At 46.3% G+C, this 141362-nt stretch overlaps 5 protein-coding genes, 2 long non-coding RNA genes and 1 other non-coding gene across 21 annotated transcripts in view; 5 read left to right on the top strand and 3 right to left on the bottom strand.

Moving 5' to 3' along the window:
- Nucleotides 1-2899: 2899 nt before the first annotated feature.
- Nucleotides 2900-61684, top strand: PRKACA (protein kinase cAMP-activated catalytic subunit alpha). 7 transcript variants are annotated; one of them, XM_053376338.1, is made up of 10 exons: nucleotides 2900-3095; nucleotides 48137-48198; nucleotides 50054-50182; nucleotides 50281-50379; nucleotides 52475-52557; nucleotides 53713-53839; nucleotides 54363-54458; nucleotides 54605-54727; nucleotides 57353-57517; nucleotides 59628-61684. In XM_053376338.1, exons 1-10 carry the CDS (start codon nucleotides 3050-3052, stop codon nucleotides 59751-59753), a joined length of 1056 nt encoding a protein of 351 aa, XP_053232313.1. In that variant the 5' UTR covers nucleotides 2900-3049; the 3' UTR covers nucleotides 59754-61684. The 7 variants fall into 7 exon arrangements, with proteins under 7 accessions (XP_053232313.1, XP_053232317.1, XP_053232312.1 ...); XM_053376342.1 differs by lacking the exon at nucleotides 2900-3095 and adding an exon at nucleotides 3306-3328; XM_053376337.1 differs by lacking the exon at nucleotides 2900-3095 and adding an exon at nucleotides 3979-4155.
- A 5324-nt stretch (nucleotides 61685-67008) lies between these two features.
- Nucleotides 67009-75529, top strand: SAMD1 (sterile alpha motif domain containing 1). The gene is made up of 5 exons (XM_053376343.1): nucleotides 67009-67937; nucleotides 69660-70038; nucleotides 70514-70604; nucleotides 71970-72078; nucleotides 73387-75529. Exons 1-5 carry the CDS (start codon nucleotides 67200-67202, stop codon nucleotides 73543-73545), a joined length of 1476 nt encoding a protein of 491 aa, XP_053232318.1. The 5' UTR covers nucleotides 67009-67199; the 3' UTR covers nucleotides 73546-75529.
- A 6666-nt stretch (nucleotides 75530-82195) lies between these two features.
- PRR36 (proline rich 36) lies at nucleotides 82196-97690 on the bottom strand. 4 transcript variants are annotated; one of them, XM_053376346.1, is made up of 6 exons: nucleotides 97611-97690; nucleotides 91474-91978; nucleotides 90903-90957; nucleotides 88755-88921; nucleotides 84816-87587; nucleotides 82196-82671 (listed from the first exon to the last, which is right to left on the bottom strand). In XM_053376346.1, the coding sequence occupies exons 2-6, from the start codon at nucleotides 91892-91894 to the stop codon at nucleotides 82259-82261; spliced, it is 3828 nt and encodes a 1275-aa protein (XP_053232321.1). In that variant the 5' UTR covers nucleotides 91895-91978; nucleotides 97611-97690; the 3' UTR covers nucleotides 82196-82258. The 4 variants fall into 4 exon arrangements, with proteins under 4 accessions (XP_053232321.1, XP_053232322.1, XP_053232319.1 ...); XM_053376347.1 differs by lacking the exon at nucleotides 97611-97690 and adding an exon at nucleotides 97309-97417 and having other exon boundaries at nucleotides 88839-88921; XM_053376344.1 differs by lacking the exon at nucleotides 97611-97690 and adding an exon at nucleotides 97309-97417.
- Nucleotides 97516-98897, top strand: LOC128407691 (uncharacterized). Its single transcript, XR_008328859.1, has 2 exons — nucleotides 97516-97552; nucleotides 98274-98897. It is a non-coding gene; the product is annotated as an uncharacterized LOC128407691 (long non-coding RNA).
- A 6252-nt stretch (nucleotides 98898-105149) lies between these two features.
- Nucleotides 105150-113792, bottom strand: LOC128407688 (CCN family member 1-like). The gene is made up of 5 exons (XM_053376379.1): nucleotides 113518-113792; nucleotides 112319-112535; nucleotides 108986-109312; nucleotides 106406-106611; nucleotides 105150-105917 (listed from the first exon to the last, which is right to left on the bottom strand). Exons 1-5 carry the CDS (start codon nucleotides 113566-113568, stop codon nucleotides 105609-105611), a joined length of 1110 nt encoding a protein of 369 aa, XP_053232354.1. The 5' UTR covers nucleotides 113569-113792; the 3' UTR covers nucleotides 105150-105608.
- A 5292-nt stretch (nucleotides 113793-119084) lies between these two features.
- Nucleotides 119085-119145, top strand: LOC128409686 (U7 small nuclear RNA). Its single transcript, XR_008329297.1, has one exon. It is a non-coding gene; the product is annotated as a U7 small nuclear RNA (small nuclear RNA).
- Nucleotides 119146-135359: 16214 nt separating this feature from the next.
- The window catches only part of LOC128407684 (volume-regulated anion channel subunit LRRC8E-like), an 11098-nt gene continuing 5095 nt past the window's right edge, over nucleotides 135360-141362 (top strand). For 2 of the 5 annotated variants that reach the window (XM_053376366.1, XM_053376364.1), the window contains exon 1: nucleotides 141258-141362. This exon is cut by the window's right edge and continues 223 nt beyond it. The gene's annotated coding sequence lies outside the window, so the exon portion shown is untranslated. Of the gene's footprint in view, nucleotides 135755-135790; nucleotides 135992-141257 lie in introns of those variants that run through there. The other 3 variants (XM_053376368.1, XM_053376365.1, XM_053376367.1) reach the window with 3 other exon arrangements.
- LOC128407689 (uncharacterized) lies at nucleotides 140345-140976 on the bottom strand. The gene is made up of 2 exons (XR_008328857.1): nucleotides 140774-140976; nucleotides 140345-140625 (listed from the first exon to the last, which is right to left on the bottom strand). It is a non-coding gene; the product is annotated as an uncharacterized LOC128407689 (long non-coding RNA).

Consider the following 141362-nt stretch of genomic DNA (forward strand, 5'->3'; position numbering starts at 1 on the left):
AGTACTTGAAATGCACTAATTTGTTAAAACGTGATTGGTTTTCAGTGTTCAGATTTCAGATGTGTTCATTATTGACCTAATTTGATCTCTGTCTTTGTGCTCAAAATCAGACTAATAAGGCCTATGTTCATGCAGCCAAAATAGCTAAAATTAAATGCCATATTTTATCCCTTTCATAGGCGTGGATAAAACTGCTACTTTTGAGCATCCAGTTGTCAGTCACGTCCTGGAGAGAATAACTTTGCTGTATAAGGAAATCTAGTAAGAAGTTTTTAAGCTGACGTTGGTCAACTATCAGGGATACTGTAAAGGTGGATTTCCTTCCTGGTTTGGCCTGGTTGTCTTGGACAAAGTGAACTTTGACATCCCTTCCAACCAAGTATGATATTAATTTGTGTGTATCAGGGTTCAGGTGAAGCCAGGACCCACTCTTAAAACCTAGTTTCAGTGCCAGGATCATGACACTCTTGGAATATATGAAGTATACCTCCATAGGTGCATGTAGACTATTGGTGCTGGATTGCACTAGTTCAAGTATAGTTTTTAAAGAATCATCTGGAATGACACTTAATTTTCTTTTTGGACTGCAAGTGTAGTATGCGCAATTTCAGCTAAGGATCCAGAAATCAGAGAATATTGGCAGAAAAAAGCTGCTGAAACATAGGATTCTGTATTAGTTCTTGCCCTCTAAATATGATCCCTGTTATCTGTTTCAAGACCCCAACAACCTAGTTTATTATTTTATTTGACACATCTATAAACTGCTTCACAGCCAGAGGCCATTAAAGCAGTCAGTGTACAATTAAAAAAGCACACTGGTACTTTGAGAAGTACCTGCTCACTTATACTGTGATAAGGTTTAGGTTGCAAAGCTTAGCACATTTACCGGTTACAGGTTGTAATTCCGTGCGCTGTTCTGGTTTGCCAGAAGCGGCTTAGTCATGCTGGCCACATGACCCGGAAGCTGTACGCCGGCTCCCTCGGCCAATAAAGCAAGATGAGTGCCGCAACCCCAGAGTCGGTCACAACTGGACCTAATGGTCAGGGGTCCCTTTACCTTTACTTCTCCCAGAAGTCTCTTCTGAGCAAACATGTGTAATGTTGCATTATGAGTTTCCCATTAAAGGATGAACAACTTTCTCATGGTGCTTTCTGCCACTCGGGGGATAGAAATAGGGCCTCATTCTGTTGGCTACACAAGAAATAACATGAAAGGTGAAGGTGAGGAGAGGATGGAGAGAAAGTTAAGCAAGAACAAAAATGGCTAAAGCATTAAGAAGAAATTGAGTAAAGCATGAAAAAGTATTGGTCATGACTACTGTATTAGTTATTGCTACTGAGACACTTGAAACAGTAATAGTTCGCTCTTAGAGGCACTTAAAAAGAACAGAAAATTATTGTGCCTTGTATTTGTTTTGCTTTTTCATCTTCCAGCACCAGTCTTTAACATACACATACCCTTAGTGCATAGTAAAGCCCTGTAAAACCTCTGAGGTTCTTAGGTTATGTGCCCTTCTGCATTCTGAATAATGCCTAGCAGGTTAGTGGTACAGTACTGTGTTAACTGTCTAGTTGTAACTTCCAGAGAGAGAGATGGGATAGTTTATTGCAGCAAAAACAAAGAAGAATCTTGTGGCATTTTAAGGCTATCATAATAAATAATAACTGTATTAGTATTTAAGAAGCATTTGTCATGGTGACAGCCATGTCCTACATTGCCTCCAGGGCTGTTAACAATTGCCAAACAAACAGTGAAGTGAAAATGTAGCCTAGACTCTTCATAACGTTTACGTTGGTTACACAACGTGCTCCGGAAAAACCCAGGAAAAACCCGCAGACTGTGTATGTCACAAAATGAACAACTATCAACAATACTTCGGGCATCAGATTTATTACATAAGTTCAGCTCGTTATATAAGCTCTGAGCCCCCCCCCCCGCAACTTCAGCCAAGATTTGGAAAATCCTGTCATCCTACGGAAATTTAGATAAATTAGGGCCAAACTAGACGGAGAAACCTCTGAATTCACTTTACCCAGCCATTGTTTCACACGCTCACGTAGCTAGAGACATAGAAGGCGCAAATGCACTGTTTCCTCCCACCCTCCAGTCCGAGTTTATGGGCGTGGTAAGCAGCCTACATCAGAGAGCGCTCCGGGTTAATCAATAACAAGCATAAACGTCTCCATTCATTCAAAAGATGGCACAGTCAGTCTATATTCATACATTAACCGAAGTGCATGAACAAAGGGGTAGTCAAGGTCTGTCAAACGTTAGTCTAGGTACACAAAGCAAGCTGGTGAGCACATTCTTATCCGAGCATCGCTTTGTCAGGCTCCCGCCCCTCAAAAATGAATTTATTCCATACTGGTCAACCGAGGACAATAGCTTTGCGCAACAGCGAACCCCTATGCTCGCTGCACAATGGAATCCCTGTATTATTTATTTCTATTTTAAATTCCCACTGGAAGCATCAAACCCCACGCCCGGTTTTCGCCCTCTCCCCGCTTCCTCCGGAGACGCGTTTTACTGCTGCTCCTCCTCCTTCTTTTACAATGGACATTCTTCGGAATTAGGAAAATCTAAATATTCTAATAATAGCACCCTGAGCCCCCATCTCCCGGCCTAGCCAATTAGCGGATCCACACCAGAAGGGTGGGACTCTAAATCTTCCGTTAGCCAATCACAGAAGCCGGTAGAAGCCTTCGGCTTCAACCCGACACTTTTTGCGCAAGAAGGAGGGCGGGCGCGCGAGAGGAAGCCGTCACGGTCCGCGGGCCAATTGCGACCGGGGCTTCGGCGACGGGACCAATCGGCTGGCGGCAGCCGCGCAGGCTAGCCAATGGCGCACGCGCGGGGAGGTGGCGCCGCCGCCGCTGCTACTGCCGCCAGGGGAGAAGGGGGCGGAGGCGACCCCGGTCTGGCAGGGGAGGGGGGGATTGGGCCTGGCTGGGCCCAGCCGGAGCCTCCTGCCGCCTGCACCGAGCGAGCGGGGAGAGCGCCCCCTCCCCGCGGGCCCAGCCCAAGCCCCAGCCCGGCCCCCGCCTGGCCATGGGCAACGCGGCCACGGCCAAGAAGGGCGGCGAGATTGAGAGCGGTGAGTGCGCGCGGCGGCGGGAGGAAGCCGGGTGTGGGGAGCGGGGGCCGCAGTCTGGGAGAAGCCGAGGCAGGAACTGGCGCCGGACCTCCCTCTTCCCTCCCGGAGCGGGGAGTGTTCTGGGGTTTGCGGGCAGCCGGTTCCGGAGAGTGGAGGAGCAGCGGGGGCGGCGCCGCCCGTGAAGCCCGCTCGCGGGGCAGGACACCGCCTTGCCCACCCTGCCTTCACACCAGGTACCCAGGGCCGGGAGGGGGGGTGTTTCCCCAGCCAGGCCTTTGCCTCAGCCTGCCGTGCCAGGCTTATCCGGAGTGGGGGGTGGCGGCCGGCCCCTCCGTGCCTCGTTTGTGGGACACCTGGCTGGCCGGTGCTGCCGGGGGACTTTGGGGCCGATCCGGCCGGTCTGCCTGCCGCGCTCTCCGGCGCCCCCGCCCTGCCTCCTCCCCTGGGAGCCTGCGAGTTCGCTGCCTCCACATGGAGTGAATCCCCTTGTCCTGGCTTCCCAGCACAACCCATTCTTCGCGTTCGCCTTCCCCTCCCATGAGCATTACTTTTAATGCTTTGTCCGATTTGGGTCCACGTGTGTGTTTATTCGGTGAAGGGGGTTTCTAGCATGGAAAAACGGGTTAAAAAATAATAATTAGCGAGCTGGGGTTGTTTTCTACCTCTGGCAACACTGCCTCTGGTCGTGCCTGTGCGCTAAAAACCAGTTTGTGTTGACTTTGTCTGTAACTTGTAGGTTAGTTATCCTCCCCAAATATATCAAACAGATTTAAATACGAAGCGTAGCATTTTCTCTTTTATCTGAAGCTGCTTAGTTAACAGTGGCTGGTACCGAATATGTGCAATGAAGCTAACACTTTGCTATTGCTTTTAGGCAGGTATGACAGGTTCCTGTTCAATAGACAGCTCGCCCTGTTAAAACACAAATGGAAGGCTACTTAATTCAGCAGAGACAGACGGATGTGTCCGCTACGCCCCACCCCCCAAAGGAAGCTGCAGAATGGAACTGCAAACTGGTCAGGCAGGGCCTCAGATGGAAAGACTAGCAACAAAGCAGGAAGTATGTTTGTAGCGTACCTAGATGGAAAACAGAGAAGTCTGCTTGGATTGCTTTCGAGGAAGTGGAAGGCAGGATTTTGTAGCTGGCGGCAGACTTGCAGAACAGTCAAAGAATTAATGCTGGAATAGGACCTCATGAAAACTATTTAAAACTACACACACACACCCCTTTGGGGTTCTTTCATTTTACCTGTCTTCTTTGGGAGCTTGTGGCATGCAAGCCTGTTCAATTAAGTATGAGTTTTACCTGCCACATTGCATCCAAGCAGTGGGTGTGCAAAACTCAGCCTTTTCTTCTGCACTGGAGAGTTCAGGTCATTTTTCTTTAGGACCAATGCATCTCACAACCTTGTTTTGTATACCAGCATCTTTAACAGCTGGGCTTGGGCTCAGTTACAGATAAAAAATGTGAATCAAATTTACACTGCAGAACTCAGGTTTTCTAGGTGCTAGTACTGTTCTTTGAACATGGAATTCTCCATCCTTAAAGGCTCCCTCAGAAGACAGAGAAGGTATAGGGGGGAAATGTATGAAAATTGCAAAGGAAGTGCCAGGGCTTGGCACAGAAGGTTATAAGAGAGCTCTCAGACTTCTGCTCCATGTGGACCCAGCATGTACTACTAAATCCCTTCCCAGAGTTGTGGATAGGATTCAGGAACCTTGACTTCTTGTCCATTTTTACTCTCTTCCCTTCCCAGCTTGTTTTATTCTGTGATCAAAATCCCATCACTGTTTAGACTGAGGCTGACCTTTTCCCAAAGAGATTATTACACTTAGTAGCAGTATGGCAGGATTATATCTGTGGTTTGTAATGATCACTGTAGAAAGAGGAAAGGGCAGGGCACATAGCAAGTGTACAAATTCCTACCCCTGCATCACTGCCTTACAGTGTTTTAATGTATTCATTGTTCTCAGCACTTCATTCATTTGTCAGCTGTTAACAGTATCCAGGGATTGCCCAACAAGACAACGACAAGAATCCACCAACAGCCAACCTGATCCAAAAACACCCACCCCACTCATACATGAAAACAAAGTTCACCACAGCCAATCACAACCAACCAACCACACCCTAGGGCAACCCCAACCTCTCTCACCACCAGAGGAACACAAGCGAATAGTAAAGAGAAACCACACAAGCGATGCTGACACAAAACCCCACACATACATTAAGTTAAATAGAAACATTGCCACCCGACCCCACCCCCACCCTCCATTGCCCCCTCCACCTCTTCCCCCCTTTTCTTCCCAATGTAACACTAATGTTGCAACAAATGAAACTGATCTGTAGAAAATGTAACTTGAAAAAAGAGACATTGCACATACTTTTGTAAACCAAGAAACCTTTAATAAAAAATACATTAAAAAAACAGTATCCAGGAATTTAGGGACTCTGTAGTAAGAATGAGATGGACCAATATTTTGGACTTCCTGAACAGTAAAAGCCTGATTTATACTGTTTTTATTAACCACAAAGATAGCTATTGCCAAAGAAAGAGAACTCAACATTGTGTATAAAAAATAAGTTGTGCAAATTAATATTTTGTGCAGATACACTTATCTTGGAGAAATATGTCTATGTTTGATTCTAAATATGTTTATATTATTTTGTGGAATTTAGAATATATCCTGGAAGGGAAGCACAGGTAAATGAGTGACATAGGGTAACATGAAGTGCAAGATTCATAGGTACTTGTGCATGGCTTCGATGATCACTGGTTCTTTCAAAAGCACATTTGTAAATATTAACTGAAGGACTGAAACCTACTGTTATATATTTAAAACGTGGATTTATCAGCAGTCCAAATACTACACCATATTTGAGTATGTGGAATCTCAGGACATGCATAGTTCTGACTCGTTAAGTTATTTTTATTTAGGTAAATGTATACCTTGTCCTTCTATTGTGATCATGGTACTTGGAAGGGGAGTTTGTTAAGTCAAGATAGGGAAAATTTAAGGACACTTTCCTTAAAATTGTCTTGAGTAGTTGTGATTGAATTCTAAACATCCTTCAAAACTTTAGCCTGATCATCAGATTTAACATACATGCATGCATGTCATCTAATAAAGTTCAAGTTCATAAATTGATGCTTGTAGCCAAAGCCCATGATAGTATTAATGCAAAAATACAGAACAAATATTCATAATACAAAAAGACTGCCAAGTTCCTGAAACACACAGTTTCCCTTATATCTCTCTCAGACCTCCAATTCTAATATTTTGCCTTTTAAAAATCCAATTTACCAGCATCCATAATGTAAGGAAGACAAGTTCCCAGATACACCAACAAACTCAAATCCAGCTTGATTTCAGATTACACATCTGAAGCACCACCACAATTTATAGCAATTTTATCTTAACTCCTTTTTCCTGATTATTATTATTATTTTATTTTTTGCAGCCAGTGTATAGAGGGCCATTCTGCATGTTATGGAGCTATTATTGGCACTCAAAAGAAACAACAGTGTGTGCCTGTTTGCTTGTGTGAACAAAGGTTTCAGAAAGCCATCTCTTGGCCCTCTCTATAAGGGGCAGGCTAACAGATAAGGAGTGATGTCTCCCACCTGACCATAAATACAAAGTCTCTATACAAGACCTTGTAGTCGCCATCCAAGACTGTTTTGGGCATCACTTGGAAACGCAGCTCAATAACGACATTTCTTGAGGAAACTGGTGAAAGTTCAGATACTAGCTCTAAAATGCTCTTTTTTCAAGAGTGGGTACCAAGGGGGAAATTTTGTGTTTCTAATTAGTTGTAGGTCCCTTCTGGGTTCTGTCCAGAAGATCCAATCCCTTAGTTGTCATCTAGTCAAAAAGCTATTTCCTAGCCTTTGCAACAAATGATTTATTGGCAGTTATAAAATATTACAAAGGCTATTTTCTAAAGTAACAGCATGCATTATATGAGCTCCATTAAGTAAAAAAAACTTGAAGGCTTCTGAACACTTGCTTGTTGTAGAAATATGCTCTGTGGACCATTATTCTCTGCAGAGAGTAATCAAGTTAGAAACTGAAAGAAATTTAAAGGGAACAAATAGTAATTATTAGTTGTTAAATAGGAACTTTAGCACACTATCCACATGATACCCAAGCAGTAAGGTTTAAGTAGTGGGATTTTTAAGGAATACTTGCATCTGCCTCTGCCTGCAGCTCTCCTGGTATATGTGCAGTAGTTGGAGGTGGGCTCCCTTGCAGCTTTCTAGTCCAATCTGTCCCCTTTTGTTGCTTTCAACAGATCTGAGGAGCAGACGCAACATTAGACCTGTGCCTCTATTGCTGATGCATGGAACTTCTTTGCAGATTTGTTGTTTGATCCACAAAGAAACTGTGCTGATAAATTTTACTCCCAGCTCTCATTTTTGGCAGGATTAAAAAGGAAAACAAAGCACGACTTCAATTAAACGGAGCACAGCTTTAATTAAACAATTAATCCAATATAATGTATGTGAAGCTTTTATGTGAAGTGCACTTAATAGAAGCACTGTTTCTTTTTATTAAATGGGACATCCAGGTGCCTGTGGCTTGGCTGCTAGGCTCTGTGTAAAATGTCTATTATGGAATTTCTGGAAGATAGATGGGTCAAGTAAACTTCCTGCCTACTCCAATGAACTCAGAAGGGGAACAATTCTTGTATTTATGTAGCCTTTTTAAAAAAACCTGACGACTTAATTATTGTGATTCTCTTTCATTGGCGGCTTTAAAGTTGAAACTAGATAACAACTGCTACATCCTACCTTTCCTCCAATAAGTTCAAGGTGGAGTACCTGGTTCTTCCCCTTCTCAGTTTGTCCTCACAACAACCTTGTGAGGTAGGTTTAAGTTGAGAGGCAGTGCCAAGCCCAGGGAACTTGGTGACTGAGTAGGGATTGTGCAACATTACATGGAGGTCCTTTCCAGCTCTGCAACTGTCTGTTTAAAACAGAGGTGCTTTAGGTGTGAACATCCATATATTGTTGGACCCCAATTCCTGTCAGCTTCACCTATCTGAAGTAATCATTCAGTGCAAATGATAAATGGATTTTAATAGGCTAGCCAACAGATCTGGAAAAATGCAAATAGGCCTTCTGTTTGTAGCCACCTGCCAAACGTGAGTTGACTTGGCTTCCTGAGACGGCTCTCAGATGTTGATTGGAGTGCAATAGGGGTTACTTACAGACAGTCCTTGAGGTATTCTGGTCCAAAACGCTTGTCAGTTTTTTGGTCAAAGAAAATGTGGCTATATAGGTATCAAAGCTGTGGCTGACACGCTGTTGGTATGGTAAGTAAATATAAATGAAATGTACGGAGAACCCATGGATTGGTAAACTGAACTCTTTCAGTTGCATCTTAAAAAATAGTTCAGTAGTACCTTAGAGACCAACTAAGTTTGTTCTGGGTATAAGCTTTTGTGTGCATGCACACTTCTTGGTATCTGAAGAAGTGTGGATGCACACGAAAGCTTATACCCAGAACAAACTTAGTTGGTTTCTAAGGTGCTACTGGATTATTTTTTAATTTTTTATTTATTTCGACTGCGTCAGACCAACATGGCTACCTACCTGAATCTAGTTGCATCTTAGTTTCTCCAATCACAAAGCCATATGTTTTTGGTGCAGTCTGTTAATACAGTACAGATAATAGTAATTGTGATTCAGAAACATTTCTGCTGGCAGACAGTGGCAGACGTAGATCATCTGGGCTTCCAATAAACAGGGTTGTATCCAGTTCAGCCTCTGGGGCAATGGAGGAGTCTGCTTTATTTGATCAGAAAGTGGGAGAGGTGATTATTATTTTTTTGTAAATTCCTACTTCCTCCTGCATCTGCTATGCTGTTCCAAGGGGCCTCCAGGGCAGGCACTGGGGACTGCAGAGGGCAGTACAAGCAGCCATGAGGTATGTCCACAGTTAAAGGTAGGTTTCCTCTTCCGTCTCTCTCTCATCTTTCTGTTAGGCTGTAAGTTCCTTGGGGCTGGGATCTGTTTTCTGCTCATTATTCTGTTCATTGCCATCAACACTGATGGGACTATATTAAAAGTAGGTTCCTTAACTTCTAGTCTGGGGAAATCTAAGCCCCCTTTTAAAAGCTGCGCTTTCCTGTTCGTTCTGCACAACTACACCAAAGGCAGAACTGCTGATTGACAGCTTAGTTGTTTAAAGCAGCTTTTTTCTAACCTGGTGCCCTCCAGATATTTCGAACTATAGCTTCCAGCATTGGCTATACTGGCAGAAGCTGTTGTGAATTGTAGCCCCAAACATCTGGAGGGCACCAGGTTGGCAAAGGCTTAAAATCTAACTGGTATTAGAAATTGAGTTGGTTCATCTCACTCTGCAGATTTGTGACTTGGCTTTTGTGAAAGTGATATGATTTGCCTATGATCTCTCTACCATATATAAAGTGGAGGGAGTTGGGGCTTCCGACCCAGAGAAAAAAACCCCTATCAGCATGTGTTAATCTGATTTAAAAAAACAACAACACCAAAAACTTCTTTTGCTTCTAGGAAGCCTGCAGTTTGGGTGAAGAAAACATACTAAAACTTAGAGAATATTCATTGGTTTTGTGGTTAAATTTTGTTTACTTATATGTCTTCTCACCCTCAAAAGGGCCTCCGGGGCCTGCTGCAAGCTTCAAGTGACAATAAAACAAATTATAAAACCAGAGATAATTTCACATCAGCCAACAAATCAAATCCACTGCTGGCTGTAACCGCAGCAAGTAGCAAAAGAACTCCCTGGAGTTGGGGAAAGGTGTTAGGAGTAAGCTGTGATTACTGTAAGAAGTTTCTTCAGAAGATGCAGACAGGAGAGGAAAATGTAAGAAACCTTTATCTGTGTACACTATAAAAATATGAAACTGTTTCCTTGCCCATGTAATTGGCACTCCGTTCTTCCAAGGTTCCGAACAGGCCCCAGCAGTTCTTGCTCTCCTCATTAGGTTCTCCCAGTTATGTGACTGAAGCTGTCTTCAAGAAAGAGTTTGATGTGCATGGTATCCCAGATGTTTTAGGGTTCTTGGTAGGTTAAAAGTGTGAGCTCGCACTGATGATTAAGATGAGAAATTGGAACTCTATTAAAGATCAGAGTAAACTAGCAGGAACTTTTGGTAAAATGAGGTCAAACCTGAGCTTACAAAGCCAATAATGGACTTTGAAAGTTTTGTGCGCTTTGGAGCTGAAGGGTGGGGTGGCAAATATGCCAAGGGTGGTTATTTTCTGTGAAGAGGTGGTATGGTAGGTAAAGGCTAATAAGGAAGCAACAACTGTTCATTTGTATGAGTAGCACAGTGCCGGGGACGCTTCATACTTCACAGAGTAAAGGTTCAAGTGGTAGTACTTTTGCTACATAATTTTGAAGTGTCTTAAGCATCTGTTTCATAGCATATACACATCTGGGGAGTCAACCAAGGCCGTTCCTTGCCATGTGCATAGGTGCATGTAGCTGTTTCAATGTGTCCACCATGTGTAGATCATGAATGATCTTCAACCCCGTAAGTCAGAATTCAAATTGCTGAAATGAATTGGGTCCCTGCTGCACCTGTAAGCACTCATTGATCAGTGTAAAAATCCACTCTTTTTGCAATCAAGATGGCTGGTTTAAAATGTGTTTAAAGAGTAATTTACTGCCTTAACAAACTGGAGTATGAACGCTGAGCAACCTTTTGTACATTCCTTTGTAGAATCCAGGGATGATTTCACACTTAATTGGGGTTTTTTAGTGTGTGAATACTTCATAATACATAGCATTTAGATATTAGCCAGCTCTTAAGTTGCTTGAAGCATCTTAAAAGCAAAGTGCTGCCCATTTCATTCTCCTGTGTAGGGTAGTCAGCACGTGTTTCTGGCAGGATTCCTATGTCTTTAATGACTGTGACAAGCGGGTATCCAACAACAGAATCTTGCTGGAGTCACCTGCTTAATTTCTGTTTGGATTGCTGCCGTTAAGGGGCTAAGGAGCTCCTTCTGGGAAAAAGATTTGATAGCCCAAACCCTTAAGTGCTGTTCTCCTTGTCACTTCCTCCAAGATTCTGTGTTGCTTTCTCAAGTGTTGCAGACAGGTTAGTCACCAGGTGGGTAATTTCCGAGGATCAGTAAATGCAACAACCTGCCACATCTCACTGTACTATATTTGCACTCATCCCTTATCACGCAGACAAGTGTACAGGCATTCACAAACCACAGGCAGGCCTTCCTGTGCTCCCACTGTTGTTGCCACTGCCATCCTGGGGTGGAGGGAAGAAAGAAAGCCAGCAGCTCAGGCCTGCAGCGCAAGCAAGCAGACCAGTGAAATGGGCAGGTGGGCACCCCAGGCAAGCCTTCCTACATGCTCTCTGTCATTGCTGCCACAATAAGTGTGTGTGATGAGGAAACAGGTTAGCGGCCCAGGCAGGTAAACCTGGCAGAGTTGGCCACCCAGGCAGGCCTTGCTGAGCTCCCTCTGTTACCATCTGCAAAGGCAGCGGGGCAGGAGAATGAAGAGGCCTTCTCCCTGCTGCTGCCAGAAGGAAATCTGCAAATGAAGCAGAAGTAGGGAGATAGGGGGAAGTTTCTTTGGTTTTTTTTGGCAATCTTGTGGGTGGGGGTTGAGCCAGTTGTGAGGGGTTGGGTGTGGGAGAGGTGTAAAATGAGAGGGTTGGCAATGGGGTGCAGTTATGCAGTTTATAAGTCCTGCTTCTGATTTGGGAAATGTTTTTGGTCTTTGTGCTACTAGCTTCATGCTCCCTTTCTCCTGGGTTGACTGCCTAAAAGACACGCTTGACTCTTCCACTGCCTCCATGCCAAGCTCCTATTCTCTTTTTTTCTCAGGCATGGACCTCATCCTGTTGCCTTGTGGTCTTGGTGCAGAGGGAGCGTCCATCAAATTTCCACAATCTGTATCTATCTGTAGACTGATCTAGCAGTACGATGTGGAGAAAGTTGATAGAGACGTTTTCCTCCCCTTCATAAAAATAGAACTAGATGTTGAATGTTGGAAGTACCAGGGCACACAAAAGGAAGTATATCTTCATGCAGGGCATAGTTAAACTACATGCTGTCACAAATGTTGTGATGGTCACCATCTTTAAGGCTCCTGGTCATGGTGGCTGTGTATAATCTCACGTGTCAGAGGTGATGTGCTTCTGAATACTGTTTGTCGGGAAGCACAAGGGGAGAAAGTGCTGTTGTGATCATGACCTGGTTGTTGACTTCCCGTAGGTCTGAGTGGCCCCTTTGAGAATAGGATGCTGGACTAGATAGGTCTTTGGTCTGATCCAGCAGAACTCTTCTTATTCTTATATCACCTAGATCTTATCCTGATTTGTTACTTGCTCCAAGTATTTTAGATTATCTTTTAAAATGCATTTTATTATTATGGAACAGAAACATGGAACATTTCCTGGAGTTGCTTTCTATATCTCTTAGCCCCTGCCCTTGTTGCTGGCTTTTGAATTGGGAAGGCAGCAAAATAAACTGAAATTTCAAGAAGATCCAGCTTGCTTATTTTCTCATATGCTGCTGTGGGTCACTGTAGAGGTTCATGTACAATTAGCAATGCCTTGACTTGGTGACTCTGTGAGCCTTTCTCTATAACTGTTTGATTCACAGTGCCAACTAAAGCAGAGGGGTCAAGCATAAGGTTTGAGGCCCATACCAGGCTCTATGGATAACCCCAAAGTGGTCCAGGACACCCCTAAAACATTCTGGTCAAATTTTTGGACCAGCTTAAATTGCACTGCAGGCAAGAGCACCCAATAACTGTTAACTGTTATATTTTCTGGTAGCAAACATCTACCAGTTTGATTTTTGTTAGGTTTCTTTGAAAGGGGTGTAAAGGAGGTGAGAAATGCTTGTTCCTAGCTTCTTTAGGATGCAGAGGAAGACAAATGTACCGGTATATGATGTTACTTAATTATATTCTCATGATTGTTTAAAACCTGGTGGCTGCAGTAGCAACTTCCCTTCCCTTCCAGTTTTAATGTGTAAAACTGAGCATTGACCCTGAGTACTGAAATCCTTGACCAGAATGATTCGTTTCCTGATCAACCTGTTCTGTTTGTTAGTAGGTTAATCAAGAGGTGATTTCAGACCAAAGATTGTAAAGGGGTCTGTCTACTAAATTACAAAAAAAGGGGGGAAAACATTGGACATATTGCTCAAGAGAACCCTATTATGTTTAAATGGAGACAGAAGCTGTCTAAATGACAATGACAAGCTGGCTTGAGTGACTGCTGCCTCTTGCTAACTTGTAGCATGCTGTAAACCTTGGTGGATAAGTAAGGGAGTATTACAAATTAGTGCATTTGTAGTTTTGGCAGGAATAGGAGAGTGGTTTGGGCATCCACAGACCAGATCAGGCACGTTCTTCAGCCATGATGCATTTAAGACTATCAGTGCCTGGCCTGTAGAATGTTTTCTGGCAATTCTAGTTAGGAGAACAAACTTGAAGTTTAACCTTCTGTTGCCCTGTGGTTCAAGTGTGGGATTGTGTTGTGAGCCATTCCACTTGTAACGTTTTTGCAAAGGAGTAATGGCTAATAATTGTATTGATCAGGTTAGATAAGACTTACAGGCCAGAGCCTTATTGTAGCACGATACAGTGATTGGGTTTTGGCTCTTTCCTGATGAATTTCTCGTACATGGAAGATTGGAAACTACAAAAAAAGAAAAAGAAAACACAAATCATTAAGAGCAAAGAGAAAAGAGAAAATGCAACCATTGGACATGCCTCTAACCCAAACACCCTCCTAAAAGGATCTTAAACATTATACTTTTGAAAGCTGATGCAAGAGTTCATTAAATGCATTCCTTAGGAATAGTGTTCCAAAGCGTTCCCCTCATCCTCCTGCCACAAACAAGGGAACTGTTAAGCATTGCTTTTCCAGTGTCCCCATGCACATAATAGTGGTGGTATGCCTCTGATAACTTTGGTTCAGGGCTTTAAATATCAAAAATATACTTTGATGTGTGCTTAGAAGCACACTGGGAATGCATGCAAATGTTTGAAAACGGGTGTAATATATTGTCAGTAATCGACCCCCATTAAGAGCTTTGCTGTTGTATTTATTTATTACATTTATATTCTACTTCTCTAAGGAGCTCAAAACAATGTACACGGTCCTCCTTTCTTTACCCAGCCCTCCCTGTTATCTTCACAACAACTTGGTCACTAGCCCAAGGTCACTCATCAAGCTTCATGGCTGAATGGGGGTTTGAGCTTAGGTTTCTGTAGCCTGGACATTCTAACCATTACACTACACTGTCCATTGCCCAAACATAGTGTGGAGTTTAGCTATAGCTGACACAATAACATATACTGTAGTTTAATGGTGCTGAACGAAAAGGGAAAAAATGGATGCTTTTTGTGCCATCTGGTGGCCATTTATTTCCTACACTAGTGAAAAGGGTCTACAAAATAATGTTATCCACTGCATCTCTACAAAACTGGGTGTTGTGGCCATGCATACTTCTTTGTACTTCAGCTGGAGAAGATGACCTTGCTGTGGATGGCGGCTCCCATACCCTGATGGAACAACATAAGAGAATCCTGTAGAGAAAAACTAAAAGAAGAATGAGTTTTATAAAGACATGAATTCTAAACACGGAAGCAGTGACGTGCAGTGACATTTTTTTGTAGGGGAACACTTTGGATCAGAAACACCACCTTGTGAGGATGGTTGCTGGGGGGGGGGGCGCAGAAGTCTCCTGGGCTTTGAGGAGGAGGCACCAGACTTGAATGCTTTAATACTCTTAATTTACCGGGAACATTTAGGGGACTAGCCTAGTCCCCCTAGTCCACTGCCCGGAAGCTGGTGAAGTTGGGGAGTACGGAGGGCCATTATAACTGAAGTATACCTGAAGGAGCGTCTCCACCCCCATTGTTCAGACTGGACACTGAGGTCCAGCTTCGAGGACCTTCTGTCAGTTCCCTCACTGCAAGAAGTAAGGTTACAGGAAACCAGGCAGAGCGCCTTCTTGGTAGTGGCGCCTGCCCTGTGGAACACCTTCTCATCACATGTCAAGGAAATAAACAATTCTCTCACGTTTAGAAGACATCTGAAGGCAGCCTTGTTTAGGGAAGTTTTTAGTGTTTGATCTTTTATCGTGTTTTTAATATTCTGTTGGGAGCTTCCCAGAGTGGCTGGGGAAACCCAGCCAGATGGACAGGATATGAATAATAAATTATTATTATTATTATTATTACTACTACTACTACTACTACAACTGTGTTCAGTCACCTAGTTTTGATTTGTTATACAAACTTGAACGAAGCGAAACAGCCAATTGGGCGTGGGGCAGCAGGCCTGTGTGCTGAGGGTTCTGCTCTGGCCACGCCCTCCCAGTTCTACAGGAGATCACTGGAGATCAGACCAGGCAGGCCCAGGGCCTGATGTGCTCCGCTTGCGTTTCTTAAAAGTATGTGCCAAAGGCAGGCTCCTGGGCCTCGGAAGGGTTTGATCCTTACTCTTGTTCTTTACAGGGTCTGGCTTTAGGTCTTTTAAGCGGGCTGTTTCACTCCACCCCCTTTCTCTCTCTGCCCCTTGGAGCTGGTCTCCCAGAGAGCTGGCAAAGCGGTAGTATGGATTGGGCCTTCTGGGGAGCCATAGGTGAAGAGAAGCCACATTCCAGACTGGCAAGATGGAGGTCGGAGGTGAGGGGGAGTAATAGGCTGGGTAGCCCAGGGAGGAGAAGAGGCTCGGAGTCTATGATGCCAGCCCTCTCGGGGGTCCAAGGAGGTGGTGTTGTGGCTTTGTCTAGGGACAGGCTGCCCCGGTCTTCACTGCAGGGGAGGGAGGGGAAGAGCTGAGAAGTAGAGAGATTTCCCACTCTTAATGTGAGGTGGCTTCTGTTTGGGCCCAATCAAGGGACTTGGGAAGGTGAAGAATGGCTTTGATGTACTTAGCTGTACCATTTGGCTTCTGCAGGCTGATAATTTAAGAAAAGGTAGGCCCTTTGATTATAACATGCTGTTCGGTCTAACTTAACATAATCCCATCTGGTTACCTTTCCCTATCTTGGCCTCTTGCAGGTTTGCACTGTGGCAGGTCAGAACTGGTAGTAATTCAGGTTTACGTTCCTTGAGGGAGAGGAGTTTTATTTCTGTTGGGACAGTTTGTACAAGGCCCTAAAAATCTGTGGTTACTGTGGGACTGAGTTCTTTAGAGTGGAGTGTGGCAAGTGGCTAACAGAGGGAATGTCCACACTTTGGATTCCTATGTTGAATTATTAAGGGAGAGCATTATTTGTTAGGGCCGGTTGATGGTCCCGGAGCTTATTGATTAAATTGTGATGGTACATAAATGTGCTGATTGAAACCCAAACTTCATATTGAGATGCTACAAAGAGGTAGGTGTGTTATAGTTAAAATGCTGTTGAGAGGGATGCCTTTTCTAAGAATTGGGGGGAACTGGAGAAGTTCAGTTTTTCTTATGTTAAGCATAGAATACTTTGCTAATTCTCCATATAGCGAAAGTAGTACTCTGGTACTATGCAGAAGTAGGCTGTGAAGTTTGAGCTCTGTTCGGATGATGTGTGTAATGTAGAGTTAGGCTTTTCTAGAATGGAAAATAATGTTAGTGGTGTCTTTGGCAGACTGGAATGGGAATCTTGGGAATGCGTGAAGGTTATATAAATGAAGGAGTAGATCGTTTAAGATGCAAGCAGTGAAAATAGGGAAAGTGCTGTTACTCTTGAAAAAGGAATCCATTTTGTCTTCTAGTGAGTTTTGTTTAGGATGTGTGCAAAGAAAAAACAAAGCAAACAAAATTATATAAAGGTGGAATACTTCTGGAAAGTCAGACTTTCATAAGTTTTTTCTTTTTGTTATACATCTTAATCTCAGCTCCTTTGCTATGGTTGTGCAGTGTGGAGATTTATTTATTTTTTAATGGCCAGGAGAGAACCCAAAAGATCACACAAGCAAAATTCTTGATTTTGTTCAGCATCAGGGCCATACTGAAAATCTTTAACTGGGGTCACCAGTCAGTCATACTTGTATTGTTTGTAGCAGATGATCATTACCTGGAAGAGTCACCAGCTAACTGAATTTTGCTTTTACAGGCTTAACTGCAGTAGAGTATATGTGACCCACTCATGTAACTTTCCATGTGATGTACTTGTTTGCTTTCAGAAGCAGACTCACCGGGGTTCACTTCAAATGAATGGGTATCTTGTGATGCAGCTGTATTGCTTGGCTTGGTGTGCATTCAGCTTCCAACAGCCAACGTATGAATAGAGTGCTGAGTGGAAGGCTTTATGCACCCTTCAGTGCTTACTCTTTATTCTTTTTAACATAGGTTGAGAGGTAACAGGTTGAGACGCATTACTTAATTCCAACTGTGCTGCTTCCAGTTCGTGATCTGATCCACCATCTGCAAAGTACTTCAGATGAATGGAAAAGTTCAAGGGACACTTGGCCACAGAAAAGAGTTTTGAGAGAGAGATGTGGCCCAGCACCATTCCCTGTGGTCCAGCCACCAGAGGGGGGTGTTGCACACGGTTTCTAAAGACGGTATAATGCTGATTGGTTTGCCAGTTTCAGAATGTATGATTCGAGCATCTCTTGTTACCAATTAATGAGAAAAACCATGGGGTGTGTATGTCACTTGTAATTGTTGGCAAAGTGTACCATTTGTGCTCTGTGCTCTTTGTTCAGTTATTACTGGGTTTGGAAAAGAGAAAATGGTTGATGATACCTTTTGCAGATAAGATTATCTGTTTCTGCATTAATCACAAAAGACACGAGCATAAGAGACGCAGGTGATCTCAGAAGTTGCCTCAGTGTGCTAGAATGTGTGGAAGTGTTAATGTTGGAGTTGTAATATGTGTTACTATGCCAGAAAATAGTCATGTTGTCGGAGATCTCCTTTTGCAAAGCTCTTAGCACATACATGTGCCTCTTGAGAGCAAACCTGTGGCTTTAGAGCTACGGTATATGGTGGGGGAGGGTGTGAAGTACATATAAAGGAATAAGGTTTCAGAAAGTGGAACACTCATTAGCAATGCATTATGTGTAGCGAGGTGCTAAAATATCGCAAACCGTCAGATCCTAACAATGTGTACTTTGGAAGTAAGCCTGCTTGATGCAATGAGAAATCCTTAACATGTAGATAAATCTTCCAGTTTACATCTAGATAAACTTTACAAAGCCATGTAAGGTTGAGGCTGCAAAGAAGGATCACTTTCAAATCCCAACTGATTGTTGCAAGAGCTATATTGGTATCTTCATTCTCTCCTTTGCAATCCTGTTCACAGAGTAAGGAGCCACTTTGAGAGAGGAATGGATTTCAGCTGATCAGCCAGCAAACATAATGGCCATGTCTTTTCTTGCTCTTCTTCATATCTAAAGCACTATCTATAGGAAGTGGGGGGGGGACACACACACACATATGTGTGTGTATACACATTGTGAAAACAATATACATCCAGGCCCCATTACATGTAGATGTGTGAGTTCCTAAGGTGCAGCTTATTCTGACTTGTACTTGTTGTGTAGAGGTCACCATATTGCACAGAGCCATACTGTTTTTTTACACAAAGTGTTTAGGTCAAGTTGATTTCTGGTCTACCAGCTTTTGTTGGATTCCCATCTGCTGCAGTCAGCATGACCAGTGGTTGGCTAAGATAGGAGTTGTAGTCCCTCACCCTTGCTTTAGGGTTCAGCATTTTGGAACAGGGGACAGTCAGAAGGATGGACAGCATTGGTGAATTTAGCTGCCGGTTGACAATACTACTATTTTATGCTTTATACCTGCCAGCTGTATTGAGAATGAAATCAACTTGTCCAGCCTGACTGTGGAAAACGTGCATGAGAATGTGTGATATCCTCATTGTGGGGTTCAGACTTGTGGAAGAAGAAAAAGGATGTTGCTGTGAAGTTTTGCCTTTTTTGTGGGGAAGCTGTGTAATGGGATCACCACCCTTTGTGATCTCCTATCAGGATAGTTGTAGCTCAATATTGTTCTGTACCTTGTCTTGGATGAGTCTTAGAGGCCCTTATTTTTCACAGAATACCTCTTGATTACATTGCTGCCAGCAAATGGAGGAGGGGAGGGAATTAAAATTCTGACATTTATAAAATAAAAAAAGGCTGTTTGGAGACTTCACACAGACAAAGCCCTAGCTTTCCTGAGTAGCGTGGGCTTACTGGCAAGCTTGCATTAACTATGCAAACCCTGATATCATGTTACATTAGCGGGTATGGAACTCTGTAAGTGTGGTGCTCCAATTCTAAAGTGTTGCTCTTTGGCTTGATGGTATATCTCTTGATGTCTCATTCTAAACATTGATATGCTGATGTTGCAAACATCAGGATAAGACTCTGCCAGTAGTTTCTAAACAATGATCATAACTCATTATTTGGTAGTGGTTTGGAATTTTGAATTCAGAAGCCATTTTTAAAACATTATTGCAATGCTTTATTGCATTTGTTTTAAAAACAAAGACTATTCACCAATTCTTCCTTTCTCTCATTAAAGTTTTCAGGTGTGATTTAAGACTTGTTTATGAAAATATATATGACAGGAACTATGCAGGCAAATATAACTGGAGGATTTTATGGTGAAAACTGTGGCTCTCGGCAGCAAACTTGTTAAAGTGCTGGGAATGGATAATGAACTAAAGGGACATAGCTGACTTTCATATTTTAGTTAAGTATAATAATGTGCACAGCACGTATAAGCATGTTTCTGCTCTTGCCATTTCTGCAACCTCCATTGGTAACCACTTATTTTTTGTGCTTGCCAATTAATGGAGGACTCCATCTACTAGTGTTTTATAAATAATGACAAATGTGCAGAAGCCCGCCCTCTAAAAGCACTAATTGTTGCATATCTCACTCTATCTGGAGAGTGGTACAACTCCCACATCAAAAATTCAGGTGGTCGGTGCTACCTAATTGATTTACATCAGTTTACACCACCAGCAATTACTGAAATGTAGGGAAAGGAATGGCCAGTAGTTAACCACAGCCTGTTAGCAGAAATTAAAAGATTCAGCTTCCCCAACCATCTTTGTTTTAACTAATTCTGATGCAGGTTGTTATCTGATTTTTATTTGCTACCTATTGCTCTTTACTGTGGCTTTAATGCATGACTTGCACATTGTGAGCCCTCTTATGAATCATTCTGGTTAAGAGGCAGTGTTAAATATGTCAAATTAAATAATATTGCCTGGCGTGTTTTAACTGAGAAGCATTCCTCAGTGTTTCGTCTGTAGCTTCTGTGTTGGAGCTTCATGTTTCTAACCACTTTCATTCTTAGTGAAGTATTCCAGGCTGCTCGGAATGGCAGGGAGTCGTATCGTACCAGATGATTCTTTCAGCCAATTAGGGTGACCCAAGTTCCCAGGGAGTCAGCTTAACCGATTATACACTCCCAATATCTGACATACGAAATTGGGTTCATTGTAAGGTAGCAAAGAACAGAAAGAGCTCTGTCAAAAGAATCTGCTGGCAGAGTGTGCCAAGAAAGAAAAGTCTGAAATATCCTCAAGTCCCAAATATTCACTTTCCTTTCTGAAAAGGGGGGGGGGGGCTTTTGCATCTCACTCGCAAGTTCTGAGATCCAGTTCTAAAGAGTGTTGTGACAGTCCAGTAGGTGCAGTTGGAAGAGGATGCCACGAAGTACATTATGGTATTGAGTTTACATAATGAGAAAATTGGTTCCATTACATATCAATTTGGTACATTTGAAAGATATACAGTGATGAGGTGATATATTCAGACTTCAAAAGAAAGATGTGTTCCATTTCTAAGAAAGCTGATGGTAGCACAGTATGATTTTGCTTGTTCCCAAGGTGCATTGCCCCAGGACAAGTTTACCCCATGTTCAGAGTCTATGAAGTAGTATCCAGAATTTTGCTTGCCAGTGGCCACCTCTGAGCAACTGAAAACTTGTCCATGTGTAATCTGGAAGCTTTTCTTCCACTGCAAATGGCAGGTGTGGAACTGCCAATCCAGATAAGGATTGCAACAGCAGTAAGAGGTTAAAGCTCCCTGTTCTCCTGCCAATTCATACTGAATCCCTGTGCCTACTAAGTTCCTTTTTTAAAAAGGCCATAAATGCAATTGCTAACTGTGTGAAAGGCATCTTGTACGGCCCTAATTTTAATGGCACATCTATCTGTACCAGCATCTAAATGTTCTCTTTGGGCTTCAAAATGTGTGTAATTAAGAAGGCATTAATTGTCCTTTAGTTGGTAGTTTATATTACGCTATAAAAGTTCTGCCAAATTGGGGGAGGCAGGGGTTGACCCCCAAGTAGTTAATGATATAAGAAGAGCCCTGCTGGATCCAATCAAAAGCTGATATGATTTAGCATCTTGTTTCCCACCATGGCCAACCAGATACCAGATATTGGGAGAAGGTAGGATATGTGCACTCCAGCAACTGGTATACAGAGGTGTGCCACCTCTGATCCTGGAGGTAGGATACAGCACCTTTCTTCCCTTTGCACAATTGACAAAATCTGATGAGAACTTTGATGTAGCAGTATTATGGTAAAGGTATTATGGGTACAGAATTTACTTGTACAGACCACTTGCTGTCATCCCAAACTGTCCATTCACTTACCCTTTCCAGTTACAGTATTTTTCCGTCTATAAGACGCCCCCATGTATAAGATGCCCCCTATTTTGAGGGACTCAGATTTAAGAAAATGGGGGGGGGGAGAGATGTATCCGTGTACAGTATAAGACACCCCCTAATTTTTGACATTATTTTTTAGGGGGGGAAACCTAGTCTTATACATGGAAAAATACAGTAGGTCTTCTTCATCTGGTTGCATATCTGCTTGTAGTGTTGAAGGGTAACCCTGCTAAGTCAGAGGCACGGAAATTGCTGAGGAGGGCAGAGCACCTCAAGGACTCTTCCACCTGTCCTCTTGGTGTGCCATTCCATGTCTTACACAACCATTGCTTTCTGCCGCTGTGGCTGTTGCATTTATTCCAGCATGCTCATTAAAAAATATTTTAAGCTTTTGTGCTGAACCCGTCAGAGATTTGCCTCCTGGGATGACAAAAAAATAAAAATAAATCACCTGATCTAATGACGCCTCACCTGCACAATGTTTAACCCTTTCTGTGTCTTCAAAGGTGAGAACCTGTTTGTTTTTTAATGCCACAAATTAAGATTCCTAACTTCTTGAGAGCTTGGAAACCTGGCAACTTGTCTGCAGTTAGTAGGTCTACCCTGCTCTAAGTACTTGGTTTCTACTACTGCCTACAAATCAGACTAGGAAGGAAATTGTTTGTTCTACTTCTGCTACATATCACATTGATGTATTTGATCTGGATTGATTCAGCTGAATTGTAGTACTGTGAAGAAGAGTCTCATTATTTCCTTTGTTTTTCTGCTAGAGATGCGTTAACATGCACCCAACGGATTTGCAGTATGAGCAGTAGTTGTTGTGAACTTTTGTCTTTTCTGTAAGTCGGGTCTAGAATAATTGTTTGGATTTCCAGAAATGGCATGCTTAATCCTCTGTTTGAAGCATTTTCCAGCCATGTGAGAAGTTGTTCTTCCTGGGTGCATCATTAGTCTACCTAGTTCAGTAAGCTCTCTTTGGCAGTAGTCAAATCTGACTGATCTCAGAGGAAGTGACTATGTTCTTGCTTTGTGATCTGAATGATGATAAAGTGTTGGCCTGCAGAGAGGCTTTCTGAACTTTATAAAATGCAGAGCAGCAAAGGGATCCTCTTTGCATTCTTAGTTAATAGTTCAGAGTTTCAGTCCTTAAGCTGGTGCATCTCAACAGTTTCAGCAGAGAGAATGGACAATGGTGGAGGGCAGTTTCCTCGTGGACAACCTTTGTGTGCATGTTTTGCTGAACATTAGTGCAGAAGATGCAAAGTTGGTAGCCTGTTCCTTTAAGGACTTTGTACAAAGCTGGCACCATGCCCAGCCTCTTCTCTTCTTCTTCCCACTTCAAGGCTGTTCCTTTGGGGCTTTTCCTGAAACAATACCGCAAGCTACCCTGCCACTCTGCTTGCTCTGCTTGCCCTGCAGACAGCCTCTGAATCAAGAGCCAGCTCTGCTTTGAGGGACAATGGAGAGTTGCAGCACAGGCAGAATGAACTATGCAGCCTGAGTCTGGATCTGTGCTGAAGGCGTAGAGAACAAGGCTGTCGTCTGGAAACAGCGATATGGAAACTGAACCCCGTAGTCCTCAGAGTATGTGGGAAGGCGACTCCGAATTCAGCTTCCAGTTTTGGACCCAGCTTTTTCTGTGGATGCACTTGGTTGGCCGGTTGGTCACTTACGTCCTGCGTAGCTTTGGGGGGCTAAAGCAATAACTCCTTCCTGTCCCTTATGACTTGGTTGTTCTTTGGAGGTCCACTGTGACATCTAATATTTTTAGAGCTCTTTGGCAAGCAGTCCTATGAGGAAGAGACGTCGCCCTGTATTTTTTCTTCTTTCCTTTTCCTTACCTCCATTCTTCTCTGTTCTGGATGGCCTTGCCTAAGAAAGGCTTCTTAACCTTGAGAGGACAAAGCAAGATTTCTGGTTTCTCTTCCCATGTTTATCCACACACTCTGGACTGTGCAGTAATCTTTTGCTTCATTCAGAGAATATGAGCTTTTGGGGGCTGCTTAGCAATAGAATCCAGAAGTTATGAGGACTGCCATTCTGCAAATGAATGTTCACCCTTGGAATGTTGTATTAGTGTTTAGAAAGAGTGATTTCTATCTCCAGAACATGGAGCATCCAAGGGGATATGGGCTTGAATGAGCTCCTACTTTGAGTTTTGGACGGCCACACCTTGTCTTATTCCATCTACAGCATCAGAGGATTGCTTTGGCGTGCTCTAGTTTCATCAAGTTATCTGAACATCTTGGTTCCTTCCAACTCTACAATTCTATGATCCCTCTCTCCTTGAATTGTTTCTTCTTTCTGTTAAAGAATCACTTCATTTTGGAAGATAATAGGGCTTCCCTACCTGACAATTTCCTTATTTGCCCTACCTTCAGCCCTGAGGGCAAAAGAGATTCGGAGAATTTGTGAGCTATTTTAAGCCTCATTGCATAGCCCTTGCTACTGCTGATCTGGCAGGCCTTCCTCCCTCTGTATTAATCAAATCTGCCTGCTGTTCACCCTCTGATCAGCTGTGTAAGTGACCAGGCTCCCTGTATTTCTTTCTAAACAGAGAGAATATGGAATGAACTGTCTTGGAGCCTTTCTGAGTCTTAGCGTGGGGGCTTGGGAAAACCTGATATGGATGGCTGCCCCAGACTGGTTGCTGAACTGACATGAATGCTATGGTCCAGGGAGGTGGGTTTGATGGAAGTCGAGAGCAGTCGGCTCAAGCCAAATGCCTGTATGAATCAGTTGGAGGGGAATGTTAAGAGCTCTGCTGAATCTGGGACTGTGTCTGTTCTCCAGTTGCTGCCTTTACCCCTCTCTTCCTGTGGCGGGACAGGAAAAGCAGTGCCGCTGCCTCTACCTGTTGGCAAATAGCAATGACTGAAGAGAGTGCCCTCCTGGATCCTGACTGAGCTGCGTGGCTGCGTTTGCTCCGAGAGCAGAGCTGGGGCAGAGGAAAAGAACCGGTGATAAAATAAAAGAGAAACATGAGCCATGGAGCTGAGGTGAACTCTCAAAACTCCAGCAAGGACAAAGGGTGTAAGATGTCGGCGCTACAGAAACTGGAGAGTCTGGCAGGGCGGATCTTTTACTGGGGGCCACGGAGTGATGCTGGGGCACCGAATGTTGGGGAGGCAGCCTATGAATCTGAGCACACGGCAGCCTGGAATGAGCAGAGTGAGTTGACAAGGGAGCACGGTTTCCAGGGGTGCCAGAATCGGTGGGTTCCCCCGAGGCTCTGCTCCAGAACTGCTGCTGTTCTGTGCCTCTTGGTGCGTGCGTATGCTTGTGGTTAAGTGTGTAACTGAAATTTGAAATAGGGCTCTGATATTTTTCAGAGAAGCCCGCAAGTGGCTATAGCCTTAGCTCTGACAGCCATTCTGGCTATGACTGTTGACTACCTCTTTCCTCAGGCTAAGCTAAAGTTTAGGGTGCTCAACTTTAATGAGGCCACAGCTGTTTGGTGTGTGGCTTTGATTTTGGCCTTAGAGAAGCCCCATCGGTTCTCAAAAGCCCACTGCAACTTCTTACTATTTGTTATCAAGCTGTTGAAGCCGGATGCTGCTGAATCATCTTTACAAGCTCTAACTTTGCAAGTGTCTATTGCACAGAGTAGAGGTGGGGAGCCTGTGACTCTCCCAAAGTCGTTGGGCTTCTGCTTCTATCAACCCTGGCCCAAATAGCCAATAGGAAGGGATGATGTGAGTTGTAGTCTAGTAACATTGGGGGGGCCCAAGTTCCCCATCCCTGAGCTAGAGAAAGGATAGCTGGAGCGTTCCTGGATGTTCTCCCACATTTTGGGGGGAGAATTGCAACTTTTTGGGAAGTTGTTGGCAAAGGTCATTATTAAGAAGCAAATTCTCTTTGCCCGTGTGTGTTTCAAAACTTTCTTCCCATTTTGACAGTTTTTCCTCCAGCCTCTCCAACGGATGTTGTCACTTTAGCTGTTTTGGTTAAAATGTGTGGTCAGAGTTGTTGACATAGGGAATTTCAGTCTGAGGTTGACAGAGTGATGTGAGTGAAAGTCATGGGCTGATGATTGTTGCTTTTTCCTCTTTGCTGCCACTACCAGTCAGGATTGTAGCTTTTGTTGTTGAGTTGGTGTGATGTCATATTCTATTTCTGTCACTGGCTGTATCTTAAGTCGTGGTGTTGTCTACCTCTAGGGTGATGGGTTGTAAATAGATGGTAGGTCTTCTGTTGTTCTGTCTGGACCACACATTACTCCTTCATCTAAGGCAAAAGGGAGTGAATGCAGTGTTTTCTTGGATCCTCAAGTATGTTTAAACAAAACTGTCACAATGTTTTGGCAATGCTGCTTGGTCTAAAATAGAAGCTTGTAGAACATCTGATGCCAGATTCTTCTTTGGCCCCTTTAATCTTTTGGCATTGACACCTCCTCCATGCTGCATCTGAGTGTGTTGCACATGAAGGAAAGTGTTCAAAACCACCAGCAGAACATTTTGGAACTATTTAGCATATACAATACACATGTAGATTCTGTTCAGCATCTACATGAAACTGCTGACAGAGGTCATTTGTAGATTTTGGCTGGGGAGTCATCAGTATGCAGATGACAGCCACCTCTCTCTCATTTTCATTTGTTCCTGTAAGATAGTTGAAAGGCTGAATCGCTGTCTGATATCTGTGATGGATTGGATAGGGTGCAATGAGGGGAAACATAATTCAGACAGAAGAGGTACTGTTGGTAGTTGGACCATGTGATATGAGATTGGTTTTGCAGCCTGTTCTGGGTGGAAAGTGTGAAAGTGCAGGTGCTTAGTTTGTGGGTGCTTCTTGATCTGGGTCCTGTTTCTTCAGGTGGTGAGGGGTGCCTTTTCCCGGTATCACCAGGTGCAACAGCTATCATCCTCCCTGACACAGGGGAATCTTGCCACAGTCATTCCTCTAGTGACCTTCAGATGACAGTGCTGTAACTGTTTATGTGGGACTGCCTTTCAAAAGTGTTTGGAAACCTTAGTTAGTTGCTGCCAGAATGCAAGGCACTTTGAATCTGTAATTAATGTATATGAATGCTGATTCTACATGATTTGCACTAGCTGCTGATTCGTTATCATGTTCAGTTGCCTTGAACCCTCTTGTGAGGAACCCCAGGCTTTTGCCAGAGTTCAGCCTGCTCCAGAGAGGGTGCTCACCACACAACACCCTGCCTCTTCTTAGCCAGGCAGATAATAAATCAGAACTCCAGCTAACACTGCACAACTCTCTGGCTTGCTGAGGACCAGAAGGTCACTGCAGAGCTGGTCCCTTTGCATCAGCCAATCCACCCAATCTAACACACAGCAAGGCCATTACCTGTAATGCGCATCTGCCATCAGCTTTGTCTTCTTTTGGTTTTTTTATTTATTTCAAGATCAGAGCACTTGGGAAATGTGAAGTGCTTCCGATCTTCTCCAATGTTTCCAAAGTTGACAAGCCAATTGGAGCAGTTCATTTCAACAGTATAATGTAAGACAGTAGGGGGTCATTTTGTTGCTGCCATTGGCAAGGATTTCTAATCTTTAGTTTTTTAATAATCTACTATAAACCCCTTGGGGATCTGTTAGTAGAGTATCTTCAGCCCACCCCTGGCCTAGAGCATAAAAATACAGGGTAACGTCATGAATGATTGGTGGCTATTTAGCTTCCTGCATAGTTTCATTTGAATTAACTAATTAAGCAACTCTGCAGTAGGATTAGATTTCTCTGGATCTATCAGTGATCCCTGTATTTCATGTTGATTAAATCCTCATAAAGAAAGCATGCTAGTTAAATCAGGGTGGGTTTTGTCTACCCTGCTAAGCACTGAAAAAATTGTTTCTGTTTTTCAGAGATGTCCTTTCAAACAAGGTGTTCTCTAGATTTGTGTCATCTTCTCCAGAACTGCTGACTGGATTTCCTTGCCTACCTTGCCCTGTCCAAATCCAGGTTTAAATGTGACTGTCTTTGAGCTTATATTAGCTTGGCAACCCTAAATGCTTAAGCAACAATAAACAAGTATGTTACTTGTCAACCACCTGGCATCCACCCACTGGGGAAGATGCATAGAGTGCATCTGTCAGTGAAATTTTAGGCCTTAAGCATCTGCGCCCTTAGAGCTAGGTTGGCTGGCCAATTTCATTTAAACAAGGATTGACTATGAGTTATTGGTACTCCTGGCTGAAACGTGGCAGACTTCCTATGTTGATCACTCCTGCAAGCTTAGTGTTAGCACGACCAGTTGCTTCTCCAGGTCTTCTAAAGCCCACCAAAGCCTTCCCATGCCAGTTATATAGAGCAGATGTCAAAGGGACTTGTAATTTAGGCAACACATGTTGTCTCTATTCCCAGGGATTCCCTTCCCTTAGTAACAGTCAGATGCATAGTTAAAACCTGTGCAGACTTGGAAAGGTTGGCAGCTAGGTAGAGCTGTTTATGAGAAATTCCTGCAAGATTTGTGATGTACGCATTCAGTGAGATGAATTATGTTCCCAAGTGTAAATATGTTCAAGTGGTCTGGTCCTTTGCTTCCTAGGTCTTGGTACTGTTGATTTAACAATATTGATTTCTCCCACTGTGCTTTAGGTTCTAGGACAACTTGAAAGATTAGTTCGCCTCTCTTGAAGACAAGGCATAAAGCAGCAGCAACCCCACTTCTCCATGTGGCCTGGTTGATGCAAGGACTGCATATTATTCTCATGACAATTGTGCATCTAGCGTTGCAGGAGAATTGTGATTGGTACATGCATTGAATGGTTATCTCGTTAAATCACAGTGCAAGAAGGCATTGAAGTTAAGAATCCTTACTTTTTGTAGGAAGGCTTGCTGCTTTTTCTCTCCCTCTCCCCACCCCCTTTCCCTTGTACCTTCCCTATCTTATGCTATGGCAAGTTTACAACATTGTGGAATAGAATGCCACTTTGAAGCCTAAGTTGGGCTGGCACCCTCGGCTCTGCAATAGCTGATGGGCAAGTGCTAAACAATAGCTGGTGGGAGGTGCTGTTTGACTCACTGCTTGCCTGCTAATTTTGGTTCTTGGCCTGAATCGGCTGCAGTTTCCTATTGAGCGCAGCCGTGTTAGGGACATGACTGGCTATTCAATCTATTCCCAGGGAAATTGATTAGGGTCACTGTGTTCTGGGCCTCTGGCAAAGCTACTTTGTCCTTCATCTTCTAGACCACTGGGGCATTGTGGTTGAAGGGTGGAAAACCAGTGTCTCTCTCCTGTAGTTGGGCCTCTTACAGAACATGACAGACTGGTATTAAAGCAACCTGTAGCTGAGATAAAGACTTCAGGATTAAAGAGAGATGAGTGCTCAACCTTCTTTCTCTGGGTGCTCTGTTAAATTATTCTGACTGCACCTGTACACTCATAATTATTACATAATTCTGTTTTGAAGGCACTGAAGAATTCAGCAGAAATTGCGCTTGCTCCTTTCTGCTTTGATACTTTTTGTTCTTGCAATATGTCTCAAGGTACCTCCTCCGGTATCTAAAATGTCTTCATTCTGCACATATAACTTAGTGGAAGATGTTCTCAATGAGCTTCTTGCCTTAATTTTGTAATTTTGATGCTTTGCTTTAGGGTCTTATAAGCAGAGCAATAGAGGGGCAGTCTGTTGTCATCTACTTTTGTCAGCTACTTCCTAAAGAAGCTTCCCTGGACTGTATTTGCCTGCCTAGTTGAGGACTTGAGCACTTAACATTGCCTGTTTTGAACCTCATCTTGGAAGTAGTATTGCAAAAGGGCAAATTACAAACTCTTTGATCATCGTACCACCTACCAACAAAACTTTTTTAAACTGGGCTACATTTTATTGGTCCGTCAGGCAGTGGCTCACAACATCTACTACTTCACTGGAATAGATTTAAAAGGAGAAAAATAACTAGGTGTTTTCAGCATTTTGATGGCACCTGACTCCAAATTCCTGGATGATTTTCCTCAGCTATGCAATTTAGATGTTAAACAGCATGAGAAACAAGAAGGATCCTCCAACACCTTCTGGAATCAACCAGTCAAGTGGAAAAAGAACTAGAAGAGAGTGGTATCTCTTATCACATGTCCGATAACAGATCTAGAAGTATACCAAGAGAGATGGTATGAAGAGCCAGTGAGATGTCCAGGAGTATCAGTGGTTCTTGTTTTTAACCTGTAAGCCGCCTTGAGTCCTGTCAGGAAAAAGGGTGGGGTATAATTAAGTATATTATTATAAAAATATATCATCAAAGCTACCCCACACCTCCCCCCTCTCTCACACACAAATTCTTTATGGTGACCAAAGCAGCATTGGTAGCAAAACTTGGCCAGAAGAAAGATTGATTAGCTAGATTGAGAAGCCACCACCCTCTCAAACCCCTTGCCTCTCCTCCTCAGTCCACGCATCTCACCAGCCCTGCTTCACGCCTTCCTCAAGTGCTTTTGCTGGCTGGAATGCATCCTTGAACTGTGATGATCCCACTTCCTCGTTGGGATGGAGAGATGTGTACTTTTGCATGGTCAGCTTCTGCATGATGTGGCTTCTGCATGGTCAGAATGCAACCTACTATACAAAAGTAGTAAGGGCTGCATCTGTCGCTCCACCTACTTCTTGCTTCTGGTCCTGCTTCCTCTATGGAATACAGCTCTTGGAAAGCTGCTCCAGAGGGAACAAGACCCAGGTTCAAGTCACTGCTCAACCATGAAGCTCACTGGGTTGTCCTGAGACAGTAGCTCTTCCTGCTTAACTTACCTTACAGGGTACTTAGGAGGATAAAAGCTGAGGGAGCAGGGAGAACCATATATGCTACTCCCTGGCCTTCCTTGAAAAATGGAGTATAATTTAAAAGCAACTGTATGGCAGGAATCTTTCAGCCATAAAGGTAGGAATATTATAGCGGGACTAGGTGGGAGGTAGGAATGGAATGGTCACTTATAACACTACACCTATCCAGTGGCAGGTGCTGGTAGCATTTGCTCAGCCCCATTGCACACAGTAGTAACAGCACCAAAGACTCCTATGCACGGGAAGAATTGCTTTTCCCAGGCATAAATAGTAAGTGCCATCACTGGCAAAGTGCAGTAACTCTTGGAACAGAAGCACAGCTTCTAAGAAAGGCATCTCAACTGCACATGACATGAGTTGCAACTGCATACTCATTGCATAAAAAAAACATTGACGGGCCCTAACAAGAGACTTGTGCTCTATAGGCTCTAATATTTTTTTAAAAAATGAGCTGCGTACAAGCAGATGATCATAGCCAGTGCTAAAGCAGTGAATGTGCTTTGTGGAGCCTCTGCCCCCTGCCACTGCCCACAAGCACAGAATGGGATCTGTGTGCATAGAACGCCAACTGGTGACTATTCTGGAAGTGAGCCAGGGACTGGCAGCTTGAATGCCAGTGTTGAATGGTGTCATTGTTTCTTATTGATACACCTGCCCAAGAGCCATAGATTCTGGAAATGCAAGAGAATGAAATTCGCGAGGAAAAAACAATGTCCAATCTTAAGTGAGAAAGGGAGCAGTATTATGATAGAAAGGGTTTGGTGGCTGCTGAAAGGAGAGAATCAAGACAGCGAGAGCCACAGCAAAACTCCAGATTCCTCCACTGAGCATGTAAGCTTCCACGTTGGCTGCTCCCAGGACTGGACTGCACTAGCAAAAAAATTCCATATCAAGTAGAAGTACAAAAGCACTTTTGCCATATTTTAAATGGAATACATAAACAGGGTTCCTACTTGTTCTCAACAAACTTCTCCTTCAGAGAGTTGAGGAAACAATGAGGGACATGCTATTTTTAGATCAGAATCTGACTAATAGGAAGGAAATGTTTGAGTCTGTGAAAACAGTTGGCTATGTAAAAGAAAGTAACTATGAACTGCTGAAGTCCATGATCCTGAAATAGGAAGAGGAAGGGCAGCAGAATAGCAATGAATGTTTAACAGCTGAAAGCTTCAAAAAGAGCATTAGCTTTTTGAAAAGTGTTGGCTGGAAAAATGTTTTGAAAGGAGAATCTATGATAGCAATCAAAGCCTGATGTTCTTTCCTAATATGATCAGGGCAGGAAATGGGACCTCCAAAACAAAGTTGAAAGGAAGTCAGCCTACCTTAATATCTGCCACTGACTGATGGTGCAAATGGGGACATCTTGCATTGCTTCTACTGTCTGACCCTTAGAGAAAGGGAGCTCTGTTATGAGAAATGCAGCTGCCTGGAACACCTGTGTTCTCCATGATTGCAAGTCATCATTTGGTGTGACATTCTTGGCGTCTTCTGGGAATCTCTCTTGTGCCAACCCTAGGCATTTTGCTGCCTCAAGTGGAGCCCAAATTATGTCGACTAGGGTCAGCATTTTAAAATGTCTTTGCCACCTATTCAGATACAGATTCTTGCCTTCATCCATCTCTTCATCACTGCCCCTTTGGTGCCACATACAGCAGAATTCGACCTTGTTACATGGTAGGGATGGTCATGATCCCCCCCCCTTTGGAGATCATAAATTCTAAAAAAGATGGCATGTAGGGCTCAAACAATTTCAGACCAAATAGGTTAAAAAAATATGTAATTGTGCCTGCAGCACTAAAGGAAACCATTACTCACCTTGGAACCTGTTGGTAATTGGCCTTCTAGGGTGGTCTGATCCATCAAGATGTATGCCATGCTGTTTTGCCTCCAACTGTAGTTCTTTGCACTACTTTACAGGTGAAACATTTCCATGTGTGTCTGACGGTTGGAAGGATATTTGCCATGTCTGAAAGTGGGGTAGAAATATATATATATATATAAAATAAAAAATTGTCCAGTAGCACCTTAGAGACCAACTAAGTTTGTTCTTGGTATGAGCTTTCATGTGCATGCAGACTTCTTCAGATACCTTGTGAGGTTGATGGACTTGCATTTCATGCGGCTTAAAGTGGTGCCTTCCATGGTTCTAGATTCAGGTAGGTGTTGGTCTGATGCAGTAGAAATATATAAATTAAAAATTGTCCAGTTGGGTAGTCACCTTCCCATTGAACAGACTTCAGTAAAAAGTGCTCCTGGCTAGCCTGTCCTGCTCCTGAAATGAAGAAACCAAGGACTAACGCCATCAGTTGTTTGGCGGTATCTCCGTCCCTTCCAGTATTCTCGGAGCCTGCTGACCATCATTCCTTCAGACGCATTCAGAACCTGGCAAATTCAGACAGAGCCTCCCTCCCATATGCTGCCAGAAACCATTGGATGCTCTTCACAGGGGCTATTACAAAATTCTGAGGCAGACTCAGCCAGCTGATGCTCGAAAAGCAAAAGCTGGGGGGGGGTTGCTTTTGATCCATTCTTGCTTATGAGACGCTCTGAGAAGGTTGGGCTGATCTCTGAGCATCCTCTGTATGGAGGTTATCTTTAGCTCAGCTACCGAGCAGTCGTTCCTTCTGAAATCACTGTTCTGCTTTTCTCTTGAGAAATTAGTCCAGCTCTGACTTGAGGGAGCAATGTGAAGCCTTAGGCCTTCTGGCATTTCATTGTACTTGTGCTGGATAGGACTCCTTTTATCTCCTCAAATATATATGTGTGTGTCTATGTTGTAGATTTCATTCTACTTCGTATTTCCACGTGAGTCCTGCTACTATCTCTAGCTACTTCTGTTGGGCCACCACCTCCAGAGAGTCCTGTGCTGGATAGCTGCATATGCTTCATCTTCTAGTAAATTGGCAATTGCGGTGTTGCTGTCATGCCTTATTATCTCACTGGTCATCACCTGCAGGCCATGTAAACAAGCCACTCTCCTCTCATCCCTTGGTATTTTCTTTTGGATTAGGAGCTGCTCTTGTATAGGTTACTTTAAGCCTGTGTTAACCTGTTTCTATTAATGAAAAGAGACACGGCTATCTGTTCTTGGCAAGCATGTGCTTGAACTTGCTTTCTGTTCTGGTGTTTGTTTTTGGGATCTGCTCTGGGGTGGCTGGGTTAAGAGGCGATTCCTTTTCAATCTTTGGGGCTTCCTCTCTTTTTCAGCAGCCGCCTGGCACTTCACTCACACACATCAAAGTAAAAACCTAACAAGTAATGAGGGTGAGTGAAGCAGGAGCTCAAGGTGGAACTGAGATCACTAATGGCAGAATGAAAATCTTACGGCTGGGCTGATAAAATGTTTTCATTCCGAGGGAACAAAAGAAAGGGTTTCTCTCGGCACCAGCTGGAGACCTGGGCTTTTACTTTCTCTGCTTCCTCTCCCCTCTTGAGGAATAGAAAAGAGATGTATAGGCACCACTTGAAAACAAGCAAAAACACAAGTTGCCTAATAATGCAGGCTGGTCTTGGCTTGGGTCAGTTTGCAGGGCGTGGGGGGAGGATCTACGGCAGCCTTTTGTGATAGGTTTATGAATGAGCTGCCTTTGGTGACTGGCAGTATCTTTCTCGCTGCCACCTCCTCCTCTCTTTCTCTTTGCATTGCCATCATGTGATCCCCTGCCCCCCTTCTCCCCCCAGCATTGTTTCGTAACCAGCTGTCCCACTTTCAGAACAGTTGTTTCTGGACTTCGGGGAAGTGTTACACTGGGGGGGAAACGGTTTGCACAGCATCTGCGATGACTTTCTCGACCTCATCTCTAGGCAGAGGCCACCTTGGCATGGTCTAGTTCAAGCCTCGCTCCACTTGGAATCTCAGGAGCTCCGTGTATGGTGGATCTTCAAGGTGGAGCCTGCTGTGTCTGAATAAGCAGCAGGTGTTCCAGAGGAGCCTTTCCAGGTGCTATGGTAGATCACTCCTGCTGGCTATAACGGTGGCCTACACTGATGCAGTCGAAGGAAAGGGAGAGAAGGCGAAACAGGCGTGCCCTGGAGCTGCGCTCAGCCCTTTGCTGGCTGGGGACTCTCTTTCGCTTCCAGGAGAAGTTGAGCTCCAGGCGGGGGCCGTGTTTGCTTTTGCCACCAGGGGCAAAGTCCCCCATGAGCCGTCGGGTCAGCCCTTCCCCGCCACCCGTTTTGACCTTTTAACTGTATGGTTGCAGCTACGGAAACAGCCAGGTCACCAGGTGGACCCTTGGGGTTGAGGGCCACCGAATGGATGGTAAGGAACCACGGGGTCCTGGGTGGGTGAACGGACTGCTGTCTGCTTTCTCCCTCGCTCCTTGTGTTCATTAGACAGCTGCTTCTTTCAAGGAATGTATGGTGAGAAAAGGGCTCTAAAGACAAAGACACACATGGATCTATCTGTGATGCTGAATGTGGCACAGTAAATTTTTGAGCAGATGGGTTTGTACTCACATGCAGCCCCCACAACAAATCAGCTCTGACTGTCATAGACATATGTAGAAACTATTTAAATGGTTAGCCTTGGGGGAGTTATTCCTGATGAATTATGTTTCCACTAACTCCAGAATTTATCCCCTTTTATTTCCAGTTAAAGAACCTTGAGCGTTGAACAAAAGATGCTCAGAGCTGCTGTTTTCTCTCTAAGGGTACCATTTTTGCTTTATGAATTTGCAGCACGTCGTAGTTTGAGCTGAGCTTTCTTGCTGCTATTACCATCCTAATTGCTGTTTTAAATGCTTATATGAAGGAAGAATCTGCCAGTTTATTCTAAGTAGTAGATTCAAAGCCTCAAAAATCAAAGGTTTTGGCATCATAAAGAGTAAGGAGGGTCAATTAGGAGAAGTCTAAGGATCAACATGCTCAAGAGTGTGCTCCTTGCTGACAAGCCATCTAAAGCACATTCTGATAACTTTCACCCAGTCCATTGGGCATGATTGTATTTAAATAAAATGTCTAGCCCTCAAGGTTGTGATGAAGTATCAGAAATAGCTGTTTAGATTCTGCTAAACACTTAGGATATGGATGAGTCTTCTGCTGTCATGAAGCAGATTCTCTTGTTTCCTGGAATTCTAACATTTTATCAGTATTCCAAACTCAGGGAGTGGCAAGGGTGGAGAAGTCTCATCATTTGTGGGGTAGGAGGAAAAGGTTAAACTTCCCTCTATATTTTTTTAAACTGACTGGCTTCCTAATGGTGCATTTAAGTGTTACATCTAATTTGGCTTTCAGTGACAAATGGCAGGTGAAAACGTTTTCCCCTGGAAACCTATGCCTGCTCACTTTGACCACTGGTCTTCTCTAGAGGCCTTTCTTTCTCCCCCTATTAATATCTGTTGTTACACCTGGTCACTACAATCTCAGTTATAGGGTGAGGGGCAGCCTATTGGTGAAGAAACTGCACCATTCTTTTTCTCAGAAACACTGTCCTGTCACTTATTAGGACCATGTTCACAGATGTCATGGCTGAGCTGAGATGTCATGAGACTTCCTGTTTCAGCCCCCAATAAAAAATAGAGCCATTGTGATGTAGTGTTACTGTATTGGACTTGGACTGGGGAGACCCTGGGTTCTAATCCCCACTCAGCTATGAAACCCACTGGGTGACCTTGAATCAGTGACTCTTGGCCTAATCTGCTCACAACTTATGTTAGTATAATTGGAGGAAGGGGGATAATAGAATTGTGTATGGTGCCCTGAGCTCCTTGGAAGAAGAGCGAGATATAAATGTAATAAGAAATAAAAAAATAAATATTTTACATCCTCAAAAGTATCACAAGCAAAATGAAATTTGCATAAATCTGTCCCATGGTTGATTCCAATTGCAGGCATTGGTTTACTGGTCATAGGATATTTCTTAGAAGTATTGAGGGCATGAGGTTATAGAACCAGATTACCTGCACTTGGCCTAGAAATTAAGGGCACACGCACACCATACATCCCAACACACATTTAAAGTGCATGACTTTCCCAAAAGAATTCTGGGAACTCTGTTTCTCCCCTCCCCTCCAGTACCTTCAACTACATATTCCAGGATTCCTCGGAGGAAGTTATGTGCTTTAACTGTGTGTTGGTTGTGCTTCAAGGGTATGGCATGGAGCTGCCCTAAATCTGCTAGTCTGTATCCCATCCTTTTGCTGACTGACTTTCTATACTAGAGAGATTACAATGGCATCTGTTCCTGTATAGCCACTGAAAAAGACAGGAGAATGCAAGGCAGTGTATTGATAATGTCTGGCTGGCTTGTGCTTGCCTATGGCCAAGGCTCTTAGGATGTCTAAGATCCCTCTGAGATAACATACAAGTTACGCACCAAAGCCAACACTTGCCCCTCAAGAGACTTGTTAGCCAAATGATGATGCTTTTTCGTTGTTGTTTTGGAAACCTTCTGAGGAGGGAGGCCCCTTGTGCTGGAGAATATATCGGTTTCTGTCTCCAGTTGCTAGCAGTGCAGGAGCGAGATTAAATTCTAATTTCATATCTGAATTAATGCTGAAAAGACCCAGAGTGATAAAGTGGTGAAACAAAACCAGTAAAACATTAAATGAGGAACATTGAGGTGGCAATGTTCAGATGCAGCAGATCAGTACAAATAAGAATCCCACGCAGACTGCTTCCCAACAGTCCTGCAAAAAGATGTTTTCCTTGCATTTCTAAATTGTAACCGTGAAAATCATTGCCACACTTCTTCTGGGAACTCATTCCAAACCTGCTGGAAAGGTCCTGCTCCTTCCAACTGAAGTTGTAACTTCTGGAAGATGGGGATTTTTATCTGAGCCCAACCAGAAGTTCCTAATGGGAGGCTAGTGTATGTGTGTCAGGAACACAGGAAGCTACCTTCCACCAAAGCAGGTGGAATTTAGGGATGGAGTCCCTGTGGCCCTCCAGATGTTGGACTCCATCTTCCATCAGTCCCAGCTGGCACGACCAATGACCAGGGATGATGAGAGTTGTAGCCCAACAACATGGATGGCCACAGGTTCCCATCTCTAGTCTATACTGACTGGGAGCACCTTTCCAGGATTTCGGACAGGTCTTTCCCAACCTACCTGGAGATACTAGAGATTGAGTCTGGAGCCTTCTGCATGTAAAGCAGGGGTGGGGAACCTGGGGCCCTCCAGCTGTTCTTGGACTTTTGACTCGCATTGGCCCCAGCCAGCATGGCCAATGGTAAGGGACAATGGGAGCTGGAGGTGAGCAATATCTGGAGGCCCAGAGGTTTCTCAGTCGCATGTGCCCTCTTGCTATACAGGTGTCCCGTCCCCCCCTTAAGCAGGGATTATGTTTCAGGGCCCACAGACATAAGCAAAAATTGTATAAGTGGGGAGCACCCTCTAAAAAGCCTCTGAACGCCTGCTTTTCCCTGCTCTCCAGCTCTCTCTGCAATGCAGATTGAAATATCAGCTCTGGGGCTGGTTGGAGGCTGGAGGACACGCAGGCAAGTAGTGGTGATGGTGGCGGCTGCAGTACCCCGCCCATCAGCTGTTAGGGAGGGAGGCTGTGTGTCTCTTTGGGGCTTCCTCCGCTGCCACTGATGTCTTTTTCAGGCTCTGGGGAGGGTCTCCTCACAAGCAACAAGGACTGTTCAGCTCTCTCCCACTATTTCCTGCTTTGAATTTTTTTATTTATTTCCTGGCACTGCATGTATATGCATTTGTGCACACGTTTATTGCCTGTAGTCTTTCCCCTTGTATGGCCAGAATGCCTAGTAACCTACAGTTACTTCAGCTTCTCTTCTGATAGGGAGTGCAGTTCATCTCCCTGAGCAGCCTGGACCTTGTTTTTACTCCATGCAGAAGATACCATCTGCCTGGGAATGCAAATGGTGCCATATCAACAATTATTTGAAGCATGTGTGGTTCCACAAAATGTGGTCTGTAAATAACACTGGGGCTTTTATTCCCTAGTGCAGATTTTCTTTTGTATTCCCTTCCATTTGTTTATTCTTAAGGCGTCTATATGCAGCTTAATCATAAGCATTTCCACCAAGTATTTTGTGAGAGGACTGCGACCTAAGCTGCAGAGCAGCCAAAATAACATTTGGAGGTGGCTTTCTCCATAGGAAGCACAAAATAAGGTTTTTTAAAAAATAAACGCAGCACGTCCATCATACGATGCTCTAATTTGCCATGCTCATGAAAATCATATGCAAATTGTATTTCATGTGCATTAGCACTGAGCTTTCAGCTCCTGCAGCTTTTCTCGAGGTGCCCCTCTGTTGAAGAAGGTGCTCCACCTTGGCTGTTGCTTTGCTGATCTCCAAAGTGCAGAGAGAAAAGAGGTGAATTTGTGTGTCCGATGAGAGCAGCTTCTGCGTGGTGAATAAGCCTGATGGGAAAACTCTTTGAGGACGAAAGCGTGCATGGTGGAGATCGGCGCAGTTAAAGAGAGTGCCTGCCTATGTTGCTTGAGTGCCCTGTGCTCAGTTTATCTGCCAGCAATGCAGCCTAGTAGTTGTGTTTTGGATACAGTGGGAGAAGAAGGAGATACCGGAGGCTTTGAAAGATTACTAGGGCTGCATCTCTATTAGTCCCCTATGCTCTGGTGTTTATCTTGGCACAGGTCAGTCTGTGAGGCTCTTGTGCAATTGGACATGGTCGATTAGTTCCATAAGCTGGATTCATGGAGTCTGACCAAGCCAATGTGAATAGAAAATGCCATCATCGGGCTCACTGTTTAAGGGGTGCTCTCAGCTCAAATGGTGTAATGGAGAGTTATTTCTGCGGTAAGAGATGCTTTTAACACCTGGGGCTTTGTCGTAATGAGGCAAACGGTGTGTTTCTGCTCTTTCCCCCTTGTTGCTTCTATTCAGCCAACCAATTTCTTGTTCGGTTATCATCTGCAATTCTGGCTGCAGCAGTGGTTGAAGATGTGTGGGGAGGGGAGCATAATTAGGAAGGGAAATGGCTGGAGAATCCAACCCCCTTGGGCCAACCCAGTCTTGTATACAGTATACTGTCTCTCACAGCAGCTAGCATAAGAAACCTATTACAAGAAAGGTAGAAGAGCCCTCTAGTGGTCATAGAAAGGATGTTTCCACACATATATTGGGTATCTTAATCTGCAACAGAAATTTTCTGAAGCCCTAAAGCTGGGGTGGGGAGCCTGTGTCCCCCAGAAGTTGCTGGACTATAACTCCCATAATCCCAGACCATTAACCATACTGGCTGAGGCTTATGGATGGCCCACTTTAACTGATTCCGCAGCCCCTCCCTATGCACTCCAGATCTCATGAAGGCAACCCTCTTAAAGGAAACAAGGGGCACCCAAAAATAAAATAATGATTTCTGCATACTCAGAGGACTCTCTGGGAGACATGCAGAAGTATGTAAGTTTGTGAGCTGAAAGAACAACTTTTTGAAAAGAGGAAAAAAAGCATTGTGGGCATTTTAAGACCTTTGGAATGTCAGTGACATACAGAAAAATAGACTATTTACTGGTGCAAGTCATCTCTGTCTGAAGAGGGAAATTCTAGGTCCATGTTGCACCCCAAACGTAAGAGGTGCTGTCTTTTTGCTGCTAGCCTGTTCTGGGAGGGGGTTGGGTGCCAGGGAGGGGTCCATGCTGCTGTTGTTGTCCATTTACAGCAATGTTAAAATCCTGGGTTTCCTTCATTGTTTCATGTGAGCAGCTCTTAGTTCTGCCCTGGAGGATGGAAAAAGTGGGTCAGATTGGAAGTTGGGCATGCTGTGTTAGTCTAGCAATTATGTCTATGGCTGCAGGCTGTTGAGCCATAGAATGATGGTGTCAGTTAAAAGTGGCAAGCAGAGGGGGAGGTTGGGGGATGCATGCCATGAGGCTAAAATATTTTCACCCTATATATTCCTCTATTTTGGTAATTAAAAAAAATAAAATAAGGTGCTCGTATTCATGTCTTGATAAAAGTGCTGTGGGTACCAGCACCAAATGGCTGCCTTGGCAGCAAAAGGTGCCTGCACTCCATATTGGTGAGTGCTGCCCTCCCAGAAGCAATATATACACACATGCATACATAGATCTCAATAAAACGCTTGGGTTCAGGACTGGCAACCAGCCCTGAACCCTGGGCAAGTTAGCATTTTATAGCAGACTCGGGGAATGTTTATAACGTGGGAAAGCAAAAATATGTGAATCTTGAATAGTACTACTGGCCTCCTGTTTCAGGCTATGTGGAACCCTGAACATTTAGAATTATTTTTTCTGTATGCCCAAGTAGCTGAATTAAATCCAAAGGTGTGCCAGATACATTAAAATTGAGAAAAGGTGAAGCCCATTCCTTTGTTTTGCAGATCTAGCAAAAAGATTGTAAAATGCTGACCTACAGCTCCCATCATTCTTGACTGTTCCTGACCATTCTGGCTCAAACTTATGGGAATTGGAGCCTAGTGACACCTGGAGGGCTACAAAACGTAACAGAATGCTGCTGCCTTTTGCAAACTTGCTTCAAAGCATTCTGGTCGGTAAGAGTGCTTCAGAAAGGAAAGCTGAATCTGCTCTTCCCCAGCCTTCTCAACTCAGGCTGTGGGTACCATGGCCACAGAATACAGCTCTTCGTGTTGGGTCTGTAATACAGGGGGAGGGAACAGCTGTCTTTGGAAAGGGCATAGCTCAGTGGCAGAGCATATACTTCTGTGTGCATTGAAGGTCCCAAATTCAATTGCTAGCAAGGTTGAAAAAGTGTCTCACCTGCCAGCCTGTGGAGCTGCTGGCAGTTAAGTGTTGCAGGCAGTGCTGAGCAAGATGGGCCAGTGGGCTGATTTTGGCACAAGGCAGCTTCTACTACTTAGAAAACATTTATTAGATGTGCGTTCCAGCACAGAAGGCCTCCGTTGCACGGAGTTCAAATAATGGTTTAAAGCAAATCTATCAAATAAGCCGCTAGACGAAATTTCATGAAATGATAGGGGCCATTAGTGTGGAAGATGAAGAAAATGTGGGTAGAGCTTGTTGGGTTAAAAATAGGGCTAGCTGAACATGCCCACGCCTCCCTTGTACTGTAGGGGAGCGCTCAGACTCCCAATAACTTTTTGTTCCTTAAAAAAAGAAATCTACAAAATTGTGTGAGCATTTCTTCAAAGGCACTCTTCAAGCTGGATGATTCAGAAGCACTGCAGAATGGCAGGTGAGCTTCAGAGTGAGCGAGCGCCTCGTGTTCCACATTGGGACACACAAACTCCTGCACAGACACTGATGGGATCTAAATGAGCTGTCACTACTGCCAGCGAGGGCTTGGGGTCATGGTAGAAAGCGCAGTGACGTCATCTCAGTGTGCTGGCGCAGTGGAGGAAAAGCAAATCTGATACTGGGAATTACTATAAAAAGGGGCTGAAAATGAAATGGCAAGTACGCCAGGATGAGACTCTGGTATGGCTGTGCTTGGAATGCCAATGGAGTTCTAGTGGCCTGGTTTTGAAAAAGAGATCACAGAAGGGGAGGAAAGTAAAGAAATCGGTGGCTGAAGATATTCAGGTGGATGGGACTTCCTTCGAAGAGAAGTTTAGGCCGCACACTTATTTAGTTCACAAAATTAGGAATGGTGTGAAAGAAACCAAAACATTGGAGTTTGAAGTTCTCTAATACTTTGACAGCAAGTTCAGGACAAATTAAAGCAAGCACTGTTTTCAACTTATGGAATTCATCCCACAGTTTGGAAGGCCACTAACACTGTCATTGTCACTGTCAACTGGAATAGGTTTAGCTCCCATAGATGGCTCTATCAATGGCTGTAGGTCATGGTTTGCAGATGCACTATATCTTTCCTTACCAGAGGCAGTGAACAGACAGGATGATTATTGAAATCATGTCCTAGTTATCAATTTTCCAGGGGTATATGGTTGGTCCTGGTTAGAGACCAAATACTATACTTGATGAACCTAGAATTCTGATCCTGCAAGATTATTGCTGCCAACATCCAGCATGAGGAACAAACAATTACTTGCACTTTCACACTTGTATTACGTTTTCCCAAGGAACTCAAAGTAACGTATGTGGGATTATCAGTTTTTTCCTCCCAGCAGCCCTGTGAATTAAGTTATGTTGCTTGTGTGATTTCCCCCCGCCCCGCAAAAAGACCCCTTTAAAACCATTGAGCTTCATGGTTCAAATTCAGTTATCTAGCTGCTACACCACAATGACTCTTACAGTGCCATTTGAAAGCTGGGAGAACAGGAGATTAGCACATCACAATTATAGCCTTGAGCAGGGGTCAGCAAACTTTTTCAGCAGGGGGCTGGTCTACTGTCCCTCAGACCTTGTGGGGGGCCAGACTATATATATTTTTTGAGGTGGGGGAAATGAACGAATTCCTATGCCCCACAAATAACCCAGAGATGCATTTTAAATAAAAGCACACATTCTACTCCTTTAAAAACAGGCTGATTCCTGGACCGTCCACAGGCCGGATTTAGAAGGCAGTTGGGCCGGATTCAGCTCCCGGGCCTTAGTTTGCCTACCCATGGCCTTGAGGAATGATGCAAGTTCACTGGGCAAGGAATTGAACAGTGGTCAGTGATGATGAGACATGTGGTCCAACACCATCTGGTAACCCAAGAATGAGAGTTGTCCTAAGAATTTTTTTTCCTGTCCCTGGTGGCCTATCTAAATTTTAGCCAAAGTGATTTTTTAAACCACAGTTTCTCTTATTTGAAATATACATACTGATGTGACAGCATTACATCTTTCTCTGATTTGGCATGTAAATGCACATGTTTGTATTGCAATGCAATGTCCTGAGTTTTATGTGCCATAACTTGGAAGCCCATATTGCTAGGGAACATCAGCTTCATTATGGAGCCAGACGAATGTTCAGGGCTCACTTTCAGGCAAAATAAACTCCCAGCCCCTAAACCACACTCTGAACCTAACACTAAACCAAGGTTTATTAAACTATGGTTTATGAAACCATGGCTTAGTGTTTTGTGCAAAGCCTGCCTAGTGGCTTGACTATGGTTTGTTTACTGCTAACAAACCATGATCTGAAGCTGTGGTTCGTTGCTGTTTTATGACCCTTAGCTTGTTGTAATTAAGTTTTGCAACTCTCACCAAGCCAAACACCCTTCCTTAACCAGGGTTTGTTTGGCCTCCCCACCCCAGATGCTCACTGAACTACAAAGGCATGAGTAGAGAGCAGCTGAAAATTGAACCAAACTTGGGAGAAAAACAAGCCATGGTTTGCTTGCTCATCATGGCTTGTTTTAACAAACCGTGGTTTAGTGTTCTGTGTGAACCAGGCCTCTGTCTGGAGAACAGAGCAGCCATCAAGAATACAGAATTGCTCCCTCCCTTTGCTAGACCTCAAGACAGGGTTGATGGTTTAGAGTGCAGTTGGAGGCTCTTGGGCATGACGCAGGAGCGACTGACGGCCTGAGGTTAGATGAGATCATAGTGCTCAGCCTGGCCTTAAGGCCTGTGGTGCTCTGTCGCTGTCGGGGGTCCCTCATGGCTTATGGAAGAGGTCAGTGTTCTGGAGATGGGGAGGGGTGATTGCTGCCCCTTTTTGGAGGGGGGCACATGGAGCTGAAATATAATGCTGAGATGGCCCTGGGAAGGGGGGAAGAGCTGCCGGAATTTTCTTACGTGGTGAAAGAAATCTCCTTGAGGGGTGGGGAGGGGGCTGGGATCTGTGCAGGAAGGTGTAAGCTGGTGGCGCTCTGTAAGTAATGTGGATAAAGCAGGAGACAAAGGGAAAGTAGGTCAGACAGGCTGAGCTGCAGCTCCACGTCTGTTTGTGTGCGTGTCTCGGGGAAATCCAGCCGCTCTGTGCTGCAGCATGAAGGAATTGGGTGGGAGGATTGCTGTGAAGGTTTGGAGTGGGAGGATGCTATGAAAGCATCCCCAGACTGCGCCTGGCCATGTTCCCTTTGTGTCAGGTACCTCTCCTGTAGGAAATAAGAGGCTGGTGCAAAGCAACCTTATTTCAGGGGCTCCTCCATTTTATGGTCTTCTGATCTCATGCCAGGAGAAGCTGCATCTCCATGATGGGAGGGGGGAACTGAAAATGAGCTTTTTCTGGTGGATGCAGGGGCAGACTTCACATTCTGAACTGGGATCCGGGATCCCTGGAATCTGTAGTCAGGCTCCATTTCTTTAGATGGTAGCAAACTGTTCAGCAAATTTACCCTGGCTGAGGAGTGCTTGCTCGGCCTTTTCTGCTTCTCTTTGCTTTATGCAGATACAGTCGTACCTTGGATCCCAAATGCCTTGAAACTCGAATCTTTTGGCTCCCGAACTCTGCAAACCCGGAAGTGAGTCTTCTGGTTTGCGAATGTTCTTAGGAAGCCGAACATCTGACGTAGGTTCCGCGGGTTCCGATTGCGTGCAGGAAGCTCCTGCAGCTAATCGGAAGCCGCGCCTTGGTTGTTGAGTGTTTTGGAAGTTGAACGGACTTCCGGAATGGATTCCGTTCGGCTTCCAATGTATGACTGTATATGCTGTGCTTGGCCCCAGTGGATGATGGGATCTTGAGGGCTTAGTTTGTAAGGTTGTTGTTTCATAGACTCATAGAGGTGGCAACTGCCAACTGCAGTATTGTTGATAGGTGGCCAGCCAGCCTACTGTTCTTGATGCTGATATTGTTTTTCTCACAGAGTGACCCGAAGAAACTTCCATTGAAAACAATAACAAAAAACACAGCAATACAATTAAAAGGCAGGTCTGATAGATTCCCAGCCAACACAAAAAGAGGCCACAATTCCCCCCCCCCATTTTAAGGACCCAAAAAAGATGGCACCATGCATGCCTCCCTGGGGAGAGCATTTCACAACAGGGAGCCACCACTGAAAAGGCCTTAATGAAAGAGAGTCATCTACCCCTTCCAAAGCAGTCTGCTTTACTGTTGAACATGTTATGCCGTCAGGAAGTTCTTCCTGATGTTTGGTCTAAATCAAACCCTTTTTCTTGTAATCTAAACCCATTAATTCAGGTGCTATCTTCTGGAACAACAGAAAACAAAGTTGCTCCATCTATTGAACAGAGGGCCATTGCATTGCCTCTTGGTAGTCTGTTCTCCAGGATGTAAAATTCACTGACTCCTTCAACCTTCCCCCAAAGGGTTTGGTTTCCAGACTCTTCATCATCATGGTTGCCCCTCTCAGAAAACATTCCAGGAGCGAGGCAACCCTTCAGAAAGTGGGGGGGGGGGGTGAAAATTGTTTGGGGTTCCTTCCCAGCTCAGCAAGGGGTACCAGTCTAAGAATGCACCCAGCCCCTTCCTAGTTAATCAAGCAGTACTGCTTTGCCAGTGAACACAACCTTTTGGTGTTGGCAGAACGCTGTGTTACAAAGATGGAGAAGCTGGAAGAGGGAGTTTAGTATGCCAATTCTGCTTTCTAAAGCCCAGCCCTGAGCTACTTCTGGAAATATCCTCTGCCAGAGTCCCCAAAACTCTAGTTTATATCATGACAAAAAAAACTAAACTAAACTTGGATGGTGTTCAGCTTGCATAATACACAGAATTAGCATATAATTATTTGATCACTTTTAATCAGCCAAATTTATTTAATTAACTGATTAGATTATGACTCCAATTGTCTTCAGAACCCGCACAAGTGGTAACAGCATGGGGTATTATTTCTATTGTGCGGCTGGGGTAGAGAGAAAAGGATGGGGTTCATGGGATACAGGTGAATGATTAGGATGAGTTAAGGGTAATTCTCTCTCTCATTTACCTGTTTACCTCTAGATCCTTTAGAAGACATTGAATCCACCTTCCTAAGCTTTATCTTTCCTTTGTGGCCATGACTGCTAGAAACTATCTAATTTGAGGCAGTCACGCCCAGTTGGGTGTTCTCATCTGCAGCTATATTTGACATGTTTCTGTCAGCAGTAGATGGGTTTTTCAGCCCCAAACCTGTTTGGACATGGAGCATTTCCTTGGTTCTGTGAATTTTCTGCTCTCAAGAACCCTCTTTGTCATTGTGCTTGGTGCCATTACATACCTGTAGCTTCAAAAAACCTGATTATGCAATTTAGAGAGTGTACAACTATCTACGTGGTAGCCTTCCTGCTTTGGATACATGGAGTGTGTTGGAGCACCCGGTAGTTTCTCTTAGACACAAGACTACCTTCCAGGTTGGATCTGATCTTTTGTACATTATAGAACACAAGGTATGCAGTGGCCATGCCATGGCTGCTGGTGTCTGCATACAGGTCACCAGTTGGTTTGCAGTCAGGATGATATTGGGAGCCCTTAGTTCAGTGCTGGTGGATGTGTGGCTCTCTAAATGTCTATTCCAGCTTCAGCTAGTGTTCGGGGAAGGTGGGAATTGCAGTCCAGCAGCATTTGGAGGGCCACAGGTCCCCTCTCCCCCATGTTTCAGTCACTGTCTCAGCACATGGCAGGTGCTTTAACCATGAGTAGCTCACCTGTGACTGGGAAACTTTAGAGTCTCTGAGTCTTGAATGATTCCACTTTACCTCTCATGATTGAAATTATTGGCTGAAATCCAGAAGGGCCCATGCTTCCCCAGATTCTTCTCAGAATTTCATTCCACAGCTCCTAAATGTCTCTTTCAAAAATAAGTTTTGGGGTTGTGGCATGAGAACCTTTTTGAAGGGGAGAAGCTGCTAAGAAGGGGAGAAGCTGCCAGTACATGGAACTGCCAGTCTTAAAAGTCTCTAGTTGCGTGTGTGTATTTTTGAAACTTGCGGAGCACCTTCTGAGTTGGAAACTGAGGAGAAAATGTGTGCATGCAAACAGATGGGACATACAGTGGTACCTCGGGTTAAGTACTTAATTTGTTCCGGAGGTCCGTTCTTAACCTGAAACTGTCCTTAACCTGAAGCACCACTTTAGCTAATGGGGCCTCCTGCTGCCGCTGCACCGCCGAAGCACGATTTCTGTTCTCATCCTGAAGCAAAGTTCTTAACCCGAGGTATTATTTCTGCACAAGGGCTTCTGTATGTGCGACAGGGCTTCCCCCTCTCCCACATGCACCCTGAAATTGTCTCGAAGGGGTTGGGGTACCCCCAGAACAGCATGGAGGGGAGGGAGGGAGATGGTTCCATCTGGCAAGTGGAAATCCTTGCATAGGCAGAGCATTTGTCATGGCGCAGCATTGAATTTCACATCTGTATGACTCCTCAAAAGCCTTGCAAATGAGTGGCATGGATGTGGAGAGAGTGCGGCCTGCCTTCCTTTTTCATGGGTTTACTTATTCCCTGCTCTTGCTTTAAAAGGCTGGAGGTCCCAATGTGGCCCAAAGTTGTCTGTGACTTGCAAGGATTGGGCACAGGTTGGCCCCCAAAATGAGCAACATGGTGACAGACCTAAAGCTGAGCAGCCGTGATCTTTAGCAGAGGTGGCCGGTTGCTACTGTATTCTCCAGGCTGGATTTAGGGCTCCAGTGGTAACACAGACTTCTCAGATTTTGATTGTGTATATTTCCACAGGCCAGCAGTTGGCCATTTCTCATCTAGAGTCTCATGGCTGAGCCTAAAAGAGGGGGCTGTGTGTCTGCTCTCTGCCCTCCAGGGAATGTTTGCTCCTTGGGAATCCGACTTGTTGAAAGGTGTTGTCTTCCCCTTTCTGGCCTTCCTGCTGGGAATGCATCCTCCGTTCCTGGTGATTCAGCAAATAGGCCCGTCAAAGAAATGAGAGCTGGCAGACTTGAAGGGGACTCCTGTTTCCCAACATAGCCTCTTTGACTCCTAAAGAGTGCTCAGCAGCTCAGGCCTTCAGGCAACATGCTCTCTTGTCAATGCTCTTTCTCTGCCTCTGCTTACTTACAGTGAAGGAGTTTCTTGCCAAAGCCAAAGAAGAGTTCCTCAAGAAATGGGAGAACCCGTTGCAGGTATGACACCTCTCTTCTCGTCTTGATATTTTGCCTTCCTTCCTTTATCTAGCCATAGCAGCCTGGGTCTTGTTGCTTCTAAGCTCTTAGGCCTGATTTGAAAGTGACACTGACCTGGTTTGCATGCAACCATCAGCCAGAGTTAGACAACTTATGGCTTCGCAGGAATGTGCATGTGTGTTGGTGCACACGGTTTAAATCGCTCCCGTGTACCCTGCCTCCTTTTGATGTGCTGGAAAGAAAACAGACCAGGGTGCCAAGAATACATGTGTACAGTTTCACACAATACATGTGTACAGTTTAAGCTCAGAATATGTGTGTACCGTTTCACACAACTGGTGTTGCATTTAAGTAAGGGATACACTGCCTAACTTGAATGCTATAGTGTGCTGCATGCATTGAAACGACTGCCTTGATATTAAATTCATTAGTACATAGTTCTCCCCATTTTATCCTCACAGCAGTCCTGTGAGGTAGGTTAGGCTGAGAAACTGCAACTGGCCCATTGAGCTTCATGGCTGAGTGGGGATATGAACCCTGGTGTCCTGGATCCAGGTCTGACACTCTGATCACTCTGGCTCTCCTGTACTGGCTGTGTGGAAGCCCATTTGGGTCTGCATTCACTTGTTTTTTATGTGTATAAAATGTGACCAGTGTAACTTTTTAAAACAAGGCTTTGGAAGGATCTTGCCAAACCTTTGTTATTGCTAGTTACACCAAAGGCAAAAGTCTTGATGCTGGTGGACATCCTAAATTATCCTGCTGAAGAAATAGGCGCTGAGGCAGGTGTTTCAGTCCCCAGGTTATTCTGGAATTGCCCCTTTTCTAGGAATAATTTTGCAGGGGTACAATACAGGAGGAGAGTGAGGTGTCCAAGATGGAAACACAGGAAGAGAGTCAGCTTTGGATTAGTTTACCTTTTGCAGTTCTAAGACACTTTGGAAGGTGTGTCTGACAATAAGGTTTGCCAGTGCCCGGGTTGCTTGCATGACAAGGAACAAATAGTCAAGATCTTTCCAAATTACTAAGCAAGGCTCAGAAGCCCTTCACCTATCACATATACTCTTTGGTGTTAGCAGACCATATTACAGAAAGGGGAATGCAATCTCCCTCTAGCTGAATAAGGTATTTTCTTCCCTGCAATATCTGATGAATACCTCACTGCTCAACTAACAGGTCCGATGCTTTAGCTTTTCAGCAAATAACTCCCAGAAGGTGACTGCCAAAATAACTGCTTCATGGCAATAAAATGACTGTGTAAATTGGCCCGGAAATTTGGATGCTCTCGCTGTTTTGGCTTGTTCCATTTGCTGCCCCCTACATAAAGGTGTCATTACATCTGGTTGTATTTTGCAATAAGTGTGATATTTGGGGATATTACTGTTTTTTTGTCAGGCTCTAAGGCTTAACCTGTTGCTACTAGTTTCTAGGTTATTACAGATAGTGTAGTGAGTGTTGGGTGTATGTACAGTCCTTTTTGTGAATTGAGTTTGATTTTCTTGCTGTTCAGTATGCAGGAGGATTGTATGTCTTTCTCTCTAAAAACTCTTGCCTTTTGCGCCCTCTCGTGGTAAAAAGCTATCTGTGTCTCAAACCCCAAGAACGCTGCAAGTTCAGGGAGAAGAGTTGGCACGCCACAGGGATGATCCTCTTCAATAACAGTTGCTGCTTTAATATGGCATGGGAAGACATGGTACTGCCTGAAGGGTTATCTTTAAAATGAAACTAGTAAGCCGGCATTTTGAACCCTCACGGCCACTTAAGGGTCCCCAAAATCTGATGACTAGAGCCTGGTGTCCTTGACAGATTGTCTTCCTCTGCTTTTTATATTATTATTTTCAAAATCCTTTTTCAGAATACGTCCAGCCTGGATCACTTCGACCGGCTCAAGACCCTGGGTACAGGCTCTTTTGGGCGGGTGATGCTCGTGAAGCACAAGGAGACCGGGAATTACTTTGCCATGAAGATCCTTGACAAGCAGAAAGTGAGTTTGAGCCTGCCGTTGAGTTCTGGGAGTTGGTGCCTGAGGTTGGCTAGAGGGAGGCCCAACTGACTCTGGTTGACTTCCTTTCTGTCTTGCAGGTTGTTAAGCTGAAGCAGATCGAGCACACCCTCAATGAAAAGCGCATTCTCCAGGCTGTGAACTTCCCATTCCTTGTCAGGCTAGAGTATTCTTTTAAGGTAAAGGGTGTCTTTGCACTCTCTCCCCCCACCCTAAATATTCATTCTCTGGCTTTCTGGTCCTTTGGACACCTGCTCTGCTGCATCAGATCAAAGGCACACAGTGGCCAACCAGATACTTAAGGGAAGCTAACCACTTTACCATAGCACCCAGCTAATCTTTTTGCCCCTGTCTGGGCTTGTGGCTAGCTGAGCATCCACCATTGCAGGCAAGCCCAGCTGGCTGGATACTTTCTGTGCCGGTACAGTAGGTACAGTGTGCTTCCCCTTTGGGAGCAGCCTGGGTAGGTGGATCTCCTGGGCTAGAGCACACGGTGTCATGATAGGCCATCAAAACTCTTCCTTATGATAGGCCTTCAATATTTTGTTTTGTCCTAGCTCTTTCTGGTGTTGGTGGAGTTTTGGGCAAGTAAACAAGTGGGCACTATAAGCATACAAAATGTTTAATAAAGCCAACAGTATTTTATCATTTTGTGTTTGAGTTACCCAGAGAACAATCTTACTGGGTTGCCTTATATAAATACAGTAAGTAAGGCTGCAATCCTAACACCACTTACCTAGAAGTAAGCCTCGTTGAATTCAGTAGGATTTACTTTTAAGTCAATGTGAAAGTGCTATAGGGAGCATGTAAGTCTGGACTATGTGACAAGGCAACTGTGCCTTGTCTATTAATGCAGCTCTAAATCAAGGTTTTGCAGGCTTCCGTTCACCTCAGCTACATAGAAAGGATATAAAAAGCCATTGAGTCCTACCTATTGCCACAAAGGGCAGAACCATTTTTTAAAAATCTGCTTTGAAGGAAATATGCATGTTTATATACCCTTTGTGGCTGTAACCTAAAACCATGGACACAGTGGCTGTTTGAAAGCTCAACCAGAAGAGGAGGCCTCTATTGCTGTCTCATAGGTTCCTTCCCATTTCCCCTCTGCTATAGCAGTCCTTGACAATGCCGTGTCAAAAGCTTACCTCTCAATCAGAATAAAGCCTGAACAAATACATTCATGCTACCTTGCAGAGATTGTTTCAGTTGCAGACTTTGGGGGTTAAAAAAAAAGTATCTTAATTCTAAATACTATTTCCTCGGCAGTGTCCCATTGATGTTAGTGGGACTTGCTTCCAAGTTGGTTGGTGTTAGACTGTGTGTATAATTCATTCCCTTGGTAGTGAGAGTAATTCTGTAAGTCTACAAGAAGATCCTTGCTGGATCAGCCCAAAAGCCCATCTAGTCCAGCATTCTGCCCAGCAGTCCATACTAGCCAACCAGGTGCCTATGGGGAGCCACAAACAGGATCTGAGCACAACACTCTTTTGTTTATGAACTGGTATTGAGTGGAGTTACTATAGTTATCATGACTAGCGGTCATTATTAGTCTTATCCTACATGACCAGGTACTAAGAGGTTTGAGTTCACCTTAGTAACAGCTACTTTTGAAGTTGTTGCCTTTTTTTTAAGGTCATGGCAGGAAAAGACTCTGAACAGAACATAGCACTAAAACCAAAACACTCTGCTATAGAAACAGTTTTGCACCAAGCAAAACTATATGATCGTTGTGCAAATAAGTTGTGCAAATGAATGGGAACTAGAGGACAAGGAACTTGTATACATTCAGATTTTAAAGAACTTGCATTTATTGAGCGGGAAGCAAGGCAATGGTGGTAGAGAGCGATGGACTAGGGAACAAATGTGAAGATTGGAATTGGGGGCAGTTAGGAAAGTGTAGCCATGTGAAGGAATGAAGTACTGATCTGAAATGCTGTGACCTGTTCCTTCACCACCACCTAGTCTGTAGGCACTGTATCAACATGTTGGTTTTTTATCTGCAACTGCAAGGGCAAGATACTTCATTTTTTAAAAGGAAATTGGCAGGAACTTGAATTCTGTGGTGTATATAGTCCTTTCTCCCAGCCCAACAGCAAACCCAGTTCCTGTTCTAGAGTGCTCCTATGGATGTGTGAGTACGCTGGTGCAAGCGTCACTGCAGAAAGGCAATAGAAGTAAATAAATTGGAGAGCTGTGGCCCTGAACATACAAGGTTGGGGTGGGTGCAAAGCAGTGCTGGCCAGGACCCTGAGTTGTTTCTGCCCTTGATTACAGGATAACTCAAATCTGTACATGGTGATGGAATACATCCCAGGTGGCGAGATGTTCTCCCACCTACGACGGATTGGCAGGTTCAGGTGAGTCTGCTCCCCTGTCATTGTAAGGTTGGGATGATGCTCTCAGTTGTGGGAACAGAAGAGCTGAGAGTTGGGCTTCCTGGGTTAGAACAGGGGAAAGGAACCAGGAAAGAACTAGGTTTCTCTTGTTCTGCACTTTAAAGTTGAGTGGAGGATATCTTCCCCTTCCAGCAAGCCCTAACTTCTGGGGTAAAGAATATGCAGTTTAGAAAAAAGTCTAATGATAGGACAGAAGCTGCATTTGCTTTGACATTAATTCCCATCCTCCTGGATGTGAAGCTGGTGACTTGCAAAGAGCAGATCATTCCTACCAGAGTGTGGTGGCAATGACACTGAGTTCCTGATTATTCTCTTTAACACTAAGGGGCAAGGGGTGACCTGGCTTGACAGGCCCATATGAGCGGAGTGCTTTTCATCAGAGGATTGTTAGCAGAGACTTCAGTATAGAAGCTACCACCATAGAACATGCTTCTATCTTGCTTTGTATCCATTTACTGTATGGAAAGCGGGATGCTTGTTAACATGCTCTCATTTAACTGTGTAGTTATGTGTGCTTCAGATAAGCTGCCATCTTGTAGAACAGTCTAGAACTGGCATAGCACTGAGACTGAGCGACGGACCAGGAAGCCCCCAGTCCGAATGGTGCCTCTGCCATGAACTCAACTACATGGCATTATGCAAAGTTCTGTCTCACAGCCTCAGCCCCACCACCTGCAGCACGGAGAGTAAATAGTAATGACCTACCTTACAGGATTGTTGCAATGATTACACCTACATAAGAAGATGGTCAGAATAAGGGAAGAGATTCTGCATGGGTTCAGCCAGAGGTGGGGCAGGGAGAGCATGAGTGAAATGTGTGAGATAACTTCCAGCTGAAGACTCAAGGTCCTGTTGAATGGGGAACAGGGGAGAGATCTGGTCTTAAGGTATTGGTTTGTGACAGGGGTGGAAACCTGAGCCCTTTTGCTGAGAGTACAGCTCCCATCATCCCTGACTGAGCTGGTTGGGGCTGATGGCAGTTGGAGCCCAACCCAGCAGTGCTCTGGAGGGCCACAGGTTCTCCAGCCCTGGTTTATGGGGATCAGTGAAGGTGAATACTCAGCTGGCATACATTGGAGGTGGCCTATGAAAAAGCTCTTCCCCCTTTTGTTGCAGTGAACCTCATGCCCGGTTTTATGCCGCTCAGATAGTGCTGACTTTTGAGTACCTGCACTCACTAGATCTCATCTATCGAGACTTGAAGCCTGAGAACCTCCTCATCGACCAGCAGGGCTACATTGAGGTAATGCTGCTTCCATCCATTCTGTGAGATTCTGCCGCACAGCATTTTGAGAATTCCTCTCCTTGTCAGTATGTCTAGGAATACTGTTTCTTTTCCCAAATATCTGTAACAATTGGTTTTTTAAGAAAGGACTGAATTTTGACAAGCATAAGTAACTTCTTAGGAAATTTTGGAGTTGACATAAAATCTAAAGGTTTATCATTTCTTTCTATCATTTGTGCTTTGAATATCAGGAAGTCCATTCCCCGCCCCGCCCCGCCGAAAGGGGCTCCAAACCACCAGATGCACTTTTCCTATTTTGGTGGCAAGTGGGGAGCATTTTTAGAAAACATTCATTACGAGCAGTTGCTGTTTAGAAAGTGATACTTACCTTTGGAAACAAAATCTTCTCTCTTATAGATATTCCACCCGAAACATCACCTCTCCATGTGCTGGGGTTTGTGCAAGCCTCCATCGCTTCCTTTGTGCTGCTGACCCTATTGGTGTGGAGAACTCAGCTTTGTTAATTTTCTCTTACCTCCAGGTGACAGATTTTGGCTTTGCCAAACGAGTGAAAGGCCGAACATGGACCCTTTGTGGGACTCCAGAATACCTGGCTCCTGAAATCATTCTGAGCAAGGTGAGACACCTGTACTCAGGAACAGTGTTTTGGGCCTTGTTCAGCCCAGAAAGAAGACTGTGTCCATCTCAATATCTTGCAGTACACTGCAATTAAGTGCCTCTCTTTCTTGGTGTTTGTGATCTGAGCCTGCTTTCCTGTTTCAGGGTTATAACAAAGCTGTGGACTGGTGGGCCCTGGGTGTCCTCATCTATGAAATGGCAGCCGGCTACCCCCCATTTTTTGCAGACCAGCCCATTCAGATATATGAGAAGATTGTCTCTGGGAAGGTAATATTTCAGCATAGAGGCTTGCATGCTGGGTACAGGATATTACAAATATATATTACAATATGTAGACCATCTTGCCCATGGAGAGAATGCAGTACTTCCCTAGAAGGCGTGTTAGAAATTTCCAGATAGCTCACACTATACAGTGCATACATTTATAATGTTCGGTGAAGCATGGACCTGCTGTGTTTACCTGCCAAATAAATGTTGGAGTAGGTGGAATTCAGCAGACTGTGAACGGAAACCCCCTCTGTATTTTCTTGGCAAATCTTCCAGCTATTTTTTGGTGCTGCTTGCAGCTTTCACCACAGGAACAAATGTCTGGAAAACTAGATGGCTGCAGTTATATTCACAGTCTGACCTTATTTTGAGGAAAGGGGCAGATCTGTTGGCTTCATTTGAATACTGAGTCTCAAATTTCGTATACTTTAAACAAACTTAAGGCTCTAGTCTTCAGTGTGAAGAAGAAATTAGTTGAATTCTACAGGCTAAGTGGAATATGGATTTTCTGAGTCTAGAATTCTAGTGTCTGTAATACTTGGCAGGTCTCCCAGGTGAGACTCCTAGAGTAATGTGAGGCCAAGCAGCACAAAAAAGATCAGAAAAGCACAAAGTGGAGTTTTATAAGTTAAACAGAGTAAAACTGCGGAAAGGGGGAGACATGCAACTTGCCAACTTTGATTTCTCAGGTGGTTAATGCTAAAATAATCAGTATTAAGTTGCCGTTTGAGTCAGGCTATTAGGCCAGGAGCTGTACTGACCCGGCCTTTCTCAGTAACACCTAAGATCTTCTATTGAGTCAACTAATTGTTGACAAATAAACATGCATTGTAGATAACAGTTATTCTATGGCACTGACCGCAGTTTACTTTGGATTTGAAATTTGTGCAGGTGTGTTATGGATCCCCACAATGTCCTTCAGCAAAGGATTTGTCCTTGTTAAGATTGCTGTGATACTACTACTACTACTACTACTACTACTACTATTATTATTATCATCATCATTATCATTATTATTATTATTATTACTATTATTAGCACTTAGTATCACAGTTGGGCATGAGGCATTACTATTAACTAGTTGAATTAATATAAAGGCTCCCAGAACCTTGTTTGTGATAGGTTCTTGCATCAGGACAGCTCAGCTAAGGTTGCATATAAAAAACATAGTCAAAATGTTATGCGCTTGATCAGGTTTGGTTCTCTGCAAAAGAAACTGATGGTACTTGTTACTTAGATAAGTCATCCAAGTAATGATGACTGAGGGTTAAACACGTTTGGTCATGATGACAGTCTAGCACAGATCTCAGCAGAATGAATAGCATGTAACCATTAATCAAGATTAGGTGCTCTGCTTAAAAGAGAAAGGGAATCTGGGTAGAAGTAGCTCCTTTCACAATACTAAGAGAAGAGGCTAAGCCAGACTCTGTGATACTTACATTTGATCTTGGTGAAGCTTGTATAAAATTCGACTCTTACATTTAAACTGGTACACTAAATGTACTTTACAGGGCACGTCTACACTACAGATTTGAGCCAGATTTTTTCAAACTGATTCATCTGTTTCCACCACCCTGCCAAGGAAACCTAAGAGCATTGCTTGGGGATCCTCATTGCTTCATAGAATCACATTGCCTAATGCCTTAAGCCCCTTTAAAAACTATGGTGTAAATATGTGCATAACCTAGCGCCACATCCCTACTAATCTCTGCCTGATAACATTCTACCTTTTTATCTATCTAATATCTTTCTGTGGTAGAACAAAATGTAGGTTACAGTAAGCACATATATGTGAACTGCCCTGAGATCTTTGGATGAAGGGTGGTATACAAATTTAATACACAAATAAAATAAATATAGCCACTTTGCCAGTGCTTTTTTCTTAGGGCGTTTGCTCCTAGGGCTTCTGATTGAAGATCTTCAAACCCACTAGCCACCCTGAATTTCATTTAGGTGAGATACATTGCTGAGAAGCAAGCGCAAAGAGCACCTGTATTATATTTAAGGGTTTTCTTGCTGTCAACTTCTTTTGCCAAACTGCTTCTTAAATTGTTTTCAGTTTTTAAAAAAGTAGTTCAGGGGACATTGTGTCAGCTGTACATTTGTGTGTGCATGTGAATTTCTCTCTTTCAGCAGTTCCTGTGCCAAACCAGTCAGACCATTTTTTTTAAATTCAGAAGTTATAAATCAGTTTAAAGAGAGAGAGGCAAGGGTTCCAAGTGTCTTAGTAAAAGCCCTCCTTCTGTCCCTCTTGTGTTTAGAGTGTTTCCGGAGGGATATGCACATCTCTGTCTCTGTGGCAGCTAGAAGTTCTTGTTAGAATAAATTCTAGGATTTGTGGGAATGTGCAGTGTTAACATTTAAGGACATAAGAAGAGCCTGCTAGATTCTGTTCTCACAGTGGCCAACCAGATTCATATGGGAAGTCCTCAAGCAGGGCATGGGTGCAACTTCCCAAGGCCCCAGTTTTGTGGTAGATGTTGCAATTGTAGACATATGGTGAATTAGTGCTTTGGCTACAGAGCATAATGAATCTCACTTCCTGCCCTTTCCCTGCGGCTATCAGATTTCTCCTGGAAGGCCGAGAGATTAACCTGTTCTTGGTTTCTACCTCCTTGCACCCAGGTTCGCTTCCCGTCTCACTTCAGCTCAGACCTGAAGGACCTGTTGCGTAACTTACTCCAGGTAGACCTCACCAAACGCTTTGGCAACCTCAAAAATGGAGTCAATGACATCAAGAACCACAAGTGGTTTGCTACTACCGATTGGATTGCCATCTACCAACGGAAGGTAAGGAGAAGTAGCAGGGTGCAGTCAGAAGAGGGGGGTGGCTTGTGGTAGCAGCCCACAGCCTTATTTCCAAAGCAAAGGTTTCCACTATCACACTGCCAGAGAAGTAATGCCAACTCACTGTGGGTGTGTAGTGCCGGTACACAAAGCCATCCAAACACATGTATCACCTTTTGGAAGCGCATAGCTCACGAACAAGAGAGCCCCCCCATCCACAAAGCTTATTTCTGTGTTGAGAAAACCTCCTGGTGAAGCAGCTCTTACACTTCAGTGGAACTTGCAGGCCCAATATTAATGATATGGGATCTCGGGGTATATTGTGATTATTAGTTATCTGTGAAAAGATCCCAGGATCTAGTTAAATCCACTGTTGCAGCTGTGTTGGAAATTATCATGTCTTCTCTTAGACCTTCCCTTTGTGAATTTGACTGAAAGCTTCAGCCCCACAGCTGCTAATGGCATCTGGATGCTAAACCCCCCCCCCGGTCACGTGTTGCTTTCCATGGTATAATCCTGCGGCCTTCCAGATGTTGTCAGACTCCAGTTCCCACCTTGCTGGTCAGGAGTTTGAATCCAGCACAGTCTGAAGGGCCATTCCTGGTATAGGATCTGCTAGTAGCCCATATGAAAGTAATTGCCCATAGAACATGAAGAGCGGGCAAGGCTGAGAAACCCCTTTGTATGAAAAAGCTGAAGGGAGGCAGGATAGGGTGATGTCGTTGACCGTGTTCACTCTTAGTTCTGCTGCCTACCTAATTTGCAAATATTCTGGAGATGAAGATTATAAGTTTCAGTTCCTCCTAAACTGGAGGAAAATAGCAGGCCCAATTAAATGCATCTCTGCTGAGAGGAGGAAGCTGAGCAGCAAGGCAGGGGTCAGTAGGTACAGCTTCCATTTTGGCTGGGCCTGATTCAGGGCCAAACAAGACCTGTGTTTTTGTTCATTCTGTACCTGCCCATTTGCCTGTAATGTGCAGGTGTGGGGAGAGCCATGTTTTATGTCAGGGTGGGCATACAAAGAAGGCAATCAAGGGCTACTCCATCCACCCTTTTCCTTTTTGTTTTATTATAATTATAATTTTTTATTATTCATTGAATTTATATACCGCCCTATATCCAGAGGTCTCAGGGTGGTTCACAAAACAAAATAAAAATAAAAAAACACAAAACACATTAGCAAAATAAAAACAACAACCCAATAAACACACCCCAACGAAACAAAAAAATACCACATTTTAAAAGGGCATAGGATGTCAATCAAATCAATCAAAGGCCTGGTTAAAAAGGAACATTTTTGCCTCGCGCCTATAGGTGTATAATGCTGCTTTGAGATTATTTCCCCCCAAACCAGTTCCAGTATTGGAAGTAGAGTGGGATAAAGGGAAAGGAGATTAAAGTAACCCAAGTGTGGCAAGGTAAAGAAGGGGAAAGTTTTGTTCCCCTCTCCTGCCAACTCATTTTTGATACTCAGAAAGTAGATTTCAGCCCCACCTGAGAGATAAGCAGTCAAGGATCTGATTAAAAAGCACAGGCATATCTGGCTTGCCCTTTAGCGGGCTCAAGCTATGCGTGAGGAAGAGCTCATGTTGCTCTCCTTGCCTGTGGAATAGGCTCAGCTGTACCCAAGGGCCACATTCCCTTTTGGGTAGCCTTCCAGGGACCACATGCTGATGGTGGGTGAAGCCAGAAGCCAAAGAGAGCAAAGCAGTGGATGTGAATTTTATCGTGCAGTAGGCTCCTTTCTACAGATGCTTGCACACACCCTCTGCCTTCCATCCAGGCAAGCAAGAGGTATTACCAGAGCCCAAGGCCCTATTCCAGTCAGGCAAGGGGGGCCAGGGAGGTGTGTGTGGTCTGGGAAGGGTCTCACAGGTCAGAGAGGAGTACATTTGCCCCCCAACCCTGAGGTTCCCTTGTATGACATGTGTTCTCTCTCTCTCTCTCTCTCTCTCTCTCCCCTGCCCACCTATTTTTGCTTCTGGTTAAATTGAGAAGGCTTAAACCAATAACCCCGCAGGGAGCCCAATTTCACAGCGAATGGTATTATTTCTCTCTCCTAAACCCATGCAGACACGACCCCTAATAACTCCTCGCTTTGTCCCCTCCACAGGTGGAAGCTCCCTTTATACCAAAGTGCAAAGGCCCCGGCGACACAAGTAACTTTGACGACTACGAGGAAGAGGAGATCCGGGTGTCCATCAGTGAGAAGTGCGCCAAGGAGTTTGCAGAATTTTAGGGCCAGTCCCCCTTGCTTTGTGTGCCCAGGAAAAGGAAGGGCTGGATTTGATCAGCCCCAAGGGCCAGAGTTCCTTGCCTATATGTTAATTTGGGGAGGTGGGAGAGTGTTGGGGTTCACCTGAATCTGTTTGGGCAGAAGAGAGAAAAGGGGAGTTCATTTTGAAGCTGTGGAAAAGGCAGCAGTCGGAGTGCCATCCATCCACCTCCCACTGAAAACTGTAAGGTGGCTCCCAGCCACTCTCAGGCAGGTTTTCAACAAATTCCCTTCCTCCTCATATTGACTCCAATCCCCCTCCCCACCACACACAAACCCTAATTGGACAGTCCCTGGTTTATTGGTGGCTTTATTTTATTATTTTTTTTAGGGGAAAGGGGATATATTTGCCATTCATCACCCCCTATGAAAGGTCTGGTTCATGGGGCATTGCAAGAATTTCTGGAAGGGGGGGGTTAGGGCAAGAAATAACCACATCCACACAGCACTTTGGTGTTTAGACCAGCACTGAACAGGTTAATGGCCCCACCCTTTCAACTTCCCCTATGGGACAATTCCTGTCCTTTTATCAGCCCCCCCCCCTTTCCAGGCCCCTTTTATTATCTTTAAATAAAAAGTTTAAAGAAATAGTTGACTGGCTTTATAAAAAAGGGTTTTAAAAGTCTAGGCAGGGCACAGTGCTTTTTTATACGCTCTGTCTCCCGCACCGTTAAATTAAATTCAGCCGGAATTTTAACTCTGTAAAAACAACTGAGTTTTAGCATGAAGAATTTGTGTGTGTTTTTTGGATAGAAAAACACTTTATTTCCAATCTTTGTCTCCCTATTTTGGGGGAAAGAAGGGGGCAATAGTTTTCACACCTGTAGGAGGGAGCAGTGACTGGTTGCCAGCTGGCAAATGCATACTGAGAGAAAGAAGCTTGTCTCAATTTGTCTTTCTTAAATGTGCACACACCCCTTCTCTCTCTCTCTCCCTCTCTCTCTCTCTCTCCCTCCCCTAGTCTTCCCATCACCACCACCCTCCAATCCAAATGTCCCAACATGAGTTTCCCCACTTCAGGCAACTCTTGGAGCATCTGCCTGAACGGAAGAGAAACAAGCAGGATCTAGTCCACCCTGTGAAACATCAGATAGACTCTAGCTAGTTGCCATGGTTCAAAGGGGCTTCTCCCGTTTGGTGAGCCATCAGGGTGGGAGAAAGTCCATGTAGATAGAGCTTGACCGTCGCAGGCAAAATGCATTGGCTGCTAGGATCCTACCCTTCCCAACTCCAACCTCTGACATCTGTTTTTGTAATACAAGGATCTTTCCAGTCTGTTGGTGGAAACTCCATTGCACCGGTCCTTAAGGGCTCCATTGGCCTGCTATGTGGTTTTTTTAAAATGTTAAGACGGTAAGGAGGGAGTGGAAAATGTAAATCCCGGTGTAAACGGAGGTGGGGTAGGGGCTTAAAAACGAAAGTGTTGGGAAGGCCCATTCCATTTTGACCTGCAGTTCTGACAGGGAATGAGAGGTGGCATCTGTTTTATTAGAGTCTTTTCTCATGGATGCGGAGGGAGCTGTGACTCAAAGATGAGGAGGGGGAGCCCATTTCTCTCCATTTAATTTGTTCCGACTCTTTCCTCCCCCTCCCTTTCCAATGCAATGCCTCTTTGTGTTCTGTCTTCACCTACCCCACTCCAAACACACTCTATATTCACCAGTTTAGTTTTCTTTTGTTTTCTTTCTGTGGCTGGGGAGCAAAGCAGTCTTCTTTAGATTGATAGATGACATATAACACATACAGAAGCGCTGTCAGGAGCAGGCAAGCTTTACTTGCCCCTCCAACTCCTCGTCGTCCTCTTCCCACCAATAGCTCATTGGCCTCTTCTATGTTGGGTTGGGGAGACAGCGGGAGTTAAAATACCCACCAGCTCCCTGCCTCAGAAAAAAACACTTCTATGTAATCCAACAAAACTTGTTTCACTGAGAAAAAAACAAACCCTACTTCCTCTTTAACAGTGTGCTTTGTTGTAAACATATTTGAAACTATTACCAATAAAGTTTTGTTTAAAAAAAACCTGAACTTTTATTTCTGAAGCATGACTTAAGACAGGGTGGTGTGGAGAAGAGGAAAAAGCAAGGGGCTGTGATGACATTGAGACGTTTGAACGCTAATACAGGAGACAGTACTTGGGCCTTCCAAATGACAGGTGCTAAATGATGGCACTGGATAGGAAGTTATGGAATATATCTTCTTAGAGAGCAGTATGTGTGCTCACATTTGCCATTGACACAGTGAGATTCTTTACCTACGGTTTAATTGCCATGCCTGAAGGTACATAGATTGAGGGTATTGTCTGTCCTGATCAACTTTAAGGAGGTCAGCTAACAAAATGGATTAGCTAGTTTTAACTTACTAGCCAATCAATAATGCAATAGCAATATAAGTGATATTTTGAGTCTATTTAATTTTTAGTTTGTGGGAATTCTGCTAGCATCTTAAAGATGGAAAGTTAAGATTATCAAATAGCTGTGAAAATGGGATCATGTGTCTGTTACCTAAAGTTTACACCAGCATTTCACAATTGCCAGATTCACTGGACGTGTGTGTGTGTATAATTTGCCATAGAATGTTGATATTTATAGAAAGCTCCTACCCTCCTGATTACAAAAGAATACACTATTTGTATATGAAATAAATGTCACATGTCAAGTTACGTAATGAACTATAGTGTTGTACAAAGTCTCCTAGTACAAAATCCATCCATTCAAGGCCATTGAAAGTTGGGCAGACAAAATATAAACCACTTTAATGGTACACAGACATTCCTGTTCTTGTAAGAGATCAACCATTATCAACACAGTCTATGAGAAAACTAATTGTATTAATCTCCAGAGGTACAGCTATATTGCAAGGTCTCTGGACATTTGTGTTTTGCTTTTGGGGTCTCTGCTTATGGTCATAGTTAAAGAACTTTTTCAGCAAGATGTATGGCAACTGTTGTTGGCTATGATGTCACTTTTTTCCTTAATCTAAATTTTGCTTTTTCTATGTACATATTTTCAGGCTTGGCTTGAAAAAGTGACAGCCTACCAATAGCTTGTGGCACATTACAAACTAACTTATTTGTGTTGCATTAGCTAGCTAGGATGCTAGAGCAGTTTTTCATGCTGCTACAAGACTCCTTTCTTGTTCTAGTTCGACTGAAGTTGGCTTCTAAAGAGATGTCTGCTCAAGTGAAGTGATGGAATGAGGTGCACTAGAAAACTAGGGTGAACTGTTCTAAAAGTGAATGGGTCATTCTGAGAATAACAAGCATTAGGGACTGAACAGCAAAGGGATGCAACTTGATTTGAAGCATGCTAGCTGCTTTCCCAGTTCATATAGAGGTAAGACTTCTTGGAGATGAAAACAGCTATGAGATCCTTTTTGGTTCCTTTTTTAATTTTCTTAGCTAAACCCAGATACACTGTAGTTCGTTCACTCCACTTTCCCCCAATGTTGAAGACAGTTTGGAAGTGGAATTCCACTTTCACCTCCGGTTAATAGCTGTGGTATTACTTTCAAAAACTGCAAAATCTTTTTGACGAGAGATGGCAGTGGGACAAAAATGTGTGTGTGTACACATGGGAACTGAAGCCCTTCTCAAACCACTTTTCATCTCTCAAACGTGCCTGTCTCCCTCTTAAATAGCCTTCTGAAACCCTGTCTGGTCACCATTGTTTGAACATTTTTTTCTCTTCATGATGTGGTCAGGCAAGGAGGCCACATCTGGTGATGAGCAAAGTCTTGCTCAGGAGGGTAGCACTTGGTTAACAGTGATCCCCAGCGTTCTGAAGCTAACAGGGTGCAGAAGTTGTAGGCCAGTGAGCCTGCCTACAGTTCTTGCAGCTTCTCAGAGCTGTCTGACACCATGCGGCCTCTCGATATGTCCACATACAACTCATGGCTGCTATGCAAGAAAGTTGGTACAAAAGACACTATAACACTAGAGAATGTTGAAAACCCAGAAGCACAAAGTTAAATCTCTCAAACACAGGCTTGTTAACGCAACTTGCCCCTTTTCCTGTCACGTAAGACAGGCTCTGTTGCCCTATGTAAGGAATCATACTCCAATTGTATCGGCTGCTTAGGTATCTTCAAGTTGTATTAATCTGTATGTGTGTGTGTTTGTGTGTAGTCTTCAGGCCATTTGACTTGCATAATATGCTTTTTACATAAGGTTTAGATAACTGATGTGTATATATGTTAAAGTTGTATACTCAAGAGGAATGCTACATCTGGCATACTCTTATCTCTGTTCATGATGCCAGGAAACCTTGCATTTGCTTGCCAGCAAGTACTGGAATTCTTGAACCTTGGTGTTTTAAGGAAAACCACAAATGAGAGATGTTGAGAGTAACAAAAATGCTACTGCAATTTTTCAAGGTGGTTGCTCTTGAAATCTCTCTGGAGGGCACAAATGCTTCGGTTTGGAAAAGATCATTCGTTTGACACACTGGGAGTTTTAAAGTAAAACAAGTGGACTGGTAGTTTCAAAACATACTGAAAGCTACAGTGCTTTATTCCCACCTCTGGAAGGGAGGAGGGCTTGAAAAAGAGATGGCATGAAGGCAGTTCATTCCTGACCACTTCCTCTCACTGACTCAGCTTGTGAACATGGGCATATTGCTTCCCTTTCCAGTGCCTCTTTCCCATCAGTAATGAGGGTGGATCAAAGCCACTGCTTCCCACAGTCCACATTACTGCTAAATCGTGTTACCTGTGCCATAACTGGAAAAACTATGATTTGAGGTGGACTGGAAATTCTCACAGGATTAGCATTGGGGAAAGTATTGAGTTAAACAGGTACAGCCTAAGAAGACACAAAACCCTGTTATTCTGCCCTAATTGCAATATGTTGGAACTGGGAATATAACTCATGAAAGCTACCCACTTGATCTTAACATATCCTTATCAGCTGTCCTCAACTTATAGAAGTAGTCTATAGCGCAATGTTAAAACTCATGGTAACTTAGCATGGCTGTGCAATTTATTCTATCCATTTTGCTTTTGGGGCCATAAAAAGCTACCTGATTCTGAGTCAGATCATTGGTCTATCCAGCTTAATACTGTCTGCACTGGCTGGCAGTGGCTCTCTAGGGTTTTTGATGCAAGGTTTCCCCCCAGTCCTACCTTAAGCCACCAAGGATTACATCTGGGACCTACATACAAAGCAGATGCTTTTGTTCTCCCCAAAAATCAACAAGGAAGGGATTCTGTTCTGCAGGATCCCTTATTCACTTTCCCCCTCTTCTTGCTCCTGCCCCAGGCATAAAGCAGATCACTACTGTATTTCTCTTATGATGGTCAGTGTACTGCAGGAACTCATCTACTATATAGTTCAGTAGGTTGCTGCACTCTGCATAGACATTCAACGCATCTCTCACCGAGAACCAAGCCTGCTCCTATTTACGTAGCCTCTGTATTCTAATTATTGGCCATGCTATTGCGATGGATTGTTGGAAATATATATAGAAGTTGGAGCTGCAACAATATGATGCAGTGCTGAGTGCTGCTATTCAATATTCCAACCACTCCCTCCCTCAAACCAGTTAGTCAGTCTCTGGCTCCTGAGCATGCTGTTCTCATTGGTCTGCTTTGAGATTTGCTTCCATTGGGTTTTTTCCACCATTTTTTTTTTTGTATTGCTACAAATCTTGGGGTTCCCCTATGCCTGGTAGTAGCTCCCCTTTTGTGCAAGGGCCTACAGCTTGAAAAGTGGAGCGTACACAACATTTTGCAGCACTGCCCTTCCCCTGCAAGCTAGCACTACCCAAGGGGTGGTAGTAGCTTAGCCGCAGAGTGACTGTGATGAAGCTTGGTCAGGACTTGAGTAATTAGCAGGTAGAGAAGACGGACAATAGCACTGACTTCAACCATAGCTTAAGTTGGTGGTGCTGATGTGCACTGCTGACTTTTACGTGAACAATAACTACCACACTATTTACTATGGATATGCTTTAGTGCAACTCGTGTTCACAAATAAATGAACAGTGTGGTGTGCTAGCCTTTGGCATCTTGTGAAAATTTCACAGCCCTACAGTACATCAGTACAGAGAAAATATACTCAAGGCCTCAGTCACTCTACTGCAGATTTCCTGTATCATCTCTTTGAAATTCAATAGTCAATATTCCTAGCATTGCTTAGATTCTGACTTCTGGGGCTGTGGGGAGGGGGGAATCCAACTGTTACAATTAATTGCTTAACCATAATAGAAACAGGTACAAGCTTCCCCTTTCTGACCCTACTTATCCTCTTAAACTATGTTTTAGCAGCTTATGTTTTGTTATGTCATCGCATCATAAACTCTGGGGTCCTGGCCAAAAAGAAGAGTACAGTAATCAAAATGCAACATATTGTGAAATCTAAGGGCCTCCTTTCTACATTTCTAGTGTATGAGAACAAGAGTCGGAGGAGGGTACCCAAGACTGAGAGAGTTTACAGCAGGACATCCTAGTGTGACCAGAGGACAACTGGTTGTGACAACCGCAAGAGTTCAGTTCAGTCTGACCTCTGTGTATTTACTTGGATGCAAGTCTCACTATGCTCAGTGGAGCTTGCTTCTCTGTGCACAGAACTGAAACCTTAATGGTGTAGCCTAGGGCTGCAAAAGCAAATGTCATAGGAAGTGAAGGAGTGGTGGCTGGGAGGGACATTTTTCCTCTCTTTACAGCCGCCTTTTAAAAAACACACAAAGCAAAACATAGAGGTTCTGATCTCCTTCCATATTTGAGCGCTCGCATTTATCTGCTGTAGTCAGGAAATACAAGTGTACAGGGGCAGGCAGGACAAACCTTCAGCGATCGGGATTAGGCAAGGGCGTGGACGCTGACCGCCGTAGTTTTGAGTGAATAAATGTGGACTAGGAGGAGGTCAGGTTCGTAAATTGGGCAAATGAAGACGGGCGTTTGAGAGGAAAGCTAAGCGTTGCAGGCTGAGGGGAAAACTTCTATTCCACTTTCCGCTGAAATCCGCCGCTGAAACTCCTGCTGCTATAAATGGAACAGCCAGCGAGTTTTTGTTTTTTTTTAAAAAAAGAATTATGTACTCGCCGGATTCCTGCTGTTGACTTCTGCCTGAGGCGGCCAGAGAGCGCCCTTTCCAGCCGGCGCGGCCGCTAAGGGGACGCCGCGAATTCTCCTGCTCCACCTTAAGCCGCCAAGTGTAGGGAGGCTACGGGAGGCAACAGCGCCTCCTTAAGCGGCTGCGGGTCCCGCTCGGGCGGTGGTGGAGGCGGCGGCGCGTGCGGCTGGGGGAAGGGGAGGGAGGAGCTCGCGCTGCCCGGACCAGCCCGCGCGCCGCCGCTTCCAGCAGCAGCAGCGCCTGCCGGGCGGAGGGTCTAGTTGGCGCCGCGCGGGCAAGAGCTGAGGCCAAGGCGGAGCGGCGCACGGGGGCAGCGAAGCCCCGGGGGAGGCGGCAACACCATGGCCGGGCCCCCGCCGCCGCCCCCGGGCCAGGAGGCGCCGCGCTACCAGGAGTGGATCTTGGACACCATCGACTCGCTGCGCTCGCGCAAGGCGCGCCCGGACCTGGAGCGCATCTGCCGCATGGTGCGCCGGCGGCACGGCCCGGAGCCGGAGCGCACCCGCGCCGAGCTGGAGAAGCTCATCCAGCAGCGCGCCGTGCTCCGCGTCAGCTACAAGGGAAGCATCTCGTACCGCAACGCTGCGCGGGTCCAGCCGCCTCGGCGAGGCGGAACGCCCGCCGCCAGCCCCGCGGCCCCGCAGCGGCCGGCCCGCACTTCCCCGCCCAGCGCTCCCGCCGCCGCCGCCACCGCGACGCCCCGGTCCTCCCAGCGTGCAGCGCCCCGCGCGGAGCCAGCCGCGCCGCCGCCGCCGCCACCTCCGCCGCCACCGCCGCAGCCGCCGCCTCCTCGTCGGACCGGCCGGGAGCGACCGCCACCGCCTGCCCCCGCCCCGGAGGAGCCCTCCCCCGTCAGCCTGCGAGAGATTGTGCGCTACTTGGGCGGCGACGGCGCCGCGCCGGGGGGCGGCCGAGTGACTCGAGGCCGAGCGCAGGGGCTGCTCCAAGAGGAGCGGCTGGAGAGGACCCGCTTGGGTGGCGGCGGGGGCGGGGGCGGCAGCGGCAACAGCGTCGCCTTGCCCAGGGCGGAGAGAGGCGCGCAGGCCCGGGCGCCCAGCGCCAGGGCTTACAGGAACAAGGTGAGGGGCTGCCGCGGCGCGCGCGGGGGGAGGGGTGGGGGCGGGGCGGCGGGGGCGCACGGGCTGAGGGGAACAGGTGAGCTTCCCCAGGACGGAAACGGACCTAGCGGAGGAGTGCGCGCGCAGGGGGCGCCCGAATACTGGGCGCGGGGGGGGGGAGCGGAGGGGCGGGCGCCGGAGAGGAGCCGCTTTCGGGGAGGCCAGACGGCGCCCAGCCCCCCGAATGTTGTCAGCGGGCGCTCGCGCAGGTGTGCGTGTGTCTGGGAGGAAGAGTTATGGGCAGCGCCCAATCAAATCGCTTTGGCACGGGAGGGGCGCCACGATTGGTGCCTGGGCTTCGACGGGGCGACATTCTCCCGTGCAGTTCCGAAGTATTGTGGGAAGGTGAGCGGAAAGGCCGCCGCTGGATGGCACAACTCCGCCTGGTCCGCGGGGAACTTGCGGGGCCGAGTTGGGGAGCGGCTAAGAACCACCCCCGGGCGTGCGGAGGGGCTCCGCTCACCTGCGCGCGTGGCCCTCCGGTGACATTTGTGCGGCGTTGAGGATGCACGTCGGGCCCTGGACAGTGGCCCCTTCTCCGACCTCGCCCCCCCCCGCCAAACTCAGGCCGTGCCAGGCTCCGTATAAACACAGAACAAAGAGTCAGTTTGTGCTTGACCTAAAGGGTTCTGTAACCTCCAATAAGGTCGGGAGGTGGTGGGAGTAGTAAGGCAGCGAATGCAAACGGGGAGCGGAGGGGGGAGCAGAAAAAGAGAAATCATGTGGTGTTGGTCAGGAGGGTGACCAGCTCTGGAATGTAACCCAATCCAGTAAGGATCAGAGCAATTATCAAGGGTAGAATACAATTACAGTCCAGTAAAAAGAAGCCCCTTTTGGTTCTCTCTTATTTTTGGCAAGTTTTCTGCTACAAGGATGGCACTAGATTTCCATAAATCTAGGCAGATCCGCCCAACAAAGCCAAGTGGAGGGATGGTGTGGCTGAAGTTTGATTCCATCTCTTCTTGGATTAGAAGGCTCCTGCTGTGTTTCAAAGAGCCTCTGAGCATTTTGCGGTAGTATTGGAGCAACACCACTGGTTCCAAGAACAGTGGTACCTCGGGTTAAGTACTTAATTCGTTCCGGAGGTCCGTACTTAACTTGAAACTGTTCTTAACCTGAAGCACCACTTTAGTTAATGGGGCCTGCCGCTGCGCCACCGGAACACAATTTCTGTTCTCATCCTGAAGCAAAGTTCTTAACCTGAAGCACTATTTCTGGGTTAGCGGAGTCTGTAACCTGAAGCGTATGTAACCCGAGGTACCACTGTACAGTAACTCATTTTGAACAAATAGGGGAAACCAAAGCAGGATTACAAGAAAGGGCTCTGAGTAAAATTACATTGTAACCTGGAAGTAGATTGGGTTAGTTGTCAAAGTGTGCAGTCCTGTTTATGTCTAGACAGAAGCAACAGCCACAGAGGTCAATGGTACTTAACTCCCAGGAAAGTTGGCATAGGATTTAGCAAAAGTCCACAATCCCATACACCCTTAGCCCGGCAGTAAGCAATATTAACAACAATTATGTGCAGGACAGTACTGTAAAGTCAATAAAAGTGAAACAAGGAACTTGAGGCACCAACATTGAGTAAGCCTGGAGAGTTAGACGCAGGGGTGATTAGTCTGGGGTGCTGTGGAAGCAGGGCCTGGATTTGTAAATATATATGTATTCTTTTTATGTTTGCAGAAGGCAGGTGAGGAGGTCAAAGGTGAAGAAGAAGAAGAGGAGGAGGAAGAAGAAGAGGATGAAGCCTCCACCATGTCTGAAGGTTCAGAGGTGGCACAAGATTATGAGGCCAGCAACTACAGCAGACCTGGGATAGGCCAGGTGAACGGGGACTGTAAGGACAGCAAGCATGGTGGGAAAGAGATCCCACCCAGCAGTGCCCTCACCAGAGACCTGCGCTCCCCCGAGGAGCAGCCCTTGAACAAAGGATCAGAGCGTCCCCACCATGAAGGAAATGAGCAATGTCATACAAAGGCCTCTTGGCCTGGAGAAAGTGCCTGTCACCATCTGGGGGGCAGCAAGAAAGATGGCAGCGCCTATCAGCAGCCAGACAGAGCAGGTATAGGACATAGGGTGGGCGAGAGGGAGTGGCAGAGGGTGGGGGGAATAGTTGGCTAAGCTTGACTTTTCTTGGGAGACCCAGGCCCTAGAGGGATATGGTAAAAGATCCTAATGGAGGAACCATTGGAGATGGTGATAAGATTATTGCACAGGTTTTTCAAGTGTAAATAGACCCCTGGCGTCGTTGTGCAACTCACTATTGAGAATTATGCCTAGGAGCCCTAGGCCAGGTCAGTGGTATTATGGGTGGATGAGGAGCGGGGGGGGGGTCGGATTGTGGGAAGGTGGCTTTGGCTCTCAGGTGTTTGTGCCATGGGAATTAAAACTGGCTTCTTGTTCTCTGCCTCAAAAGGGCTCCAGGCACATACATACAAATTCATTCACCAGCTAGTTAAAGCCTCATTGCTATGTAAGAGAACCAGGCCCATTCCCATTTGTGTGTTTTTTTCTCCCTCTCTCTTACTTTCTCCCAGTGTCACCAGCTGTTGCAGGTACTGAGCCCTCTGTGCCCTCATCCCCTGGGAGACCTGGCATCCAGGCAGATGGGAGACCCTTCAGCTGCACGTAAGTTTTGAGTGGGCACTGAAAACCCATTTGTTTAATGACAGCTAGTTCACCTATGACCCTCTGTAAAGAGATAACACTTGAGTCCCCTGCCATCAGTGCCACCACCTATTTAGGGGAATCTAGAAAAGGACCAGACAAGATGTCTTCAGCAGTGAGTAAAGGCTGACTGCATCTGGAAGGGCTTTCATCTGCGTAAGCTTGCCCCTCATTCTACCCTGGTGCTTATGGAAATGAGGGAGGAGCTGTAGCTGCTGCCTCACCCCAGCCGGTTCTTAAAAGAAGGAGAAGCAGCACCACTTAGCTTTTGCACACTCTGGGAAATGAAGCTGCTGTCAGAGTGAATGAGGGGCTGCTGCCCAAGGCGGGTCTTACGAGGTGGTGGCAGTGGAGGAGGAAGCAGTAAATTAGTCCTGCAAGTTTCTTCAGCTGCCTCCCTCCTTCATTGGAGGAAATGAGTTGCTGCTGCCTTTCAGATTCCAAAGCAGGCACAGTGGGATTGAAATACTTTGCACATTGCCATATTCGTGTGACTGTGATGCCATATTGGTGCCTCTCAATGGGGGCCTTCCCTTCCTGTTTGCTGGGATAGGCTTCCTGTTAGCCTGGCCTCTGTCGCCCATGTTCTGGGAACCTCCAAGATAGACTGCTGGAATGCACTGTCTATAGAGCTGCCTTGGGGAACTGTTCAGAAGCTGCAGTTCGTATAGAACGCAGCTGCTTGATTGCTGCCTGGGACTGGGTGTTAGGATCATGTTTTGCCTGTGCTATGCGGCTGCACTGGCTTCCATTCCATTAGTGGGTCCTGTTCAAAGGGAACTTGAAGGGCCATCTGTCTCCAGATAGGCCTCACTGACTGAGGTGAGCTGGGTGGCAACCAGAGAAAGTTTCTTTTTGCTGGTGGATCCCCAGCAAGTGATGGAACATCTTCTGTCCAAAGATGTTTCCCTGACAAGATGCTATTTTTCCTTTCAGCTCCAAGCAGGTGTTTTCTTTATTTACCCAAGCTTTTGAGATGAAGTTCTTGCTCTCTGTCATTTTGCGGCATTTGACTTACTTTACTATTCACATTTTGCTTTATTCTTGTAACCCCTCCCCTTCCCACAATATATTTGAAGGGTGGTTTAAAAATACACATAATAAATTACTGGGGTGGGGTTTGGGTGGCCCTGTACAGAAAAACTTGTCTCTTGCTCAAGTTGGGTTCTTTTTATGATCTGCCACCCCCTGCCCATTCTGGATCCATGCATGCACTCTCTTCTTTTTAACTCCTGGTGAGAAGACCCCTTCACATTGTGGAGCAGGAGGCCATTGGATGCCTGGGGTATGAATTCTCTTTTCTTTCTTTCTCTCTCCTCCTCGTAGCTCAGTGAAGGAGAAGCCTTCTGACCCAGTGGAATGGACTGTGAGTGATGTTGTGGATTATTTCACAGAAGCTGGTTTTGCTGAGCAAGCATCTGCCTTTCAAGAACAGGTGAGAACCTTGGGATACCAAGTTAAAGATTTGGGGATTAATGCTCAAGCGGAACTCTTAGTGAAATAGAAGGCCCTGAATGGCATGGGCACTGAATGTTTAACAGGGTAGGGACTTGCATGTATGCACACTCGGTTCCTAGTTGCTTAGGGGCTCTTTGTCAAATGTAAAACACAAGCCAGGGTGCATATGATTGTACATCAAAGCAGCAGTCACCGTGGGGTTTTCTTGCGTGCTAAAAAACCTGCCTTGGAAATAACAGAGGTGCTTGCCAATGATTAGAGATCTGTTTCAGTTATCCATATTGCCACTCCACCCCCACCCCCACCAGTGCTTCCGACTGGCTATTCACTTCAGGAAAAATAAAGTTACTAGAGCTCAGCAATCCTATTTGAATGTGTGTTTATGTTCATAGGAAGCATCCAGAGTGTTCTCCCACATATGTCTTCCCCATCCCTCTCTGCATGTTGCATCATGGGCCTCTTCCCCTTAGCATGGGATTTGGCTCTGTCAGCCCTCTCTCCTCTTGTAATCAAGGCTCTCTGCCTGGTCCAATTACAGCTGTCAATGGCACTAACCAAGGCTAAAGTCAGGCTTCCCTCTTCAGGGATCTGCACCTAGAAGCATCCCACCTTGTGAGCTGGATGCTGTCTATGGACATCTGCGCCTTCAAGCCACCTTTCCATAGGCCCTGTTGCGACCTAAGCTCAACAGAGAGTGGTGTCATCATGCTTCCTATGCGCTGTGTTCAATAGAAAAGACTGAAAAATACTCTTGTGACTATTTCAAAATATGAAATTCTGCCTAGGATGGGCATTTCCTGGTGACTTGTGTTCATAGCTGTCAACGTTTCCCTTTTTTTAAGGGAAATTCCCTTATTCCGAATAGGATTCCTCACAAGTAAAGGGAAAAGTTGACAGCTATGCTTGTGTTGGAGGCCTAATGGGTTGATGGCCAGGTGTTAAACCAGTGGCATGAATTGTAATTGATAATGCTTAAATATGTGTTAAAAGGATGGGGAAGGGCTAAGCATTCAAGATAGGCAAAAAAATGTGCATAAATTCAATCCTATCCATTCCGCAACCTGGAAGCTCGTCTAGATTTATGGAACACTTCCCTTCTTCCCTCCGGTTCACTGAGGAGGGGGATTCCTTCTTAATACAGATCTCTACTATTGCTTTCTTAAAAGTAGTGAGTGTGTGTGTGTGTGTGTGTGTGTGTGTGTGATCTATATTCCGTCTCTTAACGGGGGGAGTCCCTGTGCCCTAAATGCCCTGATGTTTTGTGCCTCTGTTGCTCCCGCTGCAGGAGATCGATGGGAAGTCTCTTCTGCTGATGCAGCGCACCGATGTCCTGACCGGCCTCTCCATCCGCCTGGGGCCTGCTCTCAAGATCTACGAGTACCACATCAAGGTGCTGCAGCAGTGCCACTTTGAGGAGGACGAGGGCGACTCCTTCATGGGCTGAGGAGGACGGGCGCAGCTCGCGAAGGGTGTGGAGAGCTTGGGTGGGGAGAAGTGAACGGGGACTCTGCCAACCGCTACTGTCTCAAGTCATTTCAGCCTTTCTCTGCCTCCATGAAAACAAAGAGAAGCAGCTGTGTGGGAAGGGGAAGAAGGACTTTGGCCAGATTTTTTGTGAAAATGGTGGGGAGGACAGAAATGATGATCCAGGCTTTGCGGCTTCTCTACCCTGATTGTCCAGAGATAGGAAAGACAGGGAGGGAGGGCTGCAAAAAAAATATCCCACCCTTCTCCCAACCTGTCTGTGTTACTTACCCCAGCATTTTACTTACCATAGTGCATTGTCTGTTCTTGGGAAAGGGTGGAAAGATGTGGTTTTTGTTCCTCTTCCCAGCCGCAGTTTAATTGAGATAATTTGTGCTTCAGCATCCCCCCTTTCCCCTTCCCCTTTACCACCACAACAACAGCAACCACAGTAGCACTTGATGGTCCTACCTGCTCCCCTCCCTTTGTTGCTGTTCTCAAGAAGACAAAGATAGAGCCTGCTGAAGGTGTCAGGAGGTTTTAATCAAATATCTTTTTATTCTCTTTTCTGTTTGGGTAGGCTTTTCTTCCAGTTTTCATGGTCGTTGCCCAGAGTCAACTGCTTTTTATTATTTCTTTCTTCCCATTTTTTAAAAAAAATATAAATATTTAAACTGGAAAAAAACCCAGTTGGTTTAGTATTCCCAGACTTGTTAGCTTTCTGGAAGGGGTATTGGATCACCTAAAATGAACATGTGTCTAAAGGACAAAAGTATGTGTAAAAAGAGGTGGAAGTCCTAAGTTCTGCTCTCTTTTTCTCTCCTTTTTTATTTGAGGGTGGTGATGTCACCTAGTGGTGTTGCTAATCGGTTTATGGGATGTATTCTGACTAGTCCAGGGATGGGAGCAGAACTCTGGAGTTCTGGCTCAATTTTCAATGCTATAATCAACTGGGGTAAAAAAGTGCGGTAACATTTGCACCATCACCAGGAGGTCTAAAATGAAACACTTAGGGTTTAGGGAAGGTCTCTTTGCAGTGGCAGAGGCAGATGACTCGTTGTCTGTGTATATTCACAACCAGGTGGCTTAGCTGGTGCTTCTATAGCAGATAATATAAGTGGAGCAAACACTCTGGGGACTGAAAAGAGCAAGGAAAGGAAATGGTCCGTAGCCCTGTTCTCAGTTACGAAAAATGGGGTGGTGGTTTTTGTTGCCTTAAGAAAGGATCTCCTCTTGTTAAAGCAGGCCAAGCCCGCAAAGGTAGACTGTAAAGGCAAGAGGAGGTGGTTAAAAAAGACTACAGTGAAATTGGCTCTTTGTGCACATCAAATGGGGAGGATCTAGCTATGGCACACAACACAAAATCTGAGCTTTCTTGGTGATTTTTCAGGGCACACCTCTTGAGTACCCCAGTTGCTTAGTAAGTATCTGTTTCACAAAACAGTTTGAAACTCGTTTCACTGTCACGGCTTTCTGTAAAGAACTGCAGGAATGGAAACCTTTTGGTGAGGCGGCTGAGAACTCTTTTGTAGTATCTTAGACCCTTTTACAGAGCGGCACTTCCTAGAATTTGTTGTTTTAGAGCCGTGGCAGATGAGGGTTGAAACTGGTTTAAATTTGGAATGTAGACAGGCCCTTAGTACAGTTTGAGGATCAGTGGATAGACAGTAGCTACCCTGTTTAGTTGTGACTCAGAAACAGAGAAGCGTACGTAGCTCGAGACACAACCCAACATGCATGCCTAAAGGAATGCACAGCTAGACAGGAGCACACTGAATTTATGTTCTCAAAATTTTATTTGGAACCATGAGGGCTAGAAACCTATTGTTTGAACTTTGAAAGCAGAGGTTCTCAATGTTGTAGCACAAAAGTGCCTCAGGGGCTTACATACCGGCTGCATGTTGCCCCCTATTGCACTAGACCCTACTATTTTGTCCAGAGCTGGGAATAAAAAAACAACAAGATTTTTGGGTTCTAATATGTATTCTGTTTATTGGCCACCAGTTGTCAAGAGCTGCCATAGGAGGTGAAATGCTTTAGGAACCAATTTAGATGACTCAACAGTGGGAGTGATTTTTCCAACTCTTCGTGCTGTCCTTTTGGGAACAGAGTAGGGCTACAGAATTGGGCTGCCCATTTACTTAATTGTTATTAACACTGGCCAGGGTGGAAAGAGGAGAGGACATTAATAATCCACAGTGGAAAGGTGTAGATTGGAATGGGCAAAGCCAAACAAGGCTGTTCCAGTGCAGTGTTTTGAAAATTCCTCTGTGAGGCTTGGATGGGACAAGGTTGTGTTGCCTGTCAGAGCAGAGGGTAGTTCAAGTAAGAGACAAGACGGAAAGGGGCTTCAGGATCCTAACTTCCTAGATATACTGTAGTACAGTTTAAGGGCTGATATACATGACCATGTGCTGATGAAAACACAGATAAGGTGTTGGCTGGTTGTGTGGTTTTTTTAAAAACAGATTTGTGCTTTGGGATCTAGGCTTGAGCTGGTTGGCAATGGGCCCAGGTTGTAACATACAGGTTTTGGAAATTTGTGCAGGGGGAATGGCCTTGGCTAAGGCTGTGCTGAGGTGTGAACCGGGCTTGTGTTCACTAATTCAACATCTACAAAATCCAAATGTGAAGTTTCCTTAGTAAAGGTGGACACAACATATTGCACAGTCTTTTATGTTGATCTAGGCTAATCTAGTGACAGGAAGTGAAACACTTAAAGGCTAGGAATTAATTTGGACCATTCTAATGAGGAGAAATAGTATTTTAATCCTACAGCTGGTCAAATAAGTGCTCCATCACTTTGCGTGACTCTCAGTGCCAATGAAGTTTCATCTCAACCTTTATTTGAAATCTAGTTTGGATGTGAAGCTGAAACCGGAGGTTTGGGATGGACTGGGCTGCAGAATCACGTGCACCCACTTCAGTGTGAGACTTCGCACCTGGCTCCCTCTACCTCAGAGCTTTCCAAACTTCTCATGTTGGCGACACACTTCTTAGACATGCATCATTTTGTGACACAGTAATTCAGTTTTGCTAGCGAACAGGAGGTTAAACTAACCCCTTTCCAGCACCGGGAGGAGAGCGGGGAGCATTTGCGCGACACATCTACACACTAAGGTGTCACTACACAGAGTTTGGAAAGCTCTGCTCTACCTGAATTGAATACATAACAGTTACTTAACCTATTCAGAGACTGAATCACAGACATTTCCCTAAACTTGCTTAAAATCCTTATTTCAATCATGGTGCAGGGATGGTCTAGCACCCAATGTTGCTGCAGAAGCAATGTCACAGGTGGTGAAAAGCGAATGGGGGTGCAGGGAGTGGGAAATATTCTAGGGCCATTTCACCAACTAGGCCTCTGGCAAAGTGGTCATTCCTCAAACTGCTGATCAGTGATGCCTTGGGTGTATGGTTGAAATATCAAGGAAATGCTTGATATTTCATGGGCTTCTCCTTGGAAATGGTGATGCAATCTAAGCCCACATTCCCACCTGAAAGAAGTGGACGGAGGATAATTAAGAAAATACATGCTTCTAACGGACTTTGCAGCTTTCCTATTAATTCTTCAGATTTCCCTCTGAATAAGTGATTGCAACTAGCATTTGCTGATGAACATGGGATGGAACTGTCCAACTTTGGGACTACAAGTGGTTGAGCTATAAGTACGTATGCCTCTGGATGTCCTCTGTTCTGTTTCCAAATGTGCTGCCTTGACTTAAAATGGATGGAGGACCTGTGGCCCTCCAGAAATTGGACTTCCAGCCAGCATGGCCAGGAATGATGGAAGCCGTAATGCAGCACCAGCATCTTAGGCCCTACAGATGCTCTTACACTCTGAGGATCCTTAGGCTGTAGTTCTATACCTGCTTACCTTGGGATAAGCTCAGTCGAAGTGAGTAGAACCTACAGCTGAGTACGGGATTGTTAGCTACTTTCAGCACTATGTGGCATTTAAATTGAGATTAACCCAAAAGCAGCTGGGTTGTCAACGATGAACATCCCTACCGAACAAATTCATTCAGGGCTGGCATACTAGAGGTGTCAATGTTTGTGGTGCTTACAGCCAGAAGTTGATCTTTTAAAACAATAACGTGCTGCTCCTGTTTAGCTATGAGTATTTAACCTAATGGCTATTGGTGGGACCTGATGCATTGTCCTGCAGCATACACACACACAAAAAGGCAACTAAAGCAATTAAGCATCTGAAATACTTTGAGGAAAGGCCAAAATACTTGAAGCTTTATAATTAAATGGAGGAGGGGAGGTCTGAACTGTGTGTGTTGTGGCAAGAGTCCATCTCTTCCCTACATACAGGCCATGCTTCCGCCCCTGACAAACAGACCAAGGACAGATTTTTTTAAAAACTATGCTGTCAGATAGCTGATGGAAGGCTGTCATATGACGTGATAGCCACTGGCTCCAGTGCAGGGCCTAGCACCAGCTGTTTGCCATGATAAACTAAATGGACACACCTGATTCAGAGGCAGTCTACCTCGGACAGCCAGCTGGCAGTCTAGCCACTCTCAAAAACAGGATGCTGAGGTGGATGAACTCTGTCTGAGGCCATGGAAGTCTTTATGTTCCTCATTCTGACTTCAATGTACCTTTGGGAGTAGATAATAAATTAGGATTGATTCCTCCCCTCCCCCAAGAAGATTTACAATGAAAGCAACAGCTCTGTGGCTGATAACTCTGTGTAAGGAAAGATTCTGCTTCAGTAAAAAATAGTAAAGGACTTTGAATTCCCATTGTGCTGATCCTTCGTTGCTTTCAACTTGGTAGCCACTGTAGGGAGTTCCAGATTAGGTCACTGTCGAGTTCACAATTATTATTCCGTTCTTCCTGAGAAGTGATTGCATACTGCGCTTTGTGCTGGACTTCAGTAACATAACTGCATATTGAGGATGGGAAAGGGGTGAGGGAAGATCAGAGGCTTTTGGTTTAAAGGATAACAACTCCTGGCTCCCATAAGAGGGTCCATTTGATCAATCCACTACGCTTCCATCTGTTTATAAGATGCTGAACTGGACTTTTTGCATGGCAAGCAACCGTAACAGGACTCCTTGCCCAGGCAAAGCCTGTGTTCCTTGGAACAAAATAATAGTTTGTGTGGGTCTTGGGAATGGCAAAAATGCAAAAAAATAAAATAGAATTAAGTCTGGGGGAAATCCTGCTACAACCTATTTTTTTAGGGTAAGGTATAGGGGGCCCAGCTGCACAAATACAAATTATGGAAAGTAGGCTATGATAGACACCTTACAAATAGAACTGCATACTTGGTACAGCATTTTTTATTTTTTATAGTATTGGTTTGGATGTAGGTAGGTAGGTTGGAGAATCTGCACAGGAACTCAAGGGAAAATATATGCTGCTAGGACACTTTTGAGACCGCTTAGTGTGCCATTCCAACATGTCACTCAGAGCACACCCATTGGAATTAATGACTGTGACTAAGATTGGTTGATAAATTTCAATGGACGGGATTTACCTAACCAGCCCCTCAGCAGAAGCACCGCGCAAGCTTCCCCCTGCACACCATGTCACACCCACAAATTGGTTATTTTGGCAAGGTGTGCGCGCATCAGAAGAACTCCCAGAATAGTACACAGGAGGAGAGGGAAATGATTCTATCCAAACAGCTGGAAGAGTGATGTTGACTTCCACCAAATATTTCCTGAGTAAAAGCCTGAGGGTGCCACTTAAGTCATTGGGACTTAAAAGGTAAACACGCATTCCTTTACGTCATTTTGCTACAGCAAATCATTCTGTGAACTACAGCAGGAACAGTTGTGAGCTTTTAAATAAAAGTCTCTTTCAGTACGCAAACTGCAGCTGCACCTGTCAGCCAAGCTTTAAGGTACAGGGGCTAGAGATGAATGTGTTGGTGTTGCCCACTGTGTGCAGACTGCATCTTTTAAAGCCCATCCATATCCTTTTGATGACATAATAGACACAGCAGAACTGTGCCAGCAGCTTCTACTATGTAGTTTTACTTGAGCACACAGAAGAACCGGCTAACCATCATTACCAACAACCAATTTTGTTGTGGTTACAATAATAGAGCGTTCCATTAACAGAAGGAAGATGCCACCTGTCCCATGCTTCATAAGGGTAGGCGAAGAGTACAGAGCTAGCAGTTCAAATGGTTAAATCTCTTATCCAGGCCTGAACTGGTACCTAATTTTGAAGCAATTTGCACCCATCATGCAGGACCCCAAACCATTGTCCAGTATATGCAAGTCTTTTAAATGTACACTGCAAATGTAGAATTTGGAGCTGGATACAGGATTCAGGCCTGACATGGAACTGCATTGCAGCATGTCATCTAAGGAACCAGTCTAGGTACCAATATTAAGGTGAAGTTGCTAGGGAAAGAGTTTTAGGGAAGATGAAGGAAGCAATTCACCACAAGCGCAAAATTGTATTAGAACTGAAACCTATTTTGAGGAAATAAATATATTACATCCTGAACATATAAGCCCCCCCCCCATTTTGAAACATGGACACAACAGCGGAAACTCAAGTTCATCTTTATTTTAAGAAACTAAGAAAAATCTATCATAATTTATCACCAACAATGTGCTACATTACAAAAGCAGCCACACACATGCAAACTTCAGAAGGGGGACAGGAAACCACACACCTTGTTACAGTTAATAAGGCTCCATTTCCAATGATATCACTACACAAAGCTACAGTTCCATCGAGTTGTAAGAGATACCCCCCAAACCCTGCATTCAAGGCACATGTAGCTGCATGGACAAGAGTTACCAAGAGGAAAACCATTTCTGAAAGCATGGAAGAGAAGGACCATATTGCCATGCAATGATAGGTCTCACAGGTGGGCTACTTCCGCCATAGCAATTTGTAATGCCTGGGCACTTTCAGCCCCACAAGCAAGGCAGGGCTATCCAACACGGCCACCTTGTCCCTACCTAGAAAACAAGCTTCTCCATCTCATGTAACATTTTCCTAGCAGCACTAATCTCTCAAGGTAATTGACTCAAGAATCCTAAATTCTGCCATCTCCATTGTAGCAGGCAGAAATGGAGGAAAGTAACGCGTCAAAGGCATTTCTACCTCTGCACTGCTCAAGAGTTTCTCTAGCAAGTGGTACTGTGCTACGTGCCCAAGTATGCAGAGGTGAAGGAGAATTTTTTTTATTCTTTAAATCCCTGTGATGGGACATGGGTGTCCCACAACTGGCATGTGGGGTACAGGCAGTAATTTTGTCCCATTTAATACCAGCAAATGCTAGGAGGCCTTTACTAGAAAAAAAGATGCAGTGTTTCATCGCCATTGAAGTCTGTTACAGCAGAGTCCCACAGTAAAAAGTGTCAATTGCATTTGTCCATCATCAAAGAAAGGAAGTCCCTGGGCATGGCACAGCTATCCCTGCAAAGCACCATAGGAAACCTGCAGGTTGCTACTGTTGTGCCAATACTGAGACAGGATAGAACAGGCATCGGCATTGCAATCTTGTCCACTTCTCTATACTGCTGAACTTCAAGCTCCCAGGAAGAAGACACCCTGTACCAAACAATTCCCAAGCAGAATAATTCCCAAAGAGATTATTATCCTTTTCTCCTGTACAGGGTACAGATGTCTATGTAAAAAAACCCAAGTTGATGGGCACTTAGATGGCAAACCACATACCAGCACAAGCCCTTCCACCAAACACACACACTTTGAAACCTGGGGCATGACCCGCTCCTGAGAAGTACAGAAAAGCCTAAAGACAGAGCAGTTCCTCCTCACTTGTAGATGCTCCCCACATTATGTCATTGGAGGGGCAATTTCATGTGTTGCTCTTTCAGGGGAAAGAGGTAGAAACGCCTTTCTCCCAAGAGCAAGCAGTTTGCTTTAGAAGGGTTTCCTGTATCTGTAGTCAGCTATGAGAAATGAGGCATTTGAACACTTTCTGCCAACCTAGGAAAGGTCTGCCAGCCTTTGTAGCCATTAATTGCCAATAAATCCATGTGGAACTCCAAGGCCACATCAGTAGCTGTATCAGACAGTTGCTTATCTACGGCTGGGGACAGCCCCCAGCCAAGTAGAGAAATTATTGCTATGTCAACCAAAAGCAGAGGGCTGTGGTTTCCCCCCCCCCCAGCACTTACCAGGCGAAGCTGCACAGGACTATCTCAAGTGTAGAAGCTGCTCCATATCACTGAAGACCCAAACAAAATGTAGAGGGGGTCCAGTGAGCTAAAAGCAGCTCAAAAGTGAATTTGCACTTTCTGGCAAGTGGCAAAAACAGTGGCTAAGCTACGGTAAAAGCCAATAAAGTGGTACCTCGGGTTACATATGCTTCAGGTTACAGACTCCGCTAACCCAGAAATATTACCTCGGGTTAAGAATTTTGCTTCAGGATGAGAACAGAAATCGTGCTCCGGCAGCGCAGCAGCAGCAGGAGGCCCCATTAGCTAAAGTGGTGCTTCAGGTTAAGAACAGTTTCAGGTTAAGAATGGACCTCCGGAACAAATTACTTAACCCGAGGTACCACTGTAGAGCAATCATCTCAGATAGTGTTTCTCATTAGCTGCCCACGAGATCAGGAGAAGGAACACCCCCGCAGTTGGCTAACACTAGATTCTGAAGTCCCTACAGGAACGGCTGGGGAGGGGTGTTGGGGGGAAACAAGTCAAAATGCCCAAGGGAAACTTTCCATTTCAAAGGAAACAAATTCAGTGGAAGGTCTCCACCTCCACCACAGTCCAGTCCCCGTGCGGGGATGACATGTCCTCTGGGGAGAAGCTCGTCACAGAAGTGATGCTGGCGCGCGATTCATCCAGAGGAGAGATCAGTTCGGTCCACTTGCCAATCTCTGCTTCGCTGCTCAGTGCCCCCTTCCCACCAGCTGCCCCGGAAGGGGCCTCCGCTGAGAAGAGCAGCGTCCGGCTGATCAGCTGCTGCACCATTGTGGCCTGGATGCTTCCTAGGTGAAGAGCCTGGTCTCGGGACGCAGCGCGCAAATGGCGGCTCCCGTCCTCTTCGTCCGGGCCAGGAGTCTCAGCGCCACTTTCCACTTCATAGATAGTGGAGAGGATCTCTGACGGACAGGGTCCCCAGGGGAAGGGCAGGCCAGCCCCATTGTCACCTACAAACAGGGCAAGGAGCTTGGGTTGGAAAAAGTGGCCCTCAGGGTGGGGTGGTGACGAACAAAGAGGAAGTAACAGACAAGAAGAACACAACAGGAGAGCAGGGGAAGAGAGCCTGGGCTTACTTCTTTCTTTTTAAAAAGAAAACCTGAGATGCTTCTCAGCCTGGCAAGAGTTGCCTTCAAAAATTGCTGTTATCTACTGACTGAACCCACCACCACTGCAATGCCTGGGCTGTGCAGAACCCTTTTGTTCAGATCGCCTACTTTGTCTCCCTCTAGTATTGTCCCATCCAGATATGGGGCCAGCTTAATGGACATACAACAGCTGTCAGAACTGCATGGGGACCTGGCTAGGGTTGCCTTTCGGGATTCCCAAGCAACTCCCCATTCAATCATGGTCCCTGTCAGACAGCCACTCCGAGTTTCTCAAGATGATAGGTTGGGCAGGTGGGCAATTAATTCTTAAGAACTTCATTGGCTTTACAAAACTTAAGCTAGTTCTTAAATCAGAGTTATTTCTTCTCAACAGCATCTATATTTTCTGGAGTCCTAGTTGACCATTTTACTTAGAAAGCCAACCAGCAGCAGAAAGATGTATCCATCAAGGAAGTTGTAGTTAAGTTGCCAGTCAGCTCTGCCATTCTTTTGACAAAACAGAACACCCAATCATTCTTACTGGGGACCCAAGTATTTTTCAGCATGTGACTTGCTAGTCCAGTAGACTTCTAGTCCCCCTAGAATGGGAATTAGTTTGAACACTCCCCCATTTCACCACACCTATCGCTTCTAAAGAGATCAACCTATGCTCTTCCTACCACCCTACAGAAGGTCACAAGGTTAAGGTATCATACTCCAAGATTACAACTGTAACAAAGCTGGTTTGCCTAGATCAGTTGCCTTAGCCAACTTCATAGGACTAAAGTGGGGGGGGGGTCCTCATGGACCATAGACTCTCCTGCTTGATGCTGGAATTTCTGAGCTAAAACATCTCCAGCAGAGGGCTGCCTAGCTTCTGCTCAAAGACCTCCATCCCCCTAGATACCGGTAATTGGGTTTGCTGCTTAACTGGTCCTTGCCATCAACAGGTTTCTCCTGTTACTTAAGCCTTAGGTCTAGTCCAGGCCTCTGGAGAAGCAGAGTGGGTTTTGCCCTCTTCCATGGTATTCAGTCCCATTTCTAGAAAGCTCTCCTCCCTGCTAGCTGCATTAGAAGTGGCCTGTTCAAATTTCAATTCCTCTTATATTTGATAAGGCAAGACTCACTTTAGGGGCGCTGCCTGCAAGACCAGTCTGAAGATTGCCATAAGTATAACCCCTCCCCACCAAATGCTCTGCAGAGCCTTTTTTTGGCAGGGCTTCATCCAGTTCACGAGAGAGAAGCAAATAGTGATGGGATCCCATAAAGAAAAATAACCTTCACGGAACAGGGAGGCTCCAAGGTCACTAGAAGCAACTACTAGGCTCAAGGGCTGCTGAACAAGGCTAGGAAAGTGTATTGACCTTGATGGATTAAAATTCTACCCAGCTCTGCAAAATATTCCCATGATTCACTGCTGCCAATATGCCAGTCAGATTTGCCCCAGTTCATGTGCAAAACCAACCAAGCTTTCTGGGCTACTTGAGCACACAAGAGGCAGCTCTCAATGACAGGGCTCCGCATTGCATCCCTAACACCTGAGCAACTTTGAAAAATACGTGGAATGTCCTTGGTGAGATCTCGGAAGCAAAGCCACTTACAGCCGCATTCAGTTAGGGCTCTCCGCTCTCTCCAAGCCCCCAACCCCCCCACCTCAAAACGGTAGGGAACAGATCTCCTGGAAAAACAAGACAGGCCAGATCAGATAGACAAAGTGATGCTTTATTCAACATATCAAGACTAAGAAGTTTACCCTTCTCAGAAAACACGCTAAAATACACACAGTTTCCCGCGAAGAAAAGGGGTTGTCGAGATTGAGGGGGGGGGAGAGGTATCAAACACAAAGAGACAAAAAAAGTATGCCTGTTTGGCTAGAAACACAGATGGAACAGGTGCACATGGAAGGAGAGGGGCCGTCTTCCTTCCCTACAGGGTACTATTGCACATTGAGATACCACAGGTTGGCACTTTTGACACAGACAAGGCAGGTTTCCTCTATACGTTACCTGCAGCCAAGCTATAAGTGGCAGTGAAAGGCTGGGATGACTCTTCCCCCTGCCCTCCAGGCGTCTTCTGGGGAGCTGGCGAGGCCTGCAAGGAATGCTGCTCCCACTCCACGGAGGCCTTGCTGCCGGTCTCTTTGGGGAGCTGGTCCTTGCTGCCCTCTTCGCTCTCGAGGGAAGAGAGGCCAGGGCTCTTCCCACAGCTGTCGGTGGAGTGGAGGTGGAAGGCGCCAAAGACGTCGCAAGAGGCGGCAGAGTTGGTGGAGGCCGGGGTCTCGGTGCCAGCGTCGCCGGAACCCGGCTCGTCAGACTCCTCCACGGAGTGGGGCAAGGACGGCTTGCCCGGGAAAGAAGTCGACAGGCACACGGCTGTTTTGGCGAAGCCCGGGTCCTTCAGGAGATCAGCGTCCAGCTCGGCTTCCTCCTCGGAGGACACGGTGGGCTCAGTGGGCGGGTCGCCAAGGACTTCGTCAGCAGGCAGGGTTTCTGCCTCATCGTCTCCCTTCTCCATGTGGATGCCCAGGTCCAGCTCGCCGGGCAGGTCCTCCAGGGGGCTCAGGAGCTGGTGGCAGGTCTGCTCCAGTTTCTCCTCCGACTTGGACTCTACCCCAGAGCTGCTGTCATAGTCCAGCAGTTCCTCGGGGGTGCTGGTCTCGCTGCTGCTCTTGCCTGCCAAATCGGGTCCGCTTAAAGTGCTGGACTTTGAAGAGGAGCCTCCCCTCTCTGGGGACTGGCTCGTGGTCAGCACTGTGCTACTCAGCAGCAAGTCTGGGAGCTCGGGGAGCTGGGCGGGAGGCTCCTGCAGCAGCTCAAGGCTCTTCAGGGGCAGGGTCTGGGGTTTGTGCACCAACACCTGAGCCACACCGCTCGGAGAGAGCTCCCCTGAGAGATGGGGCCGGAAGCCTGGAGCTTCCCCCGCAGGAGCCTCCTCTCGGTTCAGGTTACCCCCCCACATTTCCAGGAGCACTGGATCATCACCGCCACCATCATCCACAGGGCCTCCAATTGCGGGATGTCCACCCAAACAACTGCATGGGTCGCTGTGGGCTACAGAAGGCTCTCCAACAAATTCTGTGGGAAGCAAGCTTTCAGGGGTCTGGGGAGAGACTGGGGCCTGGTCCTGAACAAACTCACTGATTACAGAAGGTTCTGCTGCATGCGGAAGCTCCAGGAGTTCATCTTCGGTATAAATGGCAGCTGTTTGTGGCCTCTCAGCCTGTGGAGAAGTGACCACTTCCTGTGTTACGTCACCACATTCAGCTGCAAGCTCTAGTGGGCTCCTCCTCAGCCTCTCAGTCTCTGCCTCCACTGGGGCCCTATCCACCTGCCGCTCCACCTCTGGGCTACGAGGCAGGCTTAGGACCTCGTCCATCACTTCATGTTCGGCTGCCCAAGGCTCTGCCATAGTTTCCAGGGGAGGACCTGCCTGGCTGAACGAGGAGGGCTGCTCCGCTGTGACGACAGACACCTCCGCTGCCTCTGCCAGAGGTTCGGCAGTTTGGGCCTCTTCAAGCAACCCAAAATGTGGAACCAAGGACCCGGGAGAATGAAATCCTTCTACACAGCTTGGCATGGGGACATCTTCCCCAGTGGACACCGGCGTGCCGGGTGACGAGAGGTGGCTTATGCCTTCACAAGGCTCTTCTGCGTCAAGCAGTAAGTGCGGCTGCTCAACAGCCACTGGAACATCAAGGCGCGGAAAGACTTGCTCCTCTAAGTACTCAGAGTCTGTGCCTGCCTGCCTAGTCTGGGAAGATTCCAGTGTTGAAGTTTGGGAAGCAAGCCCCGAATCAACAGGAAGGGATGGTTCGTAAGTGCAAGCTGCCTGCAAGCCCAGTATTTCGTCACCGGGGACGCTCAGGACCTCAGAGAGCTCGTCATGATCCACATCTTGCGGAGGCAGAGAGACCAGAGGTGCCTCAAGGACTGCTGGATGCGTCTCGGTGGGAGAGGAAGAGACTGTCACATCTTGTGGGCTCGACGAAGCCAGAGGCGCCACAAGGACTGCTGGATGCATCTCAGTAGGAGAGGAAGAGTCCTTCACATCATCTGGACTGGACAAAGCCAAAGGTGTGACAAGGACCGCTGGATGCATCTCGGTGGGCGAGGAAGAGACCGTCACATCTTGTTGATCAAGCGAGGACAGGGGTGCCTCAAGAGCGGCTGGAGTTAGCACTTTCAGGCTGGGATGTCCAGCCCAGTCTTCCCCTTCCAAGCCCCCTGGCTCCAACTGCTCAGTCGCCACGGCTTCCACCCTGCAGGTCTCAGACACTGCCTCTTGGGAGTCTAGCAAGGAAACAGTCTCTACCTCTGCTGCAGGGTCTAATTGTTCGATGGGCCCTGCCTCCTCTATGGAGATGCTTTCTGCTTCACCAGTGACCACCATGGCATGCCCTTCCTTGGCCTTCTGGACCTTCTTTGGAGAGGGGGCCTGCTCTTGGCTAGGAAGGGCATCTTTCTTGGGGAGCTTCTTGCCTGGACTGCCCCCTGCAGGAGAAGCCTTGGAAGCAGAGATAGCAGCTCTTTGTGGCGTGGGCGGATGCGAAGTCCCACCAGCCGCCTTGGCAGGAGTTCTGGGCTTAGCGGACTCCGAGAATTTCTTCGACGAAAGCTTGGTATTTGGAAGGGCGGCCGCATTCCTTTGCCCGAGGTTTTGCTCGGACTGAGATTTGGAGCTTGGGAGTTTGGGGTGCCTGGAAGGGGCAGGCGGCATCTTCACAGCAGGGTTTGATCTTGAAGGCTTGGGCTTTGAGGTCGCGACAGCTCTGGAAGCATCTGGAATGAGAAATAGTATTTTAAGTCCATTGCAGCGATTGCCAAAGCTGAGCCTCTCGCAATGTGCGTCAATGCATGCTGGAAGATTTAAACAGCGGAAGGTCTGATTCTCATGGCAGCTGCAATTCTGCTCCAAAGCCATAAACATTTACCCATTTTATACCTGCCAACTGGTTTCACACCAAACAACATAAAAGCCACAGTACCATCAACTAGGAATGCCTCGCTATGCACCACCCCCTACCCTAAAGGGATCTCCAACTGCTGCATCCCTTGCCTTATGGAGCCAGAATTTGGGTCACCTCAAACCCCCTTTGAAATAAGGCACCATTAGCTATAGTTTAATGCAGATATGCAATGCAGGATTCCCCATCTGATGTTGAACTGCAGCTCCCACCATGTTGGATCACTGGTCGTGCTGCCTAGTGCCAATGGGAGTTGAAGTGCAACAGTCTCTGGAGGGCACCAGGTTGAGGAAGGCTGGTGGAATGTATAGTCCCCCAACTAAGGTGGCAGCTCTCACTCTCAGAAAGCCCCTAACTAAAATCTCACTTCTGCTATGAACTCACTAGGTGGGCTTCGGCAAGCAGCTTTCAGCTGGAGGCATGCAACATGGAAATGCCAACCTATCTTCAGAGGATTGAAGCTAGATAATGTTACGTCGGTTTCTTGACGTATAGAAGTGCTATATAAATGTCTCGATTTCCAGAGGAGCAGCTGTGTTAGTCTATGCAGCAAAAGTGATGACACCTTAAAGACATTTCATAGGACTTTTCCCATGGCTAGAAAGCACGGGTCTGAGCAGTTTTCCCCTTGCCCCACTCATTTCCCAGGGAAAACCCGCTCTTTAGCTTGGAATAGGAACAAATAGCAATCTGAAGAAAACCTGATTGCTGTTTGCACCGACAGTGCTAAAGAGGGGTTTTCCCTGGGGTAAACAAAGCAGAACAAGGGGAAGTGTGCAAAAGCCCATAGACTTGAGCCTACTTCATGAGATGCATGTATGCTTGTGTACTCTTGTGAAGATTTCCTCATTTCCTTGTTACCCCCCCAACTATACATATCCAAGATTCCACAGAATGTGGAACTTTTCCCTTTCTGCATTATGCTGTGGAAGGCTCAGAACTTCCCATAAGCCACATAGGACATACATATCTTCACATATACCTCTTTGTGTAGCCGGACTGCTTTTCTGCTGCGCTACTACAGCTTGACCAGCAGCTGGCACTGCCTGCTTAGGTTTCCCCACACCTTTGCCGTTGGCTGCGGTGCTATTGGCTGGTGGTCTGTTTAGGGCTGATGCAGTTGAATTCTTGGTCCCTGGCAACCAAGTTCTGAAACAGAAAGCAACAAGATTATGCAGGGGAGAGAGAGAGACTGTAGCTCAAGCCTTCCCAACACACAGAGGCCATTGGTGCCAGCATGCTGGTGCGTTGGCACAAATGCTAGCACTTCCAAGTCTTTGGCAATTAGCTGTGACCAGAGCAGCAAGGTTATCCCTGACAAATGCCAGCCGTCAAGAGAAGTGTTCCAGTGAGAAAGCTATAAAAAATAGAATTAAAAAATCAGATCTCTTCTTCCGTTCTAGCCGCTCCTTGGGCCTGAAGCAGCTTCAGATCCTCAAAGCAAGTGGGGCGGGGGGAGGGAGAGGAAACATAAAATTAGCTGTGCTTCCCATTCCTCCACTTGTTTACAACATGCAAATCAGAGCCCTGGGGAAACGCAGAGAATATCCCCACCCCCGACTCTCTGGGCCTTGCCTCCAGTCATTTCCAAGATTAAAAGAGGAAATGCATAAAAGCAAATTAAAAGTAGGTAAATTTACTTCTACAACTGCTATTTCTCTGCCCACTGCTTTCTTTTTGGTACACCGTACAGACTGCCCCAAAGGATGGGGCAAAATTCTGCCTCTATATTTGCCTAGGACCCTAGGACCTATGGGACCGCCTCTCCCGGTATGCCCCACGGAGAGCCTCAAGTTCCATAAACAGAAACACCCTAGAGGTCCCGGGCCCTCAGGAAGTTAGAGTAGCTTCAACCAGAGCCAGGGCCTTTTCAACTCTGGCTCCGGCCTGGTGGAACGCTCTGCCTCATGAGACCAGGGCCCTGCAGGATCTGATTTCTTTCAGCAGGGCCTGTAAGACAGAGTTGTTCCACCTGGCCTTTGGCTTGAAGCCAATTTGATTCCCTCCCCTTCTTTTCCTTTCTCCTCCTGCGATGAGGTTTCAATATTTTAATGTTGTATTTTAATTTTGTTTTTAAGTTGTATTCATTCAATTTGTTTTTATCATTGCTTGTTAGCCACCCTGAGCCCGGCCTTGGCTGGGAGGGCAGGGTATAAATAAAAATTTATTATTATATTATTATTAAGAGGACCACTCATTTCTAAAGAGGTGGCTGAGTGAAGATGATTAAACGGATTCCATTTTTTTGTAAAGTGTGGCACATCACCAAAACTGGTATTTACTCTAGGCAGGGCAGCCTCTGCAGTACTTGCCAGCACAGTTCAAAATACTGCTTCAGTAACCATCGCTTTTAGCAGAGAACTGCCTGCTCCAATGCGCAGTGGGGGAAGCACTGTACACAAGGCGATTGTGGGCCACATTCTCCTTAATCAGAATGGAAACTACACTTTGGTCGAGTTGGTTCAGGTACTGCACTGTTACTAAGTGCCCCCATCAGTCTATTCAGAGACTGCAGAGGTAGGACTTGCAGCAGATCCACAAAAACAGTACATGGGGTCATCTATGGGATGCATCGTTAAGTGGGAGGTGCACGTTTTTTGTCATTGCTACGGTGGTGTTCAAGAAGCTGGCAGCCCCCCCGCCAATCACTCATCACATTACAGACCCACATCCCACTGTCCTCTGCACCTCTGTTCTCTTACTTCCTTCTCATGGAAGCACGGCTGCATGTAGTCACTAGGACACGAGTCCTTTGGGCCCTTCCATGTTGCGGAACTACAACTCCCATCAGGCCCAGCGAGCATGGCCAATGGTCAGGAATGATGTGAGTTGTAGTTCAGCAACGTCCAGAGGGCCAAAGCTTCCCCACACCTGCACTAGGATGACAAATAGCCACTGTGGCTCAGGTCAGTCACCCTCTTAGCCTGGCCCGCCTCCTAGGGCTGCTCCTGGGACAGAAGTACATGCTTTGCATGTACTGTATTAGTTACCATACCCAGCATCTCCAGGCAGGGCTGGGAAAGACCCCTCCCTGCGACCCTGAACTGATGCTGCCAGTCAGTGTTGGCAATGCTGAGGTGAATGGACCAGCAGTCTGACTCAAAGCTCCCTGTGCTCCTCCGTTCCATACCTGGGGGGCTTTGTCTGTTCGGGTTTCTTGACTTTCGTGGAAGTTGCCTTTGGTGCTACAGAAAGAGCAAAGAAGATACTTGCCTTAAGTAAACTGCTGATTAAAGCACAGAACAAACTATCAGAAGACCCTAGCTGGATAAGCATGAAAGAGCTATCAAGTTGCCAGCAGAACAGGGAAGGGTCCTGGAACCTCATTGCTCTACCAGGTTTGAGTACATGGTGAGCGATTATCACAGCCAGGTCTGTGCACATATTTGCAAGGTATACAAGTGGAAACCTAGAAAAAAACCACATTACTAGGGGGTTTTAGGTGGGGGGCAGGGAGGAAGGACCCTTCAGTTAGCCACATAGTTCCATGTTGTTCCCAAAATTTGGCCCAATTTGGGGAGGGAGGGTATATAGGAAGTTACCATTGAGTTAAGCTGTGTTTGAGGGAACCTGGGCCAGATCACAGCCTTCTCTAGACAAGCATGTCTAGGAACAAACCTCAAAGGTGCCATGCAATGTCTTAAGGGGCTTAGCACAGCTTTAATAACCCCCTGCTGAAGAGTTAGGCTGGCAATCCATACCTGAAGCCGTCACCTGCGTTTCCACTTTTGTGGGTTTCTGCTGCACCTCCTTCTCCTGACCGATCCTTTCTGAAGTCTTTGGCCCGCTGGGTTTGTCCCCCATGACCTTTTTCACTGCCCCCTTAGCAGACAAGTTGGTGGCAGTACTGGCCTTGGCCACAGGCTGCTTCGTCTGCAACACGGGGGGCTTCCTGGCTGCTCCATTGCTGAGCATTCTGGGGGCGCCGCAAGGAACTGTAGGAGGGCGACTTGTAGTGGCTCCTGGCTGCTTCCTGCCAGGGGCCTGCACTGGAGCCCGAGGGCTCCTGCTGGGTGTTTGCTTTGCTGCAGGTGGACAGGCAGCCCGGGCTCCTTTACTGGCCGTTGCCACGCCATTCAGCCGTGGAGCTGGGTCTCCACCAGCAGCGCCATTGTCATCCATCTTCGCACCGACTGACACTGGGCAGGCTGTCTGTATCTCTCTGAACTGCTAGGCCAGGTGCAGGGCTCCGTTTTCACCTGCGACCTGAAAAAGAGGACCACCAACACTTTGTGTGGAACCCCACCCCAATGAAGCTCTGCGGGGATTGTGTGTAGTATTGCAGATGACTCTCACATCCCGTTGGTTCAGCAAGCTGAACCTAGCTGCTTTGGATGCAAAAAGCCAGCACTGACTGTATACACAAAAGCATTCATATGCGGCCATCTAGTCACATGAAACTATCTGCAGCTTGTTGCCAAAAGCTTTCAGAGAGGTGGATTCTACGTTGGTGGACTGCAAAGAAAAGCATGAAAATCCACGCAGTACGAAACTAATTTCTAAGGGATGCCAAAGTCATAGTGGCAGCTGCCTTATGTTGGAGTCTTACTGGTAAGTCAGATCAGTCAAGCAACAGTTGCGTTGCTAGGGTCCACCTTAGAGTCACAAGGCCAATGTTGTGTTGTTCATTAGATTGGCCCTATTTCTGCCTCTGTGCAGTCCCCTTTGTAGAGCAAAGTGACAAATCAGGAACATTGCCACCCAGAGAGCAGCATTTGCCCATGGCAGGCAACTATTTTAGCTGCCTACTTTGCAACAAGGGTTCCGTCACTCCCAGCAAAAAAAGAAAAGAAAAAGTGTTCCATCTAAACCACAGAGCACTCAAGCTTGGGGGATGTGGTGAGAAAGAAAACCAAATCCCCCAGCAGAAGGAGAACCTGATATTCCTCACCATGCTCTGCTCCCTATGCCTCCCCAACTGACTTATCGGTGGAAGAGCAGCTGGCAGGGACAGGCCAAGACAGAGTATAACTTGAAAGGAGGACTCTTCCCAGATGGCATCCAATGGACCGTCAAGGCATTTAAAACATCACTACAAAATTTACAATCACTACTGTAGCTGAAATTTATATTCAACAATAAATCCTACGCCGCAAAACCAAGGCAGCTCATAGAGCCATACTATTAGATGATTAGATCTCCTATCAAAGCCCTTTTCAGTATGACCAAAGAGAGGAAGTTATTTTAAACATGTCTTAGCTTTGGAGGGTGGGTTTGGTTTTTTTTAAGGGATTTGTTGAAGACAGTTCAATTCCTGCCTCTAAACTGAGGAGAGACTCAAAACTTTACAGGGAAAGTTGAAGTGCCTCTGAGACAAGGTGAACAGCAAAACAGAAGATGCAAATTTGTTTCAGCCAAATGCCTCACTCTTACACACACTTGCTTGGAGCCTATTTAAAATGCAAGGTTTATCCACATTGATTATCCAGGATTGGCATGCAGCATACAAAAGAGCTGAAGGCCTTATGCAAGTGAATCTTGGGCTGATTTGACGAGAACAGCCTCCGCCAACAAATCAGCCCCTGCCAGCACAGCACGCTGGCTGAAGCCGAAAGAAACTGGAGGGTACCAGGTCGGGAGAGCTCCCCTTATGAGAACCCTGGGTGCACCTGATGCAGTTTGCACAGCAGGTTTGGGACCAACCAAGCCTTGTTGCCAGTAGTAATTTTGCACCCAAGCAGAAGTGTGATGAACTGTGGCTGCAGAGGCTACAATACATGATAGCGCTCCTCTCCAGGGGAGAAGGCAGAAGACAAGGGGAGGGCTGCCAAGCCACGTGGTCCAAAGTTGACACTACCAATGATCTATTTTCCTGTGCAGGAAGTAAAAGACTAACTGGCCCTTGGCAGCCTCTGCACAGTCTTCCCAGGCAATAAGTGTCACAGAATACTTTGCCCGCTGCCCATGTGTTGACAGAGCTGACTTAAGATAGGTCTCGTCACCCACTGACTTAGGGAGGCTCTTCCACCTATATCCCAGGGCACCCAATGGTCCACCAGCAGATCACATTACCTTCTGCCCACTCTAGAGAAGCCATATGCAGAAAGCTTCAGTGACTGCTGACAGCTATTAGATCCTGAAGGCAGTTCCCAGGGCCATTTCCATTCTGCTCTTAGAGCACAAGGCAATGAGGGGGCTACGGGTAGAGTCTTCACCCATATTTGCTTATTCAGCTGGTTGTTTTAAAGCCCTAACTGAACATCCAGGACATTTAGCCACTGGTTAACTTTTAACCCATTGTTTGATGTGGGAGAGAAAGATGCACAAACAGCACCATATTTGCAAAAAGCACATTTGTTCAATGCAACAAGAAGGAACTTTATGGGACCAACCCCTTAAGTCACACTTGACACAACACCTCTCCATGTAACTAACCTTCCCAGTCAATATCAGCTATTGCCAAACAGTTCTGATAGGAAACTTTTGCCCTCCCACCCTATTATCTTAAGAGGTCATTTTGTTTTAATACTGTACTGGTTTCTCCTGACCTTCTTGTCTCCTGCATGGTCAAGTTTCAGTTTCACTTTCTGCTTGCTGAAAGTGTGTACCCTCCAAATTCCCTTATATATGCATATACTGCATATGCCGTTCCTTGGAGTATCACAGAAGGTAGCCATTTAACTTTTAAGTCATAACCAGCCTCTAATTTTTATTTTCCATATTGTTTTATTCATGAATACAACTTGACTTTTTAAAACCCAGCAGAGCTAAGTGTTGTTCATGCTACAGTTGAACTCTTTGAAATCTCTCTTACACACACCCTGCCCCAAATTGTATTTACACTTTCCCCCCACCCTTCTACTGCCCACCTTGAGTACCTTTCAGTTGTCTCAAATATCTTGTTTGGTTGTTTATAACCCACCGCAACATCCTGCCATGTTTATAATTCTGCATCACCCAAAGCTGCAAAGCATATGTTTCAGTCCACATCTGAGCCCAAGGCAGGCCCATGGGAAAACCTGCTTCTTTTCTAGCCCTTGAATGCTGCTGCACATTCTCTCAAACTTTCCAGCTACATTAGACACTCAACCCTCCCCCCTCTGCTCTTTCCTTGAAGCCATAAGAAGTGCAAGGGAGCTGCAGCCCCTCCACCCCATCACACCTGCCCCCAAAGCAAGAGAGTTAGATCATTCCAGCAGTCACCCATTCACTTTTGTTTTTTTGTTTGTCCCAGGAGGAAGAGCTCTGCTAGCAAGCCTATAATTTCTCTTCTGGTTTTGGAAATGGCCATTACATTCCCCAGCTACAACCTTGCCGATCTGCTTTAATTACACAAAGTAAGTACCAGGGAGATGGATCTAGAAGCATCAGTGTGTAAAGACACAGTTACCTCTGCTTAGCTACCCCAATCCATTATCTTCCCCCCAACACAATCATCCATGACTTCTGCTTCCTGTTAGGTTAGGTAAAGGTAAAGGGAACCCTGACCATTAGGTCCAATCATGGCCAACTCTGGGGTTACAGCACTCATCTCGCTTTATTGGCCGAGGGAGCCGACGTACAGCTTCCGGGTCATGAGGCCAGCATGACTAAGCCACTTCTGGCGAACCAGAGCAGCGCACGGAAACACCATTTACCTTCCCGCTGGAGCAGTGCCTATTTATCTACTTGCACTTTGACGTGCTTTTGAACTGCTAGGTTGGCAGGAGCAGGGACCAAGCAATGGGAGGTCACCCCGTCGTGGGGATTCGAACCGCTGACCTTCTCATCGGCAAGTCCTAGGCTCTGTGGTTTAACAGGTAGGTGATTAGATTAGCAGACATCTCTCCCATTTAAAAACTCACCTGATTTGATGCATACTCCCCAAACTTATTTCCATCTTATAATTGAAGAACTTTACCTCACCAGTGATTTTCCTTATCCTTCAGTGTTCATGCACTGCCCTTCCTTTGCACACTTCTGTAGCAACATCCTTTCAGTAGCAAATGGTCCACACACCTTGCCCTAAAGGGTTTTATTCATTCATCTCAATCCCAAAAAGGCTTTGCCTTTCCTCTAGAGCCGGGGTCAGCAAGCTTTCAGCAGGGCGCCAGTCCACTGTCCCTTAGGTCTTGTGGGGGGCCGGACTATATTTTAGAAAAAATGAACAAATTCCTATGCCCCACAAATAACCCAGAGATGCATTTTAAATAAAAGCACACATTCTACTCACGTAAAAACACACCAGACCCTCTGCAGCCTGGATTTAGAAGGCGATTGGGCCGGATCTGGCCCCTAGTTTGCCAACCTATGCTCTAGACTAGCCCATTTCTGCATCTCTCAGTCATCCATCTAAAAGTCACTAGGTCACCTGGATTCCCCCACCCCCATTTTTTGACTTTGTTTCCTGTGGGATTCTTCCTGGAAGGGTAGCCTCTTTCCTAGAGAGGAGCTAATTCGGGGGGGGGGGGGAAGAGGCTATTTCTGTTGAGTACAAAGCCTTAATACAAACTTTTTTTCTCCATTTTAGAGACAGGCTCCTTTACATGTATACTGTGACAGAGGGGGAGAAAGGAACCCCTTTGTCCACTGTCAACTACATGGGACCCTATGAACGGTGATATAGTTGACATTTGTTCTTCCAATAACCAGCTGAGAGAGATTTGGTTCAGTTCCTGCAAAAAGGCAGCCTCAATTTCATTTTATCTTTTAAATGGATTCATCCAGCAATACCAGGGAAAGCCTATTCACTCTCACAAAGAAGCACAGGGTGGGGCTGTGTGTTCATACGAGATGGTAGCTCATCACCACTGCAAATCCCTCCCTTAACAAAGGAAAGGGCCTGCACATCGTAGGAATTGGTCCCTCCTGGTCTCATGCGAGACTTTTTAGGGATGGGAGCCACTTCCCCCTGTGGCCCCTGACATTATGGAGGCTTTGTGTTTTTGTTTGTTTATATATAATATAAACCTCGCTTTTTCAGTACCGACGCTTTTAATGCACTTGTAGCCTTAGCTCGCTTCAATCAGCTTGCTGGAAAAAAACCCTTTCACATCACGCCTTTTTTAAAAAGGAAAAAATGCCCTGCTTACTGCACCCAGAGAAAGTGCAACAAGAATAGCCACCAACGGGTACAGCAAATGCAGTGTGCAGCTCCCCTCTCCGAGGGTGACGAGTTGGTCGGAGAGGGAGAGCGGACGGGGCTAACAGGCTAACACAGCAGATTCTGCCCCGAAGGCTTCACGAAGCCCAGAGAAGAGCCTGGGATCCAGCTCCCAGTCTTCCCTTTGGCCGGGAGGATCCATTCAAAAACTGCCCAGCCTAACAAAAAAGCCAACACCCCGCCCCGCCCCTCCAGATGAGGGCTGTTCGCTCGGTCCGCTTTGCACCTGCCGGCGCCATGTGCACGGGAGCCCCACACGCCCCCCCCCGCTTCCCCCAAATAAGCTGACCCCCAGCACGTGGGAAACCGGGGGAAGAGAAGCAACCCGCCCTGTCCAGCCGTGTGGGGGGGGGGGGAGCCGCCCAGACCCTCTCCGCTCCGCGCGCAGTTCCCAAAGCTCCGGCCAGGGGCCGCCCGCCGCCGGAACTCCCGGCGCCCCCTCGACGGCTGTTACCTCGCTCGCTCGCTCGCGGCGCGCCGGGAAGCCGAGCCAACCGTTCCTCGGCCGCTCCAGCAAGCGAAGGAGCCCTGGGGGGGCTTTTGTCTCCGTGCAGGGGATGCTGCCGGCCGGCCTGGGCGTCGCTGCTGCTGCTGGTGCTGCTGCCGGCGGCGGCGCCTGCCCTGGGCGTGTGTGGCCGGAGGGCGCGAAGGAAGGCGGAGTGGAGGAGGCGGCGGCGGCAGCGCCAGAGACGCACAAAGTAGGCATGGGGAAAGGGGCGGGGCGGGAGGGAGAGCAGAAATGCCCCTCTCGATTACCTGGCCAGCCAATGGCAGCGCCGGTTGGGGTTTGGAAGGGATGATGTCACTCTCGCGGGGAGAGGCTGGCGCTGCGCGGATCAATTGTGTCTTCGGCTGCGCCGCCGGCAGCTATTATGGCCCCCGCCCCGCCCCCGCCCATGTGGCAGCTGGTTAATAGTAATTCAGCGGCGGGGGGGGGAGCGTTAACCCTCCGCCTGCCGGAGCGCTGATAGCGAGCCTGTTACTGTTAGAAGAGGACACACGGGGCTGGTTCACACGTGCGCGGATATATCCCCCTCCTGACCTGAGCGTGTGAACTGGTTTTACTGAAAAGAGTTGTTCGAGCGGGGACCGACCCGGGGTGGCAGGACCCTGCCTGGGTCAAAGGGGCCCTTAGTGGGCCCTCCTGGCAGACCGGGCTGGCCCACCCTCCCCATCCCCAAGCAGGCTCACTGTCTGGCAGTGGTACTGACAGGAGCACCAGCCAGGCCTGCACAGCTTTACTTGCCTGCTGTTGCCCTTTCCCGTTTCCACACCATGAGGATATTCCCGAGGGCCACAGTCTCCCCATCCATCATCTGTACTGTAGCCCTCTGAAACAAGAATTTGTTCCAGTTCCTCAGACAGTGATCTCATCCGAAAGATTTGCCTCAGGCGTTCTAAAAACTATAATATCCACAGAATGGAGAGGCAAAATTGGAAAGGCTGGAGTGATCTACTACAGGACAGACCTAGAAGAAAAAGCAACTGAACACAACATTTTGTCAAAGGAACCAGCCCAAACTGTTCCTTTAAAAAAGCCCAACAATTTTGGTGGTTTCCTCAACAACTTTTGAGGTGTCCTGGTTTTTACTTTTTGAAATATCGTATGGTATCAGCTGTGCCAACAATGCCTTCCTAGTGTCTGTATAGGACAAATAAGCAAGGACCCACAGTTAAGAATAAATGGGCACAATGCTTACATTTTTTTTTAAGGCCACATAAGCTAGTGGGAAGATATTTCATTTTCTCAGGACACACGGCTGCCGACCTGAAAGTCACCAGCATTTAACAACAGCAAAAACTTTTACGAGGACTCCAGTGTGAAATTGCTGGATTAGAATTTATGAGTACAGTAAGTTTAATCCTATGTATTCAGATCAGGAATTTCTGTCTCGTGGTCTCTTGTATTTCATGACCTTTTGGCCCAGTTGTTCACAATTGTTTTCTCTATAGACATATATGTGAATATATGTTTGATGAACTGGGCTCTAGTTCACCAAGTCTTATGCTGCAATAAATTGGAGTCTCTTCAAGGTGCCACAAGTCTTTCTGGTTGTTGTTTTTTGCTTTGCTTTGCTTTTAATCAACATGTCATCAGCCTATGTGCTTTGTGGCAGCAGAGTCCAAGTGGCTTACACACCCTGCTGTATTTTACATCATGCTACTTCTGAGGGCTGCTTTCCAAAATCAGCTGAAAACGCAACACTTAATATATTATCTATATATTATCTAGCACTGTCCACCCCCATGTCCAGGATCTTTCTTTCATGTTTGCTCAGACCTACAACTTGCCTTAGGGCCTTATTCACTGATGGTGGTCAAACTAATTTGGATTGTATTTGCAGGCTGCAGCTCTCGAGTTAGATGCTGCATGGTGCGTTGCAGAAAGGCCTGAAGTGGTCTCCATCTTTCCTTAGCCGACAAGGAGTAGTGAGGATGATTATGGGAAGAGTTGTCCTGGCCTTCAGAGTGGCAGCTAATTCCAGAGGTGGGTGCTTCTTGCTTGCCTCTAATCTCTGTGTTTTTTAATTTTTTGTTTACTTTAGGGGTGAAAATGCTGAATCTCAACACCAGGGAAAGAGCAGGGCTAGCCCAAATCATTTTGCTGCCTCAGGCAAAGGGCAAAATAGTGCCCCCTCCCCTTCCCACGTACAGAATTCAACAGGACTGGAGACGAATCTCAGTTCATCAACACTCGTAATGGCTGTGTGTGTTGGCTCTTTCTGCATCCAGAATCTCTCCTTCACTGTCAGCTGTACTCATTATTCACCACCACCCTGAAGTCCCTTCATTAGTCCCCCAGAACTTAGCCTGGATCAGAGTATGTCTTATGTAATAATTGTTTAATTTTATAAAAACCAAACAAAGATTTCCATATATGCATGTATCTGCAAAATATAAAACCACTGAACCTTTTCATTTTAATACATAGATCTCTTTAAAATAAAGCCCACTATTCATTAGATGAATTGGGAGAAACAGCAGAGGAGGAGAAGAACTGGAAAGCACTTTGCACAATGAAAATAGCCCTAATATGATTATTTAAGAAAAATCACAATAATGATGGATAAGGAGAGAGACATTCATCACATATGGCTGCTATACCTGGTTAATGCTTTATAGGCCATATGGAGGTTCCACCACCCCACCCTAACCAGGCACCAGGGCCTGAATCAGAGATTTCGGCATGCACCAGGAAGTTGTGCTGCTGTGCTTAAGAATACACACATCCATTCCCCCCAGCGACATGGTTAGTGCTCCTCCAGTCCTGCTGGCTCTAATTTTTGTGTGGGGAAGAGGGACACTGGACTCAATCTATTCACCACCACCTCTGCCTCCTCTCCAACCCGCCTCTCCAAGGATCAGCATAGATAGAGCTGGCAAATTGGCAATGTGTTCAGCTGTACACTCTTCTGCAGGCTGGATCAGATCATTTCACTCCCGTAAGGGAGATCAATGAACAGCAACCTCTTTCCACTCACAGATTGAAGTCTTTAATGAGCCAAAGAGCTTTGAGATTGAGATGAGGGACAGTAATAACACTCGGAATTGTTGATTACCATTTTGAGTACTGATTTGCAACTGTCCCAAATCCCACAATTTATTTTGTGTGTTTTCAGCTTGGGAAAAGGTGGCATAGATTATATAGTGCAGTCCAGTGAAGCAGCCGGCTGTTGCAGAGTTAAGCGCTCTCTCTTGTGTTTGCTAAGTTGCATAGCGTTAAGAGTTTTGGAAGGAGGTAGGCTGTATACTGAGGCCCTTCTAACCCCTGGACCCAGCAAGTATTGAAATCTAATAAAGGATTCTCATTCCTGGAAAAGCTAGGCTAGCTTCCTGGTGAGGTGACAGACTAGGTCCTGGGCTACCGATGGAACAGAAGTGGCTCAGCACCAGAGGGCAAATGGGTGGGTCTCCTCCCTCCACTGGCTGGAAGTCAGTGAGATGAGGATCAGAGTTGAGAGTGAAGTTATGTGAGTTAGAAGATGGAAGCAAGGCAGCAGGCTGGCAAGGCAGAGGGTCAGAGTGATGCCTGATTTCTCTTGCAATCCAAGGCTGCGGCTATGGGAGAAGCAAGACCCTTTTGGGGTGTTGATGCTGTGAACCCCTCCATCATAGACTTGGGTTGTATAGAAGTGTAAATCAACTATACAGTGGTACCTTGGGTTACATATGCTTCAGGTTACATACGCTTCAGGTTACAGACTCCGCTAACCCAGAAATAGTACCTCGGGTTAAGAACTTTGCTTCAGGATGAGAACAGAAATCGCGCGGCGATGGCGCGGCAGCAGCAGGAGGCCCCATTAGCTAAAGTGGTGCTTCAGGTTAAGAACAGTTTCAGGTTAAGAACGGACTTCCAGAACGAATTAAATACTTAACCCGAGGTACCACTGTATATCATAAATGCACCATAGCCTCCGCTGTGCCACACTCCAAGGAAACCGAACCCTGGGTAAGTGTCACAGGGAGATTAGAGTGGTGTACAACAACATAATGGAAAGACTTTTAGGCTTGAGCAGGGAGCAAACCGTTGTTGGAAACCGGAAAAATGAACTCTACCCTCCTAACCCATCCCCGTCCCGTCCCCAGTTTCAATGGACTTGTGCTGCAGTAGATACAATGAACCATTATTATTATTATTATTAGTGTATTTTCATGACATCTTTTAGAGATCTGGTTGCTGGTTCTGGCCCCATAAAATACCTCTTTTTAAACATTTAAAAACAGAAAATCCATAACCCCAAAGGTGACACTTCTCACAGATTTTGTGTGACAGAAAGAGTCAATGAATATGCTAATTCCAGAAGACAAGAATTGGATTGTCATTGTTTGAGGAGACATAGCTAAATTACTTTACCCCTCTCCTATTTGTAAAAGCTGGTCTAAAAGCAAGAGGTTTTGATCTCTTACTCTAAAAACCACATTCCATGCATGGTTCAGACAGCCAACCTGGCTTTTACAGAGAAGGTGGCCTCTAGATGGCAGTAAAGTCACACTGCTGTAAAATCCCCTCTCCTGCCCTACAGGCACTGTGACCCAAGTTATGTCTCTTTCCAGGTCTTGAAGCTTGTTGTACAGTTACGAACTCCTCTCTGAAACCCGGGACAGCTGGTGTCAGTCCAGCTAGCAAATACAAGGTCAAGTGGCCTGACTCTGTGTATAGAAGCTTCTGGTGTTCATATGTATCCTAAAAATGAGATTTAACCAGTGCAGAACAGTGCTAGCATCATCTGTATCTTACCATCTTTCTGTTAATGTGAGCATTAATGGCATATTTCTTATTCCACCCCCTTGCAAAATAATGACATATTGCTAACCTATTCATTTTGGGACCTACTAGAATCCAAATATCTTCAGGGGATGTCATATGCTGGTGATTTTCATCATGTTTTGTATTTATATCCTTGTAGGGTTTTGGAGTGGATAGTATTTAGCATTCACATTTGGTTTGATTGTTTTCAGAACAGCACTCCTATCAAAAGCAGATCTAGGAGAGCACAACCGGTTTGATGGTGCCAGAGGTGGGGAGCGGGCGGATCCTGACCGCTTAAATTTGAGACACCAAGATCCGCCCCTGTTCCCATTTACTGTAAATCAGCTCATGTTGATTCCCTATAGCAGTGGTTTTCAACCAGTGTGCCATGGCACCCTGGGGTGCCTTGAATGATGGTCAGGGGTGCCACAGGCAACACTGGCCTCTGCCCCTCTTTCCTTCCTTCCCTCCCTCCTCTGATGCCCTCTTGCGTCTCTGCCTCCCAAAGGCTTGCACAGCTGTTTGTTGCAGCAGCCCAGGCTATAAGCTCCACAGGCAAATGTTGCCTCTGGGAGTGGGGGCAGCTCAGAGACCAGGGACAGCAGCAGCAGTTGCCCAGAGGACTCCCATGGGGAGAGGAGAGGAGGCTGAGGGAACACTCCACAAGGGAGGGTGTTTGAACAAGGATGAGAGGCTGCCAGCTCTGCAGGCAAGGGGTGAGATAACTGGGCTCCTGAGCCCCACAGGGGAACCGCAGAAAGAATGTAGTTGGTCAAGGAAGCCGTGGACTCAAAAAGGTTGAAAACCTCTGCCCTATAGCATTTGAAACCCTGCCTCCCACCATTCAGTCTTAGTCAGATGTAATATGTATATGCATAGTCTTCTATTGCTCCATTGAAGCGTCTGGTAAAAATGATAGAATGGCAGTGGGCTGAGACTGTTTAAAGTAACACCGAAGGTGAACTATATAAAACCTACTGCATTCCCCATATCTACTAAATTGGTTCACCTGTAAAAAGAAACCATTAAGACATTTGGCACAAATGGTACTTAAACAATAAATATATGTCAGCTGCTAATAATGAGGATGCGATAAATATGGTCACTAGTATCTCATGAAGAAGGCTTGTGCATGTTTACTTAGAAGTAAGACCCAATCAGTTCAGTGAGCCAAACTCTCAAGAAAATGTGGATAGGATTGTAGCCTTAAAATCATAACTGAGAGCCCAAGAATACATTTTGAAAATAACAAGAACCCCTCAGTTCCAACTAAGGTCAGGTCCTGCTGGTTTTGCAAATCCGATTTCCTCCGACATTGGGAAGAACAGAGTTCAAGGGCGATGGCTGCAGAAATGGAAAGCAACCAAGGTTACCTATCACACACCCCTTGAACATTTTATATCAAGCCCTTTTGCAAGGGCAGTGTCATGATTTTCCTACACCAAAACCTCCAAGACGACAGAAAGAGGCACAAACACGAGAATGAAATGACAGACATTTCATTCTAGCAACTTTTAAGATCCAAGAGGGAGAGTGGAATCAAAAGCTCTGCTTACAAGATGAAAGCAAGGAAGGCTTCATTATGAAGCTAAATGGCCAACACTCCAAACCAGCGTTGAAGCTATAATATTTATGCAAAAAAAGGTAAATAAAATAAAATCTCCTTATTTGTAGCAAAGCCTACTTTGCTGCGCTCATATAGTTTTCCTCAACAGGACAAGAAAGACTTAACAGTTTAATATCTGTTCCAACATTACCCCACTATTCTCTGACGATCCCTGTTGCTGCTCACCAGGAACATATAGGGAACATGATTAATTATTATCATTAAAAAGTGCTTCAATACATCTAAGAGGAGATGCTCTTTAAGCTTAGCCATGGTGTGACAGAATTGCCGGAGAGGAGAGTCTCCCCAAATGGGGGATTGCCTTTTACAAATGACCGTTCCGGAAATCAACATGTCTTAGTCTGGAGGCAGATGCTGATTTTCAAAGGAAGAAAGTGATTTTCAAAGGAAGAAAGTGATTTGATAAAGTGTTTCCCTTCTGCTACCATCACATCTGGATAAACAGGGTCTGTTGGTTTTTGAAATAACACAGAAAATCTCCTTCAATTCTCAGCCCTCGCTCTTTTTTGGGGGGGGGGTCTGTTTCCAGTCTGCAATGTGTGTGTTTACTCTGATTTTCCCCACATTTTTTTTTTTTTTTTAAATTCCCCCAATCCAAGTTTGAATAACAGTTTGGCAACATGCAGAAGGATGAGCTGGGAAACAGCACAAACTGGAGCAAGAAGCCAAATGTGCACGGATATGCCCTTCGCTTTCTGCATTGTCGTTGCCAACAGGTTTCTCTCTCCAGGAAACCATCTCACCACCAGGGTGTGCTGTGAGCAGGAGGCAAGGCAGCCCTTCGGTTCAAAGGAGGACAGACTGGGAAGCAAAGGTTTCCAACTGAGGCAGACAAGGAAGGAAATAGCACAGGTGCAAACAGCAGGCAGTGAAGGGGAAGCAGGTCCCTGTCAACCCTTGTTTGGCCATTTTCTCAATAATTCACAGGGTTAAAAAAGCAAAATCATCAGCAGCAGCAGCCAGCATGGTAGAGTGGCAGCAATCACCTGACCTCTGGGTAGCTGAGTTGCTTCTGCTTACCTGGAAGGCGAGGGGTGAGGCAGCGAGGAGGTCAGTGCAGTGCAAACACACCAGGAGTACCGGTCTGCCTCTGCATTTGCACCATGGTGACCTCCCCACTGCCTTGCCCCCTCCACCCATAGTAGCAACTCAGTTGCCTGGAGGTCAAGTGAGCACCGCCACTCCACCATGCCTTCCTCTACTGACCATTAATTTGAACTCTGTACCGAAACTCTTCCTAATTCATTATTTGTGGGGCTGTCTTGAGGCTCCATTGCCAGATTTCAATCTAAGGACCGTAGACTCTTAGGGAGGCATCCAGGGCAGATCTGACTCCCTCTCACCCCAATCCATTCCAGCTGTGGGTTATCTGCCTTGCGTCCTCCTCTGCTCTTTCCAGTCAAAGGACCTTACCAGAGAATTTACAGCTATCCCTAGTGCGCAAGGGCTGTGCTTCCTCCTTCCTTCCAGCACTGTGACCAAATCATGGACTGTGGAGCCCTAAAGGTAGCTGCAATGGGGAGATCTCCTTGTTTGACTCTCCCATTTGGTTGCCTAAGGCCCAGTTCCAGCCTGAGCCTGGCTGGGCTGAATGGAGAGATTGAACCCAGCGACATGAGATCCATTCCTCAAATCGCTAGATCTCCAGACTCCCAGGCACGGCACAATGTAATCAGCCCATATACTGAGGAACTAGTGCACCTCCAAAATCCATGTTGCCTTTCCTAATTTTAGTCGCATTTGCATTCATGGAAGCAGGGCAGGTTTAGGATGTTCTGTTTTCTCCTGACATCATGCAGAGGGGCCTCAAGTCCATAGGGGTGATCCAGAGTCACTGGAGATGGGTCGACTCGGTTCCCAAGGGTAGCGGGCTCCATCACTCCAGGAATTTGTGAATGTCCCCATTGAGCTGGTACCGGGGCCCCATGGCAGGTTCGCTGAGGAGCGGGCAATGAGCCGGGCCGCACTGGCAAGTGTGGATCATCATGACGTTCTTGGAGAAGGAGCTCCCATCCGGGCAATGGAAGGGCACGCTCAGGGTGCGAGTGCGCAGAGGGACACAGCAGCGGCCATCCAAGCAGGACCCGCAGTAGCTGGGCTGGTAACGGCGTGGGCTCTTGCAGGCGGCGTAGCTAAACCTCACCGGCTCACGCACTTTGTGTGTCCGCAAGCACTTCTTGCCCTTCTGAAAAGAGGAGAGGAAAGTATTTGCACTGTGTGCAAAAGAATACGGCCCAGGAAAGCTGTATGCACACAAAGCATACAGCTGGAGAACCCAGAGTCATGGAATAGACTAATATAATTGTAGAGTTGGAAGGGAATATGGGACAGTTGCAGGAATATGCAGCTGTCGCATATGGGGGATCAAACCTGCAACCCTGGCATTATCAGCACCCCGCTGTAACCAGCTGAGCTATTCTTTCTAGTAAACAAGCATACACACCTCTTAGCCCCACAGGCACCATTCCTGTAATGTAAGCCTGGAGCAGAACATCTCATCATCTTGGGCCCTAATCCCTCCTGTTAGGCTCTCCCATTCTCCAAAACTTGCCATTTTGAACGGTTGGGAGTGCAGGCAGACTCAGCTCTCGTGTCCCAGATGCTGGGCTTCTGTGGTAAGCAGTGCCCTCCCCTATTCCCTGCTCGCCCTCTTCCCGCCTTCCCAACCCTCACCTTTAGTTTGGAAAAATCAGGTTTCCCGCAAGGCCTGATCTGACACAGCCGGGTCTCTTTGATCAGTTTGCACTTTGGGTTGTCGCTGGTGACGCGGGTGGAGATGCCGAAGCCGCAGCTCTTGGAGCATGGTGACCAGTCCGTAGTCTGAGCCAAGCACTTGTGCTGTTGCTTTGCCATGTGGCTTTGGAAGAATGGCCTCCATGCTGGGGAAGAGAAGGGAATTCCAGTTACTGCACTGTTATTCTGAACCCAAAGGGAACGGTGAGCGATGTACTGCCAGCAGCTACACCCACTGGCCAAGCATAAAATAAGATTGAAAGGGATTAAGTTCCTTAAGAGATGTGGAATACGTCTGTTCTGTTCTCTGGATGTTACCAGACTACAATTCCAATCATCCCCAGCTACTGGCCATGCTGGCTGGGAATGATGGGAGTTGGAGTCCAGCAGCACCTGGGGAGCCACAGGTTCCCTGTATCTTCCACAAACGGAAGGCAGGCATTGATGGACAACAGCAGAAGGCAATTGTCTCCTTGTCCTGTAGATGAGCTTCCCAAAGGCATCTAGCTGGCCATCATGCTGAGTCAAGATGACTCAGCAGGATTCTTCGTAAGCCTCCATGGCAGCCACACCATTCAAAATGGCAACTACAGAAAGAGGCAAGGCCACATGTTGGGTAGGAAACATGGGAAATGAGTTTGTAGGGGGGAAATGGAGGGAAGAGGGTGTGGAGGCTGTTCGGGACTCTGGCAACTGAGAACCCATCAACTCCATTTAGACTAAACTGGCCTCTGTAGAATAAATTCCCAGTAGGTGCAAACTCTTGTCTTCTGGGAAGGAAATGCCTGCACTCCTCTTTTGCCATGAAACCACAAAACAAAATATGCAGGAGTAGTGGCATCCTGACCAACCATCACTTGGGAGCAAGAGTGATACAGGAGATTGTGTGAACGATCCTTCTCAGACAGATTTAATGCTTTTCGGTCCCTCTCTTATGCAGCCACTGCCATGCTTAGCCGAAATAGCAACTGGGAACCAAAGCAAATGCAAGTGAAGGATCACATTTCCTGCCCCACGGGAGCATCAGATATAGATCCTGAAAGGGCAAAGGCTGACTCCCACTCTTACCCCTATTTATGTTCTGTGTCTCCACCCTGTTTAGATGCCGCTTCCACGCAACACGGTGCCAGCTTTCCATTTCCCACCCTTGGAGCAAAACGGTTATAATCTTGGCCGGCTGCATCTTATGCACTTCTTCTCAAGGCGCAACCTTTCCCTCAGTGCCTTGGTGCCCAGACCGCATGAGGCCCAAGTAGTAGGAAGTGAAGACACCAAGATACTTGGAGGCAGGAGGAAATTTCAGGATTCCAACTAGAGTTAGTAGCAAAGCCACTAGATTGCTGTCAACAGAGAAGGTAGCTACATCGCCACTAGCCTGTGTGAGAAACGGACCTAGAAATTGATAGTGCAAGGAGGTTTCATGGGTGAGATGGTGTCCCAAAGCAGTTTAAGGAGCAGCTTGTCATCAAAGAGCAATGCCACACAGTAAGCTGATGACTTAAGCCTTGCAATGCGGCCTGCTAATAAACATCCTGGTATGACATCCTACAGTACATCATCCTACAAGGGAATGCCTCTGACAGACGCAGTCTCCCTAGCAATGGCTGGAAGCTTCATCTTACTTTGCTCCTCCATTTCCCATGGGGCAGATGCAACACACTGCTGCACAGCTCATAAAGCAGGTATTTTTAGTCCAAGAGTGCCTATCGTTCTAAGCTGGGGAGGTGGAGAATCCCTACAGCCATATATCACCTCATAACTACCTATATTCAGGTCCCCAAAGCAATTGTTTAAATTGTGATGCACACCAAATTTAGCAAGAACCACAAATATAGTGCCCAAGACTATCCCCACGCAGACTCTCTATTCCTATGCAAGCATTAGAGTGACTTAATACGATGGAAAACATCCAGTATAAAGGGATGCCTTCCATTCTAAGGATTTCCAAAGGAGCAGCCATGTTAGTCTGTCGTTGCAAAAGAAACCCTTCCAGGTGGACTCCAGTCTCGTCAGGCATTAGCAGGAAGACCGCATTCCCATCTGGACAACCTTCAAGCGTTCACAAGTCAGGGGTGGGTGGGGCACGAGGCAAAGGGAGCCGAGCAATCACTGCAAAATTTAATTCAGAGAGTACACTAGTTTCTAGACTTGCTCACACGCTCCTCACGGTCCACACATGCAAGCTTGAGGCATTTTCAGAGACACACACCAGCCTGCCAAGAAGACTCAGGAAGCGTGCAAAGCCAGGCTAGCAAAGCAGTGGTGTCGCCTGGGGATAGGGGGTGCGCTCGGTGAGAGGGTGTGGCCTAGGGGAAGTCCCAAGGGAGTGGGGGCGGGACTTATTCAGCCCTAGGGCCTGAGCCTCCCCATCCCTGCTGTAGTCCATGAAAGCTTATGCCACAATAGGCCTGTTAGGTCTTTAAGGTGCCACAAGCCTTTCGGTATAAATACAGGCAGAAGCTGAATAACATTCCTGCTCCTCCAGTCAAAACAGCTCTGACTGCACCCCTCAGCCCTCACCTGGTAGGTTTTTCCAGTGTCCGCCTTTGCCCACGTAGATGAGCTCGTTGTCACTGGAGTCACCATTGGCGTTGTACTCAAAGGTGACCCCTCCGTACTTCTTGGGTCCTTTGCTGCACACAAACTTCTTGCAGCACTGGCCGGGCACCTTCAGGAGTTTGGGGCTGGGGCAGCCCAGGGAGGCCAGGGGCAGCTCTAGCGGGCAGAGCGGCTGGCAACCCACAGCCCCGTCGATGCAAGTGCACTGGTGTTTACAGCTGGGCTGGAAATTCTCCCCGTTCTGGTAGATGCGGCCGTTGTATTCGCAGGTCCGGCCTTCTTGCTTTGCTGAGGAGGTAGAAAGGTATGCGTTATTCAGTTTCAGAAGTTGGATTAAAAATGAAAAAGTGATGCTGACTGTAAGGTCCCTGTACGAGAGGACCCAGCTGCTACAGGCATCTGGATCGGTTTCAAGAAGTCATCATGGAATTGCACGGGGACAACAGTTTCAGAGATCGTTTGAAATAAGTGCCAAAGGGTAAATGGTCCCTGACATTCATCCCAGCAACACAAAATCTTCCATTCACCTAAACTGGTGTCTAGTTAGGGATTGGCATTCATGGTTACCACAGATCAATGATGGAAGACCAGATAATTTTAAAAAATAGCCAAGAGGTGATAGGGTGGGGGAGAACTCTGAGATCACTTCCTGCTTCCCTCTACTCATCCGCAACTTCAGGCCAACCTGGGAGTGACCTACATAACAGCAAGCCTCATCCCTAGAGTCTGTGGATGTGAAAAGCAGAGCAGGAGTTAACCTGCCAGCGTCGTAAGTAAGAGAAATACACTCCTCTGCAGAACTAGGTTTTGAGGGGCCACGTCAACAAGAAGAGAGTGTTTGGAGCTTTAAATAGCCATGTGAAAACAGGATGCGAAGAGCTCACATGGACCGAGATCGGGTTGCAAAGGCCTGAGCCACGCCTGGAGAGCCTCCTGCTACATGCAGTGTGCTTCCCCCTGGCCCACAGAGATGTGCCCTTCACCTTACTCCCCTGCAACTATTTAGACAACTTTTCACTTGCTCCTTGCTCTCTTCTTAGCATGTGTGCTCCTGAACGAAGATCTTACTTCTCATACTTTCCAGCAAGGGGCAGTGCTCAGACATACAGGGAAACGGGTGGTCCCAGACACAACCGTGACCCTGGTAAATGTACAGAATTGAAGTAGTCTCGAGGAAGGAGTGGGGAAAGCATGCTTTCTCATGGGAACAGTGTTGCCCTCCAGCATCACCTCCCAGCTCAGAGAGAGAGAGAGGTAACATGTAGCTTGCATACGTGGAGCCACAAGATGAACGCTAATACAGATCTACTAGGACCTTCAATGTTTCCGAAAGCAAGTGTCCTCTTGTGTGAGCACCATAAACCTGCTACCTAAAGGTAAAGGGACCCCTGACCATTAGGTCCAGTCATGATCGACTCTGGGGTTGCGGCGCTCATCTCGCTTTATTGGCCGAGAGAGCCGGCATACAGCTTCCGGGTCATGTGGCCAGCATGACTGAGCCACTTCTGGTGAACCAGAGCAGCGCATGGAAACGCCGTTTACCTTCCTGCCAGAGTGGTACCTATTTAGCTACTTGCACTATGACGTGCTTTCAAACTGCTAGGTTGGCAGGTGCAGGGACCGAGCAACGGGAACTCACCCCGTCGCGGGGATTCGAACTGCCGACCTTCTGATCGGCAAGTCTTGGCTCTGTGGTTTAACCCACAGCGCCACCTGCGTCCCAACCTGCTACCTAGAAGGGAGCAAAATACCTGGTGTAGAAACTGCCAAGGAACTCCCCTCCTCCTAGTCTGCAAACCTGGTTTTCTATCCTACTGGGAAAGAAAGAGTGAGTGGCTGGCTGACCCGGGGAAAAAAAGCTCACCACATCCATGAGAGAAGATAGAGGAGGGGAGCAACAGAGGTTCACCCTCCACCAAGCGGAGCCACAACTCAAGCGTTTCATCGTTGCCCAGCTGCCCTCAGATATCTCTTTCACCCCTTATGTGTTTGTAAGGCCACATCAGGCATCTCCAATCTGGCAGATGTTCCAGACTACAGCTGGTGCTGATGGGAGCTGTGCTTCAAAACATCTGGAGGGCACTAGCTTGGTGAAGGCTGGATTACAAAGTCACTTCTCTCCAACTCCTGAGCTCATGCCATTTTAAAGCAAGCACAGAGAGAGGGAGGATAAAAAACAGTCATAGGAACAAACAAGCATGAAAAAGCTGCACAAATATTTTGCTTGGGGCAACTCTCGCCTTACTTAGGTGACCGGCAACAGAAGTTGCCCCAAGCAAATTTTCCAAGAAGCACTGAAGGAAACCCTTGATCAAGAGACTGGCTTTCTCAAAATGCTTCAGGAACAAAAATATTTGCGCAACTGTCTCTCCACACACACTCCTGTCCAATGTTTTGTGCCTCTTCACACACAATTTCCATTAACCTTTCTATCGTCATGGCAATGCCACGATGGATTCCACAACTACATCTGTCACTAGAGGGAGGTTGGATAAGAGACAACGTATTTTGCTACATCTGCAAATTACCTTCACCAGCCCTCACGGTGGCTCTGCCCAACCCTTCTGGACTTTGATCCTCTTAAAAGAAAACACACCTGGGACACGGGGACCAGTCATCCCTGATATGATTGCCAAAGGAGAATATTTACATCAACAGGAAATCCTTTCCTAGTCTAGCCCCAACAGAGAACGTGCCTGACTAGGCTGGAGGAGAAGCCCTTGCTCCTTCCTCCTTCATTAAATTATGTGCCAGTTTGTGATTAGGTGCCAGTTTAGTACATAACATGCCACTGCCCAAGATAGTTGGTTGCTGGTCAACACCCAGCACACTGGGTACAAAATCAACTTAAAATCGCAGTAATGATTTCAAAGCACTTTCTTGCAGAGTTCACATAAAATACAAAAAAAGAAAAAGGTAACCAGCAAGCACAAAAACACTCAATTGAAATTATCATCATGACCATCAACAGGATTAAGTATCAGGAAGCATGGTTTATTTTGTATTTATTTAAAGCATGCACTCTGTTCAGTGATGGAAATAAGTTGATTCATTCATTCAAATCATTTACAAACCAGATAGAAACTTAAAATTAAAAATATCTATTTAGTAGTAGTAGCAGCAGCAGCATCATACTGTGTTTCATTCACAGTGCAAGTTAGGTTTACAAAACGATTTCAAAAGTTATCATTTTACGATCATTTTACGATCAACCATGACTCCAGCCAGCCCCACAAACAAACAGCTATAGAAAGGTCGAAGCCCTCCTCCGCCCCGTCCTTTCGCCTCTCTTACCCCAACAGATGCCCCGATTCGCCAAGGGGTCGGCCCCAAAATTGCACTCCAGGCCCTTGTGGGGATCGCAGGGCGAGAGCTGGTCGCAGTCCTCGTTGAGCTGCCGGGCGCACACTTGGCAGCAGCCGCAGTCGTCCAGCACCAAGCTGATTCCGGGGGGGCAGCGAGGCGGGCCGCCGGGGGGGCATCGGCACGTGGCAGGGCAGCGGGAGGCCACCTGCAACGAGAGAGGAATTCTGGAACTGGAAGGGACCACCAGAATCATCTAGTCCAACCCCCTGCGATGCAGGGATCCTTTTTTCCCAGCAGGGGGCTCAAATCCATGACCCTGAGATGAAAAGTCTACTGCTCTATCGACTGAACTACCCCAGGGAGGTAGGAAAGGCGGAAGCTGGCCGAGAGGAGCACTCCGCAGGCAAGTTGGGGCGCTGAAGCTCCGGATCAGGACCCTCCTCCTCTCTTACAGCTTGCGGCGCTTGTGGGATCTTTGGGGACGCGCGGATCTTAACCTTCGCCTGGCCGCCTGCTATGTATTTATTTTAAAGGCCACACCAAAATAGTTTCCTAGATGGCGCTACATGCCACGGAGTCCCGGCATTCTCGGCCTCCCCTACCAACGTGCCCGTCCCCTCCATCCCAAATAAATCTCCGCAATAAAATCCCTGCCACCACCATCAAAGCAGCCCCGCCACAGAGGCACCGGGGCTAAAGCGGCGGCGGAGTTGCAGCTCCCAGGAGTCCACAGGGGCGGAAATTAAAAACTCACCTTAATGCTCGGTAAGGTTCTATTCCTGAGCGCGTCCACTCTGGACAGGCTCGCCAGATTTAAGCATTAGAAAGTCTCTCACACACCGGCCCGATTCCGCACCGCTTCGAGGCACAGAACCCGGGGATCAACTCCTATCCCCACCGCAACCGGCCGGGACGCGTGTGAATAAATGCGGCTCCGCGAGTGCAGGCACGTTGGTGAGCACGGGATCCACCGGGAGAGCCAGCAGAGGGGATCGGGGGCCAACAAGGAACTGGAATCCAGAGTTTAGCGAGAGCTCGCTAGCATTTGATGAAACACCCCCTCCCCAAGTGATTCTCGCTGCCTGGTGCTTGGTCACCCCTGCCTGTTGTCATCGTCAACAACGTTGCGCGCACATTTCACTTGCCTGAGCGGAAGAGAAAGAGGTGGCTAAGCAAGAGCTACTCACCAGGGAGATACACAGCAGGAAAGCAGCGCTAAACAGGACAGCCTGCCTCATTGCTGTCGGGTGGGAGGAGACGCCGGAAAAGGAGCACAAATACCAAAGGAGATGAAATAAAATAAAATAAAATAAAACGACTCGAAAAACTAACTCTCGGGCGATCCGGAGGAGACAGCCAGTGGATCGCAGAGCAGCTGCAAAATTGTCCCCAGGATCCTTCGGCTCTGTAAGCTCTCCGCACACCCCTTTTTGCGCAACTTTCAGTACCTACAAAGCAACTACGTTGTTTCTGTATTTATATTTCCCCGGGGCCCCTCCCACCTACCGGGCTGGGAGCCAATAGGAACCTCCTCGCCGGCCAATAGCAACGGTGGCGCACTTCCAAACATTCCAGGGGAGGGGCTTTGGAAAGGTGGGAGGGGCTGAATGAATAGAGTCATTCATAAAATTAGAAGGCTAGTGCATTCCGAGGCGATGCGCGCGTAGTCTCGCGCGGGCCAGGGTGTTCCGCTAAGCAGAGTAGCGCTTTTATGGAGACTGCTGAATAAGGCTCCTGCTCCCATAGGGCACATCAGTGCACAGGCATACCAGTATGAGGAGCAGCCGCGGCCACAGTCATTCCTGACATGCAAAAAAACAAATTAGAGCGAAGGAAAAAATCACGGGCGAAGGAAAATAAGCAGAAGGAAGCCAGCGTTTGCTCGGCCAGCGCCAGCCTCTGATCTGACACGAGGGCAGATCAAAGGCCCACGAAACCAGAGAGAGACAAACGGGTGGGGTCTTTCTGGGGGACCAGAATGTGGCTAAGCGCGTGATCCATTTACTTGGGAGTTAGCGCCTTTGAAATCAACGAGAGTTCGGAGTGCGCACACACAATATTCACCCTGCAATTGTAAAATCATTAAATTGTACCAAAGTGGCATCAGAGGGAGCAACAAGCACCACCTGATAAGGGCTGAGGAAGATAAAGTGGGGGGGGGGATGTATCCTCTCCTCAGCCCCTTGGAGGAGGGATGGGATATGTACCTAATCGAACATCTTTGCAATAGTGTAAGTTAAATTTCATCCTTTATCACATTTTATAATTGGGGCACCATGTCCTGGTTTGCCTTTTTAAACAAAAGTACCGAAGATCTGCAATAGGGTTTTGAGAATGAATGATTTACCTTGAAATATCAAACTGATTCTGATATTGCATGGGGCTAAATCTGCTTTCAAGTAAATTACATTCATTCTACTGAAACAGAGGCAAAACTGACATCATTGAGCCTGGCTATATTGGAGCTAATAAGAGATTGGTGATTTCCACTTACCATTAACCAACAGTGCCTCGCAGACATTAATGGGGCCAAAGTTTGGGCAAATCAGCCATCCTTGTAAATAATATGATAGGATCCCCACTACCTCCAATGTTGAGGGTCCAGCCATCATTTTTTCATGGTAGATCTTCATACTATTGTTGTTGATAGATTTGAAGTAAGCCTTCTCCACTTACATGGAAGGTGTTGTGAGTTCACTAGAGCAGTTTCCCAAAGGAAACAAGTAAAAGCAATAAATTCACCTCCCCCACTACAATCTGTTAGATTTATTGGCCACATACTGTGGCTGCCAGGCTGATAACTATTCACACAGCCCTGACTGTTATTCCGTGCACCAAATACAGGGTATTCCACCCCCAACCACCCCTGCTGACCGATCTTTCCCTTACATACAGGAACCGGTGTCCATTAATATCTCTGCAAAGGGCAGGCTAGAATTAGAAAGACAAAACTGGCTGTTCTGAGGACCCCAGCTGAGCCACACAGGGGCCCCAGTTGGGTGGGTCTGTTATACACCTTCCAGCTAGTTTTAACTTAACTGATGGCAGGGTAAGAATCCTCGGAACACAGAGAGCTCCAACTGTGACAAGTCTGCTAGCTTAAGATGTGGTCTGCACAATGTTCCACCTTCTATTGAGAGTCTGAGGGCATGCTCACACATGTGTGCTCATTACTTACTTACTTTCTTATAACTTGACATTACTTTATTAATGGGACATTTATTTATTTCTTACATTTATATGCCTCCTTCTCCTCCAAGGAGCTTGAGGAAGTGTACATGGTCGTCGTCCCCCCCCCCCCATTTTATCCTCACAACAATTCTGTGGTATAGGATAGGCTGAGAGGCAATGACCACCCCAAGGTCACCCAGTGAGATTGATGGATGAGTTGGAATTCAAACCCAGGTCACCCAGGTTTTCATAGTTCAACACTCTAACCATTACACCACACTGCCAATAGCAGCGTTCTTCAGGTAGCTTACAAAAATAACATAATATGTCAAATTAATAAACACAGAGCAATAAAACAGTATGTGAATTCCAGCATTTAAAAACCAGCAACTTAGAGTAAAACACCATAGAGAAAAACACAGTAACATTAAAAGTTTGGAACAGATCTACAGCTCTGGAAAAATATCAGTGGATTCAAATACGCACAGTTTAAAACCCTGGGAAACTGAAAAGGTGCCAAAAAATCACAGAGAAAGTGATTGATTGGGGAGTCTTCATCAATACATGAGTGCTGGGTACCATTCTGAATCAAGGTGGTGGACCAAAACATGGCTTTGGGATGATGTCACCTCTTTCTTGGCACAGGTTCGGCTGCCTCTTGAGATATCACCACCAAATGTGACTTTGATGTGACATTGCCCAATTTCTGGCATGATGGGTCGAAATTCACAAATTCATTTAAAAATCACAATATTTTATGGTTTCTAAAAATTATCAGGTGGCAGCAGGCACGTCCCACGAGTATGGCACAAACTTCAGAAGAGAAAGGAGAGGATCAAAGATCCAGCACTACCCTGCTTGGACAGCTCCATGTCCCAGCTGCCATGTCTGATTCTTTGGGGAAAGGGTAAGTACAGAAGCTTGACAAGGAGGTCTCTGCCATGGACCAATACTACAGCCATCATGTTATCTAGGGCCTGGCCAGTTTTTAACCTTATAAAATGCCCAAAATTCCCTTCTGGAATCAACAAGCAAGCAAAGCCATGTCCAATAAGAATCAGTGTGTTAGCTTCATTTCTGTGTCTGAAATCCTATTTGTCACTTTCTCCCTGCCCATCTTTCTCAGGGGACAGTGCTTTTGCAATGGCATATGGTTGGTCACTGTGGGAACAGGATGCTGGACTAGGTGGGCCTTTGCTCTGATCCAGCAGGATTCTTCTGATGCTAGGAAATGTGTTGCGGATTCTCTCTGACCGCCTGCCTTTCATAGATTTTCCCCCATTGAGGGGGGCCAGAAGCAAAAGAGAACAGGGCTTCTGCATCGTTAATAGTTGCATAGAAAAAGAAATTTCTTGCAGCCCCCAGATACACTTACTGAAATTCCCTCTGCCACACAGCTATGAAAAGGTGCAAGGAAGACTGTTCTCTTTTTTCACCAGACCACCCCACAGCCGTTGCCCACTCAGCTGCATAATGTTATACGTACGTGTTAACTTGCACGTCCATTTTAAACCTGGGATGCTTACCTTTGAAGCCATAAATGGTTTGGGACTCAAGTACTTCAAGCGGGATCTCCTTTTACACCAGTCTGCTTGCCTGCTAGGATCCTTGGTCAATGCCCTTTTCCAGTTACCACCTCCATCAAGAAATGGGGGTTGTTACAAAAAGGAGGTGGGTTTTTAGGTGGCATAATGGTGCCCCATCCATGCAATGCCCTCTCCAAAGATGTATGTCTGCTGTCAACTTTGCTGTCTTTTAGGCCACAAGCAAATACTTCTATTAAAAATAAACAAATCACCTGGGCATTTTAAAGCATTTCCTTTTTGTTATATTAACTATTTTAAGCTCTGAATTTTAACTGTGTTTATGTTTGCTGGTTGCTTTGCATGCATTTATTGTCATTTTACTTGTTGCTTTAAGGTTTGCAAACTGCTTTGAAACCATTGCTAAAAGGTGGCATGTGCGTGTTTTGAAGAAAGAAGTACTTATCCAAGGAAAGCCCAGGGCTGGCACGGGTTTTAGCGAGCAGGCTAACCAGGTTTGACACTGGCACTGTGCTCAGGGGAGCTGCTGCCACCTTACTGCATACTGATTTTCAAGCAGGTAAATGATACCTGGTTCATACAGACACTGCAGCACCTAGAAACAGCCTAAGGCTGATGCTTCCCATTCTTATGTACTGCCTGCACTTCTGATGAATATTATATACGTAGGGTAGAAATCAGTTGTTGAAAATTTAAATGGGTTTGGGCTAGAGCAGGAGTAGGGAACCCATTTCAGACCGGGGGCCACATTCCCATCAAGGCAATCTTCCCGAGTCCACATACCAATGGTGGGCAGGACTAGATGCAAATGGATGCAGCTTTTACCTTTTGCTAGGTAACTTTTGCTAGCTGATATCTTCCATCCAGGGACACGGGTGGCGCTGTGGGTTAAACCACAGAGCCTGCCGATCAGAAGGTCATAGGGGGTGTAGGTCATAAATACAAGTGGTACCAAAGTCACATGCCTCAAGTTCTCTGGTCTTGATTGCCATAACTGTGGCTGAAAGTCAGGAGAAGGAATGACAGCCGTTCACCCTTGCCCAAGGATATAGGCAAGGTTCACAGGGGGCAACCTGGGCATCCTTAACTACAAACTCAGCACTGTGGGTTAAACCACAGAGCCTAGGACTTGCCAATCAGAAGGTCAGTGGTTCGAATCCCCGCGACGGGGTGAGCTCCCGTTGCTCAGTCCCTGCTCCTGCCAACCTAGCAGTTCGAAAGCACGTCAAAGTGCAAGTAGATAAATAGGTACCACTCCGGTGGGAAAGTAAACGGCATTTCCATGTGCTGCTCTGGTTTGCCAGAAGCGGCTTAGTCATGCTGGCCACATGACCCGGAAGCTGTACGCCGGCTCCCTTGGCCAGTAAAGCGAGATGAGCACCGCAACCCCAGAGTCGGCCACAACTGGACCTAATGGTCAGGGGTCCCTTTACCTTTACCTTATCTTCCATCCAAGTAACCAAAAGGCATCAACAAAGTTCAGAGATACACCCCAGTCAGGCAAAAACATGCATGGAGGGTATGAAGCAGGACTGGGGAGGGAGTATGACTTGCGGAGAACGCCAAGGGACACACACACACACAGAGGGTAGCCTGGCAGACTGCATTTGTGCCTGCGGTTCCCCAACCCAGGGCTGGATTGTCTAAAGAAGACAGGTCAAAAGTATCCTAGAAAAGAGAGAGAGAGGTGTTTATCCAGGAAGATAACCAGGCACATAATAAGTTGAAAGAAATATAAATATTTATTCTAGTTAAGATGGCTCTTAATATTCTAGTTAAAATATTTAATCTTGTTAAGATGCAGAAAGGCATTACCAGATGTTCAAGAGTTGCAAACAACATCCCTCTCACAGTGTCTGGTATATAGGGATAAGGTACACTGAAATATTCCACCCCCTTAAATTAAACCTGTTAGGCGTGCCTGGAGTGTTGTGACATAAACTGTGTTTCATTATGCACAGTTCTTTTTCACTTCTCTAGGAACTGCTCTATCCTTAATAACCCTGCAGCTCATCAAGTGCATACATTTTTTTAAAAAAAAGTGATTTTAGCTCTTTTTGTATTTGTCTAGCAGGTTTTCTGCAGTAGCAGAAAGCCGTCAAAAAAAAAGTGCATACATTTAATTGAAACAAACAAACAAACAAACAAACATTCCTTCCAGTAGCACCTTAGAGACCAACTAAGTTTGTTATTGGTATGAGCTTCCGTGTGCATGCACACTTCTTCAGATACATTTAGTTGTTGCTGTTTTTGCTTTCAAGCAGAGTGTTGGCTGTTGTCATGGTTCAGAATACCAGCAAATGCCGGGTGTCCTGCCTCTGCACAGTGTGCAAGTCCCAAAATATTTCTGGGGGAGTCTGGGAATCTGGAGGGAGAGATTGGGGCAGGGCTCTGGAGAGAAATCTGCCTGCCTCTGGGAGGGCAGATGAGGTCAGGGTTCCAATGCCAATCTGCACTGAGTGCAAATGGGGTCTCTCTGAGAGTTCAACATTGATCAGCTACGTTTAAGCCCTCCCAGAAGAATGCCATGTCTGGGGACTGATCAGGCTGCACACTTAGAATCTGGAGAGCAGCGAGCCCCAAGTACCACTAAGTTTACGCTTAGACGTGGATGCAGAACTTCACATTAGGAGGGGAAATGGCCTGATGCCTTCATTAAACTTCATTGAAAAATAAACAGGTATTATGGAAAAAGGAAGCAAACTGCATTCTCCATCCTCTCTCACCATTTCATTTCTCTCTCTCTCTCTCTCTCTCTCTCTCTCTCTCTCTCTCTCACACACACACACACACACACACACACACACACCAACCAGACTATGTGTGCCTTGAGATTCCTGGGATGCTTGCTGAACCCTCAGGCAGCTTCCTCTGTGGCAAAAGCCCCTGCTGGACAAAGGAGCCTGTGTGCAAGCAATTCCCTTTCCACCAACCCTGCTGGTCACTGGCACCTCCTCCGTGGTGTGTGTGTGTGCACGCGCCTATGTGCAAACATCATCACTCCTGCGGAATGGAAGGGGCAGCCAGTCAGCACTAAGAACGCCAACCTGGGCAGCTTGAGCAGGGCGGACGAGCATCCCCAAGGATGTGAGGAAGCACAGGGAGCCCACAACAGGGAGAAGGCCTTCCTTCAGGCTGGGACAGCTGGGGGAACTGAGAAAGCCAGGCTGGATCACAGAGGGCTGCAGCAGGAGGGAGCAGCAAGGTCAGCAAGGCAGAGCCCAGGCAGGGCCAGAAGCAGCGTAAAATGCAGTGGCATGGGGCGGAAAGCAGGAAGACCACCAGCAGGTGGCGCCCCAGCCAATGATAGGCAGAGCTCCATCCTCATCAGGGCTGTGTTCTGCAAGGGTAACACCAAGACTAAGGGGGAGGAAGGTGACAGCCAGGGCCACCCTTTGGACTGGTAGCAAGTAAAACAGGAGGCTGGCTGAAGTTGCTGAGACATTGCCCTCTTTGCACTAATAGTCTCAATTGATAAAATGTGATGCAGCAGCAGGACGGGTTTCAGGAGGGGCACCATTTTCTTGCTCCCAGCCTCCCTTAGCTATGCTGTGACAATGGATTCCAGATATTTGAATGCCCAAGAACCAGGAATTGGGTGAAAGTTTGGAGCCAGGGGCCAACAGCAAGGGGTAACCTCGTTTCTACGCAGCAAGACTTGGAGGGAAAGATCTCTCCCATTGGGTTCAGTTTGGCTTATTCTCACATCACAAGTGTTTAGTGGCATCACTGCACAGGACCCAGTTCTGTTTTGTCCTTGAGGGCTTGGGTTCCAATAATCATTATTTTAAAAGTGCACATGGTGTTTGTGTTTGGGGGTTTCCTACGAACAGGATAAAAATGGGGCATGTTGGGAGCTTGGCCCAAGGATCCAATTACCAGTTCCTTGGCATCAGGCAGCAAGTCAGCACAGGCTGGTCACCCGATCCCTACCTGCCAAAACAGCCCTGATAAACATGCAGCCTATTAATAACAGAGTGGCACTCGGGACAACGCTACAAACACTGGCAGAATTGGGCCTCTCCTTTCAGAAGTCCTGTATCCCTGTCCATTGGAACGTTAATTACTACAGTGCTCACTGCCCACTCCAAAGTGGATATCGGGTTCTCGGTCCGTGACCCATGAGGCATCGCTCTTCTGCAAAGATGGGGATCAAAGCCAGCAATCTTGACTCCAAATGTTCCTTGCACTATTCAGCTTTAGCCTAGGTCAGATGTGGGGAAACTTTGGCCTTCCTGGTGTTGCTGAACTACAACTCCCATAATCCCTGGCCATTGGCCATGCTCATTGGGCCTGATGGGAGTTGTAGTTTGATGGTACCTGGAGGGCCAGATCTCCCCACTCTTGGCCTAGGGAATGGGAAAGGGAGGAGGAGGAGTTTGGATTTGATATCCTGCTTTATCACTACCTGAAGGAGTCTCAAAGCGGCTAACATTCTCCTTTCCCTTCCTCCCCCACAACAAATACTCTGTGAGGTGAGTGAGGCTGAGAGACTTCAGAGGAGTGTGACTAGCCCAAGGTCACCCAGCAGCTGCATGTGGAGGAGCAAGGAAGCGAACCCGGTTCGCCAGATTACGAGTCTACCGCTCTTAACCACTATACCACACTGGCTCGCAATAAAGGAATGGTACTTTGCACATGTTACTGTAGTGGCCAGTTCAGACCGGCCCTTCCTGTTATGGAGCAGGAAGTCTGGGTAAACCATGCTTGAAACTTTCTCCATATGGAAGCAGCTCCACACAGAAAGCCAGTCCTGAGTGGGCCAGTTTGCCATGTGGATCGATCCTCATCAATTTATAGTGGCACCAATGTAAGTCACCTATGACAACAATCATAGTGAGCTTGTACACACAAACCAGCCATCCTCCAGAGTCACTTTCAATAAGTCTCTGCAGGGAGGAAACGTGAGGAGCCAGCTTGGTCCATTTCCTTGATGTGTAAGCATTCCACATGAGGGGAACTTTGTTATTTTAGAACTTCTACATTTTTAGGAATGATTCCTTGCTTGCTTTCTTGAAAGGATTGTACCACACATATATATTGAGCTGCCTCTTAAGAGTTACCCACCTGGTTAAATTTAAGTAAACCATGGGGGAGTGTTCCTGCTGCATGACTTCTCCTCCTTCCAGTGCTAGACAATGATACATTTTAATTTTGCCATTATTTGGATAAAATGGCACATAATAATAATAATAATAATAATAATAATAATAATAATGGCTTGTTTTGTCCCAGAACATATTTTTATTTTTTAAAAAAGATATTTTATTGAAGTTTTACAAAAAGAAGAAAATTACAGAATAAAAAGAAAACTACAAAAAATACAAACAGAAAATACAAAAAAATACAAAAATACGTAGAAAAAAAAGATACAAAATACAGAAAAAGTAGATAGAAAGAATTAAAAACAAATCAATTTTTTTCATATCTTAAATTTCATTTGCTTATTTCCCTGACCTCCTCACACCTCCCTTTTTTGTATTCCTATTCACATGGTTAGTTCAGCAAATCCTTACCCTCTTTCATTTATCTTAACTCTATATCTCAACATATTATAACTATATATTTTTATCCGTTATCAATCCATTTTTACATATTCTTATTGATCTTATCGCTAAGGCCGCTCAATTTCAATCCAACATCATTTTAACATTTATTAATTTTACAATGTTTCTGCAAATAGTCTTTGAATTTCTTCCAATCTTCTTCCACCAACTCTTCTCCCTGGTCTCGGATTCTGCCAGTCATTTCCGCCAGTTCCATATAGTCCATCACCTTCATCTGCCACTCTTCCAGGGTGGGTAAATCTTGTGTCTTCCAATACTTTGCAATGAGTATTCTTGCTGCTGTTGTAGCATACATAAAGAAAGTTCTATCCTTCTTTGGCACCAATTGGCCGACTATGCCCAGGAGGAAGGCCTCTGGTTTCTTCAGGAAGGTATATTTAAATACCTTTTTCATTTTATTATAGATCATCTCCCAGAAAGCCTTAATCTTTGGGCACGTCCACCAAAGGTGAAAGAATGTACCTTCATTTTCTTTACATTTCCAACATTTATTATCGGGCAAATGGTAGATTTTTGCAAGCTTGACTGGTGTCATGTACCACCTGTATATCATTTTCATAATATTCTCTCTTAAAGCATTACATGCCGTAAATTTCATACCTGTGGTCCACAACTGTTCCCAGTCAGCAAACATAATGTTATGTCCAACATCTTGTGCCCATTTAATCATAGCAGATTTAACCGTTTCATCCTGAGTATTCCATTTCAACAGCAAGTTATACATTCTTGAAAGTATCTTTGTTTTGGGATCTAACAGTTCTGTTTCCAATTTTGATTTTTCCACCTGGAAGCCATTTTTTTTGTCCAAATTATAAGCCTCCCTTATTTGATAATAGTGAAGCCAGTCTCGCACTTTATCTTTTAATTTCTCAAAACTCTGCAATTTCAATTTGTCTCCTTCTTGTTCCAAAATTTCCCAATATTTCGGCCACCCAGAACATATTTTTAGTGCTTAGCCGTGAATCATAATAGTACAGTGATACCTCGGGTTACATACGCTTCAGGTTACATATGCTTCAGGTTACAGACTCCGCTAACCCAGAAATATTACCTCAGGTTAAGAACTTTGCTTCAGGATGAGAACAGAAATCGCGCAGCAGCGGCGTGGCGGCAGCAGGAGGCCCCATTAGCTAAAGTGGTGCTTCAGGTTAAGAACAGTTTTAGGTTAAGAACGGACCTCCGGAACTAATTAAGTACTTAACCCGAGGTACCACTGTAAATGAGTTATTCTGAGTAGGAGCAGAGAGCCTTTTCCTCACTATTAAGTAAATGCAGACAGCATTAATCTGAGGCAGAGGTTATCACTCGCAGGTAGGTGTGAACGGAGCACCTTTTGTATATGCACTTGAGAACCTCTCTCTCCTTCTGATCAACATTCCTACCAGCAGAGGACAAGGATAGCTCCTTATGCTGAATGACCCAATTGTTTTATTTGTTTTCTGGGTTGCATTAGCTCCTTCTGTGCCTTTGAAAAAGAGAATGGTGTTGATCTTCAGCTAGTCAGGCTCAGAGGATAAGTGGCAATTTAAAAAATGCTAATTTTTAGAAGAGCATGCTATAAAATTATTATTTTATTTCAGAGTTTGTAAACTGCTCTACATTCAGAGGGTACCTGAGCAGTGTACAGATAACAATATAATTCTAGAATCCAGAAGAGCCAACATTTTTAAAAAGTTATTATTTATGACATCAGTTTGCATGATGCCTTATAGCAGCTTGCCCTAACCTGTTGCCCTCTAGATAATTTTGGACTACGACTCCCATCAGCCCCGGCCATCCTGGCTAATGGTCAGGGGTAATGGGAATTGTAGTCCAAAACATATGTAGGGCACCAGACTGGGGAAGGCTGCCTTACAGCATTACATAGGCAATATAAACAGGTCCCTGCTCCCAAGGGCTCCCAGTTGAAATCAGACAGTGGGAAAATAACAGGAGAGGGAGAAACAAGGGGAGGGGACCGGAGGGGAGGGAAGAAAAGACAAGACCATGGGCCACTGTGGCCTTTTGGTACAACTCGGGGGACCACCTGGGAGATTCAAATCCCAGACCATGAAGCTTTCTTTGGGTCAGTCATTATCATTCAGTCTAACTGCCTCGCAGGCCTGTGGTGAAGATAAAATGGCAACCTTGGTATGTTACTTTGAGTTTGTTGGAGGAATTGTAGGATATAAATGTAGACAGTAAGCAAATAAAAAAGACTGCACTTGGGAATGACGATTAAGATAAACCAAATCCACAGACAAATACAAAAACTACAACCAGGAAGGAATAATAAAGTGCCCTTAGTGAGGATAAGGTGCCATTAATATCGTAGTCATAATATATCCAGATCAAGAGACTGGTTTGGCACTAATTGAGGAGCAGTTTGACATAAGTCATGAAACACAGTCCGTTTCTTCTAAATGTTCCCACGCCACCCTTTCCTTCTCTGATGGGCTAATGAGCTGTCAGCTGAGCCAAGACTGCTAAGCCTCACAATTTCTCCTGCCATTTCACTTTCAAAGATCTAGCAAATTATTTTCGGTCGCTGCCATGCATAATTCTTGCTGATGCTGCAAAAGAGTCAGTCTGCAGCATTTTAGCAACAGCGTCTTTTGGCCCTAGTTGAGTCATGAAAATGTGGAAGTAGGGGAACCTCCTCTTTTCTTGAATTTATTTATTGTCCTGACATCCCACACTTCTTCCAAGAAGCTCAGGGATGCCTGCATCGGTGTCAGAGCTGGCCCTCAAGCAGGCACAGAGTGGGATCCAGGACTCCAAACTAGCAGATCCTGCCATTGCTCAAATCCTGCTATTGCTCAGCGAAGACCTGGAAGCCCATAGTCCAGTCTTGGGGCACCTGTGACCTTCCAGATGCCAAGATAACCAATGAGCAGTGATGGAGTTGCCATCCACCTGGAAGGGCTGCAAAGAGATCCTGATTCTAGCCCCAACATTTCCTGATAATGGAGCCCTATGATGAGCCAGTCAAAGGGGCCTTACCTAGAACTAGCATCTAACTGAAGACAGGAGCTCTTTTATAGGGTGGTCCTGGAGAACCCGAGCTCTGCTTCTCTGGCAGTGGTCCCTGGATCCCCTGTGGAAATAAAAAGTATTTTTACTTTTCTTCTAGAGCAGCTGAGCATGCTGCAAAAGGCTGTGCTGGTGAGATCCAAACCAGCCATCATCTTAATTTACCACCAGGCATTTCTGAGTATAAATTAGCATATGCAAATATGTATCATGGGCCCTGGGTCCTTTAAGCACCTAGCAGCACTCCTGCTGGCCTGATTGCATTTTAAAAGCAATCAAGCTCATGGTAGTGGAAACACACTGGAAGATGTACAGGGACTGTGACTGAAAAGGCTCCCTCTCTTATGGACGAGAGCCAGTGTGGTGTAGTGGTTAAGAGCGGTGGACTCGTAATCTGGTGAACTGGGTTCGATTCCCCGCTCCTCTATGTGCAGCTGCTGGGTGACCTTGGGCTAGTCCCACTTCTTTGAAGTCTCTCAGCCCCACTGACCTCACAGAGTGTTTGTTGTGGGGGAGGAAGGGAAAGGAGGTTGTGAGCCTCTTTGAGACTCCTTAGGGTAGTGATAAAGCGGGATATCAAATCCAAACTCTTCTTCTTCTTCTTTTCAAGCCAATGTTGACCCCTGCGCCTCAGCGGTGCAGACAAGGGTGGATGCACTTCAAAGTGGAGAGATCAGCAGGGATTAGTCATATGACTTGTTGGTTCCAACTTGCCCAAGCAGGAGAGCGTTCTAAGGGCAGCACTCGAATGGTTTCAGTTTCCTTCAGAGCAGAAAGAGCGCTGGAGGCTTATGGTGCTCTTGTAATATTTGGTTTGTACAAGTAGAACATAAGTGGAGGCAAGCAGCAGGTGCTCCTAACAGGCCGATCTGCTGCCTCAGATCCCCAGAGATGCTTCCAGTCTTCAGCTCACAACTCTCTTTCTCCTACTGTGTACTCACTATACTGTACCTTTATAGCACATTTCCCCCCTCAAATAATCCTGGGCACTGTAGAGTTACCGTTCCCAGTAAGCTTTAGCAAACCGGAGTGCCCAAAGTCTGTGTCTCTTTCCTGCACCCACATCCCTGCTCCTTCTTCCCTCTCCTTTTAGCTAGAGAAGGTTGGGATTTGTCACTTTCTCCAGATTCTGATGGCTGTTGCATTCCAAGCATTCCAGAGAGATTTGCATCAAGAAACCTCTCTTGATTAGCTCCCAGAAAGGAACAGGGGCTGGCCATCCTGGGACATTCAGAGAGATTCACACACTGCTGTCTATCCCAGACTCTGCTTTGGTAAAGATAAAGGACAAGGACCCATGGATGGTTAAGTCCAGTCAAAGGCGACTATGGGGTGCAGCGCTCATCTTGCTTCAAGCCAAGGGACGGGACACTGTGACAAGTGCCAGAGTGCACAGAAACACCGTTTACCTTCCCACAGGTAGTAAGACTTTGGGGGGGGGGCTAAAGGTAAGGAATGCGGGTGGCGCTGTGGGTTAAACCACAGAGCCTAGGACTTGCTGATCAGAAGGTTGGCGGTTCGAATCCCCGCAACGGGGTGAGCTCCCGTTGCTCGGTCCCTGCTCCTGCCAACCTAGCAGTTCAAAAGCACATCAAAGTGTAAGTAGATAAATAGGTATCACTGTGGCGGGAAGGTAAACGGTGTTTCCATGTGCTGCTCTGGTTCGCCAGAAGCGGCTTAGTCATGCTGGCCACATGACCCGGAAGCTGTACGCCGGCTCCCTTGGCCAATAAAACGAGATGAGCGCCGCAACCCCAGTCGGTCATGACTGGACCTAATGGTCAGGGGTCCCTTTACCTTTACTTAAAGGTAAGGCAGGGTTCCCTGACTCACTCTAGTGAACAATAGCTACATAAGGGATAGGGAACCTGTGGTTTTCTGGGACAACTCTCATTGTCCCTGACCATTCACTCTAATGACTGGAGTGGATGGGAGTTGTAGTTTAGCAACATCTGAAGGGTTACATAAGGGATCTAAGGACAGACATATGAGTTTAGCAATAAATACATTTTCAGGGAGGTATTCTCCCCCCCCCCCCGCCACCTTGGTCGGATGTGGTTTATAGATAAAAGGAGGATTTTTGGAGACTACTTCTGAGGGAAAGGAGTGCAAGACTCAGGCGTGTTCCCTTGTGAACAGTAGCAGTCTGAGACCAAGACTGCTGCTGACCTTTCTCCAACCCCGGCTTTCTGGTGTGCTGTTGTTTCCAACAGTAATTCTTTGAACAATGATATCAAAGCAATTTTTATTTTGTTATCGCCAGAGCTTAGGGCTGCAACAAGAAATCGTGCCTGGCAGTGGTGCTGAGTGTGGAAGTCAGATCTAGATGGTTTCTGGCAAATGTCCAGCATGGCCTTTAGGCTGCAATCCTATAATCACTTTCCTAGAAGTAAGTTCCATTGAACACAATGGCACTTCCTTCTGCGTAGAGATGCATCTTGAGCCTGATCTCCTCTGTAGAAAACAGCAGTAAAAAGAGCCACTGCTGGTTTCTCAGAAGATAAAAAATAGCACCTCTGCAACCCAGAGACAGCTAGTCATTCACTGGACTGCTTTAGTTGATTGAATCAGCTTTTCTTTCTCTGGACTATTTCAGTTGATTGATTGAATCAGCCAATCAAGCAGTCAGTCAGTCAGTCAATCAATCAATCAATCAATCAATCAATCACATGCTTTAAAAGGCCTCAAAAACTGGACAATCTTGATAAAATAGTTTTAAGATAAAGAGCATAAATACAGCAGGGGTGGGTAGGATGCCAGGGAAGGCTGAATGCTGTGTTTTTTCTACTGCCATGAAGTGCTGTGCTCACCGCTTTTGTTTTTGCAGCACTTTTATTTTTGCTTATCTGTTATGCTGTTGTTTGTTGTACTTTCTATTTTTGGTGTTAGCTGCTTGGATTTCTTCAAAGGAAAAAAAAGGACGCCAATTTCAAGCAAGCAAACAAACAAACAAACACTGCGCAAGAAGCTGACAAATCCAATGTGGACTGAGGTTACCAAAGGATTTGTGACTGTGGTTAGCCTAGGCCTGCTCAGAGCAAAGTAGGGGAGGTCAACTTCAAATGCACCCCACCGCCCCCAGTAATGAAGGACCTTTTAGAGTGTGTATTAAGCCCTGCTAATCTCTTTGTATGTTCTATGGTCTCTGTCCCAGGGCAGCTGTTCAGCCATACACTTTCAGTAGCCTGGTCGGACAGGGTGTGCCCTTCCTTTCATAAATGTGGGAAACCTCACACAGAAGGGGCAGCTCTGGCTAGAGGAAGAGGGTAGCCATTTAGATCAATCTGAGACATACAAATGAAGCTCCCTCACAACAGTCTGGACTATTGGTCCACCAAGCTCTCAAGAGCTGGAGTTAGGAGTAGTTCAGCAACAAAACATCTGGTATCTGTTAACTCTTTATCCAAAGAAACCAAAACAGTGCAGGCCTAGTAATCACAGCAATTCTTCCCAGTAGGTCTTGCCCCCACAAGGCAGTTGTGAGGACTGAACTCCTGTCAGAAACTGTGGCATACTGTCGTTAGTCAAAGTAGACAATACTGAACAAGATGTGCCATTGGTCTGACTAGGTACTGTATATAAGACCACTTGCTATGCTCCTAATCCTGCTAATGTGGCTGGAGACACGCGACAATGGATGGATGGCAGTGACCTGAAGCTTTTTTCCGGAACAGGGACAGTCTGTCTGAGCTGTTAGAAATTTGGAAGCTCAGCTGCAATATCCCATAAAAGTCCATAGTGTTTCTTAACTTGTCCTGGTGCCAGTTCCTGGTGTGTAGGCCTGAGAACTTGCCCTAGGCTTAGAAATTACTACCTACAACAACACTGTTTATCAGGTTGGAGTCTGCAGGCTAAGCAGACAGTATTTGGGCAAAGGCAAGTGTGTTGGCAAGATCCGTCTGTTGTGTAACTGAAACCAACCAGGGGGAGATGAATGCAGACTTCAAGAGGCCAGTGGAGGGTCAAACAAAGGACCAAAACAAATGAGGTGCTGGAGATCCTTGACCGAGTCTCCCAGCATTTTCTTACCTCAAAGCAGCTACAGAGTGTACTGGAGGGGTTAATCCTTCCCCCATGCCATTTCCTAGATCTAAGTGCCCCCATCCCAAAGCTGGTCTTAGCTTTGCAGCAGGGGAGCGAAAGAGAGGCACATGCAGGTGTCCCTGCTTTTCCCTCTACAAAGCGAACAGCATTGTGGGAGGGCAATTTTGATTAGGGAAGCACAAGGGGCAGATTTAAGCTCCTCTCTCCCACCACCACTGCTCCAATCAAATTTGGACCCACCTCTTTTTAGGTAAAAAAATGAATAAATTAGGAGGCTCAGATCGTGCATCTCCTGCATCTCATCACTTGCGGTCCCAAAGAGGCCTGTCACTGGAGCATGCATTCACCTGTAAAGGTAAAGGGTAAAGGGACCCCTGACCATTAGGTCCAGTCGTGGCTGACTCTGGGGTTGCAGCGCTCATCTCGCTTTATTGGCTGAGGGAGCCGGCGTACAGCTTCCGAGTCATGTGGCCAGCATGACTAAGCCGCTTCTGGCGAACCAGAGCAGCGCACGGAAACACCATTTACCTTCCCGCCAGAGCGGTACCTATTTATCTACTTGCACTTTGACGTGCTTTCGAACTGCTAGGTGGGCAGGAGCAGGGACTGAGCAACGGGAGCTCACCCCGTCGCGGGGATTCAAACCACTTACCTTCTGCTCGGCAAGTCCTAGGCTCTGTGGTTTAACCCACAGTGCTGAGTTTGTAGTTTGTAGGCTGAGTTTGCCTCCTGCAAACCTTGCCTATATCCTTGGGCAAGGGTGAACGGCTGTCGTTCCTTCTTCTGACTTTCAGCCACAGTTATGGCAATCAAGACCAGAGATCTTGAGGCATGTGACTTTGGTACCACTTGTACTTATGACCCACCCCCCAGCTGTTCTGCTTCCCACTTCAAGTGCTTTTGCCCATCTAGGATATGTCATTGAACTCTGATTATGCCTCTTGCTTGCCTGGGTGGAGGACAAAGAAAGGCATAGGATTGTGCATAGAAACTAGCCTGCTGTACAAAGGGAAATGTTACATTGGTGGCTCTGCCCCATTTTGCCCCTGGCCCCACCCACCCCTGGCATGTGGTCCCTGGAAGGTTGCCCAGGCAGGAATGCAGCCCTTGGGCTTAACAGGGTTCCCCACCCCTTTGTGAAATTAATTTCTGGTGATGGACAGATAGATAGATCTTGGCAAGTGCTTGTCATTCAGAAAAAATGGTACTTCTGGCAAGGGCTCAGTATTGGGTCAACGTATGCCTGCCCAATGTGACCCATCCTTTTCCATCAGAATTGTTCTTGGCATATTGGCATGTGCTTTGACGGCTGCTGTCACTAATGGAGTGATATGTAATGGTTTCTGGGTGATGCTTATAACCTCCAGCCTTTAGTTTCCACCCCACTCCAATATGTGGAATACAAGTGCCAAACAGAGATGCTCTAGCTTTGGGCAGCCCCATAAAGGAGGTAGCCAGGAAGGAACATAAATGGGAATGGATGCCTGGATGCTACAAAACTTGTGAAGTCTTAGCCCTAGCCAGGGGGGTGGGCATCTGGTCTCTGATTCAGGCAACAAAGTGCTTAGGCACTTGCTGCAGCTACAACACACTCAGATTTTTCCTGGAGAAGGTTGGGGAAGGTTGGGGAATGCAATGTATCTTGTTAATCTCCTGGTTAAATAAATGGTAATTCCACGCTGCAATAAAGTGAGGCCCCAATCTTATGTACTCACTTACTAAAGAATAAACATGACCAAACACATGCACAGGGTTGCACTGCCAGGCTCCCCTCCTCCACCCACTTACTATTGAACTCAGGTTGCAATCCTATGCACATTTACCTACTCAAATCCCATGGAACTGAATGAGACTTCCTTCCGAATAATCATGCATACAGGGCTTGTTCTGCCAATGGGACTTCCTTATTAGGAAACCTGCAGAAGATCTAGCTGCATGTCCCAAATCAGTAAGAATGTAAGAAGTTGCTTTATTCCAAGTCAGACTGGTCTATTTAATTTAGTACTGTCCACACTGACTGGCAGCAGCTCTCAAGGGTTTCAGTCAGGGGCATGGCCAGCATGGGCTCTGCTGATGAGCTATGATCCTTCCCCTCAAAATAAAGTAAGTTTCTAGTCCTCATAGAGCTAAATAAACGGTGTAATAATTAGGTACATAGAAATCTGGAAATGTGGCAGACCTTCATTTTGGGGGCTCCTTCACAACCAGTAATAAGGTCTGGGTAACCACTATTATCTTCTTCAATGGTATTGTTCCACAACAGATCACTAGTTATTTATTTAACTACTACATCTCAGATTTTGATTAAAATTGCTGTTCTGGTTTATCTCACATGTCGAAGTCACAGGTGGGAATAAATATTTCCTATGCCTTATAGTTTTTGAGTTATGGGGGGGGGTTAAAATAGGGAAATGTTATATACATGCATGAATAAGGTCGCTTATGGGGCCCCTCCAGGATTAGGGGATCCCTGAAGCTTAAACTTCATTAAGTTTCATAGTAGATCTGCCCCTGCTTATACCAAATCAGGTCACTGGTCCATCCAGGGTGGTGGATTTATGCCAGACCAGTAGGAACTCTCAGACTTAGCAGGAAAAATTACCCAGTGCTAAACTTCTTCCTTGGGAAAATGATCAGCATCAAACAAGAGGCAAGGTAATTCCAAAGCCAAACAGAAGGAGCGAGGAAGCAGAAAAAAGCTGCCACATTTCTCAATGTTCTGGAGCTTTGGTGCCCGGCTGGCTTCCTTTCATTTACCTGCCAGTTGCTTCCGGGCTCTGGGATCCAGGCCTTCATACACAGCTGCACTGTTTAGACTCTTGCAAGGGGAAAATTGGCAACAACACAGGGCCCAGCTCCCCAGCCCACACACATATTGCTGTCAAGAAGAAATGGTCTATTCCAACCAGAGCTGCAAAACACCACAGACAACCTGAGTACGTCTGTTTAGAGGTAGATCAGGGTCGGTTGAATTTCCCCCCAGACAATGAAAGGCTTTGAGCCCATTCAGAGCCCTAACGATCAGCTTTCTTGAGAACATAATAACCGCCTTTTATAGGCTGCTTTCCTCCACTCACCAAAGGGCAGAATTTAGCACAGGGTTTGTCTACAAGCTTGCCACAAACATTTTACGTAAGGGCTGGAGAGGGGATTATTTTTCCTTGCCTCCCACATTGGCTGAAGCGGAGGAGCCTGACCCCAGAGGCAGCTGCATTTTTCAGGAACCAAATGATCTCTGGGTAGCCCCCGCCACAGACTGTGCCCAGAATGACTCAATGGCTCTCAATGGCTGGTGCCTTTGTATGCTAAGGGACAGCACCTTGCTCCAGGGGAGGGAAATGCTGCTGGCACCGAATGAGAAGGCTTTTTGTCCAAGCACAAAAAGACCTGCAGAGATATGAGACCGAGATCCATATCATCACAGGTGTGTAAAAGCATCTCCAGCCTGGGGCTAAGAAGCACAGGCAGACACCAAGGGCCTGGTTTTAAATGGTAACAAGACTTAAAATGGTGTGATCACTGGGGCCTTTTTGACGTGCTCTGCATGGAAGCAGCACATGTCCCAGCAGGGAAACTGAAGGCTAGATTCGTACAATCATTTGTCCCACCAGAAAGAGAACTCTCAACATCCAAGGTCTGCCAACACAGTTGTGGGCCAGCACTAGTTTGGTCCTGCCCTGATTGTGGAGATTTGTAAAGAATGCACGATCTAGCTTTTTTTTTGCAACAGCAATACCTACATGGATCTCTAGTGCAAGGCGACTCCTCCAAAGCTTCACCTCATGACAGGGGAAAAGGGATCACAGCAGAGAAAAAGGATTGTATGCATCTGCTGTGAAGCCACATTCATCACACAATCACATCGAAAGTCCTTCAACTACCGCAGAGGTGGTACAAAACTTGTGTTTTGTATGGTGTGTGTGAACCCTGGGCTGGGGGGGGGGCGCTTTTTTGGCTGAAAGGCAGAACAGAAATAAACTCCAACAATGACAACATATTTTCATCATCTCCGAGTGAATTCAGTTGAGTTCATCACTTGGTGAGGGCAGCATTGGATGATGAGTTTTGTTCATGACTCAGGCACTGCAGATCAGACAACACTGGGAGCCGCCACTGCATCAGCACAGCTGCAATATTCTTTAGTGGAAACGGTTAACTTGCTTGATGCTCCTGGTCACACTTTCTTTTTTTGTTTTATTTATTTATTAATGTTCTTATGTTACATCGGTAAACATTATCATATTACATCACAAGGCTTATTATAATATAATTTTCAGCATGTATACAAAGTTTATATACCTAAAGAAAAGCAACAAGGACAAAAAAACTATTCCAAAATCATATATGTACCAACACTTTGGACTTCCTGTCTATCCCGTTGTATATTACTTTTTTACAAATGAATGTACAGTGGTACCTCGGGTTAAGTACTTAATTTGTTCCGGAGGTCCGTACTTAACCTGAAACTGTTCTTAACCTGAAGCACCACTTTAGCTAATGGGGCCTCCTGCTGCCGCCGCGCCGCCAGAACACAATTTTTGTTCTCATCCTGAAGCAAAGTTCTTAACCTGAAGCACTATTTCTGGGTTAGCGGAGTCTGTAACCTGAAGCGTATGTATCCTGAAGCGTACCACTGTACTCTTATTATTGTATATTTCTTTACATTTTATCTAATACGTTCCTATATCAATATGTACCCTTGGTCTTATTTCTCAACTCAGTCTTTCTCCAACGTCAATCGAATGCTAGCATCCCTGGTCACACTTTCAGGGGTCTGGTCATCCACCCACGAGAGGCTGAGCGACACACTCCTGTGTGTCTACTCCAGCACAGCAATCCCAGATGTGTTCACTCAGGGCTGCCCAAAACATTTTGGCACCTGAGGCAAACCACAAAATGGCATGCCTCCTCCCCCAAGGGAACAAGAAGTGGACAGTGACAAGGATAGCTCAGCTGACTACACCACGGTTACAGGTTTAATCCCCGTAAGAAACAGCTGCATATTCCTGCATTGCAGGGGGTGGACTCAGGGCCCCTGCCAACTCTATGATGGGAATAAAGATCTACATTGGGAACATCAGGGACAGCACCTCCTATTTGCTAAAAGCCCACTGTAGATGTGCTATTGTTGGGGAGTCTGCAGTTCTATCCTCCAAGGAGTGCACCACAGCAGTTGATGCCACTGTGGCAGCAGCAGCAGCGGGCAATGCATTTTTTGGAGGCCAGGTCTGCTGCTTGTGGATCCTGCCGCCTGAGGCCATCGCCTGACCTTGCCTCATGGGTGGGCGAGCCCCGTGTTCACTCCAAAAAAAGTCCTGCTACGTTTAATGTGACTTAATCCCAGTCAGGTTGTGTGTGTTTAGGATTGCAGCCTTACAGTGGATTGGGATAAACAGAGAAGGGCAAAGCCTCCGCCACCACAAGTGGTGACCAGGCTGATGCACTTTGGATCTTGCTGAGATGTCATCTCACTTCCTCCTGATATAGCTCCGAACTGTGGAAGGAGTCAAGAGGCAGCGAGTTAGCCAACCCTTTTGTTGCATTTTGCCACATCCACATGAATGGTGGTCACCACTTGGGGCCAGCTGTCCATCAGAATCCACCAGGTCCCAGCACCGCCCGCCCCCCATCCTGAATCTGCTTCAGACGTCGAGCGATCCTTGAGGGAGGTTCCAAGGCAGCGTGAGAGGAGTTGGAAATGGCAACCCTCCAGTGGGTGGTTCCCGGCCTGGGCCCGTCTCGGGCGGCTCTTCCTTGCTTCGCGTGGGCCGTCGGGGCGGATTCCTCTCGCTCGGTGCTTGGCTGGGCGGCGGCGCCCTGCGCGAGGTTCCCTCCCTTCCCCAAGTCAGCTCAAGGCAATGGGCAGGGAGGCGGGAGCGCCGGGCGCCTGGGGAGGGACGGGCACGGAACTGGAGGAGGGCGCCACTTGTACCGGCCGACACCGCCGCCGGCGCCGGAGAAGCCAGCAAGGGCCGCTGCCTCCTAGCGCAGGTGGCCACAAGGAAGCCGGCTCAGGTGCTTCCGGGCGGCCGGGGCAGCCAGCGAGAGCCTACAAACTCCAGGCAAGCGGCTGCGGGGAACCGTCGGTGAGTGTGCGCGTCTTTACGCAGGCTGGGACGTCGGTTTTAGGGAGAGGCGGGATCGACCCATAAAGGGACCGAAGCGTGTCCCATTCACTTCCTCGAAAGTGTGGCCGCGGAGGGGGACTATAGATCCGGCCAGAGCCGGCGTGTTTACCTGGAAGGAGTCTCACATGGCTCCTCGTGGAACTTCCTAGGCAGCGCGCTTACGGCGGGCGGCCCACCCTGACTTTGCCGCTAGAGGTATTGCTCCCCCCCCCCACCTTGGCGGCAAGAAAGCGAGCATGTAGCCTTACCTCGGCCCAGCCCGTTCCCAGAATGTGGATGAGGTCCCGACCAGGTGATGCCCGAGCCTAGACCCCCGACAGCAACGGGAGCCTGGCGCGCGCACCGACGGTGCCTGGAGATGCTGTGCATATATGGCTACCCTGTGAGCGCGCGTTTTGCCCTCGGGTAAACTGTGGGGGCAAGATTAACAGGCGGTGGGGTCTCCCCTTTGTCCGATGGAATGGGAAAGTGTGGAGGGGGGCGCTAGCGGGATCTACTCCTCGAAAATGAAGGAACGTTGGATGAAGAGATCCCCTCAACTTGTTCATTTTGTAGCTTCCGAGTTTAGGAAGTTCTTCCCCCAAAAAACTCCATTTGGTCCGGCTGGAATGGCCCCCTGCGCATGCACAAGGGTGCCTTCCTTCCTTAATATTGCATCACAGCCCCCAGGGACGAGCCCTGGCGCTGGAAATGGGCTTGGTGAGCCTGGGTGGATGGTGGTAGCCATCGCTGAGGGCAAGGGATTGAGCCAGGGTGAGGGGGTTGGGTGGGCATTGAGACCAGCGCCTGTTGGTGGGCTTCCCCTGGGCTGTGAGAACAGGACGCTGGACCAGATGGACTTTTAGTGTGATCCAGTTGTGTTGAACTAGATGACAATTCTATGCTTCTTTAATTGTATCCACTGTTTTGGCCCCACCATACTTTTAAAGCACACGGCTTCTTGGGAACTGTAGCTTGTTAAGAGGTAAACAAGAGTCTGCAGGATTATTCAGGGGAAGCCATGTGCTTTAAATATGCTATGGTGCATCTCTACCCAAATGTAACCATTGCAAATGGGCTGCCTGTGGTGGGGAACTGTTAGAACTACCACGGCTTAAAGTAACTGCTAGAGTTTTCCAATATCTTTAAATACAGGAGCGCTCTCTCTGTGTGTCTCTCAAACTGCAGGGGTGAGGGGAGTAAGGGGAGAACTAGGACCAACCCCGACTAAATGTTATGCTCCTTGGGTGAAAAATAGTCTTGGACTTTCAAGTGTTCTAAAGCAGGTACTCATTGCTTTGTCTCTACTTACATACTGTTTTTTCCAAGGAATGGGTGGGGAGAACAGCAAGGAAAACTAGTTGATAGGAAAGATAAATAATTGCAGGGGGAAGTTGGCTAGCAGTTCCTGCTCCCTGATCCCTTTCAGTGTTATCTGCCTATGTCTGGGAGACTCCAGCTTATTTGACAGAGTTTGGGAGCTGCTTATTCACACACAGTTGTGTATTCAAAGGCTGCATACACATTTACAAACCGTACATTTAAAGCACACACACCCCTACAAAAAAGAATCATGGGAAATGTAGCTTACACAGAGCTACATTTCCTAGCACCCTTAGCAAACTATTATACAGTTCCTAGGATTCTCTGGGTGGGTGTGCTTTAAATGTATGGCATGTCTGCAGCCTGAGACAATGAAACCACAGCTTGAGATACCTCCTGTTTTGTTTCCACTTTCACGATGATAATACGTAGACACACAGCCGCTGGAGTGACTGTAATTTAGAAAGTATTTAGTCTGGACTGGAAAGTAGGGGGATAAGGACAGTCAGTCTGGCACAGAATCTCCCTAATTATAACGCATCTTGATTTACTCTCGCTCTCTAGGCACCTGCAGACCCTCCCTCCCTCCATTCCTTCCTTTTATCCACACAGGCGGGAGGCATTATCAGAGTTCAAGGACACATTCCAGCCAGGCAAAACCCCTCAAAGTGTGATTTATTTATTTATTTATTAAATTTGTATACCTCCCTTCATCAAAAGATCTCAGAGTGGTTCACATAATAAAATGCAACATAATACATAGTAAAAAAATTTAAACCAAAACAACCCCCTTCCCACGGATACATTTCAAAGGCTATAGGATATTAATCAGCCAAAGGCCTGGCTGAAGAGTATCATTTTCTCCTGGCGCCTAAAAATATGTAATGAAGGCCCAGGCGATCCTCCCTGGGGAGAGTATTCCACAAATGGGGAGCCACTGCAGAAAAGGCCCGCTCCACCTTCTGGACCTCATGTGGATGAGGTGTACGAAGAAGGGCCTCAGATGATGCACACAGAGTCCGGGATGGTTTCATATGGGGAGAGGCCATTCCTGTGAAGAAGGGATAGTGAGAAGTGTGGTCTGGATAGAGTCCCAAGGGCCATATAGAAAGGGTTGCATCTGACCTGCAGGCATGAGGTTTCCCACCCCCGCTTTACGCCAAGGGGCTACATTCTTTTTTTAGAAAAAGGTGAAATGAAATAAATAATGGGATGTATTTTAGTGGAGAGAGGATGAAAGGTGGCATGTGAAAGGAGCAGGAGGAGGCAGAGGGATTAGCAGGTGTGGGAAATGATTTGGAAGGCAGAATTCCTGGGTGCTCCACTCTTTTTTTCTTTTTTGGAAGATATACGCCATCTAAGATTAGCATGGAAGGCAGGTAGTTTGGGAACCAAAGCATATTGTTGTTGTTTTTAAAAAACTTCTTTTCCTTAAACTGGGCGGAGACAGGAGCAGAAGAGCTGGTAGCTAGAGTGCCCTGGAGCTATTTCTGTTCCCAGAGATCTTTCTATGGAAAATTACTACTCATAACATTAACTTTTATATAAGTTCCATTACTTTCAGAACATTTTACAAGTCCCATTAAAAGCTTGATTATTCAAATTGCTGGATTTGCCCTCTGTTCACCCCTCCCCCTTCTTTTTCCCTTGGCTGCTTCCTCTGAATGGTAACCTTCAGAGATAATTACCCGGCTGGTTTGGTGCTCATAGAAACCAGAACCTTATGCAGACAGTGTCTGTTTCAGCTGTTCAGACATGTTCTTATGGAAGAAGCTAAGAAAGGGCATGAGCCAGCTCTTAGCAACAGGAGACAAATTGACGTTGGGGAACAGCACCAATGATCTACCATGGAGGGATATTGGTTCTGACCAAAGATTCATCTCCCCCAGCATCCTGTTCTCACATTGGCCAACCAGATGCCCATGGGAATCATGCAAGAGAACTTCCCTGCCTGTCTTTGCCACAAACAAGCATGCAGAGGCATGTTGACTCCAACAGAGGAGGCAGAACGTCCACAAATTTGCCTATCCAAGTTGGTGGCCAACCCTCAATCTTGTGGGAGCAAATTCTACAGTTTAGCTATGCACTGTGTGAAGAAGGGCTTTCCTTTGTTCTGAATCTTCTGACATTCAGCTTCATTGAATGTCTCTGGGTTCTAGTATATGTGAGAGGGAAGAATAACTTCTTTCTATTTTCTCGACTCCATACCTAATTCTATCTAGCACGTCTCCTGCTTACTTGACCTTTTTTGAAACTAAAAAGCCTCAGATGTTGTAAGCTTTTCTCATGTGGAAGTTGCTCCAAGCCACTTGGTCATCCTGGTTGCCCTTTCCTTGGGGTGATTTTGGGGTCTCCCCTGGTGCAATGAATAACAACACCCCTCTTGTTAATCATTGCACTTGCACGTGAGGAGTGTCTTAGTAAATTGCACCCAATGATCTTTTGTAACAAAGTTAGTAGCAGTGAGAAAACAAGTTCTACAACTCTTGGAAGGCTGGGAAGGATAATGGAAACCAACACCTTTTTCACTTTCAATAGTCTCTTTGTGGAAGTGCCCTTCCACCATCAAAATTGACTTTGATCTGGAGGACTCTCTTGCCAGTTGCTGCCAGGCCTGTCTCAGTTAAACCATTTGGCTGACTCTGTAGAGTCAAAGCAAGTCTACCACATTTATTTATTCATTTCCATTTATTGTTTCCTATAAAATCTCTTGATAAATGATTTCACATCTAATACAAAAGATCTCCACTTAAAAGGCTTGTTAATAAAAGGAAGGTCTGCAATGGATGCTGCAAATACCATAGAGACAGTGCCTGCCTGATGTGTAATGGGAGGGAATTCCAAAGAGTAGGTGCCTCCATGCTAAAAGCCAGATTCCTGTATCATATGGAACAGCCCATCCGTTTCAGAGTGCAATGACCAGCTGGGTATACAAGAGGTGAGAGTATCATTTAGGTATCCTAGTCTCAACCTGTATACCCAAACCAACAGTTTGAATTTAGCTTGGTAACTAATCAGCAGCCAGTGCAATTCTTTCTGCAGTAGCATAACATGATGGCAATAGTCTTAGTCCCAGTGAACAGTCAAGCCCTACAGAGACTGTATTACAGCAATTCGGGGTGCGGGGGTGGAGAGGGTTACCAGTACATGGATGACAGTGGTCAGTCTATCCTGGTCCAATTTGACATCTCTTAAACCGCATAGTTTTGGGAGTCTGATTTAGATTAAGGAAATGTTGGTATGAGGTGAGTCTAGAGAGAAGCATATTTTTCACACTTTTTCTAAAGTGTTATTTACTTTGGAACTATAACTTCATCAGTCAAGTTGGATGAATCCTGCTTGATGAAGATGAGATGTAGATGGTGGTAAATCAAATACCTGAGGCATATGTATCAATGTACAGTAGTGCAATGTTTCAGAACTGGAGATGGAGGTGGAAACATCAGTTGACTGCTTTTAGCTCTGTATTTGTTTTCATCATTGATGTATTTCTGTTGTTTATCCTTTGTTGTGCATCACTCTGTGCTCTGTTGGAGGAAGGGTGATTCACAACACAATTAATTATTATTATGAAAAAAATAATATAGGAAATCTCCGTACCATACTAAGCACAGTATGTTTTCCCTACATGGTTCCCCCGCCCCCCATTAACCAACACCTAAACTTCATGCTGACTTTTCATATATACACATTTCACTGTTTGCACATTGTTGGGAACCTGCAATTGTACTGAGAAGCCACAGCCATCTACACACAGTTAATGTGTGGTGAAACTGATGAAGCCGTTCAGGGACCACCATATTCCATGGATGCTCAGTCTGCTGCCATGCTGCCCTCTGCTGTTCTGAATTTTGCCCATGCAGTTTCCGTTTATGTTCCTCTTCGATAGAATGACTAGCACAGAGCAATCAAGGACCATCAGAGGCAGATCCTACATGCCTACCAAGAGAAGTGAAGTCAATGTTGGGGGTCATTAGATAAACAGAAAGGGAGATGAAAACAGATCGCACCCTCTGATCATACTGCTAAAGAGTATCTTCCTTCTGGATTTTGGTGGGGCTGAGGCAACACTAGACTTTAGAGGCAGCATTAGCATTCCCACCTCCTTGGTTCTCCTTGGCACATTCCATGCTGCTCCTCCAACATCTTTGGCCAGGCCAGTGTAGCGAGAGCACTACTATAGCAACCAGAATCTCAGAGACTGCTCTGTTCTATGGTGCCAGAGTCTAGGTGCTGGGCAGGAATGTAGCTGTGAAGGTTGCTC

This window comes from Podarcis raffonei, chromosome 2 (genome assembly GCF_027172205.1).
Source record: "Podarcis raffonei isolate rPodRaf1 chromosome 2, rPodRaf1.pri, whole genome shotgun sequence".
In the NCBI taxonomy this organism is placed as follows: domain Eukaryota; kingdom Metazoa; phylum Chordata; class Lepidosauria; order Squamata; family Lacertidae; genus Podarcis; species Podarcis raffonei.

Coding starts and splice junctions, on each gene's coding strand:
- PRKACA (XM_053376336.1), top strand. CDS start 24,674: ATGAGCCATGGAGCTGAGGTGAACTCTCAAAACTCCAGCAAGGACAAA. Junction 24,864..48,136: donor GGCAGCCTGGAATGAGCAGA/GTGAGTTGACAA, acceptor GCTTACTTACAG/TGAAGGAGTTTCTTGCCAAA. Junction 50,183..50,280: donor AGATCCTTGACAAGCAGAAA/GTGAGTTTGAGC, acceptor TCTGTCTTGCAG/GTTGTTAAGCTGAAGCAGAT.
- SAMD1 (XM_053376343.1), top strand. CDS start 67,200: ATGGCCGGGCCCCCGCCGCCGCCCCCGGGCCAGGAGGCGCCGCGCTAC. Junction 70,039..70,513: donor TCAGCAGCCAGACAGAGCAG/GTATAGGACATA, acceptor ACTTTCTCCCAG/TGTCACCAGCTGTTGCAGGT. Junction 70,605..71,969: donor GGGAGACCCTTCAGCTGCAC/GTAAGTTTTGAG, acceptor TCCTCCTCGTAG/CTCAGTGAAGGAGAAGCCTT.
- PRR36 (XM_053376346.1), bottom strand. CDS start 91,894: ATGGATGACAATGGCGCTGCTGGTGGAGACCCAGCTCCACGGCTGAAT. Junction 90,958..91,473: donor AACGCAGGTGACGGCTTCAG/GTATGGATTGCC, acceptor CTCTTTCTGTAG/CACCAAAGGCAACTTCCACG. Junction 88,922..90,902: donor GAACAGACAAAGCCCCCCAG/GTATGGAACGGA, acceptor TTTCTGTTTCAG/AACTTGGTTGCCAGGGACCA.
- LOC128407688 (XM_053376379.1), bottom strand. CDS start 113,568: ATGAGGCAGGCTGTCCTGTTTAGCGCTGCTTTCCTGCTGTGTATCTCC. Junction 112,536..113,517: donor TCCTGCTGTGTATCTCCCTG/GTGAGTAGCTCT, acceptor CTCTCGTTGCAG/GTGGCCTCCCGCTGCCCTGC. Junction 106,612..108,985: donor ACACTGGAAAAACCTACCAG/GTGAGGGCTGAG, acceptor TCTCTTCCCCAG/CATGGAGGCCATTCTTCCAA.